The 140,472-nt window shown below is 49.2% G+C and overlaps 5 protein-coding genes across 8 annotated transcripts in view; 4 read left to right on the forward strand and 1 right to left on the reverse strand.

The window, feature by feature from the left end:
* The window catches only part of LOC8026866, a 68,824-nt gene extending 39,027 nt beyond the window's left edge, over positions 1-29,797 (forward strand). Inside the window, exons 2-3 of the mRNA XM_040205236.3 lie at positions 12,350-12,617; positions 25,139-29,797. Of these exons, the coding sequence (XP_040061170.1) occupies positions 12,351-12,617; positions 25,139-27,172 (2,301 nt within the window). The 5' untranslated portion in view covers position 12,350 and the 3' untranslated portion in view covers positions 27,173-29,797. The remainder of the gene's footprint in view (positions 1-12,349; positions 12,618-25,138) is intronic.
* Positions 29,798-43,170: 13,373 nt separating this feature from the next.
* Positions 43,171-53,846, forward strand: LOC8025771 (josephin-1). 4 transcript variants are annotated; one of them, XM_040502928.2, is made up of 5 exons: positions 43,171-43,262; positions 47,701-47,914; positions 50,031-50,156; positions 50,458-50,638; positions 51,746-53,846. In XM_040502928.2, exons 2-5 carry the CDS (start codon positions 47,724-47,726, stop codon positions 51,962-51,964), a joined length of 717 nt encoding a protein of 238 aa, XP_040358862.1. In that variant the 5' UTR covers positions 43,171-43,262; positions 47,701-47,723; the 3' UTR covers positions 51,965-53,846. The 4 variants fall into 4 exon arrangements, with proteins under 4 accessions (XP_040358862.1, XP_029825618.1, XP_029825617.1 ...); XM_029969758.4 differs by having other exon boundaries at positions 43,180-43,262; positions 47,701-47,917; XM_029969757.4 differs by lacking the exon at positions 43,171-43,262 and adding an exon at positions 44,488-44,902 and having other exon boundaries at positions 47,701-47,917.
* Positions 53,847-53,894: 48 nt separating this feature from the next.
* Positions 53,895-92,063, reverse strand: LOC8025772 (sorting nexin-29). The gene is made up of 23 exons (XM_042294565.1): positions 91,769-92,063; positions 90,173-90,234; positions 89,552-89,604; positions 86,015-86,092; positions 85,193-85,248; positions 81,665-81,839; positions 79,698-79,768; positions 78,329-78,454; positions 77,608-77,692; positions 73,902-74,104; positions 72,937-73,069; positions 71,427-71,536; positions 68,279-68,488; positions 66,411-66,474; positions 65,253-65,381; positions 64,668-64,753; positions 64,068-64,171; positions 63,737-63,853; positions 63,110-63,171; positions 61,772-61,865; positions 60,962-61,102; positions 58,487-58,626; positions 53,895-57,595 (listed from the first exon to the last, which is right to left on the reverse strand). The coding sequence occupies exons 1-23, from the start codon at positions 91,773-91,775 to the stop codon at positions 57,448-57,450; spliced, it is 2,454 nt and encodes an 817-aa protein (XP_042150499.1). The 5' UTR covers positions 91,776-92,063; the 3' UTR covers positions 53,895-57,447.
* On the forward strand, positions 92,018-99,545 carry LOC8025773 (60S ribosomal protein L10). The gene is made up of 5 exons (XM_002399183.4): positions 92,018-92,533; positions 92,699-92,726; positions 92,828-92,886; positions 95,410-95,656; positions 99,173-99,545. Exons 2-5 carry the CDS (start codon positions 92,704-92,706, stop codon positions 99,504-99,506), a joined length of 663 nt encoding a protein of 220 aa, XP_002399224.1. The 5' UTR covers positions 92,018-92,533; positions 92,699-92,703; the 3' UTR covers positions 99,507-99,545.
* A 4,874-nt stretch (positions 99,546-104,419) lies between these two features.
* Positions 104,420-109,637, forward strand: LOC8025774 (zinc finger protein 182). Its single transcript, XM_040215879.3, has 2 exons — positions 104,420-104,883; positions 108,451-109,637. Exons 1-2 carry the CDS (start codon positions 104,478-104,480, stop codon positions 108,930-108,932), a joined length of 888 nt encoding a protein of 295 aa, XP_040071813.1. The 5' UTR covers positions 104,420-104,477; the 3' UTR covers positions 108,933-109,637.
* Positions 109,638-140,472: the final 30,835 nt, after the last annotated feature.

Consider the following 140,472-nt stretch of genomic DNA (forward strand, 5'->3'; position numbering starts at 1 on the left):
AGCCTTGCAGGACGGCCGAGATCTACGAAACGTCCCTAAGGAGGTATACAATGGACGGATCCCACGTGCTCACGCTGCAACGTAGCACAGAAATGTTGACGGCGAGTGGAGATTTCAGATATCGCCCACTTCACCCCTCTTTTGGGCACTTACCAGCCGCCAGGTCATATCAGAAAAATTTGGGAGGTTTCTCTCCCCCCCCCCCCCCCCAAAAAAAAAAAGGAGAAAAAAAAAAGAAGAAGAAAACACTAATTTTAGGCCGATTGTAGCTTTTACACCTGCAATTTTGCTGTCGTATTTTGTTCTTACCCGCATTCGGCGCGCAACTTGGTTCTGTGATGTATTTTCCACCTTGATAAAGTTATTATTTTAGTGATAAAGCAAACAAAACCAATTTGATATAACAATAATGAGTATTCGATCGGACGTTTTGTCTCCCATGCGCGGGAGACACCACCAGTGCCTGTTCAGGGACACCAATGAGAATACAAAAATTGGCTTGGCTTTTGTATGTTTATACAGCCTTGATGTTGGTACGCCTCAACGGGTGACCGGCCGCTTAGCTGTAGAGGAGAAATTTAGCCAGTGCAGTACAACCACTAACCTGTGGTTTTTAACGCGCATCACGCAGTAGTCATCACTCGAACGCGTGCCGGTGCGAAACTCATCCAGATCGAAACGGGCGGGGGCGGCGAGGATCGAACCCAGGAGGTTCCCAGCGAAAGCTTTTCGCTCCACTCGGCCACCGCTCTAATGAGAATACAGAAACCAGAAGGCCATTGAGGACATCCGCGTACACCTCGGGAAGGGAGGAGCCTCGGTTTGCATAGCAAGCGATCGCTACGAACGCACCACGACTCCAGAAACTTTCGTGGGCCCTACCTTTGTTTTCGCGCCAAGGTAACTGCGCTCCGAAATTCAAAGCTGGGACCCGCTTTCGAGCAGTGAATCCAGTTCCGCATTCGGGCCACGAGGAAGAAAAACCCAACTAGTGGATCACTGCTGAGGAACGACTCACAGCTTTGCTGTTCAGAACGTGGAGACCACGAGAGTTTCTGCAGTGGCATTTGCAGTGACGCATCCGGCTGCAACGCCAACCGAGGCCCCCTTCCCGAAGTGTACTCTTCTCATTCGTGTCCCTAAACACGCTGTTAAGTAACGAAGGATTTCTTTTGTAATAAGTAAGATTTGTTTTAGAAAGGCTTATCTTTCTATAGTTGCGTCGGCATTGTTTGTTTTGTCCGCTCCTGTTTGTGTCGGCATTTGTGGGCATTTGCTCGCAGACCCGTGGCAGGGGGTACGCTCGCGGGAGACCATGAACGGGAAGTCGTGTTCCTCCCCCACGCGCGGGGGGGCCTCGAGCAGCCGCGGGGCTCGCTGGAGATGAGTCGGACCCCGGTCGTTGACAGACGGATTGGGTGTCATTTTGGGGCGCCGGAACACCCGCGTCTTGGGCAGAGGTACTTCTGTCCGCACTTGTGGCTTTTAAGCGGGTCTGCTTGTGTCCGGCGTATTTCGCCGCTTAGTGTAGAAACTTTTCTTTTAATCGACGCAATAACATAACTGGGTGGCGCCAGCCAGGCGGCGAGGAAAGCATGTAGCGACTCTACGAGGAATTTGGTTTTGACCGTTGAGGTGTCGGAGGGGGATCATGTTGACAGCTCGCTGATCATTGGGTGAGAGTGTACCACGTGACAATGGGCAAATTTGAAGTGATTGGTCCGTCTCTGGGAGGGAAAGTTGGCTCGCGCACTGGCGATGTATCCCGCAGTGGAGACGAAACGTCCGATTAAATTGTCAAGTCGGTGCAGTCTGCTTTATCATTAGGAGTAGCGGCTTTTGGAATATTTACCGTAATACTACTAATAATAATGTATTATTATTATTATTAATCTCGGCGATCAGGCGTGATCTTTTGAGACTCGCGTTTGGCAACCTTGTTTTACAATCCGGAATACAATTTAATATTATTATTATTACAAACGTATTATTCTCAAGGCCGAGGTCAATATCATGATCATTTGGTTCTCGTTGAGCGGAGCATCGGCTGCGTTTCGCGAAGGCATCGGCGGGAAGGTCGCTCTTCGGAAGCCTCCCGGAGCGTGACGCAGGATTCGGGAAACCCGCCAAAAAGAAAGAAAAGAAAAACAACCTCTAGAGTCCTAGAACACGTGAAATGCGGCACGTCATTGCTTAAATTTGTTTAGAGGACATTAGACGGCCGCTTGGGAGGCGGAGAAGAACGAAGATTTCTACGTCAGTTTTCTCGCTAAATTGAGGGGGAAACTGAATTCGTGCTTAGGTCACGTGACGTCGATTTTGGCGCTAAATTTGGCGGCATATGCACGGTCGGACGGTCAAAATTTTGGGATTGGGGGAATTTGGGTAAAAACATTTTGTAGTTTCGTTGATTTATTTATTCTTTTAAAGAAAGAATTTGTGAAGAAGTGTGGGCGGCGGCAGCGTGGCTTTTGTCGCCGTGCCAGCCGTGTTTTCCTCGGGGCGTCGAAAGAGGGGCTTCCCGTGCAGGAAGCACTGGCCGTGCGCAGACATGTCTGGCGCAGCTTCGCAGGCCTAGGCGCAGACTCACTCGACTCAGCGGGGTCTGGTGTCCTCCGCGTCGGGAGCTGTCGGGAGCTGTCGGGGCAGAGCTCGCACGGTGTCACGCGTGTTTCCAAGCGGCTTTGGCTCCGTCTGCTCACAGCTTTTGTATCGCGTCATCCGAGCAGGAATCAATCAGCGTTTGTCCCGTGGCTACGAGCCGTGGCTGACACGTGACCTTCGAGAGGGATTGTCGAGGGGATACGCTAAAGGGCATTATCGTGAGGTACATCGTTCCGATACCCCCGATAACTCTACGATGCATGCTCGAAGATGTCAGCGGAGGGGACTTGTAGTAGATCCTTTTCAAAGGCCCGCTGCCGCTACGGGCGCCCATGGCCTTGGCTGAGTATCGTATAGCGGGTTGCGAAGAGAGCGTTGCGCGACGACGAAAACGATCTACGAACACTCCCTGTTATCGAAGGTATCGGAACGAAACTCTATCGTCAAGAGCCGTCACCGATTGGACTACCGCAGCGACACTTCCGCTCGTTCTTAACGCTAGTAATAATTCTTTTTTTAACTGATTTTTTTTTTTTTGTATTTGTATTTTTGAACGACGTACGCGCGTTTTGAGTTTTCCCGTCGTTGAGCAAGAGCGGCTTCGTGTTGCGCAGGCGGACGGGCGGTCTGTGACGTCGGCCGAACGATCGATCCGAAAACTGCCGAGGCTTCGGGAACAATGGCCGCGGGAGAGGAGGCTCAAAATGGCCGGGCAGAGAGAGGACGAGCGATTCGGAAAAAAGATTGGCCGCAGGAGGGGCCCACTTCTCGCTTTCTGCCTTTTTGTCGCCGCCTGCCGTTGTTTTTGCGCGGTTTCCAGCCGGCGGTCTATTTCTGTCTCCGGCTGACAGTTTTGATTTAGGCGGGCTGGGCGAGACGAAAACGTCGCAATTTTCCCCAGCACGACACACTCATCGCGTGGGAGCGGCCCGCTGTGAACAGGGGCCACTTTAGCGGCTCTTGAGCAGGTGCGTGACGCTCGACAGCAAACACCGATGCGTGCGCTGTCTCGCCGCCGCTCAACTAGGGAGCCAATGTTTCGGAAAGTTCCCTATGGACTATTTCGAAATTAAGATACGATAAACGGATGCGAGAAACGCAAATAATAACGATGAACAAAAATTTAAAAAAAGAAACGTTTAAGTTAACTTTTGCGTAGCAACGGGAAAAAGGGGCGGGGCCAGGGAGGGTCCGGGGGGTTATTTTTCGACTCCACCTGTAATAAAAGTAAAATTAAAATCGATAAATTTGCAATTACAATCATAAGGAAGGGCTTTATAGAGTCGTGGCTCGTTAATATGGACACCTTTAATACGGATACTCTTTTTAAAGTGGCACCATTTTCGGAGCCAAACTGGGTAAATACATGGCGGACGTACACTTGAGCTCGAAATTTGACTCGGAGTGCCGGCAAAGGCGCGGCGGGCGTCTGGTTTTCCAAAGCGCTTTCTCTGCGCGAGTGCTTGTGCGAGCGGAGGATTCGTCAGATCTACGCTTTAGCGTTCGGGCCTTTGCCAGCGCCAAAATCTAGCCGTGTTTTTTTTTTTTTTTTTTTTTTTGTGAATTTAGACGGGACTTTTACATTGATTACATTATAAAAAAGAGCCAACACTAAGTTATGGCTTCCGAAGCGAACCTTGCCTTCCGCAAAATTGATCGCCTATAAAATATTGCTACGCTCGTCGCTGAGCGAGCGCGTACGTGGCCGAATGGTTACCGTACTTGGCTGTCCAGCGGAGGCTGTGGGTTCGGTTCCAGCGAGCGGAATGTTCTTTTATTTATTCTTTCTACTTGGTGTTCTCGCAAGTTCGTGAACTTTCTTGTCTGATCGAGTTACGAGTGTTCTACGCGCCGAACGTTCTAGGCCGAACGTTCCAGAGACCCACGCGGCTACAAAAGGAGCTCCGCGTGGCAAGCCGGAGTCAGTCTCACCCCAGCGTTCGATCCTGCTGTTACGCCGACTTCGACGCCCGCGACGCTCTTTTGTTATCTTCTGCTTCCTTTTTGTTTTGCGCACAAGTTCGTCCCATTAAGCATTTATTTCAGTTTCCTCAGTTATTCCTTTTTTGTCACCTCGACATTCGTGGCAATATCAATCTGAGCAATTCTTCAATATGCGAGCGCCGCCTGAAATCCTTCCACGCAAAATAAAGAAGAAAAACGTAGACAAATTATAGATGATTTAGAGGAAACCTCTCGGGTTTATATTCGAGAAATTTGGAAGAAAGCACTCACCCTCAGAAATAATGCTCGAAACGGATTTGACACCGATGTTATCCAGAAGAAACATAGCCCGCCTAAAATACTCGATCTAATCGTGAATGGAATCGTAAGACTACAACAAGATAATTATATTACTTTTCCCGAAAGGACAAACACTCGATTCACGCGCAAAACAATTATCAAATGTCACTCCGAAGTAGATGCTTTTAAGTGCTTTATTATCGCGCACTGTATCTGATTGGAACAGACTGCCTAGAAATAGAGTTGAATGTGCCTGTGTTCCCACGTTTCCTGAACAACTCTTCCCGACTGTATGAATATGCTCATTTTTATAATCGGCGCTTCGCTGTCAAAACCACCTTTGCGTCGAATGTGTTACCATTGACTGGACAGTATTCTTGGTGTGGCCGTGTTGCTTTTTATGTGAATATTTGCCTACACACTGCTGTCCATTGTAACTCAGATTTTTTTTTTTTTGTGTGGATTGTTGTGGCAGGGGTTTGCACTTTCATTGCACGTTTCTTTTGTATCTAAGTGCTTCATTATTGTGCCACTCCTACTATATTCCATGTGCGGAATAATAGTATTGATAAATAAATAAAATAATTTAAAAAGTCAACTTGTGAGACGGATTATGTTCTTCCGCGCCCCACTAGACGGCGCTGTGCTACACGTTTCTTTGCAGTGCGGAGTGAATATAGATATCACATTTAAATATTCGAAGCTTAAATGGTAAAACAAAATGGCTAGGTGGCGTAAGCTACCGCCCGATCCAAAGGGCTCAGCCGCATTCATCCATCCATCCATCCTAATAGCATCTTCGATCAACTCGCACCGGAATCGGCCTGAAGCCAGGACAGTGCAGAGCGCTCTTCGGTCGTGCAGTGCTCCTCGGTCGTGCAGCGCGAACTCGGTGCAACATCGAGGACAAACTGCGTCACGCCGGTGCACCGCGGCCAGCTCCACCATGCGTCACCTCGCGTTCTGTTCGTTATTTCTTGCGTAGGTCCGCGCGGGGTGCCCGGCTGCGGTCAATTTCTCCTGCTTTTTACTCGCGGATTTTGACGGTCCCACACAAATGGACATCGTGGACGTGATTGTCGATGGGATCACGAAGCGGGTGACAACTCCACAGGTATATGTTGCCCATCATTGTTGGTTCAAGAAAGAGAAACACCAGATACCCAAGCAGCACGGATTTTGGCCAAGCAATGGCCAATGTCCGGCGATGGTCTTTTGGCCGGTGGCCAGAGAGTGGCCATTCAATGGCCAATGCTTGGCCGATGGCTGATGGCCAGTGGTCATTGGCCAGTAGCCAGAAAAAGGCCAGTCACCGGCCAGTTTCTGGCCACTATCTGGCCACTTGGCCAAGGACCATTTCCAGCCATTGGCCGATGACTGGCCAACTCTGTGCTGCTTGGGTAATAGCCGTACCTCGGTGTCGTCGAAACACCTCGCGACGCGTTCCACGAAGTTCATACCTTGCCACCGCAGCAATCGCCGGTAATCGCGGTGATGGTAAGAAGCTCGCCGTCTCGCTCTCAGAAGAGTCGAGGAATTCATCGAGTGCAGCTGCGAGGCGTGTTCGTTTTCGCAAGATCGCCATCTCGATAGACTGCGCGTCTGCTATTCCCGCCATCTCCTCGATTCCCGCTCCTGGCCGCAATGCCCGATGGGCCTGCACCCCGGCGCATCGTCCATCTTCTTGGTGCGCGTTGGGGCAACGAAAAACCGCACTGGGAGGGTGACCTCCGTCGATCGAGGACGTGCGGTGCGCACCGGTGCACTTGATCGAAGACAACAGCCCTAGTGAAAAAAGTCATTTGTATGAGAAATGTCTTGTGTCCAATAAACACATATGAATCATACAAGATATATAAGAACATATAAGAACCGTAGAAGAACCATATAAGAACTATATAAGACATATAAGAACAATATAAGAAACCTATAAGAAACTCCTCAGAAGTTTCTTATATGGTGCTTCCATGTTCTTATATAACCCGTATAGTTCTTATATGGTTCTTATATGTTCTCATATATCTTGTATGATTTATATGTGTTTATTGGACACAGAAATTTCTCATACAAATGAGAATTTTCAATAGGGAGGGCGAACCTCGCTGCCCCGGTGCGCACTGGTGCGGATGATCGAGGATGCTATAAGTAGCGCACAATATGCGTGGGTTCAAGAAGCTTCCTGCTCGTCAGGCTTCAGTGTAAGATCTACATTTGGCAAACGCAAAACAAAATGTAGATTTTTTTTTTTTCTGGGGGTATTATATATTTTTTTTTCTGTCCAGTCTCTAAATTATTATATTGTCATTTTTTGCTCAATGTAGACCGCTGTCAGTGTTGTTTGTTGCTTGTTTTCCAACGAGGGAGGTATATTGTGGGAAGTGTGATCAGTAAGTTACGCCTCCTAGGCTGTAACTTTTTTGATTCGGTGATGAAATTGAAGGATGTCTGCAATGATAATGAATGAAAGTTTGGTATGATAACGAATGCAAGTTTAGAATATCCGCTTTCCTAGTCCAAACCGGCGGCGATGCACTTCCGCTACCGCGGTTGTCCGCGTGCCGTCGTAGATGATTGAGGGCGGCTGTTGACGAGACCGCGCTGGAGGAGCTCCAGTTCCAAGATGTCCTCCACCTCACAGGCGGGACCTCGCGCCATCAGCCTTTCGGCTGTTTTCCAAGAGGAACATCGGAAGGGTACACGGTTTGCGTCCGACGAGCAAGTTACCGATGCAGTGCGCCGTTGGTGTCGTCAACAGCCGCCCTCAATCATCTACGACGGCATGCGGAGGTCAGTGCACCGCTAGCGGAACTGCATCGTCGCCAGTGGACTATATTGAAGAGTCACGTGCTCCTGGGGAAGAGGACATTCTAAACTTCCATTCACATGTAACATCCTTCAATTCCATCACTGAATAAAAAAAAGTTACAGCCTAGCTTATTGATCACCCCTCAAACATTACATGTGATTGCTTGTGTATTGCGTGTGTATTAGTCGTGTATTTCTTTTTTTTTTTTTCAGGCTGAAGCTTATGTGCTTGTTTTCAAAGTCATGCCCTCAAGGTCATGCCCTCATGGTCATTCCTTCAAGGTCGCGTAAAGCCCGTGACTGAAGTGCAAGGTCGCGTATTCAAGGTCACGTAAGCGCCAGTTACGCAAGCTACGTTCGCGTAAGCATCGAGCTGAGGGTGACGTGACCTGACGTCCTAGAGGTCGTCCTAGACACCGTTCTTGAGGTCGTCCTAGAGGTCGTTCTAGACGTCGTCCTTGACGTCGTCTTCGATGTGCGCACGGCATATTGCCACTGCCGCCGCCGAGCGAGCGCGTGCTTGGCCGAGTGGTTACAGTGCTTGGCTTTCGTGTGGAGGCCCCGGGTTCGATTCCTAGGAGCTGCGCGTCTCTTATTTATTCTTTCCATTTAGCGTTCTCGTAACTTGGAGAACCTTGTCGTCTGTTCGAGGTCAGAATGTTCTACGTGCCCAATCTTGTACGCCCGTAGTTCCAGAAGCCCACAGGTGTACAAAAGGGGCTCCACGTGGCGAGTCAGTCTCGCCCCAGCGTTCGATCCCGCTGTTTCGCCGCCATCGACACGAACTTCCTTTTATTTTGTTTTGGGCACAAGTACGCCCCATTAAACGTTTAGTTTTGTCGTTGTCGTCTTTGTCGCCTCATCAATTATCATTCGTGACAATATTACCGCCATTTCAGCGCCGTACTGTAAAGCTACCGCATTTCATCGTGTTTCGTCGAATGAACGTGCCTGTAATTTATTTTGTTTGTTCACCACTTTTGTTTTTCTCTCAGCCCCCCCCCCCCCCCCCCCCCCCCCTCTTTCAATGCACGTGGTGACTAAAGTTATATAAACATATGCCCCAAACCTTCGCAAGTGTGCTTCCCCACACGCACTGTATTTGGCGACCCCTTCTCCGGCAATGGAGAGGCTCGGCCATTTAGTTCCTCTTTGCAAGCGGTATTCGTACGAAGCCCGGACTCGCGTCGCGGAGTGTCCCGACGTCTCCGACAATATGAAAGACCTCGGTGCAAAGCACACGTTGGCCTAATTTATTCCCTTACTCCGAGCCATGGGGCAAAAGCATGTCCTGCCGTGTGCGACTGCATCGTCAAAAAAAATTGGGTTGTGTGTGTGTTTATACAGCCTAGAACTTGGTCTGCCTCACAGGGGCGACGAGTCTCCCAGCTGTAGATGAGATATATAGCCAGTGCGGTACAACCGCTAGCCTGGGGTCTTTAACGTGCATCACGCAGTAGTGATACACGACCGCACGCCGGTACGATACTCATCCAGATCGAAACGGGCAGGGGTGGGGCTCGAACCCAGGATCCCTGGGTTCTGCAGCGCGAGCTTTCGCTCCACGTGCTCCGAGCTGGTGTGCGCTAGACCACTCGGCCACCGATCCCCCCCTCGTCGAAACTGTCCAGCGTACTCCAAGGGAACGCTACTGCGCGTATTCCCATGTGCGCCGCACGATCGAGTCGATCTTCGGGGGACAGCATGTTTGACTAGGCCGGCGGTTCGGCACGCCGACGGAGGAGCGTCAGCTGGGGCTCCACCCTTCTCAAACGTGGCCGACGGGGAATCGTTGATTGCGTCGGCGACACGCGCGTGCGGGCCCTGCCGACGCCTTCCGCGATGCGCGGCCAAACCGGCGCGCATTGCTTTGTTCCACGCGTGTGGGCATCGAGGACGTCGACGCCCACGCACGAGGACCCGGACGGCGACGGCCGCTCAGGGTTTGCTCGGAAAGGCGCGGGACCGCTTTGTCGCCGGCGGTCCCTTCTCCTAGGACCTCATTCAATCTCGCATATGTGCCACCACAAAGTTTTTCTCCCCCTTGTTCACAGTCAACATTTCTACTGCCATTACCTCCTTCATCCCCGTGCCTGGGAAGGCTGCCACCTTTACTCTCCCCCGACCTTGCTGGCGATCCCCGCTGTGCATTAAAACAGATCCGCCAGCTTAGATGTCGTGCACAAGCCTCGTGTGCCTAATCCTTTTCGTGGGGAAGAGTTTTTTTCTTGTTTCCGTGGGCCAATTTGTTTTAAACCAAGCCACACAGCCTACTCAAATGTTAACACGATATGACCCTCGCAAGTGACAAAAAGATGGGCAGAAAGACACTTTTGATCGAGTGGAAGGAAGGAACTTCGATGCAACAACAACCGCGCATGTGTCAGCACCTGTTGAGCCTATCTGTGTAAATTGAATGCTGTTTCATTAGTTTTGTCATTTAATAGTTTTCGTTTCTACGGTCTCGGCTGTCATTTATCGCAACACTGTTTTTTTTTTTTGTGAGGCGAGCGGCATGGACCTGTACCGCAGAGACGCTTGTCTGACTGTGTGAGGCGTTCGCGCAGTTTGGGGTATGACAACTCCGTGGTCCGCCTTAAACGCGAACCAGATTTGCTCATCCCGAAGATTTGTAACTGGAAGTGCTGGAAATGCTACGAATTTACCCAAATATCGTGGTCAGGTGGGTCGGCAAGACTTGCAAACGCGTTGTTTTCGAGTGACCCAACCACGAACCCAGATGTTCCGATAGTCGGCAACACATATTTGGATAAACGTGGGTTCTTTATTGTTTTGTTTCCATTTTGACGGTGTAAACATAAGAACTGACCAGTACAAAGCGACGACCCTTGAAGGGATGCTGAACCAAAATCTGGATTCCACAAAACATGCGGCAAAAGCATGCAACGGGATGCTACAAACACCAAAACATCACTCATACAGCGATATCTCGAACGGATGACCGTATTTTTCAAAAAAAGGAGGCGCACTTGACAGATATGCTGACGTCTTGTTTCTCCGAGAACAGGGAACGGCCTCGCATCTTCTCCGCCTTGAGGGAGCGAAGCGAAGGGAGGAGGAAACAAGATATCTTGACGTCACGCGCCTCGTCGACCTCGTTCAATCTCGTCCTCTTTTTCCAAAAATACGGCCGTCCATTCGAGATATCGTCTTACGAGTAGTGTTGTAGGGATTGTAGCGTCCGGCGTACATCTGCTGCATTTTTTTAAAATCCAAATTTCGGTTCACCATCCCTGTAAAAAGCCCCTGAAAAGAAAAAAAAAAAATATTTCTAACAGTCCTGTTTGGACACGCGTGTCGAGAAATCAATTTTACGCGAAAAAAAAGAAAAAGAAAGTTTTTTCAGAGCAATATTGTCGGCGAGAGACGTATTTGAAATTCTGCGCTCAAAGTCCATGGCGTCATAGAATGGCCATACACTCTTTCCACCTCAACGAGATGCCGATCCACCTCTCCTCCACGCGCCCCGAAATGCCGAGAGAAAACAAATGGAAAGGAGGGAACTACCGACTAAATCTCGTCTCGCGCCGTCAATATTGCTTTATTTTTATTTTTTTTCGCGTAAAATTAATTTTTTTTTTGACACGTGTGTCCCCTCCAAGCTAAAAAAAAAAGTGTTTTTTTTTTTTTTGTTTTTAGTTTTTTGTTTTTAAAAGGCTTTAGAGCCATACTTATGCCAAAGGATTGACCACACTCCGAGATAAACGCTTACGCAGCCGTTGTGTATAGTGCGATCGTCGTGTTGTACTGTCACTCTCGAACGTCAGTATTTTCAATTTCTTCCTTCATGAGCCCCGAAAAGGCCGCCTCTTAGATTGCACTGAAGGGGGAGGTGGGCTCGTCGCTCTATCGATTTAATTCGCTGATTAAGGACGCAAGTAGATGGCGCAGTCGTCGCATCTGATTCAAATTTTTGCCAAGAGCCGCGCGCCTTTTGCCGCGTCGCTGCATGTGCTGGTGTCATCTGGTATTCGCGACTCCAGTGACCTATAGGGGACGCCACTATCGGGCAAATATGGCGGTCGAGCCCAGGTCATGCCTTGCCATGTGCCAGCTCAACGCACAACGCTGGGGCACCAGCAAGTAAGCATTGGACTCAAACTTGGTTCCCCCGCGTTTGATCTTCCACGTTTCGAACCTGCGGCGATGTACTGGGGTAAGCGAACTTCCACGAGGCTTGACTTTCTTCGAGGAAACGAGGAAAGGACTGCCCACTGTCTTTCCACGGGGCTGATGAACGTTGAGAAACGCAGAATGTCTGGCTCATGCGGTTCCATAGGTCGCGTGCAGAGCAACCTGGGTCATAAGGCGATACTACGGTTACGACACAGTCACCGGTAGAACTGTTCTGTCGCGCAAACCGCCGACAACATGGAAACAGGAAAGCCAGAAGGGACGAGCAGATATCGCGAGGGGACCTGTTCCGGCCAGTTCAGTGTTTTCCCGCTAGGTGCCGTTCGTTTTGCTGGAGTCGCGAATCGATAGCGGTCAGCAGTTATCAGTTGCATGCTGCTGGTGGTCTTTCCCACTCAGCCCACCCTAGTTTGGCTTCTGCACAGATGCTATATTCTGAGATTACGTTAACGATCAAAGTTGCCAGATTCAATTTGGAAAAGGATCTGTCGCGTCTGCTACGTGGGAGGATCTGACTGAGGCTCTTCCCCCCTTCGGACAGGATGGGTCGGCGGAAGCTGAGGAAGACTGCCCAGCTGGCCGCCTGGTCCCTGCTGGGTCTGCTAGCCCTGGTGGCCCTGCTGGGAGCCCCACCCTGGCCCAGCGGGTCGGCCGTGCCGGAAGAGCTGCTCGCCCACCCCTTCTGGAACTACAACCCGGAGCTGGAAGAGCCCAGGGACCCCCGGCAGGGCTGCTCTCTGCCCAGGGTCCACCCGTTCCATCCCGTCGTCTGGCCGCACCTCAAGGCCACCGTCCCGCTCGTCTGCAAGGTAGCGAGTCTGTCTTCTGTCTGAACCAGCTAGAAGACAAGGCGTGCGTGTGACGTCATCGTTAGTGAATCCCCGCCCCAAGCGGCTAACATCTCTCGACGAGATTCCTTAAAGTGCCGGACGCGTCCCTCTCGCTGATCTCTATGCGGTGAGCAAATCGTCTGCCTCTTTTGCAGGAGTTGCGGTGACGTCAGAACAACGCCGAGTTCTGATTGGTTCTGATTGAAAGGATAGTGGGTAGACCTCGATGCTATCGAGGTCTACCCACTATTTTTGTTTTCAGTCAGCCAATAAGAGCTCGGCGTTCTCACATCATCGCAACCCCTGTTCAAGAAGCAGACGACTTGCTCCCCGCGTTGTAGGCCAGATCGCCGATCGAGGCTTGTCTTGCTGGCGTCGTGTGTCATCATTGGTAGCCATCACTTTTGACACCAGCTAATGCGTGGGACTCTATGGGAAAAACGAAAAAAAAAAGTGCAGTTTCCCTCGTTTCTAAGCAGTTGTCGGCACTAAAACTTTTTGACTGCTTTTCGGGAAGCCTATCAAATAGCGTCTGCACAAACTAAAAAACAAAAAAAAACTGACAGCCTTCACAGTTTTACAAATAAACGTTTTGGTGAAGAGTGACTCCGCTGAGCGAAAAACTGTAGTCCAGCTCAGTGAGGCGAGAGTTTATACCTAGAGTTTCCGCGGAGTCGCTGGCGGTTTCGATGTGTTGGGTTTGGCAGACGAGAAGCTCGAAGGCTTTGCTACGCGGAATTCGCTCACTCCCAGAAAGCCGCTAACTGTCAGCATGGAAGTTTTTCGACACTCATCAACTTCTGAGCCTCCGCGAACACGGTTTCTCGTTTGCTGCTCTACAAGAGCAAGCTTGGCAGCTCAGCCATTGGTGCTTGGCACGTCTGATTTTTTTAATGGGCGTTCGATTGCTCGACAAATACCGAATCGATCTCCAGACAGCCTATACACCAACTCATGTTTACAAATAAACCGGAGCGCCCGGAGCGCCCCTAGCGGACGCCACTGGCGCCGCGCATGCGCGATGGGGGTGTGGGCAAGAAGCTCGCCGTCGCCCTTAAACAAACCATTGAAATGCGATGTTATCGGCGTCGGTGTGAGTCCCCGCACTCTTTTTTTCGCGTTGGAATTGTCGATCCTACGTCCTCCTATTGATGTCTGACTATTTGAGCGGCGTCAGCGAAATTACCGGGGCTCGTTACACCGCAAAACTTCGCGTGAATAATCTGATATGCGGCGATTCATTCCGCGTGGATGTCGCAAAATGTACGCTAAAGCCTGATTCACATGTTGAAATTTCGCTCGCAATTTTCAGTAGCGACGTCGCTCGGATTGCAAAAGCGTGAACCGTAGCTGAGATGGTCGACGTCGATACTGAAAATCGCAGGCAGAATCTAATCAAGTGAATCAGGCATAACAAGTCGGTGATGGTGCACTGGTAACCAGTCTTGGGTAAGTTACTTTTAAAAAGTAATTCGTTACAGTTACAGTTACTTTCAGAAAAAAGTAGCGAAGTTACTGTTACAGTTACTGCAACAAAAGAGTAACTCGTTACAGTTACAGTTACTTTTAAAAAGTAACGACGTTACTTTTCAGTTACTTTTCTATAACACAAAAAAAAATATTAGAAAAAACTAAAAAAACGCCTCTCACAACATTTTATTCCATAATATTAAAAAGTATGCTTTTTACTTCATATTGTAACTTAGCAGCAGTTGCTTCTCGAAGTTAGTGTTTGAAAGTTTCCACGCCAGAGAAGTGGCGCAAATCAAAATACGCCCAGTGCGGAGTAGTGGCGCTAATCAGAATACGAGACATGCGCAGTTCCCTCCACGTGTATTGTTGTTTCACGGTTGATTCACCCGATTAAAAAGCGTTTGCACAGAAAAAAGAAAAAAACACAACATAGATAGTGCTTCAAGACACTAAGATGTGAGTGTTCAGTCACAAAGTACAAGCGCGTGCTTAAAGATAACTAAATATTTTTTTCATAAAATATTCGGGTCGTGACTCGCGAGAAAAAACGTATTCACAACTTTGTGCAAGGCCAACTTGACCCTCGAAATGTCGGAATGGACGATTTGGAAAGTGCAATGAATGGCTAAATTGCACTCATGCAGTGATATATTATTCGTAAAACACTGGAAAGTAACGACAAAAGTAACGTCGTTACTTTCATCGTTACTTCAGAAAAAAGTAATAGAACTACCGTTACAAGTTACATTTTTAAAAAGTAACTCGTTACAGTTACAAGTTACCGAAAAAGTAACGAAGTTACAGTAACGCGTTACTAGTAACGCGTTACTACCCAAGACTGCTGGTAACAATGATCAACATCTCCTTGTATCTACTGTTTGCGTTGAGCCTGCTTACCAACCTTCAAACTTAAGTCTTTTGAGGCCTGCAATTACTTCTGATCGCAAGTACCGGGCCCAAGCTTGGTCTACGCGGGCCGGTGTCCTCTAAAAGAGCAGACGACAGTTCAAACGATCAGGCGGCCGTTTGAACTTGAAGACGCACTGAACGTAGTCCGCAGGTGGTCCGTACAACTTGACGGTTTTCCGGTGTTCATGTTGGATAAAAACAAATAAATTTGATGGCCAGAAGTATCCGTGAATTCAACCCAAAGTGCTTCCCGCCCAAGTAATCGTGGTCTGACGGCGTCTGGTTTTCCTTTTTCACGGCACATATCCACGTTCTCGGACAAACTGAGCGCATAAAAACTGACCTTCAAACCTTTCTCGATTCTTTTGGTAGAGCCCCAGTCGCAGCATTTTGACGAGAAGGCAGGTTTTTGTTTGGTTCCTTTCAAAACAACGCAGGAATACACGTCTCACATGGGCACTTCCGCCCACAGCCCCGGACCGGAAGTGCGTCCGACGCGCCACCACCGCGCCGTGACGTAACAGAGATGAGTTCGAGTATAGAGCCTTCGCAGCACATCATAAAATACTCGCCTTCGAGCACAGCGTACAAGCTTCAATGTTCCTCCTTTTGTGTGTATTGCCGGCCTGGAGTCAATTAGTAATGGCTGCCGGTGGTGCCGCCGACGGGCTCCCGATCCACAATCCAGCCTACCACAAAAAAAAACAAGAAACAAAAAAAAAAAAAACAGTGGTCTTTCTTGGCGTTGTTGCGTGTTTGCCTCGCAATCGTCGCGAGACGGGCTGGCGATGATGTCGACGTCTAGTTGGCGCAGCCTGCGTCCACTAGTGGTGACATCTGGGGTGCCTTGACTTCTAGCTGCTGGAACCCCTTCTGAATCGTTGAACGCGAGAGCGGGCACCGACATCCTTAGCAACGATCTTCCGTGTATGAAGACCCGGTTGATTGGTGTTGATGACAGAGAGGTTAGCCTAGAAGACTGTTTTATCCTGGGTAGCGCCCTTTTGAGAGCGAGAGAGAAGGCGGGAAAGGGCTACTGGCCCTTTCGCCCTTGCTGGTGCGTTGGGAAGAGTGACAGTCCCGGATGAGAGGCTTCGTCGGTGTTGGGTGTATGCATTGCTCAAACTTCGTTCGCGCTTTCTTCTCTGTTTTAAACTTTCCAACTTAATTAGAGCCGTGGGCTTCGATGTCGACAGTCCCCCGGTCATGGGGACGCCATTGCTTGTTATATGGCGCACGAATAACGACGCGTCCAGTACTGTCCGAGGACCTATGTAGCTTGCACGGAATCCGGTAATCGCTTTCCACATGACCCCGATCTCCGGCGGGAGTGGGTTGCGTCCCTAAACCGAAAAGACTTTTCCCCAACGCCATCCTCTCGGCTGTGCTCAAAGCATTTTGTAAATGGAGCGAGCACCGAACGTTGTACCGCCGATGAACCTGAGGTCCGCTCGCAAGGTGCGTGCCAGTTTTCTCGTGACAACTGCTGTTTCAGCTTGGAACTTTTAGAGCGCAGCTCTTCGGCGCCCGTTTCCGGGCTGAGCGGCGTCGCCGTGGGCGTAACCGCGCGCGTTGCATTATGGGACGCCCGGATAAATTCTAGCGGAAATTTTTAGAACAACTAAATTTAGCGGGGAAATTTTCCCGCTAAATTTAGCAGAGAAACTTAAACCGCTAAATTTAGTGAAGAAATTTTCGCTAAATTAGCCAGAAATTGAGCGAAAATTTCCCGCTAAATGGGAGGGCAGGGTACGGAGGGGGAGGAGAGGCATATCCTCCCCTCCATACCCTCCCCTCCTCCTCCTCAAGAGCTGCGCTCTAATTAATTTCGAATTACACAGAATCGCAAATGTCTTTCATTTTTTGTAACTGAATTTATCTTAATATTTATTTCTCGAAGTGGTGACACTGACTCGACTTTATAATCTACAGCGCTTAGCTGAAGGCTCGTTTCCGCCGCCGGATGTGGCTGGAAATTGTCGAAAAGCTATCGGTTTTGCTGAATCGCGATATCCTGCGTGATAAGAGAGAGCCGTGAACCTATGTTGACCGTCACAACGCGACTAGATTTTTCTGATTTTCAAAGTTTGTACATAATGCAGCTGGAAAGAAACCAATGTCTGTTGCTGAAAGTTGAAACATGCTGATGCGTCGATTTCGAATCGTTGAATCATTGCTCGACTCGCTCCGGTAATAGGCCCATCTCGACTTTGCTGTTTTCAGTTCTCGACAAAAGACACACTCGTCGACACGATATCCTCAAATAAAACGTTTATAAACACCTTCAAGCTGGAGTGAGCTGCCTTCGATCGTTCCAAAATAAAACGGTAGACAGTTTTATCGTGGGTAGCGCCATTTTGAATACAGCATAGTGTCCATCTAGCGAGCGTCAGGTTCCGCGGCCTCGCTGAGTGACAACCTTTCTTGGCAATGCAGTGGAAGGTACAGAACCGCGTCCCCTCTCCCATTTTGAGTGTACGCAGGCTCTCCTGCTCCTCCATTTCCGGGGAGAGGAGGAGAGTGTGCTAGTTGGGTGCTCCAAAGTGCTGGGTATCTGACTTGTGTTCTTATGTGCCGCGGATGGCGTGTTTTTTGTTGTTTTTTTTCAACTCGCTGAGAAGGTTTGTTGCCCCACATTATGGCATGCGCCAGTGCAGCGACGCCAGAAGTGAGGCAGTCAACGCGCTACCGATAGAAATCGGAGGCGAGTATTCCGAATATTGTATCATTTGACAGCGATCGACTGAATTTCCCTTCATGTTTTTGTCGTTTTAGATGCAGTACACCGAGAATGTTTTTGGCGTTTCGTGTCGTCCGCAACAATGAAATGTAATGTGAACAAAGACGCCCGAAATACGAGCACTACAGGGAACGATCGAAGGCAGCTCACGCCGGCTTGAAGGTGTTTATAAAAGGTTTATTTGAGGATCCCGTGTCGACGAGTGTGTCTTTTGTCGACAACTGAAAACAGCAAAGTCAAGAGGAAAGCACTGAAAACAGCAAAGTCGTTGCCGGAGCGAGTCGATCAATGGTTCAACGATTCAAAATCGACGCGTGAGCATGTGTCCACTTTCAGCAACAGAAATTGCAGGTTTCTTTCCAGCTCCGTTAGGAACTAATTTTGAAAATAAGAAGAATCTAGTCGCGTTGTGACGGTCAACAGAGGTTCACGACTTTCTGGTATCGCGCTGGACATCTCGATTCAGGAAAACCCACAGAACTAACTTTTCCTCAATTTCCAGCCACACCCTGCGGCGGGCATGAGCCTTCAACTAAGTGCTGTGGATGATAAAATCGAGTCGGTGCTCACCATTTGAAAATATTCAGAGAAATTCAGTTCCAAAAAGTCACGAAAAAACTTGCTAGCACCTTGCGAGCGTACCGTGCGGTACAGCGTTCGGTGCGCGCTCCATTCAAAAAAATGTTCCGAGCACAGTCGAAAGGATGGCGTTGGGGCAGTGGTGTCAGGGGCGGGCGGGGCCTACCGCTTTGGGTGCAGCGCTTAGAGGGGTGTCGCGGCGGGCCACGAGAAGGGGGGGAGGGGGGGGGTGTTGCCGCGGCGGGCTATCGCCCCGGGTGCCGCTGACCCTCGTGACGCCACTGCATTGGGGAAAAGCCTTTTCGGTTTATGGCGCAACCAACTGCCGCCGGTGATCGGGGTCATGTGGGAAGCGATGGAGCGCGCAATCTGCAATCATATACAAGCGTCTACCTTTTTTGCGGTGTCCACGTCTCTTGGGGTTCGGGCAAGCCAGCGGGCACGGAGATATAAGCATATAAGAAGCACTTTATCAATAAGGAGCGCAAATTCAATAAGAAATTTCGAAAACCTTGGTTAACAAAAGAGCTCTTACGGAAAATTAAGAAGCGGGAGAGGCTTTATCTAACATTTATTAAGAAAAGGATCCCTTCAGACTTGGAAACGTTTAAGGTCTATCGTAATAAACTAACTAAAGAGTTAAGGAATGCCAAGGAAGCTTACTACATGAACCTCTTTTCTAGCTGTGCAGGGGACACAGATAAGCTATGGAGCAAGCTAAGTGTAGTCATGAAACGAAAACAGAATGTTGAAACAATAGAAAGAATTTCTCTCAATGGACGCGTACTGACAGGAGTTGAACTAGTGAATGCGTTTAACCATTATTTTGTCCATAGAGAACCTGAACTGTGTGCAAATGAGTCTTGTAGTTACTCCCTGTCCGGAAACGAAAGCAGTATTTTTTTACATGCAACCGACAGTGTAGAGGTATGTTCAACCTTTCTTGGACTCAAGAACTCTTGCAGCCGTGATGCTGACGGTATTCAGATAAGACCTGTCAAGTACGTAATTAATGAAATCGTCCATGTCTTGGTTCATATATACAACTTATGTATTTCCACAGGAACCTTTCCAGACAAAATGAAAGTTGCCAAAGTTACAGCACTATATAAAAAAGGTGATAGGTTAGACATAAAGAACTATCGCCCAATTTCTATCCTTCCAATTTTCTCGAAATGCTTAGAAAAAGTTATTTTAAATCAAATATCGTCATTTTGTGCAAAATATCAGCTAATAACTAAAGCTCAGTATGGATTCCAAAAAAATAAGTCTGTGGAGCTGGCTCTTCTTGAGCAAAAAGAATATATTTTACAAAACTTCGAGCAGAAGCTTCTGACTTTGGGCATTTTTGTTGATTTTACCCAGGCCTTTGATCATATCGATCACAATATTCTAGTTAAAAAGCTTGAGCGGTATGGCATAAGGGGTCTACCACTTGAGTTCATAAAATCCTATCTCGGCAGAAGGCGACAATTCGTTTTTCTGAATGGCTTAACGTCTAAAAGCAAAGAAATAATCTCTGGTGTGCCTCAGGGTAGCATTCTTGGCCCGTTGCTTTTTAACTTATACGTCAATGATATCGTACATATATGTCAACAGGCGAAGTTTATAATCTATGCGGACGATACTAGCATATTTCTATCGTCCAGCTCCTACGCCGAGATAACCAATATGGCAAATGATGTTCTACGTAAATTAAGCTCTTGGTCAAAACAGAACCGTCTAAAAGTTAATTCTAATAAAACTAAAGCCGTTTTCTTCTATACAAGAGGAACGCCTATCCCATTGCATCATAACATAGCGTTTAATCACACAAACATCGAAGTTTTGGACACTATAAAAGTGCTTGGCATGTACTTCTCCAGTAACATGCAATGGGACGAGCATGTTAACTTTGTACTAGTCAAACTTAGTCAAATAGCTGGTATACTGAATCGAAATAGGTATATTCTTCCGGAATCAGTTAAATTATTAATCTACAATACGCTATTTGTATCTCATATTAACTATTGCCATCTTGTATGGGGCACAACAACAGAATCTAACCTCTATAAATTACACTTAATGCAAAAGAGAATGATACGCGCTATTGCCAATGTCTCATACACCGAACATACTGACTACCTTTTCAAGAAATATAACATTCCAAAAGTTCATGACATATACCGAAGGAGGCTTATGCGAGATTTTTATTATAGCATTAGGAAAAATACCTCTACACTCTTAGAAATAGGAAACTTAGAAAAAAGGCAACCTTCGCATAAAACACGAACTCCAGAACCATGGATAGTTCCTCGTTCTCGGACAAATTATGGTGACCAAATGCTTAGGAATACTTTGCCTCGACTACTAAATTCATTTGAGGAGGCTGGCACCGATATATCCTCTATAACCCCTTCTGAACTGAGATATCTTTTATGTTCATTTTCTGATACCGGTGCCCTTAGAACTGCCTGAGATGAAAACGAGCTATTTCCTAGAATTGTTTTGTGTTCCTTACCCGACCTAATCATGTTAAATTGCAACTGTATACTAATGTGTGGAGCTGTATCGAATGAGTGAATCTGATTGACCAGGAAGCGTTTTGTTACTGTGTGTGAGTGTTTTGTGAGTCCAATGCTGCCATCATTTAAAGGGGGCCGAGGGCCCCACAAGCTGCGTTTGTAGCTTTTTTCCTCGGCCTCCTCCATTCTGTATGAAATGGAAAACCAATAAAGAAAGAGTAACTAAATATCAGTGCGTCATATTTTAACCGGACGACGCGGAAACCTCCTCCACCTACGGGGGCGACCCGCATTGCCGAAAGCGCGGAATATGTGACGTCTTTGGCCCTGGCCTTACTACCGGTCAGAGCCGCTAAAAGCTTATTTTTAGTCGAAATACTAAATATAAGTGGCGCGAACCGTTTCAATTATGTATAAAAGTAGTTTTTGTTCACTATTGTAGATAAGAAAAGAAACACATGGAGTTCAGAAAGTACGGAAACAAGAAATGACCCGTCGACATACCCGCCACCAAGCGGTGGAAAAGGCGGCGCAAAAAGGTGTAGTGAGATCAGGTACCGACGGGCAGCGAGAGTTGAAAGGTCCCGGATGTACGCGGCGGCGCTGCGGTCATACGGACTGGAGGATCTGACCGGTTCCGAGCGTTCCTAAGGCCTTCGGCGAGCAGCTTTGGCTGCGGTTTGGCCTTTTGGCGGTATGGCAGCGCGAAGTGGCTCCCGTTCTGAACTGATCTTTACCCCGTGTTTTCTGTCGTTTGTGGCCAATGAAGTGTCATGCCGAATTAGTGTTTAATCGCGCAGCAAATGTAATGCGAGCCGCCCTGGCTGCCCGTTTCATACAGCCTAGCCAGATCATGCTTTAGTGGCGCCCTCTCGAGCCGTCGACACGGAGTGCGGCAGCCGTGAGTGCTCAATAAGCTCGCTATCCCTCCTCTAGTTCACGGCCACTCAAGCAACCAAGGACGTCATGAAGGAGGTTACTTTTACTTGTTTTTGTAATTTTAATTTGCCTATAACTTTTAAAATAAAGCGAAATTCGAAAAGGAAAGTTTCATTAAGTTACTACGTTCAGTGCGCTCACGTTCGGTGCAAATTAAAAACCAGTAAAAAAAGTCCTTGCAGGGCCCCTTTAAAGACATTGCAGCCGCACTTGCCACATTCTGTGCAAGCTACGTAGGTCTTCGGATAGTATTCGACGCTTTCTGTCGTTATTCGTGCGCCATGTAACAAGCAATGGTGTCCCGATGACCGGGGGACTGTCGCCATCCAAGCCCGTGACTCTAATTAAGTTGGGGAGTTTAAAACAGAGAAGAAATCACGAACGAAGTTCGGGCAATGCATAAACCCAACACCGGCGAAGCCTCTCATCCGGGACTCTCACTCTTTCTAACGCACCAGCAAGGGGGAAAGCGCCGGTAGCCCTTTCCCGTCTTCTCTCTCGCTCTCAAAATGGCGCTACCCAGGATAAAACGGTCCACAAGGGCGCCGCCATTTTGAATTGTCGTCACTTCCAGTATGGGCGACGAAAAAAAAGTAAAACGTTTCAACCTGTAACTAGTAAAAAAATAGAGGCGAGCCAAAACGAGAATGTGTGACGGTTAGGCTTATATCCTAAATGTCTTCTATTGGCGTGGCAACGGCGAAGTTACGTTTTCGCCCATACTGGAAGTGACGTCAATTCAAGATGGCGGCGCCCTTGTGGACAAGGTCTATATCCCGGCCCAATGAGGAGTAGACAATTTGTCTACTCCGCATGGGGGTTAGGGGACGTACAGGTACGTCGATAGTTCAGGGGACGAAACAACTCACTCAGTCTGTGACGTAGGATGTTGGCTCCATCGACCTCCTTACTACGGAAGAATACGGGCAGACCCCGCGCAGTTGGAACGGCTGGGTGCGTGCAGCGAAGCCTCTTTATCCTTTGAATTGGGAGGGGTGACTGCCGCCATCTAGTGGCGTTGGAGCGCCCCAGTCGAGACAGCCGTCTCTTGATCTCGGCGCGCCGGCGGCTGTTCCCTCGGTGCCGCTTGGACAGCGCCATGCGGATGCCTTCTCGGGCACACACCACAGCGCTGGTGTTGGCGGCTAATGCAGATCAGCGGAGTGTTCCCGTCCTTATGTTCCGCTTTCACTCTCCCTTAGCTCCAGCCTCCGTTGCGTCAGAGGGCCTTTTTATTGACGTCAACGCAAGTGGCCTGCTCTATACTATCGATGGCAAGAATTTAACTTTTTTCCGACCTCTTTCTACGGAACGTTTTAGCCGTCATTTTGCGCTGAAATCTATACTTTTATATTTACTCGGTATAATTTCATATTTCAGCAAGTACTGAGTCTAAGAGGATGCGTTGAGCTTTGCTGCTTTCCGTGCCGGGTATCCTCTTGCTCCTGTGAACGCTGTATTTTGGTGTCCCCTGTTGCCAGTCTCGTATTACACTGCCTTTGCCTTCCGAGTCGTTGAAGGCAGGGGTTTCCCCAGGAACTGAAATTAGGGGCGGTGTCTAAATTTTTAGGGGGGGGGGGGGGGGCATTTAGAATAGAGGAGTCGTTGCGAATTAAGGGGGTGCCTTCAGAAAAACAAAGGGTGGGTGACACCCCCCTAGGGGGTCGGGGTGTGTAGGGAAATCACTGCTTGAAGGCCTTTGCAGAAACGTTATGACTTCCGTTGTGCTACACTCTAAAAAAGAAAGGGAGGAGAAAGCTGGCAACATCACGTTTTCCTCCCTGCAACTGACGCGCCCCCAAGCGGACTCAAAAAGAAGGGAGGAAAAATACGTTTTCCTTTTTCTCCAGGCAGACGGGAGGAAACTTCGTCGCACCTTTGCGTTCAATAAGCGAACGTATTGGGATCGCGTACGTTACGGTAGTAGCCAGTGCGCAGCGGACAAGCATCGTCTCAAATGAATGGGGAGGTGGCGCCCCTGGCGGTGGCATGCGGAAGCCAGAGATTGTGGAGGCATTGTCAGTATAAAGGAGGCTATGCTTTACCACTCCTCTGTGTTGTGCTGTGCTGACAAATTAATTGTGACGGGAGGAATAGCAAAAGCAAAACTTGAAGTGCGCGAAGTGGGCGGTTTTCGGCGAACTCCGTATGTTATAGAAGTGCTGACAACGTGAGGACTGCGTAACTGAGTTTGAAACGTAAATTTCCACGCCTGCGCGGGAAGCTGGCTTCGACAATAAATACGGCGTATAAAACGCTCGTGTTTTTATTTTCTGCTCATCGTACTCCGAAAGCAGCTAGCTGTTTGAACGGGTGCGAAGCGGCTGACCACTTGTCTAGCGAGTGCTGCTAAGCGAGCACTCGGTAAAGCCACTGGATCCTGGGAAAGAGCGTCATTGCCTTCCCTGCCTGCTTGCCGGACACAGACAAATACCAACATACGGACGACAAACCTCGCAAGGTGATTGACTGATGGGTTGCCATGGTGATCGCCATTTAGGGTCATTTAAGTCCGTGAAGCTTTCAAGGGGTCGTTCTAACCAGTCGCACCAAGTTCGCTATGGAGCATCATCGTACTGAAAGCGTTCCTCGCCAAGATAAGCGTCTTTGTTAGTGTTGCTTATCTCCCAGAACTCTTAGAGTGATATTGATTGCTCTTCTTGCGTATTTCAAGACAGGAACATTACTTTTCAGTGCATCCAAGCACTGACGTCGCATGTGATGGCGTACATCTTCGTGCCGCCATCACATGCAACGTCAGTGCTTGAAGGCATTGAAAACAAAATTTCTTGTCTTGAAATAGGCAAGAGCAATATAATTGTAAGAGATGAGCGTATTGCATGCACAGTGCCAAAGACGCTTATATTGGCGAGGAACGCTTTCAGATACGATGATGCTCCTTAGCAATCTTGGTGCGACTGGTTGGAGCGACTCTTTGGAAGTTTCGGAAATTTGAATGGCCCCAAATGGCGATCGCCATGGCAATCGAGACCGGTCAGCCAACCACCTTGCGAAGTTTGTCGTCTGTATGCTAGTATTTGCTTGTGTCCGGCTAGCAGGCAGGGAAGGCAATGGCGCTACATTCCCAGGATCCAGTGACTTGATGGGGCCGCGGGTGGTGCGCTGTATTTGCTTGTCCAAAAACTATGCTAGCCGCCATATTGCGATGCAGACGAGGGAGTAACTTTGCTCTCCCGTTTGCAGGGACGAACGTTGCTCCGTTTCTAAAGCGACATAGAGGACAAGGGCGTTCCTCCCTATGGAGTAATATATAGACCATTTTTTTCCCAAGAGTGTACGTTTCTCTCGGTGTAGCTACAAAAAAGTCTCACTCGTTTACCTCTCGTTGAACGCAGATTCGACAACCTTGGCTCACTTACGTGGACGTCTGGGGAAACCTGCGGTTCAACGGGACCTCTGGCTACGACCTTGGTTCACTGCGCTGCTTCTACAGGCCCATCCGGCGCGTCACCGACGACGTCGTCGATTACGGGGACCCGGTGCCCTTCAGCCAAGACCCCACACCACTCACTGACGACGTCGTATTGGTCACGTGTCGCAACTTCATTGAGTTTCCAGTCTATACAAACATCCACGCCGTCGTGAGACCTCCACCCAAACATGACAAGAAACAGTCGACGAGTCGCGACTCTCAAGACGGGAAGGGGATAAAATCGCACGAGGGACTCCAGGAGGATCACCAGAAGAGTAACGGTTTCATACAGCGGGGCTCTGGGCAGGAACTCCAAGGGTTGCCGGATAGGAAAGGTCAGCTGGGCGGTTCTCGACGACAACTTGGACAACGACTCGAGCTAGGGGCGAACGACAAAAAGAAACATACTAAAGGTCTACATAAGGGCGGTCTTCCGGAAAGCGAACAGGAAAGCTTTCAAGCGTTACCGAGGCAGTTTGAAAGGGTGCCAGGAAATGGCAGAAAAGTTTTACCCAACGTTCTGATCTTCGGCTTGGACTCAGTGTCTCGGTTATCGATGATGCGGCTACTTCCGAAGACCTACGAGTTCCTGGCGCGCAAGCTCGGCGCCATTGTGTTCCGCGGCATGAACAAGGTAGGAGACAACACGTACCCTAACCTCGTGGCTCTGCTCACCGGACTGGAGGCCTACAGACAGGTGTCACATCCGGGCCCCACCGGTGACGCTTTCGACGGGACGCCTCTTGTGTGGAAGGACTTCCACGAGGCCGGCTACAGGACTCTCTTTGCGGAGGACTTCCCTCGGTTCGGCCTCTTCAACTACCTCGCCCGAGGGTTCGAGCGGCCACCGACGGATCTCTACTTGCGGCCTTTTTGGCTGGCCGTTGAAGATTCCTTCCTGCTGAGGTCCAGCTCCAGCCTGTGTTTCGGAAACGTCGTGAAGCATCAGCTCCAGATGGAGTACCTGCGGCGCTTCCTCGTTCAGTCGCGGAACATGAGCCTCCCTTACTTTGCCTTCTCCTTTCTTGTGGAGATCAGCCACGAGTACATGCAACAGGTAGCAGCCGCGGACGACGACTTTGTTAGTTTTCTGTCCGAGTTGTTGACAGACGGCCACCTCGATAACACGTTCCTCTTTTTTTTCTCCGACCACGGCCACCGATTTGACTCCATCAGGGAAACATTTGTGGGCCGCATAGAAGAAAGGCTGCCTTTCTTTGCGTTGCGCCCCCCTTCCAAGTCAGATTGGCTTGACCCGGAAGTCGACTTGGACCCGATTAAAAGTTTCCGGTTCAACTCTGGTAGGCTCACGTCCCCGTACGACACGTACGAGACTTTGCGAGACATCTTGTCCTTGGGGCGGAACGGGTCGCAGACGGACAAAAGGGTATCGGACTTTGGCATCAGTTTATTCCGGACAATTCCAGCGAATCGGACTTGCGAACAAGCCGGAGTGCCGTCACAGTACTGTTCCTGCGACTCAGAGACGCCGCTCGACTTGTCGGACCCTGTGGTTGCCAAATCAGCTCTGGCTCTTGTTGAAAAAGTGAACCAACTTCTCGTAGACGGACTCGGAGAGCACTCGCAACGCTGCGCACGTCTGCATATGCATCGCATCCATGACGCCCGTGAACTGACTGCTAGTCAGGCACCGCCGTCTGCTAAAAGCGGTCCTAACATGGATGTCGCTTCATCATCATCTGCAGCAAACATTGCCGCCACGACCGCAATTGATACCGCGTCGTCTGCTAATGCAACAAGCGGCGTTCGGAGGTTAAGAGTGACCGTAGAAGTTGACCCCAGCGCCGCCATGTTTGACGGAACGCTATTGGTGTACGGTGACATGGATATTAGGGTACTGGAGGACATTAGTCGAATTAATAGGTATGGCAACCAATCGGCTTGCATTGAACACGAAATATTGAGGAAATACTGTTACTGTGCTCTCACAACGTAAAATAAGCTGCGTCACAACTCAGCATATCTCGAAGCCACATTGTTAGGCTTTATGCAGCCGAGTCACAAAATCAATTTCCCCTCAAGGGTGCCGCCAAACGCAAGAGGACAGAAATGAAGTCCCACCAGGAAAGGTTCACCCGCGAGTGTTAATGTGTTCGTGTAATTGTAGAAGTTAGTGCTGTGGTTTCATCATCTTCAGGAACCACTGCACTTGTGAGCTAAGCAGAACGTGCACTTGCACGCCATGAAATTAGTTTCTTCCAGCGACAACTATTGCTCCACATCTCTGCTCATCAACAGCCTACCGAGCCGTAGGTTCAGCTGTTGTCTTGGAACCAATGCGTTTTTTGTAATAATGAATAATGTACCCTGGTATAAGTCATTAGTATACTGCCGGTGAGTCATGAGCGTTTTATACTTCCATGTTATCTTGTTGCCAAAACGTTCTTTGGATGGGGAGGCATGTGCAATTGCACGCAGTGTTACTTTTTCGCAGCGAGATGATGATCTCCAAGAAAAACTTTATTACCGTGGTATCTAGCAATTACACATGTCCGTGATAACGATTGACAGCAGCATCTAGTAGAGAGTCTTGTTAAGCAACACAGTTCTTACCACTGTTATCGCATGTTTACTCATTCTTTGTGAATTGCTGAACAATGACTGTTCTTCGTTGTCCAGCGGAATGGTAGACGTCGATGAATTTTTTTGACGGAAGCAAAACTGTGACCCGCTTTCGGGAAACGGGAAGGACGTCGAAAATGGTTCTTGGATCTACATTACGAAAGGTCTAGGATTCGACTACAATTACAACGTTTCATTCACGCCACAGAAGTTACCGGCTGTTCTGCTTAGCTTCAAGCAAAAAAAAAAAAAAATCCAAATGCCTGCATGGTCCTAAGCTCTATTATAGCTACGTTCGCATGCACGGGAGTTTACAAATATTTGTGTTTTACGTTACGACATGAGTTCCTGGTAATACTTTACCCTTGTCCATCTCTTGCTCATGCGTTCACCAGTTATGAGCCCAGGGTGGCTTATGAGACAGATCTGGCCAAGGGTAGACGGCGCCGCTTACAGCCTATTTCACATTTCCTTGTCAACTGACAACTCCCGGTCTTACCAAAATCTGCTGTTGGCCAGCCTTGAAGCCTGTTCTATTTGGCATCAGCTCAGAACGCTAGGCCCATCATGCCGATCTTGCCACCTTATCATGATCATGGTATCTCGTTGGATTGTGTGATACTCTACAAGCTTATTTGCAATGAACATGACCACGAGGAAGCTTCTGTTCTGCGTATAAGCCGACGCTCTCATCTAAACTTGTCGTTACAAGTTACTCACCCCGTGTCGACCAATATGCACTGTCTATATAATTCAACTTAATACACTGAAATGAAAACCTACAATGGCTATTCAATATAGTTCCAACAGTGTTCTACAGCTCAAGTTAACGCTCGCTGACTGCCTCTAGTAAATGTTTTTTTTTTGTTTTTTTTTCCGTTATGCAGTTTTGAGGACACGTAGTCCTTCCTTGTTTCCGCTAATACAGTCATTTGTATATGTTATTTGCGGAAAGGATACCGCATTAGGACATTCGTGGATATCGGTTCTTATGAGCCTTCAATTAGAAGTGTGACACGAAGCGCGTGGTCCTGACATTGAGGCTAATGCGGCAAAACACATCTAAATGAGTTAGCTGTGGTCCTTACGGGATGAACTAAAACATCTATTCGAGACCGCAGAACCCGCAATTAGCGTTATTACTCAATCCATTTGATCTGTTAAAAAATGGGGTGCGAGCTCAGTAAAGGTATACGGTATAGGTCGCTCTTGGCAAGGAACCCAGATATTCCTATGCATGGTCGTCTGGAAGACATCTGCAAGACATCTTTAGGACATCTACAAGTTGTATACGAGACATCTGCAAGACATCTTAGACGTCCATATGTTATCTATCCTTCGGGACGATGTTTGTAATGACTTCGAACGACTGTGGACCTTTGGATGCAAGACATCTTAGACGTCCATATGGTATCTATCCTTCGGGACGATGTTTGTAATGACTTCGAATGACTGTGTACCTTTCTTGCCGAATCGACAGACTCCTCACATCCCAAAAGGGACATTCGTGCTATATTTGCCTCGGACATCAAGACCCCAGTTGCATTCCACGATGTTTTGCCGTCCTACAACCCTGCATTTTACTGCTAAGTCAATATCTTGTTTTGTTATAGCCTTCCTATAGCCGTTTCACTTTTTTCTTGTATAGTTTTACGCGAGGCCTATATACTATACTGCCACGAACAATCACTTCCCTCGTACGAAATCCCCTTCCTCAAAACCTCTAGTCCCACATACATCTTTGGCCATCCCCTTCCCATGTGGTCCAATAAATAACTAAGTCGTATTCACGGCCATGGCGGAATTATGCAGTGGAATCGACTGTGTTTCCTCTCTGGAAGATATGTTTATACTGTGGACGTTTTTTCGAAAGATTTGGTGGGCCCTAGTTGTAAGTGTCCAGGGCGCATGCAACTGATAGGAAACGATGTGTGTGTACTTCACTCGAGGAATATGCGGTTGTATCGGAAAGATGCATATTTTACCAACGAAAGTCAAATGCGGTATTCTGTATCTTTGCTCCTGAACAGGTCGGCAAAGGCTCTCCTCTTCTAAGATCCGATCATTGGCACTTTTCGCTATATTTAAAGTGTCCTACTGCGTGTTATGCATGCAAGGAGGTCATAATGGGCAGGAGGTGGCGTCCCTATCCCCAATGCGTGGGGCGAAGTGTAACGGAAGTAGGCGTAACCACGAGCCGCAACGAGCATTTCTTGAGCAATGGGAAGCCTAGTGAGTGGGCGCCGCCATTAATTTCGGTGCCGCGTTGCGATGACATCTCCGTGGCAACGCGATTGTGTGCACCGAAAGTAATGGCGGCACCCACTGTTATTTGAAACAGCGCCTAACGGGAGGAATCGTAGGTCCGAGCGGTCCGAGCGGAGCCGGAGCTTCGAGCACGAGCGTACAGCTTTGGACAGTGCACAGATCGCACGAGCGCGCATGCAAGCCAGAAGCGCACAGAACAACGGGCTCGCGCTTCCAGTTCTGACTTCGCTCGCACATAATGTGGAACTAAGTATAAACACTCACGCTGCAAAGCATTTGCATCGTGGACGCCCACGGCGGACGCCGACCGCATCGAAAGCTAGCCTCGTGAAGCAGGAGCAGATTAGAAAGCAGACGAACCGCCGGCGCGCTACCCCACGGCCTCGGAACGGGTGCGCAAGGCAGTCTGGGACGCCTCTTCCGGCTTCACTCAGGCTGACGTCATGCCGGGTCCTGTCTGTTGAAACGTCCTTGTATGCATGGCTCACGTCACGTGTAACCGATTCTGGCGCCACCAAGCAGGACCTGGCGTGCGAGTCAAGCTCCGCTGTATGGCAGCTCTTCCTGGGCTTAGAACTCGACCGACATGCGTCTATTGACTAACTATTACCGACTGGCTCGCTGTGCCCTCGCACACATATTAAAAGGTGTCAACATTGCTGCGGATGCCAAAGGGTGCCCACCTGAAGGTTTTCGAACGGGTCAATCGGATACTTTGAATGTTGCAGCCTACAGAGTTTGGTCAATGAATGGAGGCGCGGGCAGAGGCAGGGCGTGCACCAGACTCGGAAAGAGGGCTTGCCATGCTCTCTTAGCCAACCAGAAGCCAAAAAGAGTCCCCTAGCGGTGGTAGCGAGAAACAGTTTTAATCATGGGTATATCGTTTTAATAAGCGCGTAAGAGTTAAATGCAGTAACCCATCATGGTTGAAAATAGGGTGCACGTGATGTTTCGATTATGATCATGCAGAAAGATGTAGGAAACAAATGTGCCACTTGAGCTCTGTTTTGCACGGACAGTGCGTGACCGCTTGGACGGCAGATCCCCGGCCCCTGGCCCTCGGCGCCTGGCGTATACGGATTATGTCGATCATTCGGCTAATCGCACTCTTCCACCATGATTTTAGATGACCGCGATAGGAACATCACGTGCTCCATATTTTCAGTCACCGAGAGTTACTCCGACGCACCTATTATAGTTTCTCGCGACCACCGCCAGGTATACTATTTCCGGCTTCTGGGTTATCACATTCGAATTTGTGAAGACGCTCTGGAACACGCCCAGCACTCTTTCAGCCAATGGCGCCTCTTCATTTGTCTCATATACTTCCCAGTGAATGGCCAAACTCTCTATATATACGGCTCTGGCAGACTGTAGCATAGCCTCCTCTCTACTCGCAAAGCCTGGCAGTTCGACGACGGAGCCATAGAGTGCCCGCGGTCGCAGATTTGGAGCGCGAGGATCTGGTAGCACTGAACATTTCTCGGGGAATTTGGGCGCACAGCTTTTGCAGCTGCGCTAACCCGAAACTTGGTTTTCAAACCCGACGAGAAACGAAGCGGTGCGCGAGGAAGGCGAGGAGCACGAGCGGACATTCCATCGCTCGGGAGAAGTGTGTTCCGGCGTCTCGCCGCAGCGGGGCGCCCATCACGTGACTTCCATCCGTTGTCTGCCGCTCTACCTTTTCAATTTCGGCAGCCGCCTCTCGTGGCGATCTGCCGGGCTTTTTCAGTATAGAGGAGGCTATGCCTTTAGTCTTTTTGCACGCGCGGCGACCGCGCTAAAGCGCGAAACACACATGTACGACGAAACCGTCCGATCCGACGTGCGGACTGCCGGAATGACCTTCGGGGGGCGAGGGTTTTCGTAGCACCGCAGAGCGTCGAAAACCCTCGCCTCCGACCGTCGTATTGCCTGATCGGACGTCGGATCGGACGGTTTCGTCGTACATGTGGGTCTGCGCGAGCGGAACAAGGCGAGGCAGCACGAGCTGTCTCGTGCACCTGCCTGCCATGACCTACAGTATATGGCGGCGTCACGCATGCGTGGTACGAGGCTCTGTTACACTCGGGCGTTGAGCCTGTGTATGCGTTTGTGTGTGTTGGCGATGTAGTCGGAAGAGGAAGTAGAGGCAATCGTGGGTGTGGGCTCATAGGCCCATCTGTAGCAAACCAGGCATAGCGCGCAGATATTAGAGAGTTTTAGTAGATCGCTCCGATACCCCCGATAACGATACGATGCATGCGCAAAGGTGATGGCTGAGTATCGGGTATCGTTATCGAAGCCTCATCGGAACGATCTACTAAAACTCTCTACTGCTTGGTCGTAGATATCGAGTTCCTGCTTGCCGGCCAATGAAAGGCTGCGTTCGCTGCGCTAGACTTCGGAGTTCAGAGCCTTTAGTGAGATCGGTCTCTCCTCTCTGACGTCACTGCGCATGGCCCTTACGTCACACAAATCCGCGCACGCGCAGTGCACCAGGTGTTTGGAAACAGCGCGCATAAGGGGAGACAAGGCCGAAAAGAGACTTTCCATTGTGACATCCTCTACTTCCGAAAGGTTGCCAGGTCGTGGGGAATGTGAACACGCCCAAGTGTTACTCATTTGAGTTTTCGCAGAAGGCCACGGTCGGGAGTGACTTGGCTAGTCTGGTGCTGACGAGGATTGATATACGGATCTGTTCCACCCTTCGAATGCTTAGAAGTCGCCACGAGCAGAGTGGAACTGCATGGTCACAGCCGGACATCTCGTCACCTTGTGCACGGGAAACGCGTAACGGCGGGGAAGGACTTTCGTCAATTTCGTTAAAATCTGTTTCTCGCAGGATGCGCCTCAAAGGCTTCCATGAAGTCATTTATGTTCGTTTTCCTACTCGTTACAAACTGTAACAAGTAGAAAAACGAATAAGAGCGCTTTCTGTTCGAGCAAATCTACGGTCTGCATGACTGACGAGTGGGCCAATTTGACTGCACCTGTCCGGAAACGTGGCGCATATAATGCGCACAAAGTAGCAGGAGAGAGGTATAAAATACATGAAGGATAGTCATTGAATAAACGGCGGAGCCAGGATTTACTCCAAAAGCAGCAAGGATTTTGAACACCAAAAAAGCTAGAAGGATATCAAAAAAAAAAAAATTAAAGACGTTTACAATCCTCTGCAATGCCGATTTAGAGCGCAGCTCTGGAGGAGGAAGAGGGGAGGGTACGGAGAGGAGGGTATGCCCCTCCTCCTCCTCCCTCTCATTCTTCCCTCCTCCACCCCTCTCGTGACGTCACTTGTGACCCTCGTGACGTCACACTTGCCCTCGTGGAGGTCGTGACCTACACTCTGAAGGACCTTCACGAGGGACCTTCGTCACCCTCGTGACGTCACACGTGGCGTCACGTGTGACATCATTATGGGAAACGTCCCATAATGCAACGCGCGGTTACGGCGACGGCGACGCCGCTCAACCGGGAAATTGGCGCCTAAGAGCTGCGCTCTAAATCTTTGTACTTCGCGCTGGGTTTTCAATAGCTACGTCGTACAGCCTGCCGGTGTTTTCTGGCAGCTAATACATTTGTTCCTATATGTATATACAGGATTTTTTTTTTTTCTAAGGGTGGGACTAATCTTTAAAAAAACAAAGCCGTGAAAGCTACACTTATGCGGTTTGTGCAGGTGAGTTATGCGACCAGGGGGACATAGTATATGGGGCTAATCATAACCATCAGTCGGTTCATTAAGTGAAATGTGTTTATTAACTTTCTGATTCATGAGAATAGACATATGTTTCCAATTGGAAACTTGCTGAGCATCATCCAAAACCACGAAATCAATAATGTTTTAGCAATACTTTGAGCGCGTGGGAAGCGTAGTAGTGCGCTAAAGCTGCCACTCGTGCATAAGGTACGAGGCTATGATGAGAGGCGGGAAAATCGGGCGGGCGCCTCACCGGCAGCCTTGCCCCTGCTGCACCAGTGGTCACTTGAGCGCATTACTGCGCTTCTCACGCGCTCAAAGTCTTTCTGAAAAGTGCTCATTTAGTGGTGCCAGTTTCGAATCGAAACCATCTGTCTACTTTCACAAATTAAAAAAAAAAAGCTAATTAACAAAGTTTACTTAATTAGCCGACTGATCGTTACGATTAGCCCCCTATACTATGTCCCCCTAGACGTGTAACCATATGGTGTAACTCACCTGCATAAACCGCATAAATGTAGCCTTCAAGGCTTTTTAAAAAAAATTTAGTTTCACCCTTCAAAAATCACCCTGTACACTTGAAGCCAGCGTTCTACGAAGTGCGCTCTTCGGTTTCCCTGATTTGAACCGGTAAACGAAAGAGGAAAAAAAAAAAGTATTCTTTTAAATTGAAAAAATAAAAACACCAAGGTTCATGCGAAAGAGTGGCTCGGGTGCGCACCTGACTTCGCCGGCACGAAGATAAAGGTGGGGGAAACCGAGTCGTTCCTCATCGAGAACGAAAAAAAAGAGCATCTCATCGGCATCCTTGTGAAGTGAAATTTATCCGACCGAAACTAGAAAGAATGTGCAACTCGCCGTTGAAATTGGATATTCATGGAGCATCCGCCCTTACCCTCTCGTTCACCCCCCTCTACCATTCCCGGTTTCCCTCCCCCATTTCGTCCCCTCTTTCAAAATATATGGGGGTGATCCCGGGCAGAGCGCGAATCTTTGTTTTGTCTCGCACTTCTCCTTCGTGTTTTTATTCTTTAATTTTTAAGTATATACATTTCAACACGCTAGGATGCTGAACCAAACATGTCAGTACCTATATTAAGTGGCGCACGATCTTTCCACGTGCCAGCAGCCGCCGGTGTGCCCGAGCACGCAACGAAACGTCAATACGAAATTGACGTCAATGATGACGTCAATTTCGCTGCGTGTGCTCGCGCACACCGGCGGCTGCTGGCTCGTGGAAAGATCGTGCGCCACTTAATATAGGTACTGACATGTTTGGTTCAGCATCCTTTTAAGGGGCTCAATCCTATTTAAGCCTCTACCTTTTTTGCGATGTCCAGGTCTCTTCTGGTTCGGGCAACCCAGCAGGCACGGAGACAGTAACTAAATATCAGCGCGTCATATTTACACCGGACGACGCGGAAACCTCCCCCTCCTACGGGGGCGCCCCCGTAGGAGGGGGAGGTTTCCGCGCGGGCGTGTATTGAGCTGCGGCCATCAATACATAGGACAGACCCAGCAGATGCACCAATCACAGACTCCGCGAACATCACAACGAAGTTTCTAAGGCCTCTCCAGATTCTTATCATCCCATAGTCATACATGCCCGTTCGTGTTTGCGTTGTCATCCCCTCTTTGATGAAACAAAAATCCTGGGGGGGGGGGGGGGGGGGGGGGGGGGGGCATGACAGCAGATTCGGCAGGGAGATCATAGAATCATTCGCCATGACCATAGCAAAAAAAAACAACGTGTCAAACCCTTCCCTCCTGCTGACGAAAACTGAGGTTGAATTTCTAAAATCCGAGATAAGCCCACCACTCTGACTTGCACTTCGCGTTTTTTATCTCCCCTTCTCTCCCCTACTCCTACTGGGTATAGTCGGCTGCTCGCTGTTGAAAGTTTACTCGTCTGTTGCTAGTTGAAAGATGTGGTTGCGTTGTCCCTGTTTTAATTGTTTCATTCTTTCTTCATTTATGAAAAAAAAAAGTCGTTGCAGGGCCACTTTAATCAGTTCATCAAAAGCGTTTCTTCTTTTGAACCTTAGCAATCTCCTTACCAAAGTCTGGCCTCTGAAAGGAACTTCGAAGGGTGCGTACAATGGAAAAGAGGGGTCACGGCGAAAGACAATACTCCCCTGTGGAGTGGCACACTGTTTAGTGAACGAGATAAAAAACAAGAAGCAAGAAATGCGACAAACTGAAAACATTTTACCACTTTTCCTATGACGAGAAGGTCAATGCGACAACTCCCCGTACTACGAAATCACCGAGAACGATTAACACGTACAGTACAGCGCACACTGCAAACGTACACTCACTCCTTACACACGAAAAAGAAAGGAAAAATTCAAACGGACCGCGCTGACTTTGGGGAGTTGTTTCTTTTTTCTGAATAATATAATGCAACACGTGTTGAATAGAAATGAATGCCGAAATAGACTATAACAGGGTGCCCACACATAAAAAAATCGAAGGTGGTCTTTTTTTCTTTTTTTTTTTTCGCATCGGAATTTTTTGTTGTTTGATTTTTTCCCCCAGTTTTGCCTAAATATATCCCGACTATCGTATCACTCGGATAATTTATTAATTTTTTTAAATAGTAGCCATATATAGGTAGAATACTATCTGCAATTTATATGATAATGATTAAATTATTTCATGAGATACAGACCTCGAAATTTTGCCATTTGTCGTTCGAGCAGGCATGTTTGGCAATTTTTAGAAAAATAAATAAATTTTGGAATTAATATTACTTTATATTACAAGCAAGCTGTGTCCATAGTTTGCGTCTAAAAAGTAATAAAATTTTCCTAGTGTTATCGTTCAGGTTATTCACTTCCAAACGTGCCCTGTCCATCAGTGCGCGTTAATGCCACTGTCCACCTCTTCATGCCTTACGATTTTTCTTGTCGCGAAATATTTTTTTTTTCTGGCCAAAACTAAGTTTGGATTCGTTTATACCAGACAATAGCATATAAAAACATCAGTTGATTTAAAAATGTCGACCGGTCCCCCTTCGCTCGATCTTATCTGAAATCACCCAACAAAAAGTAGAGCCCAACAGCGACTGCTCGCAGTTCACCGACGTTTTCATGCGCCTTCAGCCAATATTTCTAAAGTCAGAGCGCTTCACACAGGAACTTGTACTCTGAAGCGCAGCTCCCGCTTTTCCGCCAACCAGCAAAACGCCGCCCGTTCACCGGCGCCTGGCTGTCTGAAGCGGCGAGTGAGCGAGCTCCCAATCATTCGAACCCAGCTTCCTTTTTTTTCTCTCGAACGTAACGAAGAAAACGGCCAACCTAATGCTCAAACCGCGCTCTCAAATAGCGCCAAGCAGCGAGCCTTAGCTCGCACCAACTCGATCCTTTCTCACCCGTTACCCAATAATCCAACCGCACCAAGCATCTGCATGGCGACATTGTTGCGAGGCAAGCGTCGACTCCCGGGATATGGGGTCCCAATACCCGCTCGACCTTTCCCAAGTTCTCTACGCCTTCGAGCGAAATCAGGCCTCACAGAGAACTCGTCGTCTTGCACAAGCCCCACACGCAAACTCAATTGGCGCTCCATTTGAGCTCAGATCCTCCGAACTGAGACCCCTTCCTCCCCTCACCGTCCTCACGGCCGCCCTTCACACACTCGTAACTCTCGTGCACTCGCCGCTCCCAACCCCCTCACGCGCTCATGCCCCTCACGCACTCATGCCCCTCACGCACTCATGCCCCTCTCGCGCTCATGGCACCCCCGGCCCCTTACGGCCCTCACGCACTCACGGTCCTCACAACCCTCACGCCCTTCGCGCACTCACGATCCTCTCACCCTCACACTCGTGAATTTTCGGGGTTTAGAAACTAACTCACCTCACCTGTGAAGATGAGGGTGAGATGAGGGCCTAGATGAGTGAAATCTGCCGAGGTATGCTTTTCCACTGAACGCGTTTGCTCCACCCAATTTTCCATGTGCAGGAATTTTATCCTAAGCTTTCGTGTCCGTTTCGTCCATTTCGTGTTCAGGCTCCTCATATACAGGTATTTATAGATTTTACGCGCCCACCGCGTGTCCTAATAACATGCCAAAAAGCGTTTGTGTGTGTGCGTGTTTGTGTGTGAGAGATTTGTACTGTTGGTGTCTATTTTTTATCTTCAATTACTTGTCTTTTATTTTTGAATCCCTCCTCACCTAATGCGTCTTTGGATGCCTTTGAGGTGAATAAAATGAAATGACACGAATGCCTCTGCATCATTTCTTCAATTGTTACTGTAGTTCATTTTACTTTGTCCCACTGCTTCGATTATTGCCATTTCATAGGGCTCCGTTTTTGATACAACTCCCATGCCGTTCAGAGATAATTACACCACCCAGTTTATCCGGCTTAAAAAAAATAACACATCTGTCTCAAGATATATATCACGTTCTTGTCACTTTACTGCGATAATTGTAGATTATAATAATTTTCCTGCGTTCTAAAATTTGTTCTTTCAATCACTTGGCGCTCCCAGGTCATAGCTCAAAAAATAAATAGAGCGAAAACCCGCTACGACGTAAAAGCTACGTGCGAAGCCTTCAGCTCAGCACCATAGTGCGGCGCATATCAGCCTGCTGCCGTGACGTCACTGAAGGCGTGTTTTGGCCTTCTCCTCTAGGTGGTGTTGACCAGGGCCAGATGGTGTTCACACCACGTTGCTTCATGTAGCTTCAACGAGACTGGCCCTGTGCTGACTGTAATGTTGAATAACTCTTGACCGCTGGTTCAGTTCCCAACCACTGGAAAACTGCCCATGCACAAGAAACACGGGGCACCTGCGTCATCAGTCACCTCTTACCGGCCTATATCGTCTACATCCATTCTGTGTCGTACGATGGAGCGCATCTTCATGGGCGTACCAACCGGGGGGGGGGGGGGGGGGGGGGCAAGGGGGACGCTTGCCCCCCCAGTTCTCAGAGTGGGGGGCAAGGCATGTGTTTTGCCCCCCCCCCCCCCCCCCCCGAAACAGCCGCCACTGGGCTCGGCAAACACTAGCCGGCGGCGCCCCAGGGATACCTAGGGCACAGTCCCCGGCCCAGGGGGGGGGGGGGGGGGGGAGGGTGAAGGGGGGGGGTCTGGTTTGCCTTCCCCCCCTCCCCCACTCAAAACAAGTTGGTACGCCACTGCGCATCGTCAATAAACACCTCCTGGAACATTTGGAGCCGAAAGAGCTCCTCACCCCACACCAGTATATGGTTTTTGGCAGGGCCGAATTATACGGGCTAATGGGGCCACAGCCCAGAGCCCCAGGCTGCCAAGGAGCTGGCCCCCGGAAATATGAAAAAAAAAGGCTAGTCGGTTTTAGTTTAAAACAGCTCAAACCTAAAGGAGAATCACATGAGCCATCTGGGCCCTGCTTTCTACTGTCGGCGTACCCCCCCCCCCCTTCTTTTTTTTAACGGTGAAACAGGGATGCCATAAAGTTCCCTTCACTAGACGAGTTGGTTATCGTGAACTCGTTGTAAAAGACTGTGCTAGAGAAACAAAATGTTAGCGTTGCCGCCCACCCCTCTTGTGGAAGGGAGCAAAGCTGTCGACGCTGGCGGTCCCGTTTGAAGACGGTAGGACGGCCACGGAGTTATCTATTGTACTGGGGCCCCCTCGACGAGTTTTGCGGAGAATGGTAGCTTGGAAGGCAAGCAAGTGTTGCCGAAGGCGACAAGAACAAAACACATGCTACACATTATTTTTTAATGCAAAAGCATTAACTGTCCCATGGAGCGAGCTGACGTCACCAGTTTGAAGCGCGAAAACGGCACCTAGTTTCTTCGATCCCAAAGGAGCGAAGTAAAGCTGATGGATTTCGCCTTCGGTTCCATTGGCTGGCACGCGTCGACGGGGCTCCCATTGGCCGCTGCGCTCGTCAGTTTCCGCGACCGCTCACCCCATGGCGCTGCGTGTCCATCAGCGCGCCGTTAACAGGGAGCGTCCAAGGTCAGCGTGGCCAGGGGAGCACGCGCGCTGACCGGCGACGAAAAGTACGCAGCAGACGAAAAAGGGAGCGGACGAGCGGATTGAATGCTTTCGCATTCACAACTCATAAGGAGTGCTTAGGTGTATCTCGAGCTTTTTTTTTTTTTTTACAGCGGAGCTATTAAGGGGCTAGTTTCCCCAGGATCGTGTCCGCTGGATTAGAAATGATGACACCAAAATCTCGAAAGCTACCGCCATCTATGAGCGACGGCGGCAACCAGACAACTGGTTGCCGCCGTCGCTCATAGACGGCGGCAACCTTTCTTTGGAGGAAGAAGAGCGGGAGCGGAACGAGCGGTGACTTACGCAGCAGCGCGAATGGTTCCGCAACCGCTGCGAAGCCGCTATCGCCTCAAGTTCCACTGCGTCGAGCGCTTCAGATTCCGTTGTGAAAGAAGAGCAGATCGCTCGCCTGGAAAGCCACCGCCGAGAACAGAAGCTACAGCTTCGTTGGTCTTCCTTCTTCAGCAAAATAAAAAAAACAAAGTTTTTCTTTTCATTTTTTTTTTGTTGTAATTTAGCGTAGTTTCTTATGGAAAGTTTCCTCCGAAACGACAAGTTTCAAAATAAGCAAAAAGAAATATCGGTGAACCTCGAAGCCATCTTCTCTAACCACTGAAGGCCCATACGCACATTCGCGTTTGAGCGCGGTGCGTTCCGTAGCGGCAAGCGGACGCGTTGCGTTGCGAAGAGCGCTTGCGCCAAACTTGTACGCACAGTTGTGTTGACACGCAGTCAACCGCAGTCAAGAGCCAAAAAGAACGCGCTCCGTCGCCAGTGGCTCACCAATAGTAAGCGAAATCCAAGGCAACATGGCGGCACACAGCGACAGCGTTGAAGTGTTCGATCTTGGGACAATCCCGCCGGCTTCCCCGCCGTTTTGTCCAGCTTGAACCATCGCAGCCTTGGAAAATACACTCCCCACCGCTCCCCAAAACGAAAAATCAAGTTCTGCGGGCGGAGAACCGGATACGTCTCGCGGGGTCGGCCGAGTGGGGCGAGCGAACACGTCACCCTCCTCTCCTCTCTCGGCTTCTGATTGGTCGAACGCACCGCAACGCTTCGGAAAGTAGAGCGAGTAGGGAGTTTTAGTAGACCGTGTTTCCCGCTCCGCTAGCCCTCCGCTACGAAGAAACCGCCACTGCGCCTGGAAACGCGTTGAAACGCGAATGTGCGTATGGGCCTTAACAGGCGTGTCAAGGAGCCGGCTCTTGAGATCCAAAAGTTTTCGAGAGGCAGTAGCTGCAAGAAACTTCTCTGGAGCCTGTGTCTGATCTGCCAGTGCGAGACAACACTTTTCCTGCCTCTGAGGTATGACCTATTATTCTTAGCTCAGAGTAATACGTCAAAATGTATAAAAAAAAGTTCTTAATTAGTCGACAGAGACACGGTACTGTATAAATAAAGTTGTAGACTTGATCAAACAAGTTCATAGGGACGCGGAGTTATTATTTTCATCTTTCCAATGGACGTTTACGCGACCCTGCTCAACGTGCGCGACACTTATCATTTTCCCTAATCGTTCATTGCCTTGCGTTTCGTACCTCCTTGTGAGTGATTGACTATTTCCGAAACAGCCTCTGATCCACAACCGCATTCGCTTCATTTCCACCCAGTGAAACCCTAATTTTCTAATCATCGAATCTACAGATACAAAAACCTTCCAATATATATATTAAAATGAACGATATTTGTATTTTATAAGTTGGTGAAACATACATATTGCCGTCATTGTCGTCGCCACTACCACTATCGTCATCTATAGTCAATATATCATCATGATTAGGGGCCTCATGCATGAACAGCCTAAGCCCAGGGCCCCAAAATTCCTTAATCCGGCCCTGGTTTCAGGACTGGACGCAGCTGTGAACTGGCACTGGCTACCGTATAGTGCGCACACTCAGCAACTATCTGTGCAACCGAGTCGCCTGCGAACTTGCACAGTTCCATTTTAGACAAGCCTTCGACAGGGTCAGCCGTGGCATTCTTTTTCACAAACTGTGGAACATGGGCATCAGGGGCCAGGTGCATCAGTTCCTGTCCAGTTTTCTGCACGACCGCAGCCAGTGAGTTGTGTTCCGTGAGCCACGTCCTGCTGACGTTCTATCCGGTTTGTCCCAGGGCAGCGTCCAGAGCCCGACTCTGTTCAATGTCTTTGGGAACGACTTAGTGCTCTGCTTGAAATCTACCCCATTTCTCTATGCCGATGATGTCACATTCCCACAACCTGTCTTAGGCACTATCGGGAGTTGCAAGAGTACCTGGACCGTATACACCAATGGTCACTGTTAAACCGCCTACCGCTCAATTCTTCCAAATGCCCTGCCATACTGCTCGTCTCCCACAGGGAACAACCTGATGAGCAACCGACACAAACCATTGCTGGCGACGCCCTCCACCGCAGTCATCGAACGAGACTGCTGGGCATTACGCTCGACCATTGACTCCAGTTAACTACACATATCAACCAGGCGTTATCGAGAGCCAGGAGGATGCGGGGCTTTATCACTCGGGTCTTTAAGGATGCCGGAGCCGATACCCTCGAGAACCTTTTCACTGCGCTCGTTCTTCCTCGGCTCGAGTACTGTTCTTCAATATGGAACCCCTCACAGGTTAGCCTCGTTGCATCACTGGAGAGTGTACAACGTCGTGCTGCATACGCTGTCCTGTGCATGCAGAGGCCCCCCACCTCGCCCTTCCTGTTACAAAGACACGCGGACTCCTCTGGCCCTCTGACGGAAAATGGCGTCCACCAGGCTGCTTGCCAGCATAGCCTGCCCTGACCAGCGTCCCCCTCCCCAGTTCGATTAAGTGATGGCGCTCTTCAACCCCTTTTTTCGCGCACAGAGCGTCACCGGCAGTCGCATCTCATCTGTACTGTTCAGATATGGCGCCCACTGGCAGACGCGCCGTCAGCCAGCGTCCTGAAAGGCGATATGAATGTAAAGGAGTTCCCATAGGGACGCTGTGCGTTCCCTCCGCGCTTTCTAGACAGCCACGCTTACTTCCCTCCTTCTGATTTCAGTTCAATTCTTATTTATTTATCCGTGTTTGCTTATGAGTGTGTGCCGCGTGTGTATAATGTCGTGCCTACTCCATCGTGTCGTGCCACAGACCTACGGGTACGGGCCATTGGCCTTTTCTGGTTACCAGACTCTCCTCAAGAGTTAAATAAAGAAATGACAATATCAATATTGCGTACCCAACCTGGGGCCTGTAAGCGCACACATGTGCACTTACGGGGTTGCCTTCAAGTTTGAGGATGGTGCAGTGCTGCTACTAAGGGGCCATAAGTTGCTTTTTGAATTTCGCCGCGTTTTTCCAAGCCACTCGCAACCTCAAGTCACGTGATAAGCGTCACTTCCGATTTCTCGCTTCCGGTTTTCGCAGAGGAACTTTGGCGCCCTCTTGCGGCGTAGGCGGAAAACGCTGAAACTCAAGGATCAAAAGATGGCGGTGGGTTGTTGTGGAAGATTATAGCCGCTCTAAATGTTCACACGATTCGATGCTTCTCAGGTGAGCCAATGCAACTTCTCTGAGCGTTCACACTCATCTTCACGTGCTGTCTCGTCCTCGGAGGAATCTTAAAGCCGACCGGATGTTCAGTTTCGCTTGGTTCAATGACCGACGGCTGCACTTTCAGTGTTTTGGCTCTTGTGAAGCCTGCGATTCGCGAACTTTTTAGCCGTAATTTTCTATTTCGTTCGTAGTATCCCCGAACGCAAAACCTTGCCCTTCTCGACAATTGACGTTGAAGACCGAAGCGTTCATGAACAACGTCAGTCGGCCCCTTCGACGACTACGTCCCGAAAGTTGCCAAGTGACAGACGTCGCGATACGTGCTTTGAATACACGATTTTGCGCAGTGCTTGCTTCGAATCTTTTCAGCGAAGAACAGCGATTAACATGTCATTTGATGTCCGAAAAAAACTCGTGGCAAATGATGCCTCGTTGCGTCGAGCAAACCGTTCCCCTTTGCTTAATACAAATAAAAGACAACGTGACCCGATTGGTATCTGTGCTCGAGGAAGTCATTCAGCAAACAAGATATCCTTGAAAGGATCGAGGACAGATTCTTGGTGTCTGCCTCGTGCGCTCGTTAACGATACCATTTTAATCTTTTCGAGGATCGAACTGCTCAGAAGCGGATGCATTTGTGACGTCTGCTCAACTAGTCGCCTTTCGACTCGTCCACATGCGCGGCCTTTCGAGCCGTCTCCAAACTCCGCCTGTCTAGTCGTCTATAAACGTGGCCTCGTAAATTGTTCGTTGAGGCTGCCTGCCAACTCTTCGAGTCGCATTCCGCATCGTCTGCTAACGTCGCTCTCCAAATCAACTGCTTTTCCGAAGTTTTTTTTTTTTTTTTTTTTTCGTGTTTGCTGCACCGATTTTTTTGTTTGCTGCAGCAGTCAAGTTTGAGGAGGTTAGTGGACCATTTGTTTTCCCTTCCATTCGGAACAGGTCTGTCTTTGTTTCCATCTCAGTTTTGTTTTGTCGTGTAGTCAGTGTCCAAAAGAAGCAGAACCTCGAGACGTGGTCTCGAAGAGCACTTTTTACTTACGTGCCAAAAATAACCAGTGTTGTGATTTTGTCAGTCCTTCGAAGTTGGCCATCTCTGTTCCCGACTCTTGGCCTGCACCGTAAACTCTGCTGTCCCATGGATCGTTTTGCAATAACAGTGGACTACATTGGCAAATCAAAACTTTCTCGCTTCGTATGCCATATGCTGTTGTATCGATGCAAACACCAATTAAATACGGTCTTTGAAGTGGCTCTGAATGGTCGTTATTATCTTTGGGCCTCGAATGGCTGTGATTCATGATAGATAAAGCTCCTCGCAGCAAGGAGGTTGTAAATATTTTGGATATCTGTTATCCTTGTGTGCGGAGCTGCCATTGTACTCACCTATACTCCTGTGAGAAGCGTGCGACAAGACAGTGGCTCTCAACTCCATGCGCCGCCGATCTGACGAGGGAGCAATGTGCTCGTTGGGCCAGTTTCTTCCAGTGATCATTCATGCCCACGCAGAGCTGTTCGATGTGCTGATTAGTGAGCACTTAGCTCGCACCGTACTGTCAGCTTAGGGGTGAGTGTACTGGGACCATCTCGCATACATCCTGTGGGGCAGCCGACGGACAGTGAGCATGGCGTGTGCAGTGAGTGAAATTCTCTTATCCCACCTGCTGCTTCATCAGCTGTGGGAAGAATTACGATAACTGTCCGTTAAGACCGACGTTTCTCAATTCATCAAGCGCGACCAAGCCTTCAAGATTAGCGAAAGCGGAGAAAAGTATTTCTTTCCCCGACGCCATCAACGCCCGAACCATCAGTCCATGGTTTTTAAATGGTGTTGGCTTGCCCAAGCACCGTGCTTTACAAATTGTTTGGGTGTGCAGTTTTACACTGGAGCTGGGAATCAAAAACACCAGCCCCCTCCATTTGCTTGCAAAAGCAATAAAAACAGCAATAATGATCTCATTTCTAGTAGGCCTACTCGATCTGCCAACGAGCAAAGAGCAGTCTGATAAACTAGGAGCAAAAAATGCTTCTTACGACAATTTTAGCAATCACTGGCGCCGATGAATATTGTCCCTCAATAATTTCTGGGCTGTTAAGCACGCAAGCACTTTGTAGTAGCATATTCTAGCACAGCATCACCAAACTCGAGTGAAGATAAGCGAGAAACGTGACATAGTGTTCCCGCGTTTACTGCAGAGACGATTGAACCACTTCACGTGAGAAGTCGTATAGGCGACGTTGGGTGTGGGTAGGTTATGGTCTTTATACTCTGGACTGGGTTGGAGAAAATTTGAAAACACATCTGCAAGCAGCTCCAGACACATTAGAAAGTGGAGGAAGCGGGCAACGCTCATATGCAACAATACCGGCATGGATGTCAGTGGGGCTATCAAAGTAGAGCACTGTGCCACCTTGAGGTGCAGCTCTCCATGGTGGCCAGAAAAATGCCTAAGGACCTGCTCTTAAAGGGGTCATGAAACGCTTTTCCAGCTTTTTCCTGTTTCGCTTTCCTCCTCAACTCATAAATCGCGCATTCCACCAAACAGTTAAAGAAGACGAAAAGGGGGAGTCCCCTCTTGCTCGCACTCTCGTTTGTATAATCCCGGACACATCCATTCTCCCCCTAGAAGATTAGCCCGTCGCTCAAAATTCAGACAAAAGTCGCTTTCCCCACCCCGTTCATTCCGAAGCTGACTGTGCTGTTGAAGCTACGTGCTCGTTGGGCCAGCCACACTTGCCACGTGAGCGTGGCAAATGTGGCTGCAGAGAATGAAGTCAGGTGATGAAAGGGAGGCGGCTGATTGGTCCGGCAAGCGCGTAGCTTCCACCACAATGTCAGCTTAGGGGTGAAGGGAATAGGTGAGGTCCGGTTGCGTGTGACGTCAGTTTGGACCCGATGACGCGCTTTTGGGACCGCGGATGTATCACAGTGAAAAGGCAGAGAGGTTGCGAAGGGGAGGAGGTACGAAATAGTCCGCTCTGTTTTCAAATTTTCGCACTGAAAGTCAGGCTTTTGACTTTCTACCTTTTTTCTTTTGGTCCACTGAACGATGTGCTATTAGTAAAATCCCAATCTAAAATGATTTATCCCAACCCAAAAATCGTTTCATGGGCCCTTTAAAGTCTTGTCTCCAGGGCATGGTACTAATGTCAAGTTGAGAGACTGGACTGTCAGGGTCACTTTTGAGGCATGGTACCCTGTGCTTCCATTGCCATTGTACTCTCGTTCTGCTCCCAAGGAAGCAAAGAAATTTCTGGAGCATTTTTTTCTTAAAATATTGTGTTCTTAATTTGGTACCACTTACTTGCAAGGCAGGAGGGTCTTATTACATCCTTATTAATTGCGGTACTTCTGTACTTTAGACTTCTGCTCCTCCTGGGCACTTCTATTGGCACTCTAAACTGCAAGTTTTAGTTTTTTCATTTTTTTATTTTATTACCCTTAAATCGCCCATTTCTGGGCTTTACATAAGGGGGGGGGGGGGTACAAAATAATAATGAAAACTTGCATAAATACAATACAATTCAACAACTGGCACACAAGTCGTGCGCTTTCAGCGCATCCTTGAAATCATCCGTATTTACTAGAATAACAATGTCATCAGGCAGCTTGTTCCACAGAGCGATCGACAGTTGCAGTGGTGAGTACTTGTATCGATTCGTTCATGGCGTGGATAAATGAAGTTTGCAACAATTGAGGTACCCTTGCACGGTACGCTCTGGGGGTTCTGATGTATTTCACTTAACCCTGCGAGTGCCTGGTTATTTTTCCCGCATGCCATAAGCAAATTTTGGTCTTTGTATTGCGGTAGTATGCTCTGTGAAGAATGTTTATTTATAAAAGGTGCACTATTTCACGAGCAAAACGTTTATTCACGTCCGCATGCCTCCAACCTACGACATGTTTCTCATATTGTACTTTCCGAGATATGGTACTACGGATTAGCACATGAACCTTGCACTTTGAGGTCCCTCTTTGCAGCAGCCTTGCTCGGTTTTCGTTTGGTTGGGACTATAACTTCTCGTTTTCCCAATCATCGAACACCGAGTCCGTTTGCAATTTCTAGATCCGAGTGTTTGCCACGAAGCGAGAATCTGAAGGACACAGATTCGCCATTCTGTGACAATGAAAGGGCTTTACCGAAAGGGGCTCCCCAAAACATTACGTGCCAGGAAAAAGTGACCTTGCAAGATAAAAGGCTGTTTTCATCGCTCACATACTCCGTTTCACCTTACGTCCGGGCGCCAAGAGCTATCCTAGCCAGTCCCTTTCTGTGGACGTAGCCCGTGATACTCTTTCTGCGTGTCGCTGTGCCCCCTCTTCAAGGTCATGTGACACTGCACGGCCTTGGATTGGCTCGGACGTGAGGTGAAGCGGAGTGTAGACCGGTGGGGCAGGGAGTGGGGCTGAGGGGGCCGGGGGGCGCGTGCCCAGTGGCGAGCCCGGAGGCTGCCCCCATGTACCAGTCGTGCCTGAGGCTGGTGGACCGGCTCCTGCGCAAGGACCAGAAGCCAGGGCGGCCGGGCCTGGCCCCGCCGGTCTACCACGAGCGCCAGGTGAAGGAGCTGTGCGCCCTGCACGCCCTCAACAACCTCTTCCAGGACGCCTCCGCCTTCTCCAAGGGCTCCCTGGACGACATCTGCCACAGGTTGTATGTTGCACCACGTTTCCTCGGGTGGGGGAAGTACACCGGCTAGCCCATGTTGCCCCATGCACCCTCGCCATGGGGCAGGGGGGTAAAGACTGGAGCAGTAAGCGCCAAATCGAGAGAAAGGGAGCGACAGGAATGCGGAGAAAGAAAGACCGTAGGTTAGGCACATTCGGTTTGCCAGCTCTAGTTGTTAGAGTGCTTGTCATTGTTTGTCGTTTTTATACGCCGCTTAACGCTGGTGTTTTTGTGGAAATTAGGGCTAGAAAAGGCTAGATATACATACCTTGGAACCGATGCTTTCCTACATTGCGTATATTGAAGCGTCACCAGTGATACGTCGGGACCATCGTGGGACCACCGCTATTTATTTATTTATTTATTTATTTAAAATACCCTCAAGGCCATTGGCATTACAGAGGGGAGTGGGGGTTAGTGGCAGTAGTACACTTCGCAGCTCAATCTGAGCAGTATAGATTATTTATGGCAGTCCTAAATAAATGGTCAGGAACAATTGTTGCGATAGATGCGGGAAGGTGGTTCCAATCCACTGAAGTTTTTGGAATGAATGAGTCTTGGAATGCATTAGTGTTGCATTTTAGAATGTCTACTTTATACATATGATCAATGCGAGGTGAAATATAAGAAGGTTGATTCAGCAGTCGGTTGTGAAGTAATGAGTTAGTACGGTGTATCTTATGAAAAAGACATAAGCGAGCTATTTTACGCCGTAAATTGAGGTTAGGCAACAATAGGCTAGTTTTCATTGAGCTCATGCTTGCGGTGCGATGAAAGTTATTAAGAATAAACCTCACCTCTACGTTCCGCCGTTCTGGAACGGCCAGAATCCGTGGGACCTTTCGCTCCGGGTTATTATATTAACTCTATGAGAGGGAGGGCCACATGGGGGGTTGTTGCTTTTGAGAACCCGAGTTGCGATATGCCGGCTAGGCAGCGCTAGCCTTTGCCGGAGAACTGTGCGTGTCGTCGGTGACACGTTGGAAGTGACCCGTGTGGTCGCCACTGGGACGCCACGATTGGTGTAAGGGAAGCAATACAGTGGCAAATGGTGGCAAAAAGGAAGCGACATCATTTCAGGAGCATTTTTTAGGCTCGTTCGATTTACCTGCACTGGTGCAGAAAAGTGTAGGGTGGTGAGCTTCCAGTCGTGTCTCAATACACATCCCAGAAGTACACTGCCCTACACTTTTCTGCACCAACGCAGGAGGGGCAGGTGAATCGAATGAGCCTCGTGTTTTAGCTGCATTAGTCTGCCATTCACAATGTCCTTGCCAATCGGCAGCTCCGGCGTTCTTTAAATCGGCTGTCTGCCAATGGGGATGGTGGGGAACTTTGGAGAGAATTTGGAAAGGCGTAAAAAGTTTCTGGCGTTTTTAAGAATTTTTGTTGAAGCTGTAAAGCTGAATGTGCTAGTATTGGCGGGGTCGCAGAAGACATACAATTTGCCTGATGGCACGGCACTTTTAGTGGATTCGACAAATTGGGCAAAATTTGCAGGAAACTCCAGCGAGTCTGCCACGAGTGGGGAATCTTGGCGAACCTGCAGAAGTGAAGGAATCGTCGGCGATCCTGGGTGACCTCCGTAAAACAGGAAGCGAATTAGTCGGACGTAGGAAAGGACGGCGTTCTGGCGGACCTCGAGCGAGCCTCCCAAAGGCACCAAATTGTGCGGTGAAATTCGAGGGGAATTGTTGGAACCGTTAGCCAGATGGCAGCCAGCCTTGAGAAGGTCTTGGACCATGTTTTGCCCGGGTCCGGAACCACGGCTCAGTTTTGGGCGTCTGCGACCGGTGCCTTTAACCTCGGCCAAGAGAGTGGTCTCTCTGCCCGATGATGTTATAAAAGTGTCACACCGATCGAGTCAAGGGTGTGAACGCGGCTCTTTTCGCCTTTTCTGCGACTACCATCGGGTGGGGAGGAAAAGTAACGCACGTTGGGTCGTAAGCAGTACTTATGCGAAGTACCATAATCGTTGCACAGCTTCTTTAACGATGCCAGTGGCCATTCCTGCCCCTGTGGCGCCGCTCCCCTCTCTTGCCCCTGTCCGTGTCGTCCTCTGCGCCTTCGGCGTGTGCATGCGGAACGTGTCTTGCAGCCTGTCCCCCGACCACCTGGTGAACCCGCACAAGAGCGTGCTGGGCCTGGGCAACTACGACGTCAACGTCATCATGTCCGCCCTGCAGCTCAGAGGATACGAGGCCATCTGGTTCGACAAGCGCAAGTCAGTGCCCACCTTCCTCACTACTCCCTTCTCACCTTAAAAGTGCTCTCCGACGGTCGGCAGTATTCGTTAACCGTCGGGGTCGTACAAGAGAAGTTTCTTTCTTTTCCGATCTGCGTGCAAAAAAGGGAGAAATTTATGGCTTCGCTAAACAGGATTCTGCAGCTCAATCTCCGTTCTGACAAGCAGCTATTCTCGTCGCTCTTCAGAATGATGTTTGCCCGAAGGAGCGTATGAAAAGAAGTTTCTCGCAGTTGCCAAAAAATCGGAGGGAAGTGTGATTTGCCGGCCCGTGTTCCAGGGACCCGACCTGCATTGACCTGTCCAAGATTGTGGGGTTCATCCTGAACGTGCCGAGCGAGATGAAGTTCGGCTTCCTCCAGTTCCCGCTGAGCCGCAAGCACTGGATCGCCGTGCGCGAGGTCGAGGGCACCTTCTACAACCTCGACTCCAAGCTGGAGGCGCCCTCGCCCATCGGCAAGGTGGGCGGCCTCTCCCGCGCTCCTTCTAAACGGTAGACCCTTTGCAAAAGCGTCTAGAGGCCGCCGCGCCAGTCATCCGCCAAAGCTTTCGCACATAGTACTACTCTGGCAGACGCAAATGGGTTGCTCGATGCATTCCATCATTGGGGCGTCCCAGCCCCCGGCTGCCGAAGAGGAACGGGTGTTTGCCGCTTCCACCGCTGTGGCAGGAAACAGCGCAATCATGTCGTTGTCGAGCGTAAACCAAGGTCCCCTCAGTTACGCCCAACAGTATTGGTTGGAGATGCGTTCCAGGCACCACAGTTCCCTCCAACGAGCGAGTCTACGTCTAGCCTATTGCTAAGCGAGTCATTGAGCTTCCAGGCTGGACGGCAGTAATGCAGAACTGTCCATAAATGGACTGTTTAGAGTCCTCCCAGCGCTATCGATAGTATAGAAAAGCTATGGATAGTAGTGTCGATAGTCCACCATCCAGAGTCAATTATCGATTGTTGGCTCTCAATAGACTGCCGATAGTCAACTTTCAGAAAGAGAATGCGACGGGAGCGGTCGACCAAATGTGTCCGCTTGCGTCGCCTCGACAACAGAGGACTCGTGTACCGAATCTCACACACTGTACCTTCGCCGAGAAATGTTCGCACGTCACTAGCAGCAAGTTGCCGACAATCGTTCCTCACAAACCGTTTGCGACGTGCACCTCCCGTAGGAGTGCAATATGGTCCCGCGTCCTCGCGTTAAAAATCGCAGTCGGAAGGATGCCACCGACATCACGCTCACTTGGGACGGTGGCTTTGGAGCCACTGTCTTTTTTTAACTTTGCTCGTCTTGCTTTAGCCGATTTAAATCCCTCCTGGAAGACCGCAAAAGACTGTACGTGCGCAATTTCCGAAAATTAGCGTACGCTAAAACGGCGCTTGCAAGGCGCAAACTGCAGTAAGCGTTTGACGCATGCACAGTGAAGACGATGCTATTCTTTACATGCGCAAAGCTTTAGCATGCGCTATTCTGAAGCTCCCTACCATATATAGTTTGATATTGCTTACACTATGGGTAGTGTCGATGATAGCCTCGCTCTACTAGCGGACGGACCTGGAACCCCCGTTGCAGGCCCCCGAGCTGTTGCAGTACCTCCGGGAGCAGGTCAAGTGCAAGGACCGCGAGATCTTCGTCGTGGTCACGCAGGAGATTGGGAGGGTCAAGGGCTGCTACCAGGACGCCAGGTCGACGCCTCCGCGGCAGCAGCAGGCGCCACCTTGCGAACGGACCGCGCAGTGTGCCCAGAGCCCGCCCCGCTCCGGACCCAGGCAGAAGGAATGCGGCTGCTGAGCCTTCGAAGCAACGCCCCCGTTGCCGCGCAGTGATGTTGCGCGACGGCCGTGGAACGATCGCCGTGCGTCGACTACAGACGTTCTCGCATTCCTCTTTTCGTCCCCGTGATCGACTACACCGACGCTCTAGGTCGTCCTGCGAGGATGGGAACGTTTCTTTGCTTGCGTCTGCCCGCGTTCTTTGGGCGTTTGGTCCCCGTCGTGCACCTTCGAGAGTGCTCCCACCGTGAGCCGTGTGCCATTTTTGCTCGCTGCTTAGCTGCGGTGGAAACCACGTGCTCCCTGGACTAATCTTGCGTCTCTTTCGCCACGTGATCACGCTCCTGCCCACACCTGCGCGCAGGTAGTGAGGTCAGCGACGAAAGGGAGGCGGTCCATTGGTGCTGCCAGCACGTAGCTTTCACTGCAATGTCAACTTGACGGGGATTGGAGTACAGCCACTCGCGAGTCGTCTCGAAGACATCGTCCGCGAGCCGTCTGCTATTCGTCCGAGGCGGTGGGGACGCGTTTGGGACGTTTCGTTAAAATGCGAATGTGATGTACAGAGATCGGGATGTGGTCGCGCCCCGTTACTCTTTTTGTATATCGATTTGTCCGGAGAAATGTGGAACCCGCGCGAAGGCGTAGAATTTTAACGTCACATTCGAATTGCTCGGCGCGTCTCGGTGCGCTCCTGCCAAACCGTCTGCGCATCCGAACGCGCTTCTGCCTTAACTGCAGCCAGGCGGCATTTTTTGTTCGGTCGAAGGATTCGCGAGCTCGGGCGGCAAGACGTTCGAAACGAAGTGTCCTTTGACGTTGCGCGTTATATAATTCGTTGGGGACGTTTGCAAAGCCAGAACTGCGCGAGCATTTGCGACGGGATTTTTGTTTCTTTTTTTCGTCGGTCCCTAATTTATTTCAATCGAAGACTACTTTAACCGGACAGGGTCTGCCTAAAGCACTCCGTGAAACGTCGGGTCACTAACGCATACTTGCACCCCGTTTGCGGTTGGTCGCCAGCGTACTTAACCCGCGTGTGACCTCTTCCCAAACGGAACTGGCAGCGATCCAATCAAAACTGTGCTTTACCACGCCCTTCGCGCCACCGAGCGTTTCGCGGGTGCGGTTACGCGAGGGACAGCTTTGGGCGTACCGATGCTGTAAATACCGCGGGGTTCGCACCGTTGTACATACAAGACAGATGTACAGAGAATTCCTATACCACCGTCATTTTAAACTATTTTACCTAATCGAGCTTTTTAAGGGCGGTACTCCCTCGTGGTACGTGCCACGCGACGTTGGGACGAGTTCCGAGCATACGGGGCGGAAGGTGGTCGCTCCCGGGATGGTGCAATTTCTGTGGCGACGCCCGCGCTTTGTACAAAAAGAAAAAAAAAAAAATGTTTATATACGCTTTTGTTGTTTGTTTTGTCGAAAAAGCCAACTTTTAGAATTAACGACGCTTTCCCGGTCCGAATACCGGTACCTCTGCCGTGGCGAGGGTGGGCCGTTCCGGCGGGTACCTCTTTACTTATGCAAAAACGTCTCGTCGAGAAAACCGCGGCCAGTCGCTAATTTTGCAGCTTCTAGCATTGCCGGAGTAAGTCCCTCTCCACTCCTAAAACAAGTTTTTTTGAGGTGCGTCCTTCATATTTACAAAGCCAGCATCGATCGGTCGTGAGACGAACGAGCTTCTCTCGACGGCGGCGCCTCTGTAGGCAGCGTCAAACGCACTGTTCACCGAATGTGTACATTGACCCTTGTTCTCCCACCGCTCGGAAATTCCGTCCTCAAAACCTTCTATCGGAGTCCGCTCGAATGAACGGAAAGCAGCGTCGTTACTGGCCCGGCATTCTTTTGGTGTGTTGGATTCGCTCGAATAAATGGGAAATATTCTAGTCTGTGTCCTGGTGACTCTTGCAGCTTGCGAGCGAAACAAGGTTCGGTCCAAAGAGTGTGCTTGCAACCTTTATTTTTCCGGCGCTTCAACAAACCATCTTCGGAGCTGTGCCGCCCGTACCAATGTGGAACACACTTCCGACATCTGCTACGCCGCATAAATAAACTAGCGTAGGTCCGCCTCTCGAGACCGATACAAAACTGGCTCGGTCGTGGCATGTCGGTAAATAATCTCTCGTTTCTCAAATAGTGTTTTGGCAACGGAACGCAGACTTGCACAAAAAATACCGTCCACACTTGTATTTAATTACAACATATACACGGCAGACTGCATCCTTTACGGGTGTGCGGTCTGCAACATTGTCGGAAAGGTGGAGGGGAACGGGTGAGTATACTTTCACACTGAGATTAGCACATTGGCAACTGCACCAACCGATAAAAGGCTTTCCGTGCAGACGCCCAATACTGTTCCACCAAAATGGAAATTCGCTTGCTTCATTGCGGTATAAATAGGGCTCCGTGTTTTCGCTATTTATTTGTCTCCAAATTCGGGGGACAAATCTGTGTTTTATCGGGCTTGTGACGTTAAGCAACTGTAAAAATTACTGGAGAATACTATAATTCATAACTTAAAAATTATACTTGCAGTTCAGTGCAACTGTGTTGTGTATGGGTAAACAAGAAAATAGTAGGGTGGAAAAATTCTTTCCGTAAAGGTAGCCTTTCTATATCTTTTTTTTTTTTTTTCAAAGACAGTTTTAATTGGGGTTTTTCAGTTTTCGCCGATTTTGAGAAATCTGCTTTGGGGATTGATTTCTGGCAATTTTCAGTATATACCAAAAACGCAGAACCCTAGTTACGAACACGTGCATCTGGGGCACACTGGCCCAGACGTGCCAACAGGAACCGACCAAAGTTGCTCGTTCACAGAGCGTACACGAAAACATGTCTCAACATGATACGGAATCGAAACAATGGCAGGAACGTGAGCAGAAAACTCTTTTCATTCTCGCGCACAACAGAGTATGTCCAGCAACTTGTAGCTGGTTCTCTCAAAAGTCGTACCGTCGCTCTGCTAGTTCTACAGCGAGATTCAACGAGGCAGTAAACTATCCGTACGATTATTTGTTCCTGGCACCAAAGAAAACGTTGCGGTAAACGAAAAGGATCCGGACGCCATTTTCGTCTGCCGAAGATTACGGGCCGTTACGTCGGCTGCTAAGCCTGTTTTTAGTTAGATGTGCACAGCTCTGGCACCTAGCACGTACTCGGCCGCTCCTTTCTAGAAGCATTCTAAGCCGCTGTAGACTTGGTCGTGTAAAGCGAGTCTCCTTATTTATGCTACGTTGCTGCAACGTTTGTTTTGGGAAACTAACACGGCAGGGTCGAGAAACAAGCAGAAGGAACGAATGCGTTGTATTGTGCCGCCCGTCCGTCGTCTTGCTGCCGTTCTTTCCAGCTGCGTGCCACTGTCGGGTGCACGGCAGGCTAGCTCGCACTCCCAATTTTGAAAAGCCACTAGTATTTGCGAGCCTTAAACTTGATAAAATCCTCTACAAACTGCCAGACCATTCGGGTCCATTGTTCTTTACGGCGTCCTGGCCACCGAAGTAAGTGGGGCACCGATTCCTGCCGTCGTCTGTGTTGGAGCGACGGAAGTCCTACGGAAATGTGACCGGTCAAATTTCTTTGCCCATGCCGTTGCAAAAAAAAAAAAAAAATTGGGTTGTGTGTGTCTTTATACAGCCTAGAACTTCGTCTGCCTCAAAGGGCGACGAGTCTCCCAGCTGTAGATGAGCAATTTAGCCAGTGCGGTACAACCGCTAGCCTGGGGTCTTTGACGTGCACCACGCAGTAGTGATACACAACCGCACGCCGGTACGATGCTCATCCAGATCGAAACGGGCAGGGGTGGGGCTCGAACCCAGGATCCCTGGGTTCTGCAGCGCGAGCTTTCGCTCCACGTGCTCCGAGCTGGTGTGCGCTAGGCCACTCGGCCACCGATCCCGTTGCAATGCCCGTTACAAAGGTTCATCCACTGTTTGATTACGTTCCCTCGTCTCTTTTCCAGTTTTATTAAGTAAAAAAAAAAGGGTAAGACATAAAACTTCTTTGGTCATTTTTAAGATGCGAACAGCATCTTTGGGATAGGTCTGGGTTACCCGAAAATCGGACGCTTTGCTCGTAAAGGGAACGGTTAGGGCTCTGGACGTCTCACAGCCCGCAACAGAAATGGTACGCGTGTTCCTCAAAAATCTTCTTAAACACGAGTGGGACTGCCAGGTGAGATTCAACACTCTGTGCAACGATGGGGAAAGTAGAATCGTGAAATAGCCAGCCTCGCTGCAGCAACCGCCGCCAACCCGCAGTCGCCGATAGGTTAAAAAATGCGGGGCTTCTAAGGTTCCAGTCCCGCAGTCTCATTGGCTGTACGGCAACGACGAACCTGACCAGGGTTCTGGACTTGCGCAGCCAAGCGACCCTGAAAACTGGCCTAGAGACGAGCAAAGAGAGTACAGGGTTGGGAGCATTTTTCGTCCAGACCGCCTCTTAAGCTCCTGACGACAATTGTTGCCTGCCAGTTTGCAAGGGGACGAAACAAAGGGTGCAACTCAGCTTGCAACTTCCGACAGAAATGTTATTTGTGGTATGCCGACGGAGCGAGAGTCTCCCGCCGAAATTGATTCGGCGCCATCGAGACTGGTACGATGGCACTTCCGAGGCATGGCCACGCCTTTGCGCGGTCGCGATGGTTTGACGACGGTCGTGCCTTAAGTATTGCTACGTCGCTTCTCCCAAAAGTGGCTGTTTTTGCGACGAGCTTTCTGCAATGTGGCAGCTATTCTTCGCCAATATTTCGGCCTTATGACGTTTCTAGAACGCGAATTGTACGCACCGACACTTCGCTTTTTAGTGCCCCAGTATCGCTCCGTCGCGACATTTCTCCGGCGCCGTGACAATCTGGCAATTTTACAAATTATTTGTTTTTTGCGGCATTTTGACGGCGCGATACTATTGCTAAAATATTACTACTGCCGCATTACAGCGTTTCCAGGTCCCTCGTCCAACGTCGCATCGTTCCCTACAATTACATTTTCGCAGCATTAGTATTTCGGCAGTACCAACTCGCCGAGACTGCAGAGTCCAAAGTTTCTATAACCTCGTTCCTGCAATGTCGCAATGTTCCCGCTACGTGGCAACACTTTTTTCCGATGGCACCGCAACATCTTTACAACCTTGCGTACGCCGCGCCCCAACGTTGCACTTCCGGCGTCTCGACGTTTGCTGACGGCGTCGGTGCGTCGCGGCAACGTCGTTTCTTCGACGACCACTTCGAACCAGAGCTCACCGTTCGTGGTCAATTCGGACACGGTTCGTAGGCTGCAGGTGGGCAAAGTACGACACGCGCGCAAAAATCTCGAATGCAGCCGCAGTTTAGATTTTTCGGCATCATACTTCGCTAGCCTGCATGGTTGCGTTACGTGTAATCTTGGTCGGCTTGTTTGCGGCCAGACTTTGTGGACACTTTCCGAGTCTGAGCAGATTCCGTAAAGGGGCTCTAGTGGCGCCGCAAGGAGCTGGCCGGAAACGCCGGCTGCTTCAGTGTCCCATGTAGTGTGGCACGGGTGTCTGCTGCTGCGGGTGCGAGGGCGTCCCCGACGATCCGCCGGACGAGTGGGCCGGCACGCGCAGGCGCTGGTGGCTGCGCCGGCTCGTCCGGGCACGCAAGTTCACGGGGTCCTGCTCCCTGCGAGGATGCAAACGGGGGTCGGCCCTGTTAACACAAGTGCATTGGACCGCAACCGTCGTGATCTCTCGCAGAGATTTATACAGACCCCCCAAACACTCCCCACACCCCCAGGTTTTGCCCGTCGCCCCCCCCTCCCCACCCTACAGCTCCCTAAAAATTTGTAACCCCCCCAGGTTGAAAATTCTGGATGAACCCTCGATCTCGTAACCGGCATACGATCTGTCCTCTACGTCCATTTTATAAAATCTATCGCCACGATCAATCCGGTCTCAAAGCTCGAATAATTAACGACAGCTATCCTCACGCCTCGACCATAACTGCAAAGTCGATCGAGGCGAGAAGTTGGCCAGAAGCATGTGTGCTAAAGCAATAATTTTTTGTGCTTGGCAGAAAATACTAGAGGGTGTGAAATTCGATGAAAAAGGACAAAAGTCAAGGCCGGGGTTTTTGCATCGGGCTGCATTTGACAAACCGAAACTCGGGGAACGACTGTCGGTTTCGGAATTCGGGGGCTTTTGCCGGGTCACGCTCCAACAAAGCAAGAACACCGGTGGTAGCGCCCCTCCCAACCGCCGAGGTTGGCTCGCAACGCCGGTCCTGGCACCGGAGCTGGCATCTGTACATCCGAGATTCTCCCCGCCGCGCTCGCAAGAGAGACGCTCGCTCACCTTACTGGCTTTGGAGACGACTTACGCAACCGAGCGTCGTTACGGCCGATCCTCTTTTAGTACAGAGGAACTTGGCGGAGTTTCAGACCGAAATTACCCGATTCCTTCCGTAATCATCCGTAGTGGGAACGGTCTCGTTTCTCGGAGGCTTCTGGACGGTTCTAGAGAATGAGGCTCCGGAGACCCTCCCGGGGTAGAGGAGCGAGTTGCGGGGGCCCACCTGAAGAAGGGCAGGAGGGCGACGAGGGTGCTCTTGTCCGGGCTCTCCAGCAGCTCCGAGCTCGTCTGGGCCATCCAGTTGAGCACGCAGCGCAGGTAGCGCTGCAGCCTCTTCCTCCGCTCCTCCACCACCTTGGCATCCTGCGGGGAGAAGGGGGACGCCTCACTCCCGTCATTTCGGGCACTAATGGTCCGTATTGCCGTTCAACGGAGCAAAAACTGCCCTTGGAGAGATGTCCCTGCAGCTGCCCCCAGCCTAACCGCAGTCGCGCTGATCGTACAAAAGACGCGGTGTTTGCCGCACGTTCGAAACGCGCTCGCTTCGTGCTATGTGTGCTTCGAACGTACCTGCAGACAGTTTTTGTGCGACCAAATGTCGTAGAAGCCGTGCCAGCGTTCGCAGGCCGGTGTAGTAGCGGTGTGATGCCAGTGGGATACGACATTTTCATTTGTGCTCGGTCGTTTCGGAACGTCTTGTAGGCTGTGTTCCGAAATTTACTCGATCCGACTCCGGAGTAGAGGTTTCGTACCTTGGCGTTTCAAAACTTCCTCGTGCTTACTCGATGACGTCAGAACTCGCGTTCCAGAAGCGGGTTGTTTACTCCGGAGTAATTACTCACGTTACCCTCCTCGATTGGGAGGTAACGCCGGATCAAATCGAGTAAATACGTCACGTGATCTGTTCGTCGTCTGCTCGATTGCTCCGTTAGCTTTTGCGGCAGACGTTCGAAATAACAAAGAATGAGGTGCAGCCATTTATGTGTGGTTATTGCAATTTGCTGTTTTCACGCAGGAATTTATTGCACCACCATCCAGACCGTGTACCTTCCCGCAGGAAGGTATACTTGTTATTGTCAGAGTCTGAGCGTAAACAGGAGCTTCTCCGCATCCTCCTCCTCAGCGTTGGAGGGAACTCCGTATTCTTACGTTAAAGGATGAAAATGTTCAAACGCAGTAGATAATGTTGAAATTTGGGGGTTTTTTTCTCCCCAGGGTGTGCGTAATGAGAGGATTACGCTTGTAAAGCAGTGAAGGCATCGAAGATTTTATGTATACATTCAGTCAACAACCCCCACCACATTTCCCTCCCTAATAAATTGTCTATAGCGGTTTCGAAGTGCTCCCTGTGATTTTATAATCATATTCGCGTCAAAGCGAACGTAAGTTACAATTCACTGTTGAGAACGCCCCGTGCGTTCTACCGCTACACCGTGTGGGAGCATTATCCGCAAAACATAATCGGTGCTAATTACTATGAGTTGATGCTGTTTATGGCACCTGGACGAGACTTACAGCGATCCCGCAGATTAATCAAAACAAAAATGTTGATGTCTAACTGAAAGGAATGAGTAATTTTTATCTCAATATACGGTCCAAAAGGAAGGTGAGCAAAAGGAGCTGGTGGAGCCATTATCGTCTCTATCAAAGCGGTTAACATTATCGTTTCTACCTGGCTTCTCCATGATCAAAAGAGATTGTCTGCTATTTTCCGCCATCGCCGCCATGTTTTCTTTTTGCCATAGCCCAAGACGAAGCCAATCCGCGTAGTATCCAGGCGATTATCCCGGCCGTTCCAAAATCGAGTCGCGGATCACTTACTCGCGATGTCACGTGGTATTACCCGCTGACGTAGGAGGCAGGTTACTCGGGTAAGATTTGGAAGATAGCCCTAGTGTCTGGGAATCGCGCATTTGTACTCTGAAGCAGCCAATAAGCAAAAGTCACTGGAGTCCGGCCGCAAGCGCCGGACAAGCTTCGCAAGCGGCTGGGAACGTCCCGACCGAGTCGAGCTCAAAGCCAAGTACAGTTCGGTGTCCACATTACAAACCCGAATAACGAACCTCAGTTTAACAAAATGTGCGGCGTAAACAAAATTTCCACGTTCCTACCTTACCAACACCGTGCAACTTTTCCTTTATATTTAGCGAAGCAACTTTGATTGGCAGAGTCGACGTACCGAAACAATAGCTCAACGTGCGCGTGACAAACGCTTTGTTTACGGACTTCGGTCCGAGCCCATTTGCGAGATGAGGAGGGGAGTGTGACCACCTTCCGGATTACCGGCACGACTCGAGAGATACTTTTCGGCGGTAGAAACTGCGCCACAACGAAGCTTCCGAACACTCGGGTGCGGCTTTGTCGGGTTGACGTCTGGCCCTGGTGGTCGTCTGCCCGGGGTGTGGCAGACAACCTTACTAGATAAACGTCGGTCGATAAGCAAACACGCACTGCCTGCGGCAAAAAGTGATCTCCTCGCGGTTTTTAACCCGAGCTTAAAATCTGAGCAAAAAGAGCCTCGTTCGAAAATGGTCCTTTTCCGCTGCCCTAGAGGCGTTGCTGCCAGTGGCACTAGGGCTGCCGTCGTCTCGTATTTGCTCGGGTGCGGACGTCGAAGAAGAACCGCTTTCGAACGACGCTCTTTCGTGGAGCTTGTCAACCGGTAGATCTAGGAACGTTGGTAGCGAGGGCCGGTCACCTTGTTCCCTATGGACTTTTTTGGCGGGAAGTCGAAGGAGCCGACGACGGGGTTGCTCTTGCGCAGGGCCTTGTGCAGGGCGTAGAACTGCGAGTAGCGCCGGTACACGTTCCACTCGTCGTCCCGGATACGCACGTACACCTGCACGTTCGTCGAGAGGAGGCAAGATTCCTTAACCATTCGAGCGCCGGGTCAACATGTCCCAAGCAAATTTTAGTCCCACGCAGAAAGCGTGCATTTTTATTTATCTGGGGCACACCAATCTACGGGCCCAAGGTTAATCGACGTCGGCAAACCTCCAAACGAGCATATTTTTCTCAAACTTTTAGAGACTCGGTACTATGCAAAGCAGAACCCGGCCTCGCACCCTGGGGTTACTCTTCTCGCGTGGCCTATACTGCTTATTTGGAACTGGGACTTTTTTAACTAATTTTCAGATCTTGGTGGTCACCATAAAGTGCAAGGTTAAATAAAGAACATGGATTCGCTTTTCTGAAACAACCAAGGAGCGAACCGAAATACGAGTCTCCTAAACAAACCTTCCCACGCCAACGACTGTCATTGCCAGACAAAACATTGCTCTACGAGTAAAAATAATGTGGACGGCCCAGCTGGGAGAGCTAGGAAGGGAAACTGAAATCTGCAAGGGAGCGTGCTCGAACACGCTCGATTGTCAAAGGGGCACACGGATTACTTCCAAAAAAACTCGCCGAGCACCAGACTGCTCGGTTCGTGTCGACGACCTTCGTCGGCACGGCGGAAAGGCCGCGTCCCTCGTCGTTTGCGAGTTAGGGATGTGCAGAGCCCCACCTGGTAGACGTGGAAGGCGTCGGACCGATGTCCGGCCAGGAAGGCCGACGGGATCCAGATGTTGATGAGGGGCCTCGAGGCCGTCTGGGAGGAGCTGCGGGGAACGGACCAGGCAGGGTCAGTCGACCGGTTCCGACGTCGGACTCGCGGGCCGGCTAGGCCTATGCGCGCGGGTGCCACCTCAATCCTCGACGCGTTCGCAAACGCGACGGCACCGCTCCACCTCGTTCCAGATCAAAGGTTTCGTAGCTCGGCGTTTGGAAACCTACTCGTGTCTGGCGCCGCTCTATCTGCGTAATTGTGCGATAGGACCCACGGGAGTAACCCAGATTTCCTCGAGTGAAGCCGCGCACCGATATGTGCTGCACCAAACACTGTGCGGACCGAGGCAGATTGGCCACATTAAAGTCGTCTGCAGACGCATATGTATGAAATGAGCGTGCTTCAAAGGTGCCTAAGGCACCTGTGCGGAGAATTCTGTAATTGCGTCTGCAGCAAACGTCTCTTGTACGGCGTACAAGTGACAGCAGCTTAAAATTTGGAGCCGAAAAGTATCTCGCCTCCTCGGCAACTTCCAGTCGCTCCGTTAGGGCGGGACTTCCGCGCTTGTTTACCCTGCAATTTGGAGGACGCTCGGAGAGTCTGAGATTCGGCGAGGCTGTCCTGCTGCACCGTTCCGAGCATACCGAGTAACTGGTCGTATCGCGCGAGTATTGGAGGATCTCCGGCACATCTCTCGCTCGCCCATCCTCGAGTTAAGGAGAATTTCCGGCAGAATATTTCGTGCACGTTGTGAGGAGCGGTGCTGTGCCGGGAATTGTTTGTCCCTCCATTTGACTTCGCAGGGATGCAAAACGTGACGGTGCTGCCTCGTGGCATTTTCGCGGAAAGGGTCTACTACGAGGTCGTGGTGGAGACGGTCCCGGCGTTTATTTTACCTCAGTTATTGTACTTCAGTGTCTGGCACCCTGGAGAAACATAGTTATCTTTGCGAGTAGTAGACGAAGAAAGCGTCCGTCCTTCATTTACGAGTCGAGACACCATCTACAGCTTCCACGTTACGTTTTGCTGCTACGTACTGCCAAGACGAAAGCAGATGCAGAAAAACGATCTGCTGCTGCTTCTAGCAATGATGCGAATGGTTGGCCTGCTCTGCCTCGTGTAATGTTCAACGTTTTTATAAGAAGGACAGCAGCTCGACTACGGTTGAACCAAGCACCAACTCGGAGGAAGACGGGCTGGTTACGCATCGACCGAGGGAACGGCGGGCATTTGGTCCCTCGGTCGTTGCACCGGGAAGAGACGACGGCAAGAACACCCCGAACTTGGCATACTCACGCGTCATAGTCGGAAGTGATGCTCAGATTGTCGTCGTCCGACGTCTGGTTCTCGTCAGGAAGCTGAGAATTTGGAAGGGAAAAAAATTTTTAACAAAGTATTCGATGCTGACATTGTAACAATGAAGTTTGCAATACCAGAACATCACCATTAAACGACAAAGTGCAATTCATATCCACATTGAAATTTGGGTTCCAGTTAGGGGTCTCAGTTCAAGCTCTGCGGCACTTGCATTGTCGGCAACGATGCGTGGAGTTGGGCTCGTTGGTTTAGCGTAGCTCGAGTGAAAAGGACTAGAAGAAACCTGGAGCTGACCAGCAACTGAAAATTTTACTCTCGCACGAAACGGCGAGCGAACGAGGGATGGGAATGGATAGGTGCGGCAAGTTTGTGTAAGCCGGCAGGCTGGGGTGTTTTCACGGGTTGTTTGCTTCGTTCCCAACTTTCCTGCCTCTCGTTTACTCGCTGTTTTGTGCAGGGGTGCCACTTTCAGTTGCCAGCCGCCACTGATTTTGCACGCTCCTTCTTCCAGTCCGTTTTTTTTTCGCTTCCACTGTCAGCTTCGCCGACATCAGACGGTTCACGGCTCTTAGCAGACGTTTGGTGGCTCCAGGAGAGGCCACTCACCGGTCCACGCAGGTCCGTGAGCTCCTCCCTCAACCGACGGATAGTGGTCTCGCGGAAGAGCAGAAGGCGGTGCAGGCGCTCGTTGAACTCCATCAGCTCCCCGTGCATTTCCGCCACCTGGGGGCATCGTCGAAGGTAGCACCGTGGGGAGCGGGTCTCTCTCAGCCTCGACACGCGACCGTCTAACCCCAAGCGCAAGCCCCACATTAGGCGCGACGTCTTAACACACTCCGGTTTCAAAAGCTTGGCTGCGAACGTAAAAATATAGTGGCACTATTTCCATCAGGCAAGGACAGTCGCGAAACCGGGAGCGCCGGCAAAGAAGAGTCACCTGTACGAGCTTCTTCTCGTATTCGCCGGCCTCGAAGCGGTGATCGATGAAGGCCTTGGGCTCTGGAATGGCCGGCTCCACTTCACCCACCATGTTCTGCAGCGCTGCACCAACAGTGAGCGACCTCTTCACCCTCCGAGGCACGCTCCCCAGGTTGGCAGTTTGAACACCATTTCCATTAAATGCTACGTCGCACTAAACTAGATTGATTGTACTGGTTTACTGCATCACTGGACCAAATGTCAAAGCGACGAAACAAAAGAATTCCTTCACTCAATCAAGTAGTGTCTCGATAGTTTTACAAAATCAACAATTTGCTCTTGCAGAAGAAACAAGCGGCATACTTACCGGCAATTGCACCACATTTACTAAAGTAAGAAGAAACGAGCTCGAGTGTGTTCAGGCACTAGCCATTTTACTTTATTCATAATGGGCTAAAGTGTGCTACGTTAAGTTCGAGTAAACATCTTTCATTACGAATTCTCCAAGGTTCCGGTACGTTTTTGCGTAAATAAATTACGAAGCGGTTAAATCGTCGAGTAACGAATTATCCGCGGATAAATTAAAAAATTCGATGGACCGAATCGACCGATCACTCACACTGGTGGGCAGCCAGCCCGTCCCGTTTCAGCAGCTGAACCGCGGCGATGTACTTCTTCAGTTGGTGCTTCAGCAGCTCGTTTTCCCTGGAAGTGAGAGCGCAACTTGATGCCGTGCTCTGGTGCAGAGATAGAACATTTCTCATAGTTGCGCACAATTCGATCGACAGGAAAAAAAAAGTTCAGTCCGTATTTGCAGTTCCAACGCCACCGATGCGCGGATAACGGCTGTCTAAGCTTTTAGGTACAGGAATTTATTCCTCTCCATCTTTAAGACCGTCTCTCCTCAGCCCACCCACCAAAACGAGAACAACTAACGGAGATATTTTCCACCAAAACAATTCGGTCGTGTCACCACCGAGCAAATGCAAACAAATGAAACGTATCGCATTCCATAGATGGCAGCGCCTATAGCCCCCGTCTACACGAGTTTAAAAGAGCGTCCCTTCCATGCGAAACTCAAAACGGAGGCGCGTCTAAAGTCTCCAGTTGAGGGGTTAAGCGCAACCGGCTGGGGACCAGGCCCGGGGACGTCAGTTTGAGGCTCCAAACGGGAGCTGGGTGGAGCGGCCTCGCATGTCCTCACCTGGTGAGCGTCTGTATCTTGGAGTCCTGCCTGTCGGTGCGCTCCCCCACCGCCTTCTCCGTCTCCAGCGCGTCGGCACGCAGCTTGGCGTTCAGCTCCGCCTCCCGCTCCAGCAGCCTCTTCAGCGAGCTGCACCCAGCCCGCCGGGACGTTAAGGACGCCGCGCCGGCTCGGACGTCTAGTCGCATTAGCAAAATATAAAAGGGGCTAGATATACCGAGTCATTTTTTTCATCCTAATATAAGGGGGCAGTTGGGAAAAGCTTTGGGTGTATCCAAACATTGCTACCAACTCGAACCAAGCTTTTTCTTGCCTCTACATGCAATGGCGAACGGGCTGTGATGGTTTCTCACGGGCATTCGGTATTGCAAGCTCCGTTTGAACTACTTGGGGAGAAAACTCTCCAAGAAGTCCCTAGAAGTCCCTAGCTACCCCAGCCTCTTCTCGCTTTTCTGGAAGGACCGACAACCAGGGCTGTCCGTCGACGACACGCGCCGTTGCAAAGGACAGGGAGAGGCGTGCCAGACACGGACGGGTTCGTCGCAAGGATGTGCCCGTGTCAATTTGTAACCTCTTTCGCCGTGCTCCGTTTCGTAAACGCACACTCCGCATTCGGACGGATCGTAACGGCGGGTATAATTTGGAGTGGACTCAGTTGCTAAATGTGCAGACGACAGCATGTAGGCTTTCTTAAGGATTGTCCAAACAGGACACTACAAAACACACAACTCCGACAAATCGTGAAAATTGAAGCCAACGCTTCCGCTTCAATTTTCACGATTTGTTGGAGTGTTGCGTTTTGTAGTGTTCTGTTTGGACACCCCTTTTATACGGCAACAGCTGTTAGTGGACCGTTCTCCGATTTCGTGATGGTGTGAGCATAAACATTGTCAGTTTCCCCGCTAAATTTGGCGGGAAAACGCATCGCGACCTTAAAATTATTTATTCATCAACGATGCATCGACGCTAAATCAACGCAACGTCATTTCAATGTCAGACCACCGTACGACGCACGATCGGCGCAATGTCAATCGATCGCCATCGTCGTACCATCGAATATGCGGCACAGCTGTCACTGTCTAAACGCATCGCGTCGTCCGATCGTTGCGCAATTTTTAAAAGATTCCGCGGGACGCCCAACAGTGCGAAAACACCTGCCTGTTCTCTTGTTCCACATCCTTGACATGCTGCGTGACGACCAGCAGCGCTTGTCTCAGCTCCTCTGCCGAGAAAAGAATCCAACAAATTAAATGAACTCGTAACGTTAAGGTAGATAACATTTGTTTTCTACGGGAATCTTAAACCAGGAGTACCGATTTAAGTTTTCTTAAAAAATTAAATCGGTACTCATCACCGTTTATTTTCCTAGAAGAACCGCAAGGTGTATTACACCGGGGTGTGGGTATGCATATAATTATATACCGTAACGTACCTCGGAAGCAGCCACTATTAACATTTCCCAAACTCTGGAATTCTGCAAATGATACATTTAGCGCCCAATTTGACCGGACGAGCGCCCATGTCTAGATTAACTCAGTTTCAGAGAAAGCGGGGCGGGCACTCTCCCGGTGTCTTACGGTAAACATTCAAAAAAGACAATGAACGCAACATTAATGCAATACACTGTAATCTAATTGATGGGTTAGAGAGGACGAGGCTCCCACAAATATATTAGCACTATTAATAGAAACAATGTGGTCAGGTTGTGCGCTCTAGTCTTCTATTGCCAATGGTATTGTTTGAGATGTAGACATAAGCAACCTCCCAGAGCTCTACCGAAGGCCTGGGAAAGAGAAATTTCCTCCTCTCCCAGTTCTCTCTCTTCATGGCAACCCTCCACTCTTCATTTGGATTAAAACCCGATCGAAACCCCCTTCATAAGTTGGTGGGGCTCGCTGCCGAGAGCCGTCGCCACGACTGAGCAAGGGCAGTGCGTTGTTTACTAATGCTTCATTCTGCCATTGAGTACACTGAACAATTTTGTTGTTTCTGCGAACCATAAAGAACATTTTTCGGAAGGAACTTATTGACGAAGCAGAGCGAGAGTGAACGGCTTCGAAGAAGTCTGGCAGCAGAAGCGTTGCAACGAGGGATGCCGTGATCGGAGTTCGATTATTGCTCCGTCGCGAGGTTCTTCGTAGATTTTTGCTATTACCTGTCTCGCGCGATTATAAGGAAGTGCGTTCATTGCAGACACGTTTGCATTATCAAAATAAACTTTACTCTCCACTTCCGGAGACTTAATCGAGGATCGAAGGAGCTCCCTACATTTCTGGTCGTGTTGGCCACGTCGGTGACCAACTGCCCGAGGCCGCATGTTGCGCCCGTGAGGCTCATGAACACAACCTTTAGACTCTTTGACAAAACAGTTGGCAGTGCTTCGCGTCTCTTCAACATCCCGGTCGTTAACCTACCTCGCCTGATGCTGGTTCTACCGATACATTTTTTTGCTCGAGATTTTCACACGCGCGAGAATCTGCTTTTATAAGTTACCCGTTCTTGGAGCTTTGTACGACAAATGAGGAAACGTAATGTGGGAGCACGTTAATGCCCCAAAATACCGGTACTGCACCAATATACAATATGAATGTTTCGCGCGGGACGCGACTATCTGTCCTCGAGTACAAGCGGCAAAAACTCTCCCTGAAATTACATTACTTATTCGAGACATTCTCGCTCGCTCTCAAATAACGGCACGCAAACGGTATAGTTTATGCGGCGTAATACAAAACCATCGCTGTCGCACTCGGTCCGACGGACGCCATCCTCAATGGCTACAGGTCGCTACGAGCCGCCAAAGTGGCCGGGGCGCCCGCTCTAATCTCCTCGGTAATGGCGGCACGGAGCTGCTGGGAGACGAGGATTCGCGCTACCTTCGGCATAGACGGACTAGACCTTCTTAGCTCAGCCGTTAGGTTATATGCGGATGACCGCGCGATTTATAGAAAAATGATGGAAAAAGATAAAACCCAAAGCGCCACGGTGCGAGCCGCCCACCCTCGGATGGCGCGGGCGGAATGTCTCACCGGGGGTCGCGGACGTCGTGTCCGGCGCCGAATCTTCGACGGCCGTTGGCTGCTGCGGTGTGGCGGCGTCCAGCGCCAGATTCTGAGCCAACGCCAGGGCCGCCGCGGCACTGTCCGTGTCCTCGCTGTAGCTCGGGATGTAGGGCACGTCCTCCGCTGCAGGTCGAGAAGGGACCCAGGTGGTGCTGGGTGCCTCTCCCTCGTCCAGGGCTGCCAACAGGGAAAGTCAAGCTTTCCCCAGCGAATGCCTAAAATTTCCCTATTTTTTACGAAATTTCCCTTGCTTGCCCAAAAAATTACGTAATACTAAATATTTCTCGTTTTTTGCACGACTTCCATTTTTATGATGAGAGATGTATTATGTTTCGCAAAAATGAGTTTATCGGCCCAAAACCGTGTCCAAAGCAAATCTGGCGAAAGGAAGTGTTACTGCGGGAGATTCAAACTGACAAAATGAAACGCTATCTTTACCTTAGGTGTTACGCACACTATCATAACATGGTACTGTTTACTAACTTCAGCAGTGCTTTCTATAATACTCAGTTCAAAACAAAACAAAATGAAAAGCGAGAGTTCTCAAACTCGACAGATTGCACAGTGGCACTCTCAAAAGCTTCCATTTCGCTGCTCTCTACCTCCATAGTTTTTACGGGGGCGAGGAAAACAAATGAACATTGTGTTTGCTGGAAAAAAAAAAACGTTCGAGTGCTCCTCAGTGTTTCCAGATGGTCGCATAACAAACCGCCAGATGGCTGGAGGGAAAAGCCTAATTGTAGCCAAAGCCGCTAAAATTCAATGTTATCTCGAAATAAAATCATAATTGACTGATAAAATTACGGATATATATGGTGCCCAAAATTTCCCTCAAACTCGCAAGATTTCCATTATTACCACATAGACCCGAATATTACCTTAGTCCGGGAAATTTCCCTCCGGTTAACAGCCCAGCCCTCGCGTGAGCGGTTCAGTCCCTCAAGCCCGACAAGATTTGCGAAACGTGCAACGGTCGCTCGCGAACTAGCTCGACGACCCAACCGCCGGTGATTGCAAAACGCTCGGCTGCCGCGGCAGAGAGGTTTCAATCATACCGTCGAGGCCCACGCTCCTTAGGAAGGACAAGCTTCTCTCACAACGAAGAAACATGCCGGCATACTGGCGCCATCTACCGGGCAGCCCTAGCAGAGATGTGATTGGCCTAAGCCGTTTTGGAGCACCTTCTGGAGCAGCCAAAACAGAGTTTTGGAGCAGCTAAAACAATGTTTCGGAGCAGCGAAAGTGACTTTTGGAGCAGATATTCTTAGAAAAAAAAAATATTAATTTCAAGTGGTGGACAAACGAAGGACACATTGCTCGCCGCACTCAACCAATTATTGTCAAGACAGACCCCCTGGGAGTCTTTCAACATGTAACTGAAATGCCAATGACATGACACATTTTGCTATGCTTCAGGTAAATGATACAAATATATCGGAACAAACTGCACATATTAAAATTTATTTGAAAATGACCAACTTAGTAGTAAATATCATATCATTAGGTTGACTAGTAATATAATAAATGGAAGCAGTGTCCAACTGATGAAACACGTAACTACTGCTGTGCAATGCGAAATTGTCGCGCGAGCAGAGATGGCTGTTGGATCGAAACCATGCCACTCCGCTGCGTCTCTAATTCCTAAAATTGTATGCAAAATGTAACTGTCCAACATACGACAAAAAAAAAAAGTCCAGCGGCACGTGCTTGCCAGGCCGGCAGGCGAGGTACAAGCTAAATACAGAAGAAAAAAAAAAAAAAACCTGAGCGCACCGATGCAAGACATTGCGAGCCAGGGTCAAAAAGTTCTAGGAGCGCTTTGTGCAAGGACTGAACTCGAGACAAATAAGCATGCTGTGCGGGTTCAGCATGCGGACATTACCTTCTTTGGTTTACCTCACTTCTCCTCACCAACATCTTTCGCGGCTGATTTTTCACGTACCGGGGTACGTCTCGAAAGAAAGAATACCGAGAGAAACCTAAATAATCAATACTTCGACACAGCAGTCTGAGAGCTAAAGGGATGCTTGCGTATTAAACAAGAACAGGACTGTTGATGAACATGCGGCAGTCCTTATGTTTCAGTTTAGAAAGTGCCATAACTGCAGTGACGTGGGGACGGCAACATCCCATGTTGTGCGACCACGGTGACTGGCAGGCAGGGACCAAATGTAGTTTGGCCACGGCCGTTGCTTTTAGGAGCGAGTGCTTCAGCCCATAAAGTAACCCCCGCCGCGCAAAAACATGCTTTCGTTTTACAGCATGACGGCATAGCTGGTACCCAGCACGCTAGCGTCGGAGCGTCCGCACACGCCCACGTCTATCATTGAATTTTTTTTTTTTTTAAAGACGCGAGACGAGAGACGGCGAGAGAAATCATACAAGACCGGATGAACAATTAATGCAGGGTACTTTGTGTCGGACGGCTGCTTGCACCACAAGCTTATGTGTGAATAATTACGATACTCAATTTAGTTTCGGTTTTCAAAGGCGACCAAAATTGGTCTTTTGGCGCAGGCTTGGCGCAGACTACCCATATTTTGGCAAAATGTAGCAGGATGGAGCAGGGTTAGCCCCTTGGCGCAGTTTGGCGCAATCGGCGCAGCAATCACATCACTGCCCTAGAACTGCGTTTCGCTAGAGTGTTGGCGAGATCAAACGCACTCGCACGAAAAATGATAGTCTCTAACGTTGTCGAAGGCTTTTTCAGCCCCAAAAGAAAGAACGATAAAACGTAAACATGGTGCCAGTGTCTCCTCTCGTTGCGAGACAAGAAGTTTGAAGGCACCCGGCCGTAAGGAAGCGGGCGTGTGAACGTGCCTTTGCGCTGCCACGTCGTTGCAATAGCAACCGAAGAGGGAGGGAAACGAGAGAAAAGGAGCCGCACTTTGCAAATGGGGCTTCGCGGTCGCGACATCCATAAAAATATTGGCGAACTAGCGCCATTCACCTTCCGGTCTGCCGTGCCAGACGGACGGCACCGGCAAGCGGCTTCTGCGGGGGCGGACGCCGAGAAACATTGGCCGTCTGCTAGCTGCATCCGCAACTCGCGCCGACGCATGCACTTGCCCGACCGAACTACGCAAGGCCCTTCTCTCTCGGATGGTGCCCTCACCGTGGGCCTCTTTGGGTGGATGGCCGATGGGGATGAGGTCCCCGATGGACATGTCCAGGATCGGGGTGAGGGCCGACGGCTGGAAGGAGCTGCCCCCGCACTCCCTGCCACTGCAAAGCAAACATCAAGTCTTCGAGGCTGCTTCGGCGGAGCAATTCTTTCGCAGCGACATTCGCATTTGGAAAGTTGGACGACGCCGACTTTCCTTCTGCAAAGGTGCGGCACCGCGCAAAACGACCCTCAAACCAAAGGGAAAGATAATCGTGATTACAAAAAAGTCGTTTTTTTTTTTTTTTAAATTTTGGTTTGCTTAGCATTCTGATTTAGATCACTGTAGCTAGAAAATAGTGATTCTTTATTACTACCATAAAATTCTGAGAGATAGCCCACCTAACATCAGGAGCAAATCGGATGAAAATATGGAGTAGGCTAACTTTCAATGGTACAATCGAGAAAAGTTTTAAAAATTGCTATTTTTAGGTTGCGTCCCTTCCAAGCTTGTTATGAAGGTGGGGGGCAATGAAGCAAAGATGACTGTTCTTCCCATTCGGCGGCAGCGTTCGCTACTATCCACATTTATGCCGAGGCCATTGATCCCCACCCTACCATTACTAAGAGTGTGGTATCTTTCGGTGTTTACAAAAATATGGCAAATCAAGCCAAAAATAGGCGGCGGGCTATCTTTCACGGGTAGGGCATCTCTCGGGTTTTTGCAGTCCATGCATGTATTTTTCAACATGGCAGATTGATTAATCAATTCGCCCAATCACTGAAACGATGCGCAAGAAGGAATTACCGGAAATGGTAAAGTACAAGTTAATTAACCACTTTTCATTGCTGTAATCCCCGCCATACTAGAACAAAAACAACCCGATTGCAATATTCCTTTTCTAGATTATTATTATTATTATTTTTTTTTTTTTTTTTCATCTTGATTTTATTGCAATAAACACATCTGTTTGCTCGTGTTTAGCATTACATAAATATTTTTTGCTCAAAATCTGCAATTTAAATACGAAAAAAATGCATTTAAATCGCATCAAATGATAGACATAGTAAATAAAATAAATATTTTCAGGACTATTTGTGTGGAAAAGGTTCGATGTAAGTCATTGTTGTAAGACAGGTCAGATTTAAATCGAGATTTATTTTACGATTTAGGTAGATCATATTGAATTTTCTTCACCACCCTGCCTCATACCAAGCCTGCTGTTCTTCTCAAAATCAAAGACAACATATATGAAATCGTCCGCACCTCCGGTAGCTCTTACCGCATTCTCATCATCGTGTAACACAAAGGGGAGGAGAGGCTGTTGTCAGATAAAGGCAGGAAATCAAAACGAATGCCAAACATTGTTCTAAGACAAGAAAACAAAGAACACCATGCAAAATAAAACGACAGATTTAAAATTTGATACGAAGCATTCACTAGCACGTGGTAGCAAAAACTCGTTTCGGTGCGGGTGGTTCGTTTATATTACGGGGCCGGTAGCGAGCCGCACGTCGGTACCTCAGTGGCGAGGAGGACACGGAACTGGGAATGTCTCTTCGCGGAGAGTCGGAAGACTCCGTCGATCCGGACCAGGTCTTGATCCGCTCTTGGGGTTGGGATCCAGAACCCAGTGGTCCGCCAGAACGCGGTCCTGAAATGGCAAAGCAGCCCGGACACAATGAGCGCAAAAGGGTTGCCGACGCCGCATCTTTTGTTTTCGTTCGCACACTTTTGACGGGTCCGGAGTGCCCCGACGCAAATCCCCCCGCGCAAAACGAATTCATCGCCCACATTTTCGATCGCGGCGTAGCCGGAAAACAATCCCGCCTTTTATCGCCCGTTTCCGCTCTTTGAGCCTACTCGTGTGCAGAAGGTGGGGTTCGATGCTAAACGACGGGCAAACAATCAATCCGGCGAGCACGGTGCCCCGTCAACTTAGCGGTGGCGAGTACGGTTGCCACATTTGCAAATGGAGTGCAGACATCCATGCGGGCTCTCCCACTTTTCAATGTCCGAGAACAGCCCTCGACCGACGAACACCTCCTGGTCTAGGTGTTATCAGAACCAAGTGCACCAAAAGCCTACGGATCTCGCAAACTATAATGGACATACATTGTTGAGGATCAATGGGTGGCTCCAGCCGCTCAAATACCCGTAAGACACTTTACGGGACTAGAGTAGCAGCCGTCGAGGAAAGGAGAAAGTTTGGCGAAGCCCAAGTTTCTAGGAACCCGGCGTGGGCAGTGAGAGTTCAGAGAATGTCCGACGCCGACGTATTCCAACTTTCACTGCGGAACGTCGGAATGCGCTCTATGGCCGGCGAGGACGCGGGCCACTTCGAAGACTGTTCCGCTCAGTGGAGAAGCGAGCCCTTCCGACGCGGTGCCACCAACACCTCTCCGACCGGCGTGCTTTGCGTCCTCTCCCGCCCGCGCATACAAGTTGTTCCGCAGTGGCGACAAATGGCCGGCCGGGGCACCCACCCGGTTCGTCCGAGATGTTGCCGTCGGTGGCCACATCAGAGGGGGTCAGGGACTCGACGCTGCGCGCGTCTTCCGCGGCCATGCCAAGAGCCGCCTCCTCGTCCCTCGGGGACTCGGGCTGCAGGGCGATGGCCGGCGGGGACTCCGTGGCCACAGGCGAGGACACGCAGGTTGCCGGGGCGCTGAAGCAGCTGTGGTAGTACCTGCACGCAGTCTCGGCGAGTTACTTTCAAGAGGTCATTCCTTACAATTAAGAAAAAAAGCGGCAAAGTTATCCTTACAGTTACCTACGAAAAAGTAACTTGTTAAGCTAGAGTTACCTTTGAAGGTTACTTTTTATTTACTTTCACAAGTCGAGAAAAAGTAACAAACACCCCCCCATTTTTATCACCCGAAGTGAGTAAAGTAGGCATGAGGCAAATATGGCACTCGAAATGTCGGAAGACATTGTTTGTAAAGTGCGAGGAATGACTAGACTGCACTCAATCGACGACATCTTAATTCTCGACAAACCACAAAAAGCAACGACAAAAGCAATGGCACTACTTTCGTCTTCGGGCAAAGTAATGGAACTACAGTTGCGAGTAACATTTAGAAAAAGAAACTTAAACATTACCAAAGAAGCAACCGAGTTCCAATGACGCGTTGCTACCCGAGACCGCCTGCACGGGCCCCCGAGGTGCGGCCACGGTCAAGGCCACATTCCGACGAAGCCAATCGGGCAGCGTCAAAAGTGTGTCGCTTTTGGCGTTTTTTTTGCGTTTGCGATCGCAGACTTGACCAATCGTGCACAATGCATGTGCCGCGATCCTGCGCTTTTTTCTGATTGTGATTGGTTTTTTCCATCGATAGCATACCCACAAAGACAACAAGCACCATGACGATGCACCTCCGCCGGATTTCGCAGTCGACCGTGGTCGGACTTAAAGGGATGGTGAACCGAAATTTGGATTTCAAAAAAACAATGCAGGAGATGTAGGCGGGACGCTACAATCCCTACAACACTACTCGTAAGGCGATATCTCAAATGGACGGCCGTATTTTGGGAAAAAGAGGTCGAGATTGAACCAGGCTGACGAGGCGCGTGACGTCAAGATATCTCCTTTCCTCCTCTCTTCTCTTCGCCCCCTTAAGGCGGCGAGGCGGAGAAGACGCGAGGCCGTTCCCTCTCCTTCTCGGAGAAACATGACGTCAACATTCCTGCCAAAGGCGCCTCTTTTTTTTTAAAAATACGGTCATCCGTTCGAGATATCGCTGTATGAGTGATGTTTTGGTGTTTGTAGCATCCCGTTGCACGCTTTTGCCGCCTTGCTTTGTGGAATCCAGATTTCGGTTCAGCATCCCTTTAAGGGTGCACTCCGGCCGTTTTCTTCATAGACCCCGATTTGCCCGAACATTTGCTAAAACAAACGTCGCTCAAACAGTAACCCAAATATTGGGCCAAAATAAGTTCTTTTTGCAAAATAATATAATTTACGACGGACCTTTTTCCAGTAAGCTTCTGCGCGTGTGTACACCCCTCTCCCAGTCTTGCCTCCCCGTCTCCATTTTTGCGGGGCAAAGTTCCTATCCTTGCGCGTATTTCGTCTTTTTGTAGCGTGAACTACACTGACCGAGGCTAAGCAGTTTTGCATGGCTCGCAAAATGAGCCGTGTTACGTGCTGCGCATGCGCGAGGAGCAGTGATGTCACACGGCACACAGCTGGCGTGCCGGAGCCGCCGCCGCCGCGCGCTCCGCTGCCACCGCAAAGCGCGCCTCGCCGGTCTGTGCATTCCAGAGGAGTGATGTCATAGCCGCGGCAGACCCACTGGCGCCGCCGCGTGCCCAGCTGTGCGCCTCCGTTGCGCAGTAGCCATGTCTGACGCTGCACCGGAGTCGCTTGATAGCGCCTCTCATTTTGTGCGCATAAGCTCACGCTAAGTCTATCCTGGCATAGCCGAGCTAAGCCACCCCAATTTTTTGGTAATTCTTGTTCGAGGATACGCTAGAATCGGTCATAAAAGGCAACGAAGATCAATACAACGACACAATGCCAATGTATTCTGATGGGCAGAGGCAAGTTGGGCTGCCCTTCATTTGTAATTCCAAGACAACTATGCAGACGGTGCTCGTTACTGGAAAAAAGTCCCTTTTAATCCTCATTGCGTTTTGACAGAGTAAAAGTGGCTACTGGCAACAATAAAAAAAGTGATGTCGGCAGAAGGCAGGGGTTCACTCTTTGGACTGTGGACTTTGTTCCCAACTGATTACGAGCAGTTTGATGACGTCAAATGAATGCTTTGGAAGTTCGCTCCAGCACCCGTGCACTAGCACGAAACAAATGCTCGGCATTGTCTGTTTGTAGACTACCCGCTAGACCTGCGAGCCTGCATGCCACTGACGTCGCGGCACTGAAAAGCGTGGGTATATTTGAACGTTGCTTTTGGCATCATTTTCACTCACCGATGTCGCAATAAGTATTTTTAATTTTGCGATACTAGACAGCATACCGGAAAGTGTAAAGGCCGGTGATTCCGAAAATATGATTTGTTGGGGTAGCTAGAAAATGAAAGACGTTTACGATTCCCTGTAATGCCGAATTAGAGCGCAGCTCTTAAGGAGAAGGGGAGGGTACGGAGAGGAGGGTATGTCCCTCCTCCTCCTCCGCCTTTTTCCTTCCTTCCTTCCTTCTTCCTCCTCCCCCTCCCTCCTCCCTTGTGACGTCACTCGTGAAGGCCGTGACCTTCACGAGTGAAGGTCATTACCTTCACGAGTGACCTTCGTGACATTATTATGGAAGACATCCCATAATGCAACGCGCAGGTAGACGCCGATGGCGACACTGCTCAAGCCGGAAACGGGCACTTAAGAGCTCCGCTCTAAAAAAGCGCCAGGAGTACCCCTTTAAAGTGAAATGAAGTATAGCTCGTCATCTGTCCGCTTTGGCCTTTAACCCCGCCCTCTCTGTCGCTTTCAGCATTTAACTGGAGTCGCTCATTCACGTGGTGTGCCAGCCAAACACTTCAGTTTAGTTCAATTCAATATTACTCAAAGGCACATTAATGAAGCACATTAATGTGCCTTTGAGTAGGGACGGGGGATCTAATACAAAAAATTAACGGTGAAGGTTGCTAATTAACAGTTTGGTTAATGATGAACAAGAGACACATTATAAGGGTCATTAAAAAGAAACAAAAAAATGTCAGTGATATTATAAAAAAAAAAAAACATTTTGAGTAATGAACAATACTCGCGACGTCAACCTCGCAAAGACTACCGAATTTAGCCCAATTAGTTTCGAGTGGGATTATTTCAGGAAGAGAATTCCAGTCAGTAATAGCTAGAGAAAGCGGGGAACTTTGAAATTGATTGGTTCTCGCGAATAGAGCATTTACCATCAAGGTCTGGTCAGACGCAAATGCATGTGAGATTGCAGTTAACAGTCTCGAGAAGAAGAGGAACGGTAGATTATGTGAAACGTGACATAATGAGCAAGTTTACTTCCTGTATGCAGAGTCGCTTACTACCCGACGGGCCGCCCTTACGCGCAATATAACTTCGACCCTGGCCGCGTCGCACAAACTGCCGTTCGCCGATGGATCCAACGCGGGGGTGTCCCGTAGATCTCAATTCTCCGTGCAAACAGACGCGCGGTAATTGGGCACAAATTCGGAGCGCGAGAAAAAGCGTGACACCGGGAGACATCCGAACGGAAGTGGAGCTTGCCTGTCGTCCGTGTCGTCTTCCTCATCGTCGAAGGACACCACGTTGGAGCGAGGCTTGCGGCGCTTCTTTTTGCGCTTCACGTCCACTGCGGAAGAGCAGAAAAAGAATGCATCCAGTCGGCGTCCGGCCAACGCTCCCCACGCACCCAGGACGGCGGAAGAATCCTCGATGCAGTGCGCCAGCTCGAGGTCATTTTATCTTTCCATCGGTAGGTGGCGGTGAAATAAGATGCACCTAGATCGCGTCTAGATCACCTATGTAAATTACGTCCAATTCGATCATCAACTGTTTCTCACCAGACTTCCACACTACCATTGGCCATCGAGGATTGAAATTCACCACCTGATAACATCGTTTCTGTTAATGATACTACTAAATTTGTTGAAGCCATTACCCTCTCTTTATCTAACCTACCTAGCTAGCTTACAGTGTTATAATTGTGTTTACTGTTCTATTTGTTTTTTGTTCTATTGCCACCCCCTTGTATAATGCCCCACGGGCCCTCGAGGAAAATAAATGATGATGATGATGACCTTCCGAGCGTCTTCCGGCTAAATACGCGGACGTATTTGGTCGGACGAGCCTGCCACCCGAAGGCATTAACGTAGCCAAGTTCTTGTCTAGAGTGGGTAACAATGTTGCCAGACCCGCCAAGCTCCCGCCGTCTAAACGACTAACTTGCGTGGTTTTCATTTTGTCGGAGGGGTCGGCGAGAGCGTACCCATGGGCCGGGCGATGACTGGCCGGGGCTCAGAGGCCTGGGCGGGCGCCCTCACCACCACGCTGGACTCGGGGGGGTTCAGGTCCGGGTTGTCGATGTTGATGGCAAACAGGATGGACCCCAGGCCTGCACGGACAGACGCAAACTCCTCAATCGGACGGCCACTTGCGCCACCTGGTCTTCCAACGCCGAGACACTTCTTCTGGCGGACGATAACGCCGGCAACGAGCGAAAATGGACGAAGGTGCTTGCCAACGAGTCGTTAACGGAGAATCTGTTTGAGGGCTGGCGTTACGAAATGTGTAATCTCAAAAGACAATCCGTACAACAGAGTGGTAAATCGAAAAGAGCGAAGTTCTGAACGTGCCTTCAGAGGGATCCAACCCACGTTCCCTCAACTGTGAGCTCAACATTCAACCACTGCACCTATTAGTGGGTACGTGTAAAGCTAGCTGGCTGTCCCTGCCACGGGAATGCACCAACGAGGGGGGGTTCAAACCACGTTTCTGCCTGAAGGGTTGGAACTTTTCCAAAATTCAGTCCGCTCACTTTCACTGTCAGAGTGTTGGACATTTGTGAAAACATGCTCCACCTCATTACGGCTAGTCAGCATACATTCGTAGCACTTTGTTCTGTAGCACTGAAAGAGGGTGTAGAAGAGAATGGTCTCAGAACCACTGGTCCCAAGGAAGAAATAAAAGATCCCATGGTCGCAGCGAAAATAAAGTAGAGCAAGGTGAAATCACTGGATGAAAATATAAGCTTCCTCAAGTTAAAAAAACAAAAAAACAAAAAAACTGAAGATTCTTTTTTCGTCTATGAACAAACCCACAGAGCCTTTTTGTGTGAAATCATCATATGGCATATTGGGTCATGATGGCATTTACACAGAATGAAAAAAGGAGTAATAGGAAGTATGCAAAATTTACTTTGATATCCCCTTCAGTTAATTTCAACTTTTAAACATGTATAGTCCTCAGATTATAGTCTGGAAAATATGGTAACCTAACTGTTCGATCGCGCCAGCGTTCAGCATTCGTTTTTCAATCGTTTATGGGAAGAAACAAGAAATCCGAGGCCATCGCATAAGAAAGGTCAGAGCTTGGAAAAGGATAACACGTCATAATAAAAAGAAAAACTGCAATGTCCACCGCAGACCTCGAAGAATGGCGCGGAAACAGATTCTGCATATACCGACTTCATCCGTGAGATCGAAATAAACGGAGCATTTTCTGACTGTAATGGAACGTTTTCAGAATCGGAGAGCGTGTCGTCCCAATTTCCGTCCAACCTTGCGGGCCCAAAGAAGCCTCGCACCATCCGTTGGGCAGATGGTAAAAACGCTTTGTAGACGAGGGAGGCCACTCACCGGCCGACATTGTGGGCAGCACGCTGCTGGTCTCCTGGTCCATCAGGAAGGCGCTCTCCTCGTAGAACTGGCTGCAAAGAGAGCCTTCTTCACTCGCTACGCACGACGGGGCGACTGGACCAAAAGGGAGGCTGGCCATGCATGCTATTCAGAAAAAACTAATCGGTTCTAGTCTTAGGCAGAATCCGAAAAACAAAACAAAGAAGCCGACATGAAAAAAAAAAAAAAAAAAAAAATAGGCACTTTTTTGAGATGTGTGAGTGTCCTTTTTGTGTGTCTTTCGCGTATAAAGTTTACTCGTGCTTCCGATTCGTCGGCTCGACCGCACGCTCACTCTTCTTTTGGTCCCGGTTTCATTATTTATCAGCCCAGTCGAGTCTGTCGTAACCGTTGTTGTGTAGCCAAGACGAGATAAATACGCGGCCAAGATGGCAGTCGCTTTCTCCCATCCTCTTCCCCATCTCCCCTCGAAAGTGCACCGCACATCCGAGATGGCTGCGATGGAAGAGGTACGTCACCCAACGGCTTTTTGAATGCCCCCCAATTCCCGGAGAAAGGCGTTGCGATGCTGCTCCGTCAAAACAGAACGTTCTTCCAACGTCGCGGAAAAGGAGGGACGTCCGGACGGACCTAGGCACGTCCAGGAATTAGGACGGGATTCTGTTTTCTGCTGGCAATACCTCTCGTGCGGTTTCTATGTTGCGGCCACAGTGTAAAGTACTCTTTGTGTGAGGATGCGCAGCACAGCGAACGCTGAAACGCAATCGATGAGAGAAAGCCCCATTGGCACACGTTCAAGCAACCGCTGCCAATGGTGTCCACGCCGGCCAAACAATGCAACTACGAGAGAAGGAAAAAATAAACAAAAAAAACTTGCTGCGACATATGGTGTGTCCGATTTCTGCTCGGAATGTGTGCTGCAAGGTCGAGACGCATGCTCCTTAAAACTCCGCGGCAAACATTTCTCAGTCTCCAAGCATTGGTATAACTGTTCTTGTCAGCATAGAGGCACGGGATTGACAACGAAGCTTTGTCTAAGCAACAGATGTAAGGCAACTGCCAAGTTCTACGCAACACTTCTCACTCAGAAAAGGAGCTTAGAAACAAGCGTGTCTCTCATAGAGAAGCGATTAGCCCTGCGATAGGCTACCACCGGCTGCCGATCGAAATCCGGTGGTGCCGTGTGAGGCGAGGACATCACCTGGCGGCTGCGATGCTTGCAGTGTCCACACTCGTATACGGGGTATGTTTCTTAGTGAGGTTTGTTTTAAACGAGCCATGAAAGCTTCACCAATGCAGTGGAGTTACACAGACGGGAACGTAACACGGGGACTACTAATCGTCGCTATAAGTCAAATACAATAACTAGAACCTGTTCACTTAATTTAGTGAAAACAAACACGGTTCCAGCTAGAAACTTGCTGAGCGTCGTCGAAAACCACTAAATTCATACATTTCAAAAAGATTTGGTGCACATGGGGAGTTGCGTTTGTGCGTTAAGACACCGCTCGTGCAATGGGTGCAATGCTGGCGGCACTTAAATGCAGATGGTAAGAAAAAGAACAGCGCGTTTTCACATTGCCAGCCTCGCACCTGCGCTTCTCAACACAACTGTGCTTCCCACGTGCTCCGAGCCTTTCTAAGCCAAATCGAAACCGTACGTTTAGCTTCACCAATCAAAAAGTTAATTAACGAACGCTAGTTAATTATCCGATGTATCGCGACGATTAGCCTCCAATATCATGCCCCCTGGCCGTATAACTCACCTGCACAGACGACGTTGGCTTAGCCTTCGCAAATTTTTCTTTTTTTAAACAGTCCGTGAGGCCTAAAACAACACACCCCGTGTATCTCGCGCCGCGGTTCCCACAGGAGGACAAAATGAAGTCTGCCGTCCAAGGAGGATGCATCCGTGCAGTGTGCCCTACCAGTTTAAGATGAGATTGAGTGAGTGATTGGGGCCCCACCTGAGGTGTCCGGGGTCGGCCAGCAGCATGTGCATGTAGCGCTCGAGGGCGTGCTCGTTGAGGGCAGAGCGCAGCCAGGCCCGGCCCCGGCCCTCGTCGCTCGTCACGTGGCGCAGCACCAGGTACCGCTCCAGCTCGTGCTTCGTCAGGTGCGTGCGCACAAAGTGCCAGAACACTGCGCCACAAGGATCGCTCAACGTCCGCAGCTTCAAGACAACAAACAATGAGAATAGCTCACTTCACCACGTGAGGCCTAAGGAAAGAGAACTGTCCAAGCAGCTCGACCAATCCTTAGCTACCCCCAAGTACGAAGCAGTGGCGAGAAAAAAATGAAAATAACACAAGAAATTGTACGATAATATAATATCCCTCGAAATAGGCCACCTAAAAGCGAGAGCGGATCGGGTGAAAATGAGCAGCGGGCTAACTTTTGATCCACGATCGAGAAAAAGGTTAAAAATGAAATGTATCGTATTTTGTGACTTGCCAAACTTGTTTTTCCATTGAGGGGCAACGGAGCTGTCCCTCCCAGTCGGCTACGTTTGCTTACGTTCCGCCATAACTAACTAACCTTATTTCGACCGAGGTGACCATTGGCCGGAGCTCCGCAATTACTAGACGTGGGTTATCTTCGCAGATATTACCGTAGGTACTCGCACGAAAAAACAAGAAACGCGAGATTCCTGTTGGTACGTTCTCAATTGCTCAACCACTCGGTTTTCGGGAAACCGGCAAGGGAAGGCTCGCAACTGCTGATGACAGTGTGCCTCTCCTGCGAGGAGAGAAGGCAAACAACTGAGTGCTAGCCATTTCGCCGTTCCTATTTCAACATTTTTTCTTGGCTCACTTTTCACAAAGCCACAAACAAGCGGTTCTCACAGACCTTGTCTCGCAAATGTTGTGAAACCTTCGCTCTACTAAAACACAGTTCTGGGGTCGCCCGGTAGATGCAACGGCACGCCCGTGTGCTCTCGTCGTAAGAGATGGTGAGGGCTGGACTTTACGCGAGTGTGTGAACGAGGGTAAGGATGCAAGCCTTCTCTTCCTCCCAAGTGGCAGGAACGAGATGCAAACAGAGTATCCTCGGCAGGACCAAAAAAATCAAAACCGTAAACAACTTTGCGAGGACCTAACATTCGTGTATTTTGGCGCTCCAAAGATATCGCTAAAAAATTGGTCTCGCAAATGCATCGTTCATGCGGTAACAAATATGTACCGCGTCGCCCCAACTTGCGTGCCCACCAAATGTTTTCCAAACCCACACCTTTTAAAACTTGCGAAATACTAAAACCGCAAAAAAGAAAAGGTGTTGTTTTTTGGTCCCTTTTGCCGACGTTCCCAACAGATAGCTTTTTGCGACCGCTTGTTGGCGAGAAACTCCGGCCAAAAGCGCCAGTTATCCCGAGAAAAAAAAAAAGAGCACTTCGTGGTCCCTTTCTCAATGTTCCCAGTGGCTCTCGCGAGGAGCCCCCGCCCCAAAAAAGCAAGGTCGACGAACATATCTTAGCGCATATTTCTAAGAATTAGCAGACTCCTCTCTTAGGTATTTTAGAGCCATGCCTGAGCATACTCGGGCATTCTCCCACGGAGGTTTCAGCTTTCGTTTGCTCCCTACCTCTCTTAACTGGGCTGTCCGTTTTGGTTTTACGCACAGAGCGAGGTTTTATCTCGCAATGTAACGCCTGTTGACGACGCGTGGAAAGTTTCGTTCAGGAAACTTCTTCCTCCGTTTGCTCCTCCATTGTCCCGGAGAGCCAAATATATGTTGTTTAACCTCGCGCTTTATGGCAAATGCCGAGATCTAAAAATCAGTAATAATCACATTTAGTAATGAACAAACCAAGCAAATCCCAATTCCGAATAAGAAACTGTCGGTTAAGGCAACTACGAAAGAGTGACGAGGCTTGGGTGTCACTTTGCATAGTACGCTGTCTCAAAAAGTATAATTCGAGAAAATCTTCTAGTTTGGAGGCACGCAGATGTAAATTAACTTTTTAGCCTATAAATCTGTGCGTTTCGGATAAAGAAATATACTTCGCGAAGCCCACTACAGCTTTTATACATGGCACCGAAGACATGCAGGAAAAGAAGCTGTCACTCGAGGGATCAGCTACTTCTATGTGCATTCTGCTGTGGAACAAAACTGTTTTCATCTCGGAGATCACATTAATCTCCAAAATCAGACGTCAATGAGGAAACATGTTTGCGTCACTCATTTGCAGATGGTGCGTGAAAGGACGATGTTTCCGAGAGGGACGATTAGAGCTAAGAGCACAAACCACCGGCAGATTTTTCGCAGACGCTGCTGCGCTTCCCGATAACACTGCCAATGTCATCCGATTAACCACCACAGAGTACATGCACTCTGCATTTCTGCACAACAAAGATCCGCCACTGTTGCAGCGACCCATTGTTCTACTCGTCATCTGCTTGCCTTGTGTAACGGATCACGGGACGGTCGATACGATGCCGATAAGGAAGCAAAGAGTCACGTGCGAACGATTTTTTGACGCATTTACCAGGTTTCGGGATTGTTCGGAGAAGTTGCAGAGAGGCGAGATACCGCCCAATCTCGGGCGTGTGCGCAGCTATCTCTTCGCAAAGACAAGGAACCGAAAAAGAGTGAATGTTGCCGACAAAACGTTCCCATTGAGGAGCGGCGATTTCATTCAAAGCTTCGAGACTTCTCAGAAAGTTGCTGCACTTGTGCAGGATGTATTGGGTCTAGCATTATCGAAAAAACCAACACCAAATTAAAGACCCCGCAAAATTCTGATTTTTGACTCGGAACTGGCACTTGACCTCCTTTTTCAAAAGTAAGGCATTACTCGTTCGTAAGTCGTTAGTTTAACTAGTAACTAATAAAATGATTAGTTTACCGATATAGCCTTCAGGCGCATTAGCATCATTTTAGCTGGTCTGGCCATCACAAATGGTGATTATGTCTGGCAATGTCGATATCACAAGCGCCTCTTCGCGATTGAATGTGCAAAAGAAAAACCCATACTGCGCACGAAGACACGCAGCAATAGGCCACAGCTTGTCTCGCCGCAGAGAACGGCCCGCTCCAAAGTAGAAAAGACATTAGCGTGACATAGTAGTATTGGTAATTTACAGCTTTGCATTCAATCGAGATGCGCAGTCTCCCTTAGTAATAAACTGCTCCATCCATTAAAGTTGGGTTATTGTTTTGCCTAGCTCGCACACCCCATCTACTTCTTCCTTATCTCCACGCTGGCTGATTATCTGGATAGATTTTGCTCAAAAAAACATAGCACTCAAAAAGACCAGCGAGCAACAGAGCAGATAAGGCGGATAATGCGAGGCACTTTTGAGTCACCGATACTCCCTTAATATCCCAGCGAGATAACGGCAGGTATCTCTGCAAGAACACGAAGCACAATCTTTTGGCCACGTTTCTTTTCTGGATACGACGCCCAGCCTTTCTGCTTTAGAAGATTCGCTGTTTTTAATCTAGCCGCGTTCGAAAGTGGGTCGTGCATAATCTCGTAGGGGGGGCGTACGTACCGTAGTCCGAGTCGGCGTTCCAAAGATTGAGTCCCCTGACAATCTCCGACACCTGTCTGCAAGAAACAGAGAAATTGCACCCTCTTCTTTACAGACCCATTATTTTGTCGTGCCGCAGCGAGTGCGGACGTCACGAATGCTTTGATTTGCGCATAGGGAAAAAATTGTTGTAGAGTCGAACCCGGATAGATAGAGTTCAAAGGGAATTGCAAAATAGTTTGATATATTAAAAGTTTGATATACAAAAATATGTTAAATTAAGCTCGAGTTGAAATTTCCTGGCATCTCTGCTAATACCGAAGGTCGCGACAAATGGGAGCTTACCAAATAGGCATCCAAGAGCCGCTAAATATGGTAGAGCATAGTTGGCGGAGACCGCAAACACCGTCGCGCTTACACGCACGCTTGGCTGACTGACCGGGACGTCCACACGGCATAAGCGACAAAACACAAAAATAATTTTAGAAAAAAAAAGAAAGAAAAACGGAAAAGCAAGATGCATAAGAAAAACTCTCTTGATCCATAGAAAAAAGTTAAGCAAGCAACAAAAAAAGAGAGCTCACTAAATTCGAGCAGCAAAAAAAAATAAAAAAAAAAAAATGGGCAAAGTAATAATGGCAAAAGAAAAAGGTAAACAAAGATAAGGCATTCAAAGTATGATTGCAGAACTATTGTTGTCGACGCACTCAACTTGCCGAAGGCTGTGGCTATCGTTAATGACACTGGATGGCATTAAATCACCGAAAGGACCCATTGCATCGTCTGCACACTTTGAGAGGAAAGACCTTGGAAGCGGACAGGGAATGAAGGGGCACTGGATACCTGATGGAACTCAGGCCCTTGGATTTTTTCATGCCATGCTGTAAGACAGCCTCAAATTGAGTGCACAGATTCACAACCCTGGAACAAGAGAGGGAAAGCATTTGAGACAGAGGAATTACGAGGGCACAAGAGAGGTCGCAGTAAGCTACCGTAAAACACCCTTCTCTCCTCTTCTGAACTAGTACGACGCTCGTGTCACGGTACAGGTCGGCTGACGTAGAAACAAGGTCTACATTTTTTCTCGGCTCTTTTTGGGGCACGCCGAAAGTTGGGTCATTCCCTTCTTCTGCCCCGAAGGCAGTGGTGGAAGTGGCATTTCTCTTTCTACAGCAGGTTGTTGTACGAGGCAAAATGTTGGTTTAGAGCAGCCACTGAGCCTTTTGGGAGCAGATCTCATTGCATGTTAGCGCATCAAATTAAACGACGCTTGGACCACTAAATGAGTCAATCTTTGACAATAATTGAGAGCTCATCTTTGACACAGAGGTATATTACTTATTACCTTTTGCAATCATAATACACGTAAATAATCATAAAAAGTACAACATAACACGCAACTGTCTTTTTAGAAATAAGGCGCTGGTCAAAGTAGGTTCCGTTTATAATGGGGATTAAGATAAATGGTTTTGAAAAATGAATCGGAGAAAGATACTTCAGTTGAGATAAAGCATCTCTTCTACTCCATCTTTTATGCTCATAGTTGCCTGCCAATACCATGTATGTGAAATTAATAATAAAAACTAGCACATCCGCTAAAACCCAAAATGAAAAAAAAAAAAAAAAAATTTATTTCGCCAAGATTTATGAGTCTCAAGTATCTAAATCATAAACTGTGAACCCCCCTTCCTTCCCCAAATATTACCAAAAATTAGAGTTGAGCTTTAAAAGTGACGCTCCTAATTCTGCAAGACTTAGCGGCACTGGAGCCAGAGTTGAGTCAGAGTTTAGAGCCCTTTCAATCGACTGCTGCGTGGGAACTACCTCGCCTACCTATTCTCGGCACCGCTCTTCAAGATTAGAGGCCGACCTACAATCGAGACCAAAAGAGGCCGACCTGTAATAGTCCTGAGCATAATTTCCGAGGCCATCGCGCTAACCCATGGGAGTTCCCAGAACTGTGTGTAGAGAGAGCCTGGTCAATGGGAGGCATGGGCAGAGCCACCGCATGCACCAGACACAGAAAGCTTCTGGTTGCTTGCCCAACCAGAAGCCAAAAAAAATTCTCTAGCGGTGGTAGCAAGAAACAGTTTTAATCATGGGTATATGGTTTTAATAAGCACGTGAGAGTGAAATGTAGTAACCCTTGATGGTTGAAAATAAGGTGCACGTGTCGTTTCGATCATGATCATGCAGAAAGATGTAAGAAACGAATGTGCCGCTCAAACTCTATTTTGCATGAACAGAGTGTGACCGCTCGGACGGCAGATTTCCGGCACCTGGCGTACAGATTATGTCGATCGTACCGCTAGTTGCACTCTTCCACTACGATTTTGGATGACCGCGATTGAAACATCACGTGCACCATGTTTTCAGTCACCGAGAATTACTCTGATGCACTTATGAAGTTTATTTTTTAGACCACCGCCAGGGTATTATTTCTGGCTTCTGGTTGGCCACATTTGAATTTGTGAAGACGCCCTGGATCACGCCCAGCACTCTTTCGGCCAATGGCGCCTCCTGATTTATCTCCGATACTTCCCCAAACTCTCTACATATACAACTCTGGGAGTTCCCCTGCATAAGCCACTTCTCCTTACGCACCGGGACAATGCGGCGAAGCTCGTCGCATGTGCGCCAGTGCAAGGAGGTGAAGCTTGACGCAAAAGGCTATAGTGCAACGGCATGGAGGCATGTGGGCAACGCTCTGGTTCTGTCTTATCACAGCAGCCACAATGAAAGGGACACTGGCAGGGTATTAATGCTCGCCGAGGTTTTTATTTGAACGTGACCTATAAGAACCTAACTACCCGGAACATAGTTTACGGCTCGAAATTCATTTTCTTTCCGCCCAAAAACAGCCGGTCGAGAATTGGCCGGTTTCAGTCCCGCTCACTCTCTTTTTTATGGTCATGTGGCATTCCAACTATGTGTACCAAATATATTTCAAGTCGCAAATCATCTAAGGCACACATTCAATATTAAATATAGAAAATATTATGAACCCTGTTTTTGTGGCCTCCAAAAAACTGCAAATACGTTGACCGAAAAAAAAAGGTGTAGACGTCATTCTCAATATGGCGACGTGACGCGATGGCGGCGCACGATGGAGCAGCATTACGATGGACGTGGGGCCGCTACGTGCAAACTGTCGTTCGTGGTACCAGCCAATCGATCTTCAAACGCAGAACATTGAGCGAAACGAATACAGGTGCAAAACAATTGCGCAATAAACGATGCATGCAACTTTGTTGTCTGCTTCACATGGCAAAAGTGGAGAAGAAAAAAATGCAGTTGGGTGTAGCCACGTGATTTCCAGCCATGAGCTTTTGTTTCCATGTTTTGGTTTCGAGCAGTTGAGTTTTTTCGCTTTATTAAAAATATAGATGACTTTGCAGCAAAATATTGATTGGGTAGTCTTCTGCCACCATGTCAAATCGGCTGGCAAAAAATAAAAAAAAAACATATTTCGGGATGTCCTTTTAAGCCAGTTGAAAAAGAGTGAATGCCTCCTACTTGTTCTTGGTATTCTCTGGCACTCTCCACAGCCAACTCGCCCAAGTTCATTCCCTTCTGTGCAATAGCACCATTTTATTATGTTTTTCTCGCAACTTCTAGCTCCTTGACGTCGCCGACAACATCGCCTAGAATTTCAGACGACAACGACGTCAGCGTAATAGACGAGCTAGTTTTAGCTACCGTGAGTAGAGACATTGCGAAATCCATTTTTGTACCATTTCCCTTCGCTTCTCTCCCACATCTTTCAAAGTTAGTGTCAACTAATATTCAATTATTTTTTTTTATCTCATCCTGGCGCAGATGCGGCGGAATTTAGAGCAAAAATGACATGTTGGCGGGATACGTAGCAGACTCGCATTCATGGCCCAATTTGGCGCAGCACTTCCATCACTGCTAAGGGCAGTGACGGAAGTGGAAGGCCTTACGAGATAATACAGCAGCATGAGACAGAGATTGTACCACAGCTACATTTTGCGTTAAGCATAAAGCATCGCTGCACTGATTACGCTCCTCAAAGTCGATTGGCGACGAATATGCTCTTTACCGTGCCAATCACATCACTGGGATTACTGCAATCGATAGCTTTATTCTCCACACCGACGAAATGACCATCGCGAAAAATATTTGTCTGTGCCACATTTAGGCATATTATCATTGTTATCGCTGTTATCATTGTTACACTCCAAATAGCCACAAAGTGCAATTTGAATGTACCTAAATTGAGGCTTTGCTTCAGCACAGCTGCCTTTGAGTGCTTTGGAAAGATTGCTTGCCGTCGCTTGTGGACACCGCAACAAACAACCGACCGTCATGACGAGTGCCGCCCATTTTAGAAGCGAGTGAAAGAGTCTTTCGTCTCACCTGCTGTCACTCTCGGTGGCAAGTTCTTTTCTGCCGCCAAACCTGATCTGGCACTGGAAAAGAAACAAAATGTGCAAGAAAGCTGAATCTTTGACCGCAACATATTTGCACGTTTCCGCGCAACCGTGGACAGGAGTGAAAGTCAGAGGGCAATGCTCCCCCTCTAAAGCGTGCAACTACGGGTGCGACACACCCTCGCACATTTGTCAGCAAGCTGTCGAGCCCGGGTCGTGAGCACAATCGCTCGATCGACTCATTAAAACATTTATCCATGCTGCGAAACTGCCAGCGTAAAGGCCTTCAGGTTTGCAAAGCTGTCGATGTGACAGCTTTATTGTAGGCCTCCAGTATCATGTGCTTTATGACACAAATACACATTTTTATAACAGTGTAATCCACTTATAACAATAATGTGAAAACCCCAAAATTCAATCGTTATAACCGATTATCATTGTATCTGCACTAGGAAGTGATCGTTTCTAATCTAGAAACTATACAAACTGATCGCTCGTTATAAGCAGAAATTGTTATATGTGCTATCGCTACAAGTGGATTGCACTGTATTGTTATTATTATTAATATTGTTGTTATTAATATTATTAGAAGTGGAAGATAGTCAACCTGTTTTACAGCATCCAACAGCCTCGACAACAGGATCTGTCGGTCCGAGAGACCGCCTTCCTCTGGAACCAAAAACAAATTGTTAAAAATCAGAAAGCGTTTCGCACCACGGCGTCGTTAAATGGTTAAAGAAGGATGGGCACTGGCCGAGGTCTCAAACCCGGAGTTTAATGAGCACGACACATCTCATGGACGTCTTGAAAGGGTTAAAACGAGCGACCCTGCTGGAAACTGGAGCCCCTGCTCACATTGAGTGGCACGGTCAAGCTCAACGAGCTTCCATGCGCAGCACAGCACCCGAGCGAGCAGCTCGGGTGTTTTCTCACCAGTGCTCTTATGAACGCTGCGGAGAAGCTGCAACCTGGGGTAAAGATTTAGTGCCTGGGTGAAGCCAACTTTGAGGATAGAATCTAAGCAAGCATTTGTGAATGTGTGCAAGCAACCCATGAGAAGCACTGCAGAGAAGCTGAAGCCCCGGGGGTGGCTATGTGGGTGAAACAAACTTTAGCAAGATCTATCTCAAAGTTTGAACATCGATCCACAGTGTGACACCTTGTATTAATAATGAGCATGTTCGGTGTCCCCTTTGGAAACCAGTTTAACGTCATACAAAATTTGTGCAACTTGATAACGAACATGGTACTTGCTGCATATAGTAGGGGGCAGTTTTTAAATAGGTAAAATTGTTTTACTTAGGGTTAATTAAAAAAAAAGTTTTCCAGATGAATCACGCAGGCCTCGTGTTACCGTGACGGACTCGTGCCGGCCGTGTACTTTGAACAAGCCGAGTGGAGAATGAAATCGGCCGGAATAAACTGGCGCACTCTTTTGAATTGTTCCACGCTGCTCTATAAACGTCTGTCTCGAAAAGAGGCTTTGTGCTCAGTGGGTTGTTGCATCCACTTTGTTCTGCTCGCTCATATTGGACACTGCTCCTAATGCACATCCATCGCTTTTTACTTTCATTTGTGCAATTTCGATTTGGCATCAATATATATATCGTTTGTATATTGTCCTTTATATTCAGGTTGTGTTTTTACTGGTCAAGTTGGATTTTAGCGGTGTACACCTGACATTTTTGTAATATAAATGTCCAATAAACGAAATTGAAGAAAATATATAACACACACGCGCAATTATTACTTATAAAATAATTGTTAGGAAGCTAGTTACTCAATGAGATTTCAGCTGTTTCCACAGGGCAGCTGGAAGGTCTCGAACACACGGAGAACGTCCCAAAACTTCTGGGTTGCTAAATTGGCAGATTTATTGCATTAGAAATTCAACGTCCTCTAAACTGGCAGTTCACTTTCCCAGACGTCTTGTATAGGTAATGCATCATCGTTGGCCTAGAAGGCGCCGTGAAAAACTGTTTTGATAATGTCCTTTGAACAAGTAGGATGGAACCCAAGGAACAGGGTGGTTTGATGTCTGCTCCGAGCAGTCGGCGGAGCCCCATGGTCCCGTCGAAAAAGGATCCCGCACGGCGTCCTCCCACTACCGACTGGGTTCCGGTTACGCGCCAAGGATCACGCGACAAGTCCGGAGAACGCGCAGGCCGACCGTTTCGAGGAAACGAAAAACAAAGCCGCTTACCGTTCATGCTTGCAGGATGTTGAGCGCGCGTCCTGCTGGGACCCCTTGATCTGACACCTCTTCGGATCACATTGTCCGCGCGATCTGTTATCCGAGGTTATCTACAGATCATACACCGTGCTACTGACTCAGTGCCCGCGCACAGCCGACGTAGCCGTCGTATCTCCGATACAAACTGCTCCGTCTGCTAGGTCTGCTACTGCTGCGTGCGTTGCCATTTCGTCACCCCCTCGTTGCCCCTGGGCCCCCTGGGCAGAACAAGCGACAGACGCTGGCAGAAGACTGGCGCTGAACGTCACGTGACAGATGAAGGGTTTGGGCGGCGGCTTGCGCTACCTTGTCGCCGTTATGGTCCAACATGATGGATGGTGAACGAATGGATTATCAAGGAATGGGATAAAAAATTTAAACTTGGAACTTTAACCACACTTTAATAAAAGCAAAGATCCCGACGTTTGAGTGGTTTCAGGGCCAACTCTGCCCCTCGATTACGGGCGACTGTTTCTTTCCCGCGAAACGGCCTGCCCACGAACCCGAACACCCCCGGATGGGAACGACAATGAGAAGCTACTTGTTTATCATAGTTTTGAATTGACTAAATTTCTTTGCTGCTTAACATGATTTCATTTTATTTTTTATTATATTTTAATTTTTTCAAACCGAAACTGGACGTGAGCAAACATGCGAGATTTGACGAGAGTGGTTCGAGAACTGTCGAGATAGGTGGCGCTTGAAAACTTCCGGCTCCTTTTCTCATCTTGCGAGGTAGGTTGGTCGTTCGCGTCTCGTTCCCATCTCTGGAAAATCAAAGTTAATCTGTATAATTTTGGCTTTGACGTTTTAATTACGCTTCAGAAAACTATTGCGGAGTGTTCTCTTTGTCGCCTGGCTGCATTATTTTAACATTTTTGAATTATTGTTTTTTCACAGGCAAGATGGGACGCCGTCCGGCGAGATGGTAAGTTTTTCCTGACATCCGGACGTTCTCTTTCCAACTTGCATTTTTAGCGAATCGAGAATGTGCCCTTCAACCTTTTATTATTTTTTTTTCTTCCGCAGTTACCGCTACTGCAAGAATAAGCCTTACCCCAAGTCGCGCTTCTGTCGCGGTGTCCCGGGTAAGTTGACTCGTAGGCTTAACAGCTTGGACACGTTTCTGCCGACATTTCGCGGCACCTTGTCCAGAGCACTCCTCGGTTTGGAAAGCCTGTCTGCCGAAAATGACGTTTCCAAGTGAAGTGGAAGAAGTCGGCGGCTTGCAGCTAACGCGTGGCAGAAGTGTAAAGTTTACGTTGACCGTTCTTATTGCGATAGTTTCCGGCATGTACTACCTCGCAGCGAAGTTCAACTAACGTCGTGTAATTCGTTCAGTTGCATGCATAAAATCTCGATTCGGAAGTAGGACTCTTACCTTGGGTCCTCAGTCACTACCTGGCTCGAGGCTTGAAAGCCAGTTATTCTCTGTTAAACGCTGAAAACCATTGTCATGCAAGACCACCTTTTTGCCTCATTTCTAATCTGCGTGCAATGTTTGCACCCTGATTTATTGGGCCAAATGTTGCTGGGCATATTTCGAAACCTGCACCCACTGGCAGGGCTAAAATCGCCATACTGCTCCAAGTATTCCATGCTAGTCCACACCAGGCGGTACCACCGTGCAATCGAGGTCGATTTGAAGCCCGTACACACTTGCACCTATACTATGGTGCCTGGATCGCGTCTCTGACTGGTGTGTTTAGCGTCCTATCCCGCCCATACATCAAAAGTGGTCCCCAAGTGGCAACAAATGACGTCACAGAAGCGGAGTGCCATGCTGTTGCATGTCGCGATTCTGGTGGTTTGCCGTAGAAATGCTGGCGAAAAGCACGAGCGAACGCGAGTGTCGCTGTCGTCACGGCGTCCCAACTTCCTGCTGCTGCAGCTTCCGTGGACTGTCAAAGTGAAGAGCGACCTACAGCAGAACAGGCGTCTACCATATACACCACAACTGTTGGAACGCCGCCAGGATCGCGACCGGCGACAGCATGACAGTTGTATGACATCAGGCAGAAATCAAGGGACCACTTTTTTGGATGCGGTAAACATACCAGTCTGAGACGCGTTCTAGGCACCATACCTATACTTCGCTTCACCTGAAGCCCGAGCTCGGCCAATGCTACGAGCTGGTGGGACTGATCAGACAGCCTCAGAAGTGCACCATCATGGTGTTCCTAGTGTTTCTGTATATGTTCTATCATGGCTGAACCAAGTATACACCAACTCATGTTTACAAACAAACCGGAGCGCCCCTAGCGGACGCCACCGGCGCCGCGCATGCGCAATGGGGGTGTGGGCAAGAAGCTCGCCGTCGCCCATAAACAAACCATTGAAATGCGATGTTGTCGGTGTGAGTCCCTGCGTTCTTTTTGGCGTTCGCGTTGTTGATTCTACGCCCTCCTAACAATGTCTGACCACTTGAGCGGCGTCAGCAAAATTACCGAGGCTCGTTACACCGCAAAACTTCGCGTGAATCATCTGACATGCGGCGATTCATTCCGCGTGGACGTCGCAGAATGTACGCTAAAGCCTGATTCACATGATGAAATTTTGCTCGCAATTTTTAGTAGCGACGTCGCTTGGACTGCAAAAGCGTGAACCGTAGCGGAGATGTCGACGTCGATACTGAAAATCGCAAGCAGAATCAACCAAATGAATCGGGCATAACAAGTCGGTGATGGCCACTGGTAACAATGATCAACATCTCCATGTATCTACTGTTTACGTCCGGCCTGCTTAGCAACCTTCAAACTTAAGTCTTTCGAGGCCTGCACTTACTTCTTATCGCAAGCGCCAGGCCCACGTTTGGTCTACAAGCCGGTGTCATCTAAAAGAGCAGACAAGCAGAAACGTTTGAAAGAGTAGACGACAGTTGGAACGATCAGGCGGCCGTTTGAACTTGAAGACACTCTGAACTTAGTCCGCAGGTGGTCCATACAACTTGGCGGTTTTCCAGCGTTCATGTTAGAACAAAACAAATAAATCTGATGACCACAAGTATCCGTCAATTCAACCCAAAGTGCTTCCTGCCCAAGCAATCGTGGTCTGACGGCGTCTGGTTTTCCTTTTTCACGGCACATATCCGCGTTCTCGGACGAACCGAGCGCATGAAAACTGACCTTCAAATCTTTCTCGACACTTTTAATACAGCCCCAGTCGCAGCATTTTGACGAGAAGGCAGGATTTTGTCTGGTTCCCTTCAAAACAACGCAGGAATACGCATCTCACATGGGCACTTCTGCCCACAGCCCCGGGACCGGAAGCGCGGCGTGACGCAACTGATGAGTTTGTGTATAGACAAAAAAAAAATTCCTAGTGACTTGCACTTTTGACCTGCTTGACTGGTCCCATTACTTCCTAGTGTCTGGACTTAAAGGGATGCTGAAGCAAACATTTCAGTGTCTATAATAAGTGGTCAGCACCACGAGTCAGCAGCTGCCAGCAGCACTTGAGTTCACTCTTACTTTTTATCCGGACTTGTATAGCACCAGCAGCCGGCATTACGACATCCTCCTTTGTTGCCGGGACAACTTTGGATGGGAGACGTGTTGCAGTCGGTGTCTTCAGGCATTGGGGGCCACGCTTAGTTTCCATTGTTCGTGCAGACCCGAAGATCCGCATCTTTGACCTGGGCCGCAAGAAGGCCAAGGTGGATGAGTTCCCTCTGTGCGTGCACCTCATCTCCAAGGAGTGGGAGCAGATCTCCTCGGAGGCCCTGGAGGCGGGCCGCATCTGCGCCAACAAGTACCTGGTGAAAACCTGCGGCAAGGACGCCTTCCACCTGCGCATGCGCCTACACCCCTTCCACGTCATCCGCATCAACAAGATGTTGTCCTGCGCCGGTGCTGACAGGTGGGGAACCGCGCTTGTTCAATGCCCGACTGCCACCATCAACGCGGATTGCATTTGGGGGCGGTGGCGAAATTGTGACGTTAGAAGGGTCTGATGAGTCTGTCCGTAAGAGCTCCTAGAACCCCCAAAGTTCTGAGCCCAACACTATCGCTGTAACGAGGAAAGGCTGGAGCTGAGAGATATTGCGGGGGGGGGGGGGGGGGGGGGGGGGGCTAGGGCTATATCAAGAAATAAGGGAACCGAAAATTAATCTTAGACAGCACAAAATGCCACGGAGCAAGACATTCTCCATATGTTGAGCGAGTTTATCCGTAGGATCTAAGTGAATCGTGTAACCTTTAAAGATGTTGTCGAGAAATTTGCTTGGTTTGTGATGGTCCTCTGAAAATTGGTCAGGGTGGATCCTTTTCTGGGGTGGGTCTTCAGAGTGAGTTTTCTATAGTTTGAGCATGCAGGTGGGTGTACAAAGTTTCATGAACTGCTAAAATCATTGGGAATGGGTGAGTTCTTCACTTAATAATTCACAAAGGCACTCGAATGAAGTGTGCTACATAAGGGGGATCTGGTACAAGAAAGTGAACAGGTGTTCACTTTCTTGGACCGCGCTAACCTGGATTGCCAGGTTAAGAAAGGTGGGACCTTCTGCCAAGTCCCTGTAGCGAAGTCTCTCACCTCTCCGGCGTTCGCTCTGCTGTACCCATTTGCAAGTCCAGCTTCCAGGCGCCGCCATCTTGCACGATTAGGCCAGCTTCAGACGGGGCAACTTTTCTAGCAATTTTGAGGTTGCTGACGGGTTTTTCCCTAGATTGACACGAATTGCTGAGATTGGGTCCGGCTCGAACGAGCGAGCAACACGGAGCAATTCGAAGACGTTTGAAACTGCTGCAGCCAATCGGGGACGCAATATTTTCACGTGACACCCCTGTGGTGGTGATGATCACAGTTATAAACTTAGTTCTGGTTTGAAATGGACCGTTTTTGGAAATAAACCTTTTCAGAAAGATGAGTTAGTATTTTCAACACAATTCAAAGATATAAAAACACGTTTTTAGCGCGTAGCTGTGCGTCTAAAAAGTGTAAGAAAAATCAAACTGCATGATGATGATGGCAAGTTGTAGCAATTCGGTTGCTGCGTGTGAACGCGGGCAGCCCGTGTTGCTGGAGTTGCTACGTCAAGTTGCTGGGCGAAATTTTCCCGTCTGAAGCTGGCCTTAGGGGTGCGCTTGGACGCGTCAATTCGATTACGAGGTCTCGGTACAGCGTCATACTTGAATTATGGCCGTGCCCAAGCACACCCCAGCTGATCAAGATGGCGGCGCCCGGAATTTCGAACTGAAGCAGTCTAATGGCGCTTGCAAAGAAACTGGTTTTTGGGTGGAAAGTGTGGAGGGCTTTGCAGGAGCTTGTCCCGCTTTTCTTAACCTGCAGATGGGTTGTTAATAATAAAAAGATTACCCCTACCTCATTTGAACGGCCTGCTTTTGGTGATTCAGTGATGTGATTGCTGTGCCAAAGTACTTGCCCCGCTACCGTTTTGCAAACAGGTATTTGCACCAACATTGCAACAAAGCTTATTTTCACTTTATTAGTGCCGAACATAAAATAAATCGGGTACATGGCCACGTTGTTACTGTAGGCTAATGTGAATTTCCTTTTGTTTATTGTCTTATATGACATTCGATTTTATCTCTTTATCATACATTGACAGTACCTGGAAGCTTTGCAATGTTTGCTCGTCTATTCTGACTGGATAACCAGTTGTTGCGTGCGGGTTATCCAGGCGAAGCAGATCATGGTGTCGCTAGGGGTGTCGCAAACTTTTGTCGGACCAGATTTTTTGGTCGAACTTTCGGGGTTCGACTGGGTCGAACCGGTTCGACGAACCTTCAAACTTTTCACCAGATTCGACCGGTTCGACTTTGTGGACAGTGTTGCCAGCCCTTGGCACAAGCATGTCTAGGTTTGGAGAATTTTTTTTTTATGCAAATGGTCATTTTATTTTGTGAACAGCTGCAATTAAAAGAAACTAATTCTAATCACTGAAGAAGTGAATAACTTAATTTTTAGTACTGTATTACCTGAAATAGCCAATCAGCGCTGCACTTAATTCATCTCTTAGCCATTACCATCCAATCCGAAGCCAACTGGCCAGCTTGTCGCGCATGCGCACACGAGTCGAACCTCAATACAAGGTTCGTCGAACTTTCTACTAAAAGTTCGAAAAAGTCGAACCTGGTCGAACTCCAACCGCGGACGGTTCGCGACACCCCTAGGTGTTGCCACATTGTAGGTGTCGCAATTTTGCCTGTCGTGCTTCGCCGCAGCACACTTGAATGCTGAGGTGAAAGCGCTTCCCCAAGGCATGATGTAACGCACGGTTTCTGAGCAGAAATGTGGCCAGCATACCGTAATATCCTGAGAGATGCCCCACCTCCGAAATATAACCCACCACTATGTTTGGCCTAATTTGCTATTGTTTTTTTTTTTTTTTTTTCAATATCATTGAAAGATGGTTTATTTTGAGTAATTGTAAGGTGACCTTGGCAGAAATTGCATTACTTAGCCACAGTGAGGGATGAACACACCTTGCTGACGAACGTCCCTGCAATCATAAGTTTCGCCGGTCACAAAATCTAAACCTAGCTTTTTTTTTTATATAGCACCAAAAGTTGGCCCAATTTTTATTTTCACCCGCTTTGCTTTCGCTTTTAGGTGGGCTGTGTCTCTGGATATTACAGTGTATGATGTCAATATTTTGACAATACCTTTCTCTTGTTCAAAATTCATCTTGCAATACTTCTCTGTATTGCAAGAAAACTTATGCTCTGTCCTACGTGTTTTTTATGTCAAATCTTGTTTAGTCTTTACCTTTATTTAGGTTCCGTCCGTGTGACAGCGCAGTGAATACGGAAAATTAAACTGGAGCAATCAATCTATGCAAGTTTGAGAATAACCTGAACATGTTCGGGGGGATTTATTTTAATAAAGCATATTTATTGTTTACAGGCTGGTTTTTGTTAAACAGTTCTGCTTATAAAATGTCATTGATGCGACATTCAGATTTATGAATAAAAATGGAATGTGTGCTTATGCCCCAAAAGTACTTTTTGCTGCTCCAAAAAGTGCTCTAAAATTACTCGGACCAATGGTGTCTGTGAAGATTTCACTGAGCAATAGTTTTGGTCAAACACTGATTTGCACGTTTGTCCTACATCGGTATGTGATTGTTCTGCTCTGAAATGAGATGTGGCCGTTTTATGCGAGTTCGTATTTCTCGAATTTTTATTCTGGAATAGAAAAATGTGTAATGTAATTGTAGTAGTCCCTAATAGACCTTTTGTGAAGTGCACACAATCTAGTTGCTACTGCACCAATTATCTGCCATTGTTTAAGCACATACTCTGGGCATGTAATGGGCACCAGCACAGCATCTGGAGAGGACAGTGCCCGAGGAATGTTGCACACTTTTGAAGTTGTCTTGTGGCGGCCTGCAATAAGCCCGTTCTCCCCCTGCAGGCTGCAGACTGGGATGCGAGGTGCCTTTGGCAAGCCCCAGGGCACGGTGGCCCGGGTGCACATTGGCCAGAAGATCATGTCTGTGCGTGCCAAGGAGGCCCACAAGGAGAATGTGATTGAGGCCCTGCGCAGGGCCAAGTTCAAGTTCCCGGGCAGGCAGAAGGTGCACGTGTCCAAGAAGTGGGGCTTCACCAAGTGGGAGGCCCCGGAGTACGAGGCCATGCGTGCCGACGGCCGGCTCAAGCCCGACGGCTGCTACTGCCACTACCGGGGCAGCCACGGGCCCCTCACCAACTGGAAGAAGATCCAGCGGGAGCTGCGCGAGGTCGACTAGGCTGCACTGCCTCGGGAATAAAGGGATTCTGCACCCGTCCCTCCTCTTTGTGGGGCCCAAAAGCCCGCTTTTCAAATGCCCTGTTTGTCTAAGGTCAGGGGTCTTGAAGAGGGAGCTTCTGGTTAACCTTGGAATGGTGTACAGGCATTTCACTAGAAGGCCTTGCTTCTTCAGGGCACTGAAGGAGCTAGGTCTAATGAAACTGCATGCTGTTTTGAGGTATACCAGAAGCCCTAGCTTAGACAAATGGGCCGTCCGGTGAAGGTTAAAGACTGAGAGTCAGGCACGTACGGGGGGGGGGGGGGGGGGGGGGGGCGGCCTAACTTCCTCCCTCCCCTCCCCAAAAAAATCTTCCATTTTGCTGGGGCCTCCTCCCCCCCCTCGCCTCATACAGCATACTGTCATGGGCGGGCCCCTCCCGAAACAAAATCCTGACTACGTGCCTGGCGGGAGTCAAATGCGCTTCAAGATATTAAAAATGCAAGCACGACGGGACACAAAGTAAGATATACGCCGACTATGCATGGCTTGCACGTGACGTCATTCAAAGGGCGCTCCGATGACCACCAGAGAGGAGGGCGAGAAGGAGCTCCGCTCTTATCAGGGCCCCCTTTTGTGCCGCCCGGATTTGCCCAGTCGTCGCTATTCTCCCCCAGAAAATTTTAGATTAACCCGTCACTCAAAATTCTTACAAAAGCAGCTTCCCTCTCCTCTTACATGGAGGCCAAAAATATGCGACGTGACGTCAGTGCAACCTATGTGTACTCGGCGACAACTTTTCTTGGCAATTCAGTGGAAGGCACGTCCCGCGTCCCCTCCCATTTTGAGTGTACGCAGGCTCCTCTCCCCTGAAATTAGGGAGGAGGAAAGCCTGCGTACACTCAAAATGGGAGAGGGGACGCGGGACGTACCTTCCACTGCATTGCCAAGAAAAGTTGTATGGGCAGGAGATTAAAAACAGCGCGGAAAGACGAGGACCAGACAAAGAAGTGACACGGACGTAGCGCTGACTTACAACTGAGTTTATTGAACGCAAGCTCGCAATATTTATTTGCGGTGTCACGAACAAAAGAACATAAAAAATTCAGCCCATGTGATGTGTCACCAATAAAAATAAAACAATGATAAAAAACATTGAAAAAATAATAATGAAAAGCGCCATGACACAGCCGTACAGAGTATGTGCTAAAAATCTTGCAAGTCACGGAACCAGAAAATTCATCTCTTTGCCTGATAGGGCCACAGAAGGACTGCTTACACATGCTGCACCCAACCTCGCTATCTCAACAGCCTCTAGAATTTCCCGAGTAAGCTGGTCCCTATGACGCTTAACAACCTCACACCGTTGGAAGTCGGGAAGGCAATCACAGTCGCGGCAATGAATGCCCAGGTGACCAGACACGGTTGTGGAGACACTGTAAGCGTGCTCTCTCAACCTGTCGTTGAGACAGCGGCCCGTCTGGCCAACGTAGCGCCTGCCACACGTCAGAGGGAGAGTTTTTAATTTCCGAAGTATGTACCAACTCGCCCAAGCCTCAACTTTAGCATGGGCAGGAGATCGAACTATTCGGGAGGAGGACAGACCGTGACGCCCCAAGCGGTTAACCTAACAACTACACGGATGGGGACAACAAATACAATGATGCAGCGTTCGGCTGGAGTTCGTGTTCTCCGGCGAGGGGGAGGAGGGGCTGTTTTGTTTCCACTACGGCCTGCATGAACAATGCAGCGTGCACGATCCCAGCTCATCACAAAAGCCGAAGTGGGTCAAGCTCGCATTCTCTGAGGATAGATCCGGCACTTAAAGGGGCGGTGCAACAATTTTCGGACTTCGGTGAAAGATTTCTGGAAGTTGCCCCCTGACACTTCTGAAGTAAAGAACAGAAAACCGATTTCGCCTGCGTGTCCTAGTTGTTGCGTAAAAAAAAGATAAAGATTGGCATTTCGGGCACCCCTCAACTCACTCCCAGTCTTCAGGGTCACACCTGGTCGCACTCCCAGTGACGTCATTCGGAGTGCCGTGTAGCTTCCCGTGTGCTATCTCGGAGGACGCTTCCCCTCCCTCTCTCAGCGTACATTAGCGGGCGCTATGCTGCAGCTTAGAGCCGAGCGAGGTCACGTAATCTTTCCGCCGTAGTTCCTTCGGCTGCCACTTGGGGCTGCAGCTGGGGGAAAAAGTTCGACTTTTGCTTTGCGATTATGCAGCGGAATCGCGACATTTTTAATAAAGGAAGTGTTTTCTCTATCCTCTGGGATACGATAAACAACGTAATAATGACGAGATGCAAATTGTTTTAATCATAAAATCGTTGCACCGCCCCTTTAACGTCGCTTCGTCGATTGTTAGTATTTTTTGTATTAAACTGCGGCCCGCGCTCTATTGTAGAAGATGACATGGCCATGACCATAAGGCCTGTCGGCATGTGCACAGGCCTTGTGTTGAGTAAACACCAAGCGTGGGGAAAACAAATAGAGTGCCTTCATACACACGCGCGCTTTTGCTTGAGTGGTGACATCTCAGCCATTTTTCCGCCCAATCGTTTTTTTATGCATTTCGAAGTGCGCGCAATCCGGTGTCACTCAGCTCGAGCGCGTAGCTTTGGCTAATGCATAGACGCCATTTTACCACCCAAGTCACGCACCGAGTGCGCGAGAGCGTCACGCGCTGGCACATTCAGGGCAACAATGGATGCCTTCACCCTGAGACAGACAGACATGTAGGCACCCTAAAAACAAACGGGTCAGAGCGCCCCCTATAGTTCGATCTCCTGCCCAATAGGGGGCGCTCTGACCCGTTTGTTTTCCCCACGCTTGGTGTTTACTCAACACAAGGCCTGTGCACATGCCGACAGGCCTTGTGGGCATGGCCATGTCATCTTCTACAATAGAGCGCGGGGCGCAGTTTAATAAAAAAAAATACTAACAATCGACGAAGCGACGTTAAAGGAGTCATGAAACGCTTTTTCAACTTTTTTCTGTTTAGCTTTCCTCCACAACTCATAAATCAAGCATTGCACCAAACAGTTCCAAGAAGTCGGAAAGGGGGGAGTCCCCTCTTGCTCGGAATCTCGCTTTTGTAGCCGGACACAGCTATTGTCCCCCTAGAAGATTAGCCCGTCGCTCAAAATTCCGACTAGTTGCTTTCCCCACCCCGTTCACCCCGAAGCTGACAGCGCTGTGGAAGCTACGTGCTCGTTGGGCCAGCCACACATTTTCCACGTGATCACGCTCTCTCGCACATACCGACCCGCAGAGAATGAGGTCAGGTGATGAAAGGGAAGCGGCCGATTGGTCCGGCAAGCGCGTAGCTTCCACCGCAATGTCAGCTTAGGGGTAAAGGGATTAAGTGAGGTCCGGTGTCGTGTGACGTGCGCTTGGGCCCCGGTGACGCGCTGCGGGGTCCCGGTTATGGTGGCTAGTAGCCCAGTGACGCGCTGCGGGGTCCGCGGATGTATCACAGTGAAAAGGCGGAGAGTTTACGAAGGGAAGGAGCTACGAAATAGTCCGCTATGTTTTGCAAATTTTCGTAGCGAAAGTCAGGCTTCTGACTCTCTACCTTTGTTCTTTTGGCCCACTGACCGATGTGCTATTAGTAAAATCCCAATATAAATTGATTTACTCCAGCCCGAAATTCGTTTCATGGGTCCTTTAAAGGGGCGGTGCAACGATTTTATGATTAAAACAATTTGCATCTCGTCATTTTTACGTTGTTTATCGTATCCCAGAGGATAGAGAAAACACTTACTTTATTAAAAATGTCGCGATTCCGCTGCATAATCGCAAAGCAAAAGTCGAGCTTTTTCCCCCACCTGCAGCCCCAAGTGGCAGCCGAAGGAACTACGGCGGAAAGATTACGTGACCTCGCTCGGCTCTAAGCTGCAGCGTAGCGCCCGCTAATGTACGCAGATAGAGGGAGGGAAAGCGCCCTCCGAGATAGCACACGGGAAGCTACACGGCACTCCGAATGACGTCACTGGGAGTGCGATCAGGTGTGATCCTGAAGACTGGGAGTGAGTTGAGGGGCGCCCGAAATGCCAATCTGTATCTTTTTTTTACGCAACAACTAGGACACGCAGGCGAAATCGGTTTTCTCTTCTTTACTTCAGAAGTGTCGGGGGGCAACTTCAAGAAATCTTAGACCGAAGTCTGAAAATCGTTGCACCGCCCCTTTAAGTGCCGGATCTGTCCTCAGAGAATGCGAGCTTGACCCACTTCGGCTTTTGTGATGAGCTGGGATCGTGCATGCTGCATTGTTCATGCAGGCCGACTGGAAACAAAAGAGCCCCTCCTCCCCTTCGCCGGAGAACACGAACTCCAGCCGAACTCTGACGCCACGTCCGGTTATGTCGGCCGAACGCTGCGTCATTGTATTTGTTGTCCCCATCCGTGTAGTTGTTAGGTTAGCCGCTAGGGGCGTCACGGTCTGTCCTCCTCCCCAATAACACCTTTTTGCGCTGTTTTTTTTTTTTTAATGTGTTCAACGAACCAGCCCATCGAGCTGGTTGTGGAGACTGCAACCATACGAATATTCGTTCGCACGATGTGGAGCCACAAAAAACGTGCCAAAATCCTCGGTGTTGCGTAGTGTGTACGCGCTTACATTTCTTACGTGCAGGGCGGTGGCATTCCGTTGGTCGAACGACGTTTTAACGAACGCGAACTTTTTATCGCAATACACGGCGTTTACGGGTGGGCCAAGTGGGTTCAGATTTTTGTAATGAGCCGTCACAGACTGCCGCCGCGACTTCACAGCGCACAAAAACAACACACTACAAATTTTCGTTTAACCAGTCAAACGCGTTCTAGCATTGGTTCTAGGCATCATGGTTTCGGTTTCGCTGTGTACTGCTCCCGTGGATATTAGCCAATCCAATCCAGTGGTCATTTCGTGCTTCATTCTGCGATCTTTTGTTGAAGTGGTTTGTGCGGCGCCGTTTGGTAGTGTTCTCGGTTTTAAAATTATGTCTCGAGATGAATTCCGAGTCTCTGCCGTTTGTGCTGACCAAGAGCGTGCTCTGTGAGTCTTTTCCAAGCCGCTCCAATGCGAAATCCGGAAGCCGAGGTGTCATTTCTTACTTGTGCCGGATGCGGGTATCTGGAAAGCGATTTGAGACTGTCTCCACTCATCGGATGGCCGGTCCATCGCTTCCCCCTGAATCAGTCGAGCGTTCAGCCGTGAATGTCCAGGTTGGATCTCGTGACGGGCTGATAGAGCGGCAGCTAGCGTCGCTAGGGGTCGAGGAGGCCAACACGATTACCAAGTGCTGCGTGCCCGGAGAGCTGAACGAGTACGAATGGACAATCGCTCGATATGAATGGATACTGCTCATAGCGAAAGAAACCACACAAAAGCGAGGAACGGGCAAGGTCTCACAGCGTTGGTTACATTTCTTACTCGGGCATTTGTGGTCGAGTCACTGCGTGTTTGTTTCAGCACTGGTGTAGGTTTACACTGTTTGGACTCTGAACGGAACGTCAGCGCGTGTTGATATTTAACCACGCTTCAAATGAGGTTGATGTTAGCTCATCCCTCATAGGCAACCAAAAACGTAAAAAAAGAGAATTAATTCATTTTTTTCGCCGTCTTCGGTAATGATTTTAGCCTGCCGCTTTTATTGCTCGCCTTATTTTCAAGCCAGCCTGCCTGTTTCCTTCACTTACAAAATCACTTCAATGATTTTGCCGAAGTAGAGGCTCGGTCCCAAACGACTGCAATTCTTTTGCGTGAAATTCCTGTGTCCTCATTACATGACTCCTCCGTGTTGTCACAGACCTTGTTTGGTTCAACCAACCCTCGAAATCTTCCTATGCCTCCTATTGGGACTCCAATCGCAGACGGCAGCATCTAATCTCCCCCAACGTTTCTACAAAAACAATCAGAAATAAACAAAACAATATGCATGCCGTCATCATGGTAACCACTAGGTTAAGGGGGAGGGTGTGACAAGCGTCGTCCCTCCTCTCTCTCTCCTTCTCTCACCCTCGGCGACAACAGGATGCAAGTCCATTCGGAATTCGGAGCAGCCTCCGAACTCCAAACTCCGAATGGGCTTGCATCCCATTGCCGCCGTCTCATTCTTCTACAAAACAATGGAATGGCAATATTTTTTTTAGAAAAACAAGTGTTTACCTTTTTATGCGAATGTCCTACACTTCCGGAACGATTGCACTTGACTTTGCATAGCTTGATTGAGATCTGCTCAGCAACAGTGCATGTTCAGTGACCAGCCACTTCTCATTATATCCCCAATCAATGAGTGCAAAGTGTGCCCAGCCACTGGTGTCTCGCGGCTTCAGATGGGCGCACATTGCCAGCCTCAGCGCAAGTTTAAACTTCTTTTGCAAGTTCTTTTTTTATTAGGCACACTCTTTAGACAGAAAAAAACATTCACTTCATGGCACAACGAAGTAACAAAATCAACACGAAACTACTATTCAAGTATTTACAGACCTGCAATCACACATTCAACTTTGCTGTAATTAGCGACAGTGATTCGATCGCCCCGGTCTCTCGCAGGTTCCTTCTGCAGTGCGCACTGCTCCACGAGCTGCAGTGCTCTATTCATATAAATGCCCTGTCCCTTCTGACCTTCTACAATAACTCTACCATAAAAGAAATACACTCTTTTGTGACTGTATTTCTTTCCTTTTCCATTTCTTCATCCTCGTGGCTTTTGTGCCGTCACTTGATGCCACTTGGAGACCACTTTCGATGCATGGGTGAAATAGCAGGCCAGCAGTCCGAGATCCATTGCAGGCACCGTACTGAAAGTGTGACCATCGCCTCGTAACCTGCATGTTCGGCCAGTACTCGTGCCCCCGCCAACTGCCGGTCGAAGGTCTGCGGAGGGTGCTTGAGCCTGGTGTGGAAACTGCAGTACCGCACCCCGACATTGAGCCTTCCTCGCAGGTGCCGGCATCCTCGAGTTCTTAGGATTCCCAACGGGGCCGTGTTGCCAAGGCACTTCCGAAGCTGTGACATGTGTCCGAGTAATTCCTCAGCTTCACTGGTTTTCCCCCTCTTCTCCCTCTCCCCCAGGTTCTGGTGCTAGAAGGAAGCCACTCCGCTCGTCTTCAAGAGGCGGAGAATTCATTCTTTGGCCGTCTTTGGGGTGCCTAGCTGCCGACCTTGTGAGGGCTATGGCAGGTATTTGGTGACGGGACTTGCCGAGTCGCCCTCGTTCTTAAACAGTGTCCAGGCCATGTCTGTTTTCGTTTTTATTTTTAGCTGACAGCTGCGTTTGAAGCTCGATTGCTCGAGTGGTGTGCTCTTCTGCGAAGCAAATTATGTGGAGCGATTCTGTCCGTCATACTCTCGGTCCGAGTGTTTAAGTGGAGTGCAATTGTCAAAATGTCAGTTTGTTTGCTGCCTGTCCCGCATATTTTTTCCTTTTTTTTTTGCAGCCTGGGAAGGTGGAACTAGGAGGAAGAACTGCAGTCCAGTTCATTGACCACCCGCTGCGTGCTTCCTGGATGGATGGATGGATGATATTGGCTATGCCCTTCGTAACGGACAGTAGCTTGCACCACCTAGCCTAAGAAAATGCTTTCCTCCCCCACTTTAACGCCCGATTTCTTTCTCTCTACGTCCCTGCAACTATCAGCGGGCCGGAGGGAAAGAATCACCAGGCTGACCTGACCTGCTCCGTTATTACTCGGCGTTGCAGAGTTCCTCCCCCATTCTGCAATTGGGCAGTTACGTGTACTACTACCCTTTCAATCATTGGTTTCAGCGTGGATTTGAAATGGTGGCAAAAAGCACTGCTGCGATTATTAGTCCATGGTTCGTTATAGAGCTTCTCAGCATTCTTTCCTTCGAGCTTCTCCTATGGTGAACCTTGGTGCGAAATGTCAATGGTCCTCTGTCACAATGAACATCATCCCCCTTTTTATAGCAGTTGTCTTTCTGTATGTGCTTACGTGTTTTCCTAGTCCAGTGGAGATGGCAAGTATAAATGCCATGCAATTACACTTTCAATTAGCATCATTTGCACACATACCCATCTGCGAGTATGGCGCCCTATACCTGACCGCTGCAGTGCAGGCTGCAAGCATGTGTGTGCCGCCGTAGGAATGTGGTCGCCAGCTCGCCGACTCTACTCTGTCTTAGCTCAGAACGGACGGCAAAGAATGCTTGGAGCCCCCGAAATTGGTTTCACGCCGCGTGACCTTCAAGAGGACACGCGGGGTGCACCGTCGCGCAATACACTTGCGGTGCCGCATTGGCTGGAACGGCTCGTAGCTTCCACTGCAGTTCGTCATAAAGCGAAACGAGGTACGCGTACCGACCGAAGCACTTGCCATTGGGCGCCATACGTGGCTCTTTTGTGGCGTCGTGCTGGCTGTCGTCTAGACTCGTTTTTACCGGAAAAAACTAATTCAAAGCTGCAAAATGTACGCCGTGCAAGGCACGCGCAAGGCCACCACGATTGCAGCCCACACCCGGCCTCCCTAAACCCATATATTGGGAGTGTTTGGCCATTAGCTTGTTTGAATAGGCAAGCATCTTGTGGCCAACCACAGGCTGCGAAACAGCCCCTAGTGGTGGTCGTGAGCACTAAAAATGTGACTAGACTAATTTAAGCCGTTTTAGTGTGGCTAGAGTAAAAATGTGTAACTCTTGGTGACTGAAAACTTGGCGCAAGTGAGGTTTTCGTCGCCTCCATGTTCAACGGTAGAATAAACAAACGTGTGCTCCAAACGAGAACAAACTGCGGCATAGTTGCGATCATTGTTGCTGCGAGATTGAACGCTTTTATTTCCCGCATTAAATCTAGTTTTTGATATTATGACGTCGAGGTCTGCCAATTGGTGAACACTCTGTCGCACTTTCAGTTTACGCTCTAACCGCGGAGAGAATATTCGGCGCTGGCGGCGGCCGTTGCGTCGCCCATTGGCCAAACTCTCCCAATAGACGGCTGTGGACCTCCCCGACCCTCGACAGGTGGCATGGCGGCGAGGCGACCCGGCGGGGGCTCGTTCCATGCGGTGAACGGAGGCGAGGCGTACCGGTGCGGCTCGTGCAGCTACGTGACCCAGCGCAGGGGAAACATGGTGACCCACCAGCGCACCCACACCGGGGAGCGCCCCTTCAGCTGCCCCCACTGCCCCTCCGAGTTTGCCGTCAAGTGCACCCTCAAGCGGCACCTGCTGACCCACTCGGCCCAGCGGGCCTTCGCCTGCTCCCTGTGCCTGGACAGTTTCCCCTCCCGGGAAGAGCTGGCCCGCCACGCTCAGGGCCACGCGGGGCAGCGCCACTTCCAGTGCCAGTTCTGCCCCCGCAGCTTCGGCCGCAGGGACGGCCTGCTCGCCCACCACTGCTCCCATGCCGGCCGGAGGGTGCACCGCTGCGGCCGCTGCAGCAGGCTCTTCAGCCGCAACGACGACCTGGTGGCGCACCTGGCCACCCACGCGGAGCGGCCCTGAGTGCATTCCTTGGAACCTGTCCGTCTGGCGTCCAAAGCGATCCCCAAATGGCAACCAGCCGCGTCGCGGGCCAGTCACGCCGTCGGCTGTCGCTGTCCCCGGTGGTCCCTCCTAGAAGTTTCGGTACGGCGTCTGGTACGCGTCTCCAATGGTGTCTTAAAAGGCTGCTCTCTCCACTTCCACCAGGCAATGTCGTAGAAGCGTTGCGTCGCCGTCGGCTGCAATCCCGGTAGATGTGGCAGACGCCTGTTCTGCTTCCAGTTGCCCTCCCGCTCGACATTCCGCCGAACACATCGGTCCGAGACACGTTTTAGGTTATGGCAAAAAGCTCGAGCAAACGCGAGTGTCGCCGTCGTTGCAACGTACCAACTCTCGGCTGCCGTATATTCCGCGGACGGTCGAACCAAAGAACGACCCGAAACGTACGCTTTAAGTGTACGCGTCTGTTTTGTAGAGGTACAAGACTCGTACGCTTTACTGCGTGGACTTGGGTTTAGTCGCGCAGCCCGAACGACGACAGAATGGCCGCGACGCACTGGACAGGCACGCTCGGCTTTGTGGGTGGGAGGACGTCGTTCCACTTGGGCTCCACCGTGCAATCTTTTGCCGGGAACGACTGCAGCATTGGGTCGTAAGTGTGCCTGGCCTAAGCGGGTGCGCAATGCCCCGTGCCGACAAATAAAAGATGTAAGCCCCCTTACGCCTAATTTATCGAATGTGCCATAGCATTTTTTGTAGGACCGAGTTGTTGCAATATCGAACAAACATGCTGGCGACATACATGAATTGAACCTGGAACTGCATTTCACTAGAGCGAATGTATCGCCTCGCTGATTCTCCAAGGAGTGTGTGAGCATTCTGCATGGTGGTTATATATAACAAAGCACGGTGAATGCAGCTTCTCTGCACTTTCCACAGGGTTAAAGGAGCTGTGCAACGATATTCAGTTGGAATGTTTTTCACTATACACGAGCTTCCTGGCACCAGTGAGACTCGAGGATACTCGCACGCAACGCCACTGGCCAAGAAACGCCTTTGTTACGGTGAAATTTCAAGGACAAAAGCAATTATTTTCGTTCAATCTCTCCGCAAAATTTGATGACGTAACGTGGGGATCGCAGAACACCCAAGTGACGATATTTGAATGCGGTTCATGGATTGGACCCGAGCCCTGCGTGGGCACTCGATTTGGGCTCGTGATAATTACTAGCTCGAGAAGCATTCGGGTAGTCGCCCACGTCCAATCGCTGCAACGACAACAATAGCCGAGCCATAACAATGTCTGGAACTCGGTGTGTGTCCTGTGCTTTGCCAAACCCAGCACGTGGCTATAATCAACACTATAATCGGCTCCAGATCGTGTGGCCGCTTGTTCTGGCTGCGAGTTGAGGGGGTGAACGCTGCTCGTTTTTCTTTAATTTTTTTCTGGGACTTCTATTGCGTGGGGTGAAAAACGAATGCGTGTTTCATAAGTCATTAACGTTAGGGATCCGTTTTAAGCGGTATTTGCGCAAAGTACAAAAATTGTTGCATCGCTCCTTTAAGGGGAATTCACCCGCTCGTCACTCAATGGGCAACTTCTGCTACACAAATCTGAGCTTCAGGAATGCACGAGAGTATTCATTCTTTTGGGTGTTAATTATGAAGAAGTAATGAAGGTCGTACGGCCCTCGGAGTTTTCCTTGAGAGCTTAAAATCCAAAAATATGACTGTTTTGAGGCATTCTTGGAAATAAAATTATTTAGAAAGCAAACGTGACAAAATGCTTGTCCCTACGTGCTAGGGGTGCCTCTAATCTTAATTTTAAGACCATAACGAGAAAACTGAATGTTGTATTTACAGATTTGTGTAAATAAATTTGCCCCGTTTATTTTATTTTTGACGTGTTAAACAATATGGCGACACTAGTGCTAAATGCCTCAAGCCCACGGTGGAAGAAACATTCGGGTGATGACTCTCACTAACGTTACTCTCTCTCTCCGTCCGACGCGGCCACTTGGTTTGCCAAGCGTTTCACTCGAACGGGGATAGATGGCGCCCAAGTACCGGGTACCTTAGGGTCTCTTAGGGAGGCTACTTTGATGTTTAACTTTAATGAGTTGTGTGGAAACCGACATCAAGGACTTGGCTGCTACAACAGACATTCTCATCATGGGGGATTTCAATGGACACCTGCGTGAACTGGACGGATGGGAGGACGAAAATGGGCGAGCGATGCTGCGGATGGCCGAAGCTAACGCCCCGGAGATACTAAATCTCAGAGCCTCATGCGAGGGACAGTATACATGGAGTGCCCGGGAGAGCAAAACATGCATTGATTACGTCTCACAGAATCTGGCACGTTCTGGTTCACGCACACATTGATGAAGCTGGTGAACACAGTATTGGGAGTAACCACAGCCGGATACGGTTAGAATTCTCCAAAGCTACACCAAAAATAATAAGACGAGCCCTCTCCGACAGGCCATTCCCAGCTATCTCCAACGGCAGTGTAGAAGGTGGTGGAGGAGTTTGAAAACAGCACCAAGTGAAAGAGCGTGGCTGCATTCTACAAAGGATCGAGGTGGGCGACGACTAAGAAAGTGTTGGTGGGACGCGGAAGTTCAAGCCGCCATCAGACTAAGACAGGAGCTAAACAGAGGGCACCACATGGTTCTCCATGGCGGCCCGGCAGGCGCTATTGTAGTAAGGTGGCAAAGGTACAAGTTGCAAAAGCAGGCTGTAAAACAGCTTGTGCAGGACAAAATGGCCCAGGCTGATGTAGCCACAATGAGAGACATCAGTTCAAGTGTCCGAGACGCACCCGGAAAGTTCTGGCGATATATCGGAACTCTCAATGGAAGAGACTAGTGCCTAGCAATCCTGGACGAAGACACAGGGCTGCCCACTGAGAGACGTGGGCAATGCCTTACGGACCATCTCGTTGAAATTTTCTCACCTCCAGGAGAGAGACCACTACAAAATCTGCGCCCGAAGCAAGGCGCAGACTGCGCACCAGATTGCAATAATGTAACAATTGGTAGGATGTCAGTTATACACGCACTAGCGCGTACAACTAATATTAAGTACAACACTGCCCAGGGATTAGATAACATTCCGGCAAGTGTGCTCAAAGCACTGGGCAAGGATTCCAGGGATGAACCCGAAAAAAGTTTTTATGATATTGCATCTGAGACAGAGGAGATTCCTCAAGACTGGCGACGCGGAGGGTCGTCCTGATTTGTAAAAAAAGGATGTGATCGTCAGTACCTTCAACAGCACAGACCCCTGACTGTGACAAGCATGGTGTATAGGGCATTTGCCCACACCATAAAAAAGCGTATGACCGCATGAGCAGAGGAGGAGGGTATACTGACAGAAATCTAAGGAGGCTTCCGACGGGGACGCCGATTAGAGGACCATCTTTTTACCTTAACACAATGCGTTAAGGTTGCACGGAAAGAGGAGAGGAGCCCAATATGTTGTTTCCTTGACATCGCAAAGGCCTATGATAGTGTTTCCCACGCCCAGCTTATTGTTAGCCTACAACAGCTTGACGTGCTGCCAGAGTGGATAACACTCATCTCCCGCCTATACCTTGGCAACACGGTTATGACCCACCTTGATGATGCTCACTCTGAGAAGGTGCTGGCGACGAGGGGCTTACGTCAAGGTTGCCCACTTTCTCCCCCATTGTATATGCTGTATGTATTTACCCTAGAGAAGCAACTTATACATTCGGGACTGGACTTTTCGCTAGCACATTTGGAGCATGGGGATCGAGTTGACTGGGGACTACCGGGGTTGACGTACGCGGACCATGTGGTACTGACCGCAGGTACAGTGTTTGAACTGCAAAATCTTCTTGACATATGCTCCAAGGAGGCTATGGACCAACACGCGGCCCTGACGTCGCGCAGCTGCGGTGGCGCTGTCAACGGCACGGCGCATGCGCAGAAGTTTCACTTCATGCAAACCTGGTTTCTGCGCACGCGCAGTGCCCACATCTGGTGTGGGCAGACGCGCGCTTGTCGGTCTATAGACCGACACACTGTTTACAAAAAAGCCCGCGTTTGCCCACAACAGGTGTGGGCACTGCGCGTGCGCAGAAAAACCGAATTCGAGTGAACTGAAGCTTCTGCGCATGCGCAGTGCCGTCGACAGCGCCACCGCAGCTGCATGACGTCAGGGACGCGTGTTGGTCTATAGGACTTTGTTTAAAATTTAACACCAGCAAGTTGGCGGCGGTGGTGTTTTCGGGCTCCCTCGACACAACTCTCGATAGCCTTCTCCTCGGAGGGTGCGATGTACCAATTCTCAATTGTTACAAGTACTTGGGCATCACAATGTCAAATGACACAGACTACCTGCAAGGCCATCACACACATCTCTGCCAAGCAGCCCTACGAAGAGCCAGCATTCTCCGTAAGCGAAGCCTCTGGAGTTGCAACAGGTTCATCGTTTCGCGGGAATTGTGGAAAGCAGTAATGGTACCCGGACTAACATTTGCAAATGCAGTGGTGTGTGTCCCAGGAGATGTCCGTATGGAGCGTAGGCAGAGAGACGTTGGACGCCAGGCACTGGGCTGCCATGGAGCGGTCGCCAACGAGGCAGTGCAGGGTGACCTAGGCTGGTCCTCTTTTGTGGGGTAAACGATGAAATGGTGGAGCACGTCGTGCTAGACTGCGCGAGACTCGAGCCGTCCCAGTCACAGGACAATGGCCCAAGACTTCCGAAACCCTTAGCGCTCGCTGAAGCGTTGGGCTTCACTGACAGTGAAATCGGACAATTCACAGCAGTCTGCTCAGCTACGGGGCTGAAGGTAGCCTCCAGCGACACAAAAAGGCTTGTTGCAGACACAAAGAGGAGACTGAAGGACTGGTGGCAGAAGATCCACCTCAGTGAGCATTAAAGGGGTACTCCACCGGTTTTTTCATTGTCTCCGATTTGCTTGAAATTTTGCTAAACTAACCAACAAACATTGCTAAAATAGTATCCCAAATATTGGGTCAAAATATTGTTTTTTCGCAAAGTTATTGAATTTACAGTTTTGGTCTTCACCATGTTTTTTCAAACTGAAAGTCTCTACTGGCAACAACAACAAAGTTACGTCAGTGGAAGGCAGGGGCAACGTACTATAATAATTATAGGTTACCTCAGTTGTGGAACTCAAGCAGAAGGGGGTACCCCCCCTCACTCACTTCAATCCGCCAAGTGTCGTTCAAAGCGCCATCTAGATTTTTGTCTCATAACTGTGCGTTCCAAAGAGCAGAGATGAAGCGCCATCTAGACGCCGTGCTTCGAAACGTACGTAGCGACCGCAGGGGGGGGGGAAGGAGGGAAAGGGAACGCGGCGCAAAGCGGGGGCTGCCATGTTAAAACCGCTTACGTTGCCAGCATAGGTTTTGCAGCGGAGAAGTTGCTGCCAAATACGGCGGACTGAGTTTTACTTTTTTTTTCGTTTTGGAACGAAAATGTATTGTTGTGTTACATAAGTCCTCCTGCATACAGACAACGAAGTTGAATTATATTTGTCTTGTTTGCTTGGTTTGAAACCCTAGAAACGGATTTTTGACGACTTATTATTGCTTTCATCATTTTGGAGTACGCAAGGCAGTTATCTCGCTGTTCTGGTTTCGGTTACGAAAGCAAGGCAAAACGCTCGTAGTTCCCGCCCTCAATACACGTTGGAGACCTTCCACACTTTGACACCGGATAACTGTATGAACAAGGATTTACATTTACTTCAGAGGTAACTTTCGCCGCTTCCTCACCGTCGAGCAGCCGGATCAGCTGGCGGCAAGCCGCGGATGAAAGGCTTGAGCGTCAACAGCCTAGAGCCACTACAACAGCCCAAGTGCACTCAGTGCCGATGCGGGCGACGCGGGCTTCTGTCAACCCAGCGGCTGACCCAAAAGGGGGGCGACGGGGACAACCGTCCCCCCCCCCCCCCCCCCCCCCCCCCCCCCCCCCTGCACCCTTCTCGGAGGGCGATTTGACATGGGTGGATACCCCGAAATAACACCAACTACCGGCCTGCCAGGTGGTAGGAGGCTCGGTACTCAAGGACGATGGTTCGAAATAGGGTAGGCCGCACCCTAGCAGGCACACTTGTACTCTGAACTTGGAGAACCACTCCGTCGCTTCAACCGAGACTGAAGTCCGCGGCGGCGGTTTCAAAGCACGGCTTAGAACCAAAAGTCGGCGCAGCGGCGCACATCTAGGGGCCATCGGTGCATTGTGGTTCTGCGGCGGTTAAAACAAAAGGCGCAACCCGAGTCCTGTCTATCTTGCTTTAGATTTTCCCTCCCCCCCCCCCCCCCCCCCCCAAAAAAAAAAAAACAAAAAAAAAAACAACAACCAAAAAACGGAGTTCTGGTTCCCCCTTTGGGTCAACCGGTAGCCCAGCACAATCCGTGAACGTTCCAGCTCTTCGCCATGACACGGTGTTGCAGAAAGCAGGGTAAAATACAACTACGCGGACCACCGAATCAAATGCACTGTTATCGTAAATATTGGCTTGTGATTGCGCCTTTGTGGATCATCTTATTCGTTTTGCTGGAGACGCAACCGACGGGCGTAACAAAATCGTTTGTGTATTCCGCATACCTCGCAAAAGCACTTACCCAGTCACCTTGCGAAAAGCGCGAAACACGGAGTCCGCACCGCCCCGACTTAGCAGTCTTTTACCTGCTTTAGAGCAGTTTGTACCTGCTAGTAGGCATGTCTACTGAATAACAGGCTGAAGTTGAGCTAGTTGGTACATAATTTAGGTAAATGGTCAGCTAGAACGAGAGGGACAAACACAGACAGGTAGAAACAGAGACATACACACCGCTGACTATCAACTAAGACTTTATATTTCTTCTTCTTCACTGTGACCCACAAATTCACACCTAAAGTAATGCCAATGAATGACCCTAAATCCTTACAGTACACTAATAAATAAAAATACTAATTAAATAATATTAAATTAAAATTGAAACTAATTAATTACATTAAATTATTAATTATTAATTATTAATTATTAATTTTGGTACAACCCACAGACCACCGCCGAAACATGTCCCTCCTAGTCCCTTTCACGGCGCCGTGCCACACTGCAAAAACTGCCTTTCTTTCTTGCTGACCGTGATGGAGGGCATGCTCACGCAGTCGTCGCCGGTTTGCTCAATGGCCAGGGCCTCGAGGATCTCGCGCGCGAAAGCATTCCTGTGTCTGTTCATAATGGAGACGCTACCAAACTGTGGCCTGCACCCGCACGTGCGGCAATGGGCAGCAAGGTGCCCCGCTCCCGTGCCTTGCACCGACGCCGCGTGCTCCCTGACTCTGTCGTTAACGCAGCGTCCCGTCTGCCCAATGTAGCAGCTCCCACATGACATAGGAATCTTGTATACCACACCGGTCTGGCACATGGTGTACTTATTCCTGTGTGCAGTATTGCAGGTTGGCTGGCGGTTCGTGGCCCGATTTACTTGGCGGCACATAGAGTTCCCTCTGTTCGGTGCCGAGCACACCACGCTGACGTTTTGTCGTGCAGCGATCTTTTTGAGCCGGTGGGTGACACCGTGGATGTAGGGGACTACTGCGAAGTTCGCTCGTGAAGTCTGTCTGTCTCGCTCGGTACTGGGTGATCCTCTTGAAAATTTCCTGCAAATTGCCTCACATACGGCTCCAAGGAGGACACCTGGGTACCCGGAGTCACGAAGCCGGGCCATCTGCTTCTGAAAGCTGGCGTCAGCTTGATGGTTGCATGACTTGCGCAGCGCTGACACGAGTGCCGTGGTGGCAACACTCCGTTTTACGGTTTTCGAATGGCAGGATGCAAACGGAAGAAAACCTTTACTGGAACGAGGTTCGTACCTCCAGCATACATGCCCATCCTTAAACTCAAGTGCGAGGTCCAGGAACTTAATAGACTTGCCCATGGGTAGTTCATGAGTGAAGAGCAGGTCGGGGCAACATTCGTGGAATGTTTTCATGATCGTGCTCCTGCATCCGTTTTCTTCACTTTCGATGTCTGTGCTGCACAGGATCAAGAAGTCGTCCACGTACCTGAAGATGGCTTTTACTCTAGCATCGTTCAGTGTGGATTGTATGTGCCTACCACACGCCGCCAAGAACAGATCGCATAGATGTGGTGCCACTCTAGACCCAATGCATATCCCACTTCTTTGGACGTAGTCTAGACCTTCATGCGAGATCACGGTCGCCGTTAAATATACCCCGAGCAGTTCCAAGAAGGCGTCTATGCTAATCCCTGCTGCGGTTTGAAAAGGCGTTACGCCGTGTTCCTCGATGGTCTCTCGTAGAATTGGCATGAGGCTAGTGTGTGGAATAGAATAGTACATATCCTGGATGTCGATGGAAAATCCAGATACTACCTGGGATCCATGTACTTGAAGATAGGCAATGAGCTCTTCTGAGTTGGAAATTCTGTACGGGTCATCGCAATGCACCTGGGACAGGTGCTTTGCAAGATACGTTGACACATGAGCTTGCCAGGTTTTCCTCTCGGAGACGATGGCACGAAACGGTGCCCCCACCTTATGTGTTTTGGCCGAGAAGAAAACGTCAAGGTGACCGCCCTTCGTAGCCTTCACTTTGGTGCCTAGGCTGGGTAGATTGTGATCTTCAAGCAGCCGCTTAACGGCAAGCTTCGCTTTTTGGCTTCGTTTCCCATCAACCTGGACGAAGTTCTTTGCTACCGCAGCATTGGCCTTCTCTCCGTAGGTCCCAGCATCAAGGACTACGAAACCTCCTTCCTTATCTGAGACACAAAGCCGAAGATCTTTGCTTCGTAGTTCTTGTACCGCGCTGCCAAAGCCCAAGCCTGGACGTGCCGAGCACCTTTGGCTTGCGAAGCACTCAATGCCTTCCGTGATGATTTGTGATTTCTGTTCTTCGTGAGCTCGGGACGCAATGGTGCGAACAAGGGCAACCTTGTCTACCGCCTCTAGCTGCGGTGGTGCAGCATACTTCGGTCCTTGTTCGAGAATGGATGTTGTCGCTTCTGAGAGATGGACGTGACCAAAGGTCTGGAGTGGCCATCTTTTGGCGTGTTCTTCTTTCCTCAGTGCGAGATGTTGCTTCAGGGCAGGAAGAAACCAGGATTTCCACAGGCTCTCTGTAGAATACCGTGCCATCGCCAGTTGGTTTCTGAAGACTTGGTGAGTGGGGCACTTAGCACGCAGGAAGTCAGTGAGAAGGCGTTGTTGGCGCCACGTTTCTGACCGGAGTCCGGTCAGAAACGTGGCGCCAACAACGCCTTCTCACTGACTTCCTGCGTGCTAAGTGCCCCACTCACCAAGTCTTCAGAAACCAACTGGCGATGGCACGGTATTCTACAGAGAGCCTGTGGAAATCCTGGTTTCTTCCTGCCCTGAAGCAACATCTCGCACTGAGGAAAGAAGAACACGCCAAAAGATGGCCACTCCAGACCTTTGGTCACGTCCATCTCTCAGAAGCGACAACATCCATTCTCGAACAAGGACCGAAGTATGCTGCACCACCGCAGCTAGAGGCGGTAGACAAGGTTGCCCTTGTTCGCACCATTGCGTCCCGAGCTCACGAAGAACAGAAATCACAAATCATCACGGAAGGCATTGAGTGCTTCGCAAGCCAAAGGTGCTCGGCACGTCCAGGCTTGGGCTTTGGCAGCGCGGTACAAGAACTACGAAGCAAAGATCTTCGGCTTTGTGTCTCAGATAAGGAAGGAGGTTTCGTAGTCCTTGATGCTGGGACCTACGGAGAGAAGGCCAATGCTGCGGTAGCAAAGAACTTCGTCCAGGTTGATGGGAAACGAAGCCAAAAAGCGAAGCTTGCCGTTAAGCGGCTGCTTGAAGATCACAATCTACCCAGCCTAGGCACCAAAGTGAAGGCTACGAAGGGCGGTCACCTTGACGTTTTCTTCTCGGCCAAAACACATAAGGTGGGGGCACCGTTTCGTGCCATCGTCTCCGAGAGGAAAACCTGGCAAGCTCATGTGTCAACGTATCTTGCAAAGCACCTGTCCCAGGTGCATTGCGATGACCCGTACAGAATTTCCAACTCAGAAGAGCTCATTGCCTATCTTCAAGTACATGGATCCCAGGTAGTATCTGGATTTTCCATCGACATCCAGGATATGTACTATTCTATTCCACACACTAGCCTCATGCCAATTCTACGAGAGACCATCGAGGAACACGGCGTAACGCCTTTTCAAACCGCAGCAGGGATTAGCATAGACGCCTTCTTGGAACTGCTCGGGGTATATTTAACGGCGACCGTGATCTCGCATGAAGGTCTAGACTACGTCCAAAGAAGTGGGATATGCATTGGGTCTAGAGTGGCACCACATCTATGCGATCTGTTCTTGGCGGCGTGTGGTAGGCACATACAATCCACACTGAACGATGCTAGAGTAAAAGCCATCTTCAGGTACGTGGACGACTTCTTGATCCTGTGCAGCACAGACATCGAAAGTGAAGAAAACGGATGCAGGAGCACGATCATGAAAACATTCCACGAATGTTGCCCCGACCTGCTCTTCACTCATGAACTACCCATGGGCAAGTCTATTAAGTTCCTGGACCTCGCACTTGAGTTTAAGGATGGGCATGTATGCTGGAGGTACGAACCTCGTTCCAGTAAAGGTTTTCTTCCGTTTGCATCCTGCCATTCGAAAACCGTAAAACGGAGTGTTGCCACCACGGCACTCGTGTCAGCGCTGCGCAAGTCATGCAACCATCAAGCTGACGCCAGCTTTCAGAAGCAGATGGCCCGGCTTCGTGACTCCGGGTACCCAGGTGTCCTCCTTGGAGCCGTATGTGAGGCAATTTGCAGGAAATTTTCAAGAGGATCACCCAGTACCGAGCGAGACAGACAGACTTCACGAGCGAACTTCGCAGTAGTCCCCTACATCCACGGTGTCACCCACCGGCTCAAAAAGATCGCTGCACGACAAAACGTCAGCGTGGTGTGCTCGGCACCGAACAGAGGGAACTCTATGTGCCGCCAAGTAAATCGGGCCACGAACCGCCAGCCAACCTGCAATACTGCACACAGGAATAAGTACACCATGTGCCAGACCGGTGTGGTATACAAGATTCCTATGTCATGTGGGAGCTGCTACATTGGGCAGACGGGACGCTGCGTTAACGACAGAGTCAGGGAGCACGCGGCGTCGGTGCAAGGCACGGGAGCGGGGCACCTTGCTGCCCATTGCCGCACGTGCGGGTGCAGGCCACAGTTTGGTAGCGTCTCCATTATGAACAGACACAGGAATGCTTTCGCGCGCGAGATCCTCGAGGCCCTGGCCATTGAGCAAACCGGCGACGACTGCGTGAGCATGCCCTCCATCACGGTCAGCAAGAAAGAAAGGCAGTTTTTGCAGTGTGGCACGGCGCCGTGAAAGGGACTAGGAGGGACATGTTTCGGCGGTGGTCTGTGGGTTGTACCAAAATTAATAATTAATAATTAATAATTAATAATTTAATGTAATTAATTAGTTTCAATTTTAATTTAATATTATTTAATTAGTATTTTTATTTATTAGTGTACTGTAAGGATTTAGGGTCATTCATTGGCATTACTTTAGGTGTGAATTTGTGGGTCACAGTGAAGAAGAAGAAATATAAAGTCTTAGTTGATAGTCAGCGGTGTGTATGTCTCTGTTTCTACCTGTCTGTGTTTGTCCCTCTCGTTCTAGCTGACCATTTACCTAAAAAAAAAGTCTACTGAAACTGCAACTTGAAACTAGGGGCAATGCCAGAGAGAAAAGAGACAAAGTTGGGAAAGCATGCTCGCTCTTTCCAATTTCTGAACTCTCAAGTGATTGTACCATAATAAATTCCCCAACACCTCTTTCCAAAATAAAGAAAAAACGCTATGTTTACTACGTAAAAAATGGTCTCAGTTCATGCATCCGCAGGCGGGTAGGAAACGTTGCCCTAATTTATTCACACCACATGACGAGCGCAACAAACTCACACGAGATTTACAAGAAAATATCGGTGGTGACTTAAGTTTCCCTGAAATTCTGTAGACCGGTCGTTTGCAGGACCGAATCATCTACTCAGGCGGTGTGCGTCGCTGTGCAAACGCCAACAACACGAAGCATAAAAACGGCAGGTCTAGGACAACAATCCGGAGTCCATTGTTCAATTAAAACGACGTAATTTTGTTGAAAACGCCCGCAGCTTTTTACTCACTGTATGCGTCGAGAATCTTCCATATTTTGAAACGGAACGAAGGAAGATTTACTTTTAAAAACGCTCACTGCGTCCTCCCGGACCAGCTGGACCGGATCAGCTGACGACGACGGGACTGAAACCGCTGAATTTTAACCCCACAATAACCAATTTGCGCTTCGTGTTAGTATGGGCTTCTACCTCCAAGCACCGCACCACACACCACGAACGTTTCAACTCTTTGCCGCATCGCCGTGTTGCACCAAACAGAACGAGATCGCCGAAGTCAACGGAGCGCTGTCGTGAACCTTGGCTTGTGGTTGCGCACTCGCGGATCCTGTGACTCCCTTCGCTTTCAAAGCACACACGACGATTACGAATGATACTTTCCGTCTTCCGGGACCATCAAGGGGCACTTCTCCGGTCACGTCTTCGTTACATGTGCTCGAAAACCGCGTCAACCGTGGTCAAACCGAAGCTGCCGAAGCAATACCGGCGCCATGTTGAAACGTGCGTTGTTGCTAGATTTTCTCCGACCAAACAAAAACAACGAAAGCAAACCGGCTCTAGCTTCCAGCGTACATCGGCGTTGCGCCGTGGCCAGATTTTCTTCGTCAGCTCTAGCTTAAAGATGACCTACAGATGCAGCAACACTGGTATCAAGTTTCAACATGGCGGCCCCCACGGAGCGCCGTAAATTCTGAGGAGGGTGCATTGGAAGCGGCGGCACCTTCCCCCCCCTGAGCGACCGTGCCCGATTCCCAAAGAATACGCTGCAGTTACCAAAGCAGTCGTCCGTCGGCGCGTCGAGCGACGCTTGGCGAGTCGTGGTGACTGAGGGGGGGGGTATTGTTCGTGCAAGCAGCGTCTATGGCAACGAGGTATAGGGCATTAGAGTGATAAACTGGCAGCTGAAAGTGACCCCGACCCCCAATTGACCGCCGCCATGTTGTACAATTTTGACCACTAGACACGTGACCAGGCCAAATCTATGACGTAACCAGACCAAATCTTTGGCGTCAACGAAAAGATGGCAGCGCCCAGTGCGTGTCGGAAGCGTTGTGGGCGTTGATCGGAGTGTGTGGATTTCGTGAGCGGAATTCGGTTTTTGAGGGTTTTGTGCGCTCTCCCGCGTAGGAATAACGTGAAGTACGAGGGAATTAGGCTTTTCTTTTTATTTAATTCAGAGTAAGCCAGATTCGGTCCCGTGCTTCTCGTACGGGCTCGGATCACTACCTCGGACATCGCTCGGTCGTTCGAGTTTAATTAAAATATCCGCAATCGTTAACCACGGGAGCTCCTCCATAATCGCTGTGTCGGAGGATACGTCGAACCCATCCGGAACGCGGAGTCTAAAGGTATGTAGGACGTAACCAGAACGCGGAGTTCTAACGGTACGGCGGACGTGCCCGGGCAATTTTCTTAGCTCGACCGTCAAGATTCGCATTTGAAGCAGCGAGTGAAGTGTCGAAATCTCCGAACTGCTCGGTGCTGAGCTAACTACGGACCACTTCACTATGTGATCCGTAGTGACGTGAAAAAGACCGACGGCGGTCACTCCGGGGGGACGGCGGTTCCCGGCCGCCTGCTGGGTGCCTTCTGTGAAGGGGCGACAGTCGTGTTAAGCAGTACTGTACCAGCTTCTCTTATAGTTATGTTGTTCTCAAGCAGCTTCCCGATCACTAAACCCCGCAAACGCGTGCCGAAATTTCAAAAGGTGTCTGCCAACCTGGAAAGCCTTGAACTCCCAGGGAATTTCGGATCATCTGGGAAAGTCAGGGAATCATTCAAAAAGTGGGCTAAATAAGGGAAGACGACTAATGAAAGCGGCTTGGCGGTTGCTCGTCGGCACGGCCATGCTGAATGACATTGCCGAAATGTCATCCTTCGACTCAAAAACTCAAGGAATTTGATCAAAATAGTCAGGGAAAAACTTGAAAAAGTCGGGGAATTTGAATTCAGTAGTTTGTTAGACACAATGTTTGATTTTCTTGGCACTCCACGCGTTTTTACACACGACAGGCACACGTCCGTGTATCACACGGCAGCCAGGCCAAGCGGCTGCCAGCCACTTGTGCAAGGTCGATAAGACGCAAGCGTGGAACGCTTTCGGACTGCTGTAAATACACCAGCGGGAGCGTCCGGCCGCAGTCCGACTGCCCACGCTAGGGCACCCGACACAGACTCCGCGTCGTGGGTACGTCTGACGTATCTTTAGATTTTGCATCCTAGGTACGTCAGACCTATCTTTAGACACAGCGCCTGATAATAGTAGTGCATAGGGTCACGTTCAGTGTGCAAGTCACTTTATTACACTCGGAGAGCGGAATTCCATTCCCATTGCGCAGGTAGTTCCCGAGCTAGGCATGCACTTGAAGACTATGTTTCACTCTTTCATAAAGCAAGCTTTGCGGGACCCCTCCGCCCTTGTGCACCCATTCGCAGGTCGTGTCGCCTTTCCTCATGTAACTCCCGCAGGTTCAGTGAGTTGCCGAGCCACTGCAGCCCTGGCGTCGCTCGGTACATACAAGAGGCGGCTCAGGTCGGTCGTCCAGCAGCGTACTGGAGGGACGCAAAGCTAGCAGCCTCCTTGGTGCACGCAAGACGAGGCTGAGCAGAGCTCCAAGCTCTTCTGACGCACATGTGCACTCCAATGAGACCGGTGTCGCACCCCGATTCCTAGAGATGTGGTCGCACTGGCAGTCTTGTTGGTCCCTGGGGGCCGTCGAGGAGTGCCAGAAAGCAAAATTCCATCCTTCTTGCGCAGGTAGTTCCCCAGCTAGCCACTTCCTTGACGACGTCGCACCCTCTCTGGAAGCAAGCTTCGGGATGCTCTTGTGCACCCATTTGTAGATCGTGTCGCCTTTGCTCACGTAACTCCCGCAGGTCCAGCGAGTTGCCGAGCCGCTGTAGCCCCGGCGTCGCTGGTCGTGCATCCTGGTCCTGGTCGTGCATCAACCACCGCTGCCCATTTCCGCTGAGTGCTTGGGTGTGGTAGCTTGACGTGCTTTCGCAGAAAGCTGTATGCCTTTGCCGAGTAAAAATGGAGCGTGAGGGCAAACTTGCGCACATCGTCTGTACATGCGTTTTTGTTGCGCCATACTCTTTTGAAGACGAGGTTGCGCATTGTGTTGGTGAATGCATTGTCAAGTGTGTCAACTGCTGGCTTAGGAAGTCGTTTCCTCAGTTCACGGAGCAGCGTGTTCAGCTTCCTAATCCTGGCCGTCTTCCGATTGATCTTCTTCTTTGCCTGTTTCAACAGCTTCCTCGCCTTCTGCAGCTTTTGCCTACTCGTGGCCAGGACCCTGTGCAGTCGTGGTGACACAGCTGCGTACGAGTGGTCACCGAAGGAAGTGTTGCGTCGCTTGAACACAGCTTCAGGGGGAGTCTCTGACGTCGTAGCCTGAGAGGGGGAAGTAACCAGCTTTACATCGCTTCCAGTACCAGCAGCAGCTTGGGCCTCTCCTGGGGTTGGCTGATCAGTCGTCGATCCAGGCTGCCTCTCTGGAGGGTGAGACCTGTCAGCAGAACAACGAGCGGTGACATTCAAGACTGCCTGTATTCCACAAGACTGTGTGCCAGGGCATGCATTCTTGGCAGGTTATACTGTGCAGTGTGATATGTGACCACACCTTTTATGCGTTGGCCAGAACTGGCACTGTCCCACAAAAAGGGGGTGCTGGGAGTTCTGGCTTATGAATAGGGTTCCATGTTTTGGGTGTTTTTTAATTTGTGAGTATTACCTGGCTCAGTGAGCAAAAGAAGAGCCGTGATCAAAGGGTGCAACCAAAAGCTGTAACCAAAAGTTGTGTCCAAATGCCGTGACCAATGCGACGCAATCTAAGGAAAAAGAAAATAAGAGAAAAACAAACAGCTGTGCTCACGTTATCATTTTCGTCATGTGACTTAATTATTAATCACGTGATCGAACAAAAAATAAACCTAGAAATAAATTATCCCCTGCCCGGTTTCGAACCTAGGCTCTCATGATCGCAAAACTAGTGTGCTATTCATTGGGTCAACCTTGCTCATTGACGTCAATATAACTCGGCCAAAGGTAATGCTCACGCATTCTCACATCATGAAAGAAAGCTGAGGTGCTCTCGTAGTTTTATTTTTTTAAAAATGGGGGTGATTTTTTGGTGCTTATTTGTTCTCTCGAATTTTGAGCTTATCAGTGTCTTTTTTTGATATCGACTAAAACTCTGAGTGTCACGGTACTTATGTGGTAAAAGCAAATGCATATCTGTGGCGTTTCTAGGAGACACAACATGATATGCACTACTCATTGCTAAATGGAGCACATAAAAACAATTTCCAAAGAAAAAGAGCAGCCTCGCAGACAGTTCAGTGCGGTCGGTGTTGTGGTTCAACAAAAGTACAGACGTTTATCAAGGTTCCCTGCCGTGGAAAGTGCAATTTCTCTTCAAAGCAAGCTCAATTCGGGTTCTTTCGGTTTTTGCAGATTTCAAGAAAAATCGTTTGGAGGTCATATTTTTATGTACATATCAGTATATATTGAAAACACGTAACCCACTTATGATTGAATGATTGTAAAAAGCATACAGCATGCCATGGAATTATTATAATGGTGGTGGTTGAAAGTGTTGCAAAGAACCTGAATGTTTTACTCGAACCTATCAACTTGGTCCCAAAGATGCCACTTTTCTAGTGATTCGTTGACCACCACTTTCAGATACAAGAGACACACCTTTGCAAGTTGTGCAACTAGTCGCCCGAAGTACCTGAAAACTGGAGCTTGTTACTTCCCCCTCTCAGGCTACGACGTCAGAGACTCCCCCTGAAGCTGTGTTCAAGCGACGCAACACTTCATTCGGTGACCACTCGTACGCAGCTGTGTCACCACGACTGCACAGGGTCCTGGCCACGAGTAGGCAAAAGCTGCAGAAGGCGAGGAAACTGTTGAAACAGGCAAAGAAGAAGATCAATCGGAAGACGGCCAGAATTAGGAAGCTGAACACGCTGCTCCGTGAACTGAGGAAACAACTTCCTAAGCCAGCAGTTGACATACTTGACAATGCATTCACCAACACAATGCGCAACCTCGTCTTAAAAAGAGTATGGCGCAACAAAAACGCATGTACAGACGATGTGCGCAAGTTTGCCCTCACGCTCCATTTTCACTCGGCAAAGGCATACAGCTTTCTGCGAAAGCACGTCAAGCTACCACACCCAAGCACTCAGCGGAAATGGGCAGCGGTGGTTGATGCACGACCAGGACCAGGATGCACGACCAGCGACGCCGGGGCTACAGCGGCTCGGCAACTCGCTGGACCTGCGGGAGTTACGTGAGCAAAGGCGACACGATCTACAAATGGGTGCACAAGAGCATCCCGAAGCTTGCTTCCAGAGAGGGTGCGACGTCGTCAAGGAAGTGACTAGCTGGGGAACTACCTGCGCAAGAAGGATGGAATTTTGCTTTCTGGCACTCCTCGACGGCCCCCAGGGACCAACAAGACTGCCAGTGCGACCACATCTCTAGGAATCGGGGTGCGACACCGGTCTCATTGGAGTGCACATGTGCGTCAGAAGAGCTTGGAGCTCTGCTCAGCCTCGTCTTGCGTGCACCAAGGAGGCTGCTAGCTTTGCGTCCCTCCAGTACGCTGCTGGACGACCGACCTGAGCCGCCTCTTGTATGTACCGAGCGACGCCAGGGCTGCAGTGGCTCGGCAACTCACTGAACCTGCGGGAGTTACATGAGGAAAGGCGACACGACCTGCGAATGGGTGCACAAGGGCGGAGGGGTCCCGCAAAGCTTGCTTTATGAAAGAGTGAAACATAGTCTTCAAGTGCATGCCTAGCTCGGGAACTACCTGCGCAATGGGAATGGAATTCCGCTCTCCGAGTGTAATAAAGTGACTTGCACACTGAACGTGACCCTATGCACTACTATTATCAGGCGCTGTGTCTAAAGATAGGTCTGACGTACCTAGGATGCAAAATCTAAAGATACGTCAGACGTACCCACGACGCGGAGTCTGTGTCGGGTGCCCTAGCGTGGGCAGTCGGACTGCGGCCGGACGCTCCCGCTGGTGTATTTACAGCAGTCCGAAAGCGTTCCACGCTTGCGTCTTATCGACCTTGCACAAGTGGCTGGCAGCCGCTTGGCCTGGCTGCCGTGTGATACACGGGCGTGTGCCTGTCGTGTGTAAAAACGCGTGGAGTGCCAAGAAAATCAAACATTGTGTCTAACAAACTACTGAATTCAAATTCCCCGACTTTTTCAAGTTTTTCCCTGACTATTTTGATCAAATTCCTTGAGTTTTTGAGTCGAAGGATGACATTTCGGCAATGTCATTCAGCATGGCCGTGCCGACGAGCAACCGCCATGCCGCTTTCATTAGTCGTCTTCCCTTATTTAGCCCACTGTTTTAATGATTCCCTGACTTTCCCAGATGATCCGAAATTCCCTGGGAGTTCAAGGCTTTCCAGGTTGGCAGACACCTTTTGAAATTTCGGCACGCGTTTGCGGGGTTTAGTGATCGGGAAGCTGCTCGAAAACAACATAACTATAAGAGAAGCTGGTACAGTACTGCTTACACGACTGTCGCCCCTTCACAGAGGGCACCCGGCAGGCGGCCGGGAGCCGCCGTCCGCCCGGAGTGACCGCCGTCGGTCTTTTTCACGTCACTACGGATCACATAGTGAAGTGGTCCGTAGTTAGCTCAGCACCGAGCAGTTCGGAGATTTCGACACTTCACTCGCTGCTTCAAATGCGAATCTTAACGGTCGAGCTAAGAAAATTGCCCGGGCACGTCCGCCGTACCGTTAGAACTCCGCGTTCTGGTTACGTCCTACATACCTTTAGACTCCGCGTTCCGGATGGGTTCGACGTATCCTCCGACACAGCGATTATGGAGGAGCTCCCGTGGTTAACGATTGCGGATATTTTAATTAAACTCGAACGACCGAGCGATGTCCGAGGTAGTAATCCGAGCCCGTACGAGAAGCACGGGACCGAATCTGGCTTACTCTGAATTAAATAAAAAAGAAAAGCCTCACTCCCTCGTACTTCACGTTATTCCTACGCGGGAGAGCACACAAAACCCTGAAAAACCGAATTCCGCACACGAAATCCACACACTCCGATGAACGCCCACAACGCTTCCGACACGCACTGGGCGCTGCCATCTTGTCGTTGACGCCAGAGATTTGGTCTGGTTACGTCATAGATTTGGCCTGGTCACGTGTCTAGTGGTCAAAATTGTACAACATGGCGGCGGCCAATTGGGGGTCACTTTTGCCTGATTATCACTCTAAGGCCCTCTACCTCGTTGGTCTATGGGCAGTTCCGTAACTGAGCTAATCTAATAACGTTGGGCAGGGGTTAACTTTTTGGACTACAGAAGTTGTTCCCAACGGATTTGAAGCAGTTTCTTGGTGTCAAATGAGTGCTATGGAAGCTCGCTCCCATATCCGCGCTCCAGCACGGAACAAATGATTGGCATATTCTATTTTTAGACTACTTGCTCGACTGGCAAGCCTGCCCGCCACTGACGTCACGGCACTGAAAAGTGCGCGAATATTTGAATATTGGTTTTTGCGCCATTTTCATTTGCCGATTTCACAATACCTATTATGAATTTCGCGATGCTAAAGAGCATACCGGAAAGGCTAAAGGCCGGGGAGTCAGAAAATATAGTTAGTTGAGTTAGCTCAAAAAATCGGTGGAGTATCCCTTTAAAGGGATACTTCAACAATATTTGAAATATTCTCGTCATGTTCAAAAATAGGTTGAATATGGTCCACAATATTCGTAAATGACAATCGCACGTTTGTATTTTGAGCCTGGTGGCTGTATTTTTCGTTATAAACGGCCCACTCTGGCAAGCGCTCGAAGAAGGCCCAGCGGAGACCACGTGACATCCGACGCAATCGTGACGTAGGTCGTCTCAAGACGAGCAAAGCTACGGCGAGGCTAACGTCGAGAGGATGGCCTAGTCGTTCCAGCCACCGAAGCAGCTGCTTTTGTACGAAGTTTGAGTGACGGGTTAATCTTCTATAATCTTGTAGGGGGACAATAGCGACTTCTGTGACACACAAAAGGCACTCTAGGGAAGAGGGGAGTTCCTCCTGCCCCTCTTCTCTCGTCGTGGCCGGAGGCGGGACAACCTCCGTCACAAGCTGTCAAGGTTCCTAGACGGGCGTGACAAGCGAGGGTAAGCGACATCCACCAGGTGCACTTTGCTAATCGTTTAATTCGTTTTCAAATTTCTTTTCGTGACTTTTTTAACAAGATATTGGTATGTTCGATGTGGTGCTGCTTCTTTGAGCACATATAGACCAAAAAATGAGCGCCGAAATTTCGTTTAGTATCCCTTTAAAGGGACACTGACACCCCCCATATTTTTGTTTCCCTTTTTTGTCAGGTGATTCATTATGGTTGTCGGAATACTACCCAATTAATAATTTGCTACAGAGTCAAGTATTTTTTTAATAAAAACGCAACTGCTCGAAACCGAAACTCCCGCACCGCACGGAGAAGCGGATAGGAAGAATGAGTGGCGGAAGTCACGTGGCTACACCCGACCGTGCGCTTTTTTTTTTTTTTTTTTTTTTTTTGTTTTTTGTTTCCTCCGTACGTAGCAGACAAAATGCGTGGCGGGATTCGTTCGCCGTGCGATTCCTCTGCAGTTATGTTTGTTCCGCTCGCTGTTCTGTACTTCAATATGAGTTCTTTTGTACATTTAAGTGTTGGCAATTAGTACTGAGCGCCCGTGGTGAATTCCACCGAAATTCGGCTCCGAAAAGAATAGTCCCAAGATGTTGCGTGAAGAGCTGCCTCACATGTCCTGCATCTGTGTCATTGCGCGGCAAAGCGCAGACGTTTCCGAAAGATCAACGGGTCGGGATCAATGGCTGGCTGCAATTCCTGTAGAACAGTTACGCGAAGCTCGGAAAGCGGACGCTTCCCGATTCATATGCTCCTGGCATTTTGTGGAAAGTGACTACATTGAGGTCGCAGGTGTCAAAAATGGAATCCCATACCATTTAGTTCAGTGACGTATCGTCCAGAACAATTAATTTTTTTCTGTGATAATTGTAGAAAAAGAAATGTAAACATTGCAAAATGCTTAACAATAAAAAAAAAAAAAAAAAAAAAAAAAAAAACAATGGAACACCCACATTAGGGATCGAACCCGTGATCGCTGCGTGTAAAGCGGACGTCTTTCTATTGAGCTTTTTTTTTTCTTTTTCTTTATTGCCGGGTTATGAACATTCACAGAATAACATACCACAAAATTCCAAATGCCACGCTTTTCGATTGACGTCTAACGCGGCATGTCTAAAATGGCTTCAAGCGAGTCACATCGTCGAGTACCGATACAAAATCAGGTACGCAAAGTTGAGCCTTCCACATTTCTAAAACGCATTGAATAGATTCATCGAAGTATTCTCTAACCTCTCTGGCATCAGTATCTGCATTGCGGACGGCCATGCGGGATTTCCATATACTGTGAAGGCCTACAAGCATCACAAGATCGTATGGAACCATTGTTCTCTTCCTCTACAGCTAAAAACCTAATACCATGCTCAGGCACGTAGCCAGGATTTTGTTTCGGGGGGAGCGCCCATGACAAAATGCTGTATGAGGGGGAGGGGGGAGAGGAGGTCCCAGCACAATAAAAGATTTCGGGGGGGGGGGGGGGGGGGGCGGGTCCCATGGCCCCCCCCCCTGGCTACGTGCCTGACCATGCGGATTTAACGGAAACGTTTTCTTCAATGTACGTTGCAGCACGTCCCAAAAGAAAATCCCATCCCAACAGTCTAGAAAGACGTGTTCTACTGCCTCCGGCTTTTGGCACAGAAAACAGCTTACACTCCACGGTACAAACGGACCTTTGTCTTCTAACCAAGTGTTTACCTGCAAGACTCCGGAATGCAATTTAAAGAAAAAGGTTTTAACAGATGGCTGAACAGGCATTTTCTTAACTTGCTTGAGAACATTCTGACCAGGACCCATACAAGACAGAGATCTATACAGCGGCAAACAGGGTTATTCGAACCCTGTTTGCCTCTTCCCGTTCAAAATCCTGTCCCCATCTCTCATCAACAAGTGTCCAACGTCAGCATGACCGGCTTCTCCGAGCCGGGTATCCAGCAGACCTCCTCCGTACTACCCTTCAGCGTCTCATTACAGGGCCCAACCGCCGATCATCTAACAACAATGGACGCAGCCACACACGCCCGGCCTGTGTTCCATATGTGCATAATACTTCCCACCGCCTGAGGAGTCTCGCTGCCCGCTTCAATACGAAGGTAGTATTCACATGTCGGATGAAGCTAAAACAAATGTGCCAAAGAGTAAATAACGAAAGTCGTCCACCAGAATGCACCATCAAACACGTCAACAAATACGTCAAATGCCAAGAGAAGCCAATTTATTCTATTCCGCTCAGTTGTGGCAGTCAATACATTGGCCAGACGGGACGATGCCTGAACGTTCGCCTTAGAGAACACTTTCTTGAAACCAACAAGGCGTCATCCGACTCCTACCATCCGATTGTTGTCCACGCCCGCACCTGCCAAGATTGCTCTCCTAGCTATGCAAACACTACTGTGCTAGGCTCACACAACGACAAGTATGGGCGAGAGATCATCGAAGTCTTTAAGATCAAAACTGCCACAGACAATGTTTCTGAGCCCTCACTATCGTTATCGACAGCGGAGATAGAAAACATCTCCCGTTTCTCTTCTTCTTCTTCCTTTTCAGGAAGTTAAATTTCCGCCATCTTTACCTTTTTCTTTATCTTTTTCTAGTACCTTCTAGTATTTTCGTCTTCACTTAATTTTCTTCATATCCTAGGTGGTTCATCATAGTGTAATGGGCATCATTTAAATGTAGTTGCTCGTTGAAAGAACTGTGTGTGTCTGTCCCTCGTGTATTTTCTGTGTGTTTTTATTCTTTCAGTGTGAACTGTACTCTATCCAACGCGCTCTGCTATGTGTACGGTATAACCAGGGTAACGTCAACAAGATCTCTGTACAATCGCCTTCGAGATACCACGCCCATATTGTGACTTAAAATCATGGTTGCCAGTTATCTGAAGGTTTATCTGAAATCACAGGAAACGCTTTCCCTTCTCCACAAATGTGTAAACAGTTCGCGAAAGAATATTACATTAGCTTCCTAACATCGAATCTAATGCTGAGCAAGCCGCACTTCTGAATCATGACGATCGGCAGTTGCGTCTGCTCTGCACAAGCACCAAAATGGCGGCGCCCACAACAATGTCGGGGAACAGAGTGCCGATACTCTAAGCGCACCTCATTCATAGATACAACCAACACCGACAAACCTCAAGCAAAGGAAGCACGCGCTCGAATGTATCTCTGGCTTGCAATCTCTCGGGCTTACTTCAAAAGCATCGAGAGAAAACGAACCTGTCAAAAATAACTGCTGGCGCGCTTCATTGGTGTTTGTGTGTATGTTTTTACTTCCCGAGGTTAGTCTGCCTCAACTGGTGACTTGTCTCTCAGCTGTAGATGAGCAATATAGCCAACGCAGTACAACCGCTAGCCTGGGATCTTTAACGTGCACCATGCAGTAGGGATACATGACTACACGCCGGTTTGATGCTCATCCAGATCGAAAGGGGCGGGGGCGGGGATTGATTGTTACATTCGCTCGAGGCTTTTCGGTAACGATTGTTTCTATTTGTCGCTCTGGGGAATTGTCATCTTATTTTGTAGCGGAAGTCGACGTTAGGGGGAAATATTCCTTCAGGGAACGGGAGCGCAAACATAAAACGGGATTCGCATGTAACGCTCAAGCTACGAACAGTGCTTCTGGCAAGCTCAATAGAACCTTTCAAAAGTTTGACCCCTGTGGAAAGCTGTGAAATTCCTACACAATTACGGACACAAGCGTGAGCTCTTTCTGTTCGATTGCACTTCAGCCGCAAGAGCACTCGTGTAGCGGGAGCGCAGGCTAAAGGTATACAAACTTGCGCTTAGCATTTCTGATCGTCAGCCAAGTTTCAGATTCCCACGTTCCGCAATGTCGGTTGTCCGCCATTGTGCAGTGGATCAGCCGACATCCACCCAAGTCTAATATCGTCAAAATAAGAACTTACGTTGTGGACGCCTGTGACATCTATATAAGTGAAATACACTTGGCAGCAAGAAAAAGACATTTGTTTTATTTCTTGCCGACAAGTTTTTTTAACTGAAATAAATCCTAAAGGTGTCCACAACGAAAGTTCTTGTTTTTCCAATCTTAGGATCAGGTGGACGTCGTTCATAGATAAATTTCATCTTTCTTTTTTATATTTTGATCCAGTTGTCGTCATGCTCTCAAACTTTCGCGCTTTATTCCAACTGCTGGTGTCACATTCTCACAGACTTTCAGCTTCCTGCGATGCGTAATTTATTAAAAAAAAAAAAAAAAAACACAAAAACACGAGTTTCTTAAAAACATTAGGTACATGCACTGCACGCGCTCATCTTTTCTGTATAAGTAATTATGAGTAAACAATCAAAATAAAATATAACTGTCTGAAAGCAAAATATATCTTTGATTTCGAACAGTTATATGGCTGCAGACGCCAGCATATTGCCGCCCGCAGAGCCGAGAAGGCAACGCTTGGTCACGGTCTTCTAGAAGATTCCCGGTCATTCTCGCAGCAGACGTAACTTTCCCTCTGCCTTGTTATTGCAAATAACAAGGCAGAGGGAATCTTCTAGAAGACCGTGACCAAGCGGGAATCTTCTAGAAGACCGTGACCAAGCGTTGCCTTCTCGGCTCTGCGGGCGGCAATATGTTGCACGTGTAACTAGACTTCAAGCAGGCTCCTAACGATAGGCTATTTTTTGGATGAGGTCCCTGCTCGGCGGCCGACACCGTGGCCACCGAGGAGGGACCTCATACCTCAGCGCCCCCAGCGGCGGCGCGGAACAAAGTTGCCATACCTCATTGCAGCACTAATATATTTTTTTTATTCTTTCTTGCCAAAAACTTGTTCAGAGTGGAACCACCTTCCCCCACACATCGCCGCGATTGAAAATGTTTCTGCTTTCAAGGCAGCCATAATCGATTACTTTTATAACTCTGCAATTTGTTGATTTATACTTTTTCTTTTGTTTTGTTGTTGTCTGTTTTTTGTACTATGAATCGATCATTTGTACTTTGTAAACCCATTGTACCCACCCCCCTCTGTAACGCCCAATGGGCCTTGAGGGTAATGAAATAAAAAAAATAAAATAAATAAAACTACCCCTGGTTCGATGCTAGCTCCGAACACGATCTGGTCGCTTGCTCCCAGCGGAAAGAGCGGCCAGAATCATCACCTAAATGTGTTGCTTCCACCGTGGTCTGCACCAATAAACGGCTCTGGTCTGCAGTTGCCGGCAGCGCCTTCAACTTTTGGAATCTACAAGGATTGTCTACACTGAAGTCCTGGAATACATTTGTTGTCTTTGGAGAATAGAGCAGGCTGTTGCGTATTACCGAAGACATGACGTCCAAAACGAACCTTGGTGTGCACAATTACGAAGGATTCGCATCTTCTTCACTGCAACCTCCATCTCTCTAAAAAGAAAAGAGAGGAACGTTAACTCGCATTTTTGTTTAGAGGGTCATGATTTATTGAAAATTGCAGCAAGGCACATCGACCGTTGAAGGTAAGCGATACCAAACATACACCCTAAAATATGTTTCGGCTTTTTACGATTGGCCAAATGAGGGGCACAAGAGCATTGCCAGAATGCCAAACTGGACGGCGCATTGAAAACGCGATGCTTCTACGATGCGCACAATCTTGTCGCATCTGACGATAAGTAGTCAGGGTCACAACTCGTGACGCCACGGTGAGGCAAATCTTTGTCACGATGTCACGGATGGAATTAAGCCCCAAGAGGGTGCCACAAAAGCATATCGGCGTTGGATCCTGGACCCTGACGGATACAGACTACCAACACCTCGCAAGGCGATTGACTGATCGGACCCTTGTGTCTTTTCCATTCTTCGAAGTTTCGAAAGGGTTGATCAGAACCAACCGCGCTAAGATCGCTCGGGGGCGTCATCGTAGTGAAAGCGTTCCTCGCCGATATAAGCACCTTTGGCACTGGTATGCAGGCAATTTATTAATTACGCTTATCTAGACAGATCTCTTATGATGGTATTGTTCTTTTCAGTGCCACCAAGCAACGACGCTCCCTGTGGTGGATCTGCGAAGATCCTTCCTTGTTTCGCTGGTGTGTGAATAACAAAATCTCGGTATACAAGAAATGTCTTTATAAAGAACTTGTCATCCCGATTTCGAATCAGCTCACCAAGACTAAAGAAGTCAAGGAGAAGCTGCTCACGACCTTGGCTCAATTTTGTAAGGATCTAGTGAATGCACAACTTATAAAACAGAAGTATAGGCCTGTAGCTCTCAAGGTTAGAACAGTGGAGAGCAAAATGAGTAAATTCCCGAGAAAGAGGCCCGTGATCTTCAGCCCCGTTAAGTAAACTATGCATCGCAGAGAGCTCAAACTCAGGGAGAATGTGACGCTAGCGGTTGGGAGAAATAGACGCCGAAAGCATGAAGACGTTAACTAGCCGAAACTAAAAAAAAAAAAAAAAAAAAAAAAAAAAAAAGATTTAGAAACACGAATTTGGTTTTTGGGTCGACTTAAGCCCAAGCCTGACATCATCAAAACAAGAACTGACATTGTAAACGTTTGTGGGATTTATATCAATGAAAAACACCTGTCAGCAAAAAAATAGAATATTGTTTCCTTTCTTCTTGACAAAACTTTTTTTTTTTTTTTTTTTTACTGAAATAGGTGCTACAGGCGCCTACAGTGTTACTTCTTGTTTTGGCGATGTTAGGCTTAGGTGGACGGCGGCTTCGAGAAAATGTTCGTCTTCCTCAATTGTCTTTTGATCCAGGTAACGTCATGTTCTCAAACTTCTGCGTTCTAATTCCCAATCGCTATCACGTTCTCACGGCGTTTGAGCGTTCTGCAATGCCTAGTTTATTTACCCGCGGGCCTAAAATACACGGTTTTCTTTTCTCAAAAACTAAAGCGTGCCCCCCTCCCCCCCACACACACAAAATAAAAAAAAAAAAAAAAATACAGTGTTGTTTTTTATTTAAATTTTTTTTTTTTCCCGCAAAACTTAATTATGCGTTGCCGAACGCTCATTTTCCGCTCAAATGGAGCGCTAGAGGTTCGAATTTTCTTGTGCAAAAGTTTTGTGATTTTCTGACGCTTTCAAGGGAAACATGGGGCCCGTTTTCGCCCGTCTTTGGTAACTGGCGACATAGAGCTCCATGTATTCGAGAGTTCAGTCTGCCGCCACTTTCCCGATAGAAATTTCAGAAAATCACTTTTTAATAAGATATGGGTTAGTGTTGAAACTTTGGCATCAGCAGTGGTTCGGACCTCTAGAGCTACATTTGGGTGAAGAATCGGGGCAGTTTATTTTTTGGGTAAATAAAAAAAAAACGTAACTTTTTTGTCTTTTTTCTTTTTTTTTTGGGGGGGGGGGGGGGGGGCAGGCAATGTTTCTTTGCATAACATTTTTAAGTACTCCCTACGCGTCTTCCGCGCCTAGCAGAAATAAGTGAACGGATAGCAGACAACAAAAGAAAACAAGCGTTCGTCGACTTTTTAGAATCTTTTTTTTTTTCATAAAAAAAAAAAAAAAACTTTGTTTTTAAAGTGTGAACTGAAACTGCATCATCGTTCGTTCCTATAGTTCGCTAAAATGCTTATTTATGGCGGTTCTCGTACTCGTCGCCAGCTTCTCCTGTGGCGTTCTGGCTGCGTCACCTCTTTGGGAGCGAGTTTGCAGACCAGTACGAAGAGCAGGCCGATGGAGGACATAGCAAATGCAAAACTGCCCTTTTAGTTCTATTCTTTTTCACTAACTTTGATTAAGGCTCTAAAAAAATAGACAAATGTTTTTTGCAGAACGACGTTCGCGTGCCCAGTTTCATGCACGTATATACGATTGGAATTCAAATATTGTGAGGCGTGTCAAATCATGTGCTGATCCTTACTGCCACACCGCCGCACACCGTACTTTCGAGAATTGCGAACTTGGTTGGAACTTCGAATACAGTCTGATATCATATATATAATAATTGGGTTGTGGGGATATTTATACAGCGTGTAGTTGGTCTGCCATTAAAGTTGCGACGAGTCACACGCTGTACATGAGCAATTTAGCCAGTGCAGTACAACCGCTAGCCAGGGGCGGATCCAGACCTCTATTTTAGGGGGGGGGGGGGGCGGTTCCTCGGTGTAAAACGGCGGGGGGGGAGTGTTTGTTTTTTGTGGAGTTATCGTTTTTACTAAACTCTGATAACATGATATAGATCTTGAGAGTTTTTGTATCGGTTTACCTGTCGGGGACGAACTCTTTGAATTAAAACCTTTCGGGTGACCACGCCAGAGGTAAGTACCTAGAAAATTGTGGTGGCACTATCCTTTCTGAACACCATAACGCAAGGAATTTTGTAGTTCATAGGAAACGGGATTACTCCATTCGCGTGGCAGCGCGCTAGAAATAGAAAAAAAGAAGTTTAACTACTAGGGATGAATGTTTGGTGCTATAGCGGCTGTGACAATTGCAGACAGTGTAACTTGATGGCTCAGATATCCCCGGCGGGGCTACAACTTTTGGGCTCCTTTTGCTTGAATATTTATATATTCCCGTTACACCCGCAGAGCATGTACGGAGAGAGCTAATGACAATGCGAAAAACGTTTTAATCTAAAACTCGGCTGTTCTTTGAGATTAAGCTTGGCATAGTAGTTAGAACTTTATATTCAGTGCCAAAATGCAGAACGTGGTTTTAAAACATACTTTTCATTGTCGCCGGTTGCTTCAATGGAGCGAGTACGTTGCAAACAAGCGACAAAAATGGCCCGGTGGCTTCGACGCTGCTCGCGGCGTCAAAACACTGTTGACGCAGCGAGCGAAACGAACGCTGCCAGGCATGTTCGTCGGTTGTTCGCCGTATATTTGGAATGTCCAGAGCGCAGCACATGCGGCATTGCCAACCCAAACTCGTGTTTTCACGTGTTCTGGATGCAACTCGAGAGAACGAAAGCGAATAATTGTTGAATATTTTTGAAAGCATGTTGCAGTTCGGCAGCTATAACTTTTAAACTTAGACAAGACCTTAAACCAGCAATGGATCCTTCGAAATTATATTCGATTGCACTTCGTCTGGATATTTTCTGCATGAAAGGAACACTTACTTGTTTCTGTGTAGTTAGCTCATTCGTCAGAGTCGAGAGGACAGGTGCAGAGATATGATGGGGCAGAGCTGTTGTCCGGTCGGCGAATCTCAACTGGGCTAAAGGCCGATCACGACTGCAGCATGGATGTTTGGGAGTCGGTGTTCACTCGAACGGGCACAGGCACTGTCTATTTAATTTATGTATAGTCGCATCTTTGAAAGGGATCGTTTTCCCCAAGCCCCTAGGTAGGGAATTCGAAGCCGCAGTTGCAAACCAGCAAGCCCCGCCTCTGTTCCGTTCGACACACACATATTCGCTCCTGAAAAGCCGCGCGAAAGCTCTGCCGTCAATCCACAGAAGCCGCGTTTAACTCGAAAAGTAAAGACGGCGCCAAGGGGAGACAAGGGGTAGCGGGCACCTTTCCTAAAGCATGTCCTGCCACGCAATGCCTGAAAGTGCAATGCCTGAAACGGCATTGCACACAAATAAATGCCTACGGCGTCGGCTTGAGGACCCCGTGTAAGCAGCCTCCAGCCTTTAGAGTGCTCGTACTAGGGAGCCTTCATGTGCGCTTTGCGCACATGAAGGCACTCTTGCTCGTACCGTTTATTTTTCTTTTATTAGCTTCCCGCCACGAGAAGTCGTACCGCAGGCAGTATGAAGCCCATTAGGGGAAACATCTCCCCTTTCTGGCGCTCGTCGGCTTCTTTCTGTATTCCGCGCTGCGGCGCTGATCCTCAGTGAAGGATGGAGGCGAGGACGAAAGCGGGTTTATGTTTAAGCCAAGGTCGTGCGGAAGTCCGGAGCGTCTTCAGAAGCTCAGACCCAGACTACACTGTACCCAGGGCATTTGCTGCCTCTCTCAGTTGAAAAGAAAAGCAATTGGTCACCTGGTTGTACAAGCTGCATCCCCCACCCCCCCTGGAACGTCTCCTCCTGGTACGTCCCCTCTGCACTTCCCTTGGCAATGAGCACACCGTGCCAATAAGATACCTTTAGTGAGCCCGCGGGCGACAGCATCTCAAAGCAAGCCAAAAAAGACATGCCAAAAGACAAGCCCAGAACCACGAAGAAACCATCAAACGAAAAATAATGAAAAGACGGCCGCTAGAGAGGAAGGATAATCCGCTGTGTATAGGATCGTATCCTTGAGGAAGGCTGCTTGGCGTCTGCGTTTGGGAGCTTTCAGGGCACAAATTTTTCGCAGACAACCTCCAAAGAGAGAGAGAGGGAGACAGAGAGAGAGAGAAAGGGGACTAGATATGTTGAAGGTATTTTCCCACCGTGCTCGACGTGCTGGCCTTGTTTGGAAGTGTGCCTGCAGTCGAGGACCCTGATATTTGGTGCGCCTCCCCACTGTCTCTCCACTTCGAAACTCCTGGCGCCGTCCCTGTCGGGAAGACGTACCGTGACCTTGACGAAGGTAAACCCCACTGTGGAAGCGCCCAGCAGGCGCGTCCACCCACCGCTGTTGTAACCTTTTGTCCCTCGCGTCGATTGCTTACGTTTTTTCTTCGAGCTGACGAAGAACCCCCCGGGGGGGGGGGGGGGGGGGGTTGCCGGGCAAGGCGTTTGGGGGGGGGGGGGCGATCGCCCCCACCGCCCCCCCCCCCCCCCCCTTGGATCCGCCACTGCCGCTAGCCTGGGGTCTTTAACGTGCACCACGCAGTAGTGATACACGACCGCACGCCGGTACGATGCTCATCCGTCTGATATCAGAGCTTGTTCTGTAAGCCATCATAATCTACGTCTCGATTGGCCCGTATCTCGCGCCCTACCCACGGCTCTGGCCCTACCTAAAGCCCTACCTAGGGTGCCTACATGTCTGTCTGTCTCAGGGTGAAGACATCCATTGTTGTCCTGAATGTGCCAGCGCGTGACGCTCTCGCGGACTCGGTGCGTGACTTGGGCGGTAAAATGGCGTCCATGCATTAGCCAAAGCTACGCGCTCGAGCTGAGTGACACCGGATGGCATGCAGTTCAAAATGCATAAGAAAACGATTGGGCGGAAAAATGGCTGAGATGTCACCACTCAAGCAAAAGCGCGCGTGTGTATGCAGGCACTCTAGCCCTACCCCGTTGCTCGCGCCACCCGTTGGCCGCTTCCGGCAGCGGCGGACGCAGTACGAAGAACATCTAGCACGAGATCGGCGGCGAACAGCCCGTGGCTTGAGCCAACCCCGC

This window comes from Ixodes scapularis, unplaced genomic scaffold (assembly GCF_016920785.2).
Source record: "Ixodes scapularis isolate PalLabHiFi unplaced genomic scaffold, ASM1692078v2 PGA_scaffold6__148_contigs__length_123643588, whole genome shotgun sequence".
NCBI lineage: Eukaryota > Metazoa > Arthropoda > Arachnida > Ixodida > Ixodidae > Ixodes > Ixodes scapularis.

Bases quoted from the DNA above. Each gene is read 5' to 3' on its own strand.
- LOC8025774 (XM_040215879.3), top strand. From the start codon at position 104,478: ATGAATTCCGAGTCTCTGCCGTTTGTGCTGACCAAGAGCGTGCTCTGT. The intron at 104,884-108,450 runs GTTGGTTACATT...GACCCTCGACAG, and splicing joins AACGGGCAAGGTCTCACAGC to GTGGCATGGCGGCGAGGCGA.
- LOC8025771 (XM_029969757.4), top strand. The intron at 47,918-50,030 runs GTATGTTGCACC...CGTGTCTTGCAG, and splicing joins GACGACATCTGCCACAGGTT to CCTGTCCCCCGACCACCTGG. The intron at 50,157-50,457 runs GTCAGTGCCCAC...CCCGTGTTCCAG, and splicing joins ATCTGGTTCGACAAGCGCAA to GGACCCGACCTGCATTGACC.
- LOC8025773 (XM_002399183.4), top strand. From the start codon at position 92,704: ATGGGACGCCGTCCGGCGAGATG. The intron at 92,887-95,409 runs GTAAGTTGACTC...TTGTTCGTGCAG, and splicing joins CTTCTGTCGCGGTGTCCCGG to ACCCGAAGATCCGCATCTTT. The intron at 95,657-99,172 runs GTGGGGAACCGC...CTCCCCCTGCAG, and splicing joins TCCTGCGCCGGTGCTGACAG to GCTGCAGACTGGGATGCGAG.
- LOC8025772 (XM_042294565.1), bottom strand. The intron at 85,249-86,014 runs GTATCCAGTGCC...TGTTTCTTGCAG, and splicing joins AAGGGCCTGAGTTCCATCAG to ACAGGTGTCGGAGATTGTCA. The intron at 71,537-72,936 runs GTACCGACGTGC...TTTGCTTTGCAG, and splicing joins GTGTCCTCCTCGCCACTGAG to TGGCAGGGAGTGCGGGGGCA.